Source organism: Suncus etruscus, chromosome 13 (assembly GCF_024139225.1).
Source record: "Suncus etruscus isolate mSunEtr1 chromosome 13, mSunEtr1.pri.cur, whole genome shotgun sequence".
Lineage (NCBI taxonomy): Eukaryota > Metazoa > Chordata > Mammalia > Eulipotyphla > Soricidae > Suncus > Suncus etruscus.
In genome coordinates this window covers 4,455,669-4,599,847 of record NC_064860.1, presented here as the reverse complement: position 1 = coordinate 4,599,847, position 144,179 = coordinate 4,455,669, and the positions used below count along the sequence as shown (strand labels likewise).

Sequence of the window (144,179 nt, the reverse complement as noted above, 5' to 3'; positions counted from 1 at the left end):
TCCTTCTGCATGCAAGGCTAATGCTCTACCTCCATGCTATATCTCCAGCCTCAAGGGCAGCTTATTAACTACATGATTTTCTGACCAAAGTAAAAATTTCTTTATTGATTCAATTTATATATACATAATATTTATTAGCATTGATATGGTGATGAGTCAGTTAATTCTCTGGTGCATTTACTCCTAAATTGTCTAGTGAATTTGTTTCAGACAGTATTTAGGCTTAAAGAGAAAATTGAAAAGGATAGGTGATGATTTTCTTCCCCATGAAACTTACCATCTAGTAAGCTTTAAGCATATATATATATATATATATATATATATATATATATATATATATATATATATATATATATATATAAAGTAATGACAATCGAGATAACAAATATGACTAGTACAACAATATATAATAAGTGGATGGGGACTATATAGATATATATTAAAAGATCTATTATCAAGGGAAAATTTCATTGCTGTTTTGCTGTTTTGGGATCACATCTGGTGTTGCTCAGAGGTTACTCTAGCTCTGCACTCAGAAATTACTCCTGGTGGGCTAGAGAGACCATATGAGGTGCTGGGTATCAAACTCAGGTTGGTTGGATGCAAGACAAGCACCCTACCCACTATTCTAACATTCCAGATGCAAGGGAAGACTTTTAGATGAAGTCACATTTTTATAGACATCTGAATGAGAAGGTACTAACCATATAACTATCTGAAATGACCCTGAAGTGACAGAGACCTTAATGTGTTTAAGAAATTTATGAAGTTGTAGAATATCAGAAAGAGGGACTTCTATAAAATGAAATCAAAGAGATATACATGGCTGAATCACTTTTAAATTTACAGATCTTGTACACAATTATAAATGTATTGAAAAGTTATTAAAGATTCTTTAAGGAAGGGAGCAATATACCTGATTTATGTTTTTCAAAGACTACTCTGGCTGTTGGGTGGATAAGTGAAATAATAAATTAAATATTATTATGACACTCCATTATGAACATCAATATATTACTTAGGTGAGGAAAAGAGAGTGTTCTAACACATGGAACAGAAAAACACCCCATTCAGCATTGTCTCTGATATACACTCACCATTTACAAAGGACTCAATTAATCTTTTTTGAAGGGAAAGAATTCCTTTGAGAGAAGCAATTTCTGTTGGACAAAGTCCCATGTTGTCGGATAGAGTTTAGAAAATACCATTTCTGCAAGTTATCTCAGACATGCTAATCCAAAATGCTGCTGCGACTGCATCTTAATTGCTGTCATCATAAACAGTTGCATCTAGTTGTGGGAGAGCCAGACCCATGAGTCGGTTTTCCATACCTATGATAATGGAACATCATTTTCTATTATATTCCATTTTGTTCTGACAGACAAATGATTAATTAGCACAATCAACATCTCTCCTTGAAAATGGCCATGGATCAGTGTGCTCCCCTTCATCATGTAATTGAATCAAGGCCCACACACCTGTTTCCACTTCCTTTAAACAAACACCTGCCCAATAACTAACACATAGCAGTATGAAATCTTAACCTGCCTAGTGCATAAGTACATCTTCCAACTTGACCTAATCAATGCTGAAAGCTAGAAAAACAGAGGTCTCAAAGAATACTTGCTGAGCCTCACCTGTAATCACAGAATCTATAGTGTTGGTCTCACTTTCGAGTGTTTGACACATCTGGTATGGCTGAATAGAAGAATGATGCAGAATTTGGTTCTTAAGATATACAAAACTTTGTGCCTTTTTCCTAATTTTTGGAATGTGGAGAATGTTAGCACAATGTCTTTTTTAAAACAAGGGTTGATCTTTTTGTTTTTCTATAATAAGAAAACATTAAAAACAAATAAGTTGGTGTTAAATCTCATTTTCTTGATAAACTAAACCAGTGTCTTATAATTGCACTCATTTGTGAGACATAAAAAGATGAAGTATGGTGATAATATTCAAGATAATAGAGATGAGGGCCAGACGACCAGTTCTTGGTAGGAAGCTTGCCACAATTAGTAGAGCAGTGCAGTTAGGGTAGAGAAGAATCTACTATGACCATGACAGTTGAAAATGATCACTCTGGACAAAAAGAAGCTGCTGACAGGAGATAAAATAATATGCATTATACCCCTTTACTAACAATATTGCAAACCATAATGTCTTTTAAAACAGGAGAGAGAATGAGAGAATAAAAATGTCTGCAATAGAGACAGACAGTTGGGAAGATAAGAAAAAGCATGGGAGGGTAACTTGGGACAGTTGTGGTAGGAAATGCATACTGGTGTACATGGTCTGACTGAAACTTAGTCATGAACAATTTTGTAACTGTGAAAAAGAACAGCTCTATTACAAACAACCTAGTAACCGTAGTAATAAAGTAATTCTAATAAAAATAGAAAAACTAGGTGGACAAGTTTATTTATAATATATTTTTAAGCATCTTGATTACAAATATAATTGTGATTTGGTTTCAGTCATGTAAAGAACACCCCCCTTCACCAGTGCAACATTCCCACCACCAATGTACCATATCTCCCTCCATCCCACCCCACCCCCACCTGTACACTACACAGGCTTTCCAGTTTCTTCATTCATTCATATGCTTATGGTAGTTCTCAGTGTAGTTATTTCTATAACTGCACTCACCACTCTTTGTAGTGAGCTTCATGAAGTGAGCTGGAAATTTCAGCCCTCCTTTCATTGTCTCAGGATTGTTGCAAAAATGACTTTTATTTTTCTTAAAACCCATAGATGAGTGAGACTATTCTGCGTCTCTCTCTCCCTCTGACTTATTTCACTCAGCATGATAGATTCCATATACATTCATGTATAGAAAAATTTTATGACTTCATCTCTCCTGACGGCTGCATAATATTCCACTGTGCATATGTACCAAATTTTCTTTAGCCATTCATCTGTTGAAGGGCATCTTGGCTGTTTACAGAGCCAGGCTATTGTGAATAGTGCTGCAATAAATATATGTGTGAGGAAGGGGTTTTTGTATTGTATTCTTGTGCTCCTAGGGTATATCCCTAAGAGTGGAATAGGTGGGTTGAATGGGAGCTCAATTTCCAGTTTTTGGAGGAATCTCCATATTGCTTTCCATAGAGGTTGGACTAGATGGCATTCCCACCAGCAGTGGATAAGAGTTCCTTTCTCTCCACATCCCCTCCAGCACTGATTGTTCTCGTTCTTTGTGATGTGTGCCAATCTCTGTGGTGTGAGGTGGTATCTCATCATTGTTTTGATTTGCATCTCCCTAATGATTAGTGATGAGGAGCATTTTTTCATGTGCCTTTTGGCCATTTGTATTTCTTCTTTGTCAAAGTGTTCATTTCTTCTCCCCATTTTTTGATGGGATTAGATTATTTTTTCATGTAAAGTTCTGTCAGTGCCCTTTATATTTTGGATATTCGACCCTTATCTGATGGGTATTGGGTGAATAGTTTCTCCCACTCAGTGGGTGCTTCTTGTATCCTAGGCATTATTTCCTTTGAGGTGCAGACGCTTCTCAGCTTAATGTATTCCCATCTGTTTATCTCTGCTTCCACTTGTTTGGAAAGTGCATTTTCCTCCTTGAAGATGGCTTTAGTCTCAATGTCATGGAGTGTTTTACCTACATATTGTTTTATATACCTTATGGTATCAGGTCTGATATCAAGGTCTTTAATCCATTTGGATTTTACCTTTGTACATGGTGTTAATTGGGGTCTATGTTCGCTTTTTTGCAAGTGGCTAACCAGTTCTGCCAGCACCACTTTTGGAAGAGGTTTTCCATGCTCCACTTAGGATTTCTTGCTCCTTTGTCAAAAATTAGGTGTTTGTATGTCTGAAGAACGTTCTCTGAGAACTGAAGCCAATTTCACTCATTTGAGGGTCTGTCTTTATTCCAATATCATGCTGTTTTGATAACTATTGCTTTGTAGTACAGTTTAAAACTGGGAAAAGTAATACCTCCCATACTCCTTTTACCTAGGAGTGCTTTAGCTATTAGAGGGTTTTATTGTTCCAGATGAACTTCTAAGTATTTGATCCACTTCTTTGAAGAATGTCATTGGTGTCTTTAGAGGGATCGCATTAAATCTGTATAATGCTTTGGGGAGTATTGCCATTTTAATGATGTTAACCCTGCCAATCCATGAGCAGGGTATGTGTTTCCATTTCCGCGTGTCCTCTCTTATTTCTTGGAGCAGGGCTTTATAGTTTTCTTTGTATAGGTCCTTCATGTCTTTGGTCAAGTTGACTCCAAGATATTTGAGTTTGAGTGGCACTAATGTGAATGGGATTGCCTTCTTAACATCCATCTCTTCCCTTTTGTTATTATTATTGGTGTATAAAAAGGCCATTGATTTCTGTGTGTTAATTTTGTAGTCTGACACCTTGCTATATGCACCTATTATTTCTAGAAGCTTTTTAGTAGAATCTTTTGGGTTTTCTAAGAAGAGTATCATGCCATCTGCAAACAGTGATAGCTTAATTTCTTCCTTTCCTATCTGCATGCCCTTGATATCTTTTTCTTGCCTGATTGCTATAGCAAGTACTTCCAGTACTATGTTGAAGAGGAGTGGTGAGAGCAGACAGCCTTGTCTTGTTCCGGAATTTAGAGGATAGGCTTTTAGTTTTTCTCCATTGAGGATAATATTTGACATTGGCTGTGGTAGATGGCTTCAACTAGATGGAGAAAGGTTCCTTTCATTCCCATCTTGCTGAGAGTTTTGATGAAGAATGGGTGTTGGACCTTATCAAATGCTTTCTCTGTGTCTATTTATATGATCATGTGATATTTATTTTTCTTGCTGTTGATGTTGTGTATTATGTTGATAGATTTACGGATGTTAAACCATACTTAAATTCCTGGGATGAGACCTACTTGGTCATAGTGTAAGAACTTCTTGATGATGAATTGGATCCTATTTGCCAGGATTTCGATGAAGATATTTGCATCTGCATTCATCAGGGATATTGGTCTGTAATTTTCTTTTTTGGCCGCCTCTCTGTCTTTAGATATCAAGGTGCTGTTAGTTTCATAAAAGCTGTTTGGGAGTGTTCCTGTTTTTTCAATTTCATGGAAGAACCTGGCTAGGATTGGTAGTAGCTCCTCTTGAAAGATTTGAAAGAATTCATTAGTAAATCCATCTGGGTCTGGGCTTTTCTTTTTAGGCAGCTGTTTGATTACAGTTTCAATTTCCTCTATAGTGATGGGGGTTGTTTAAATATGCTATATCTTCCTTAGTTAACCATGGAAGGTTATAAGTGTCCAGTAATTTATCCATTTCTTCTAGGTTCTCATGTTTAATAGCATAAAATTTGTCAACCTAGTCTCTGATTACCCTTTGGGTCTCTGCAATATCTGTCATGATCTCCCACTTTTTATTTCTAATATGAGTTATCAGGTTTCTCTCTCTTTCTTTGTGAATTTTGCCAATGGACTATCTATCTTGTTTTTTTTTTTCAAAGAACCAACTTCTGCTTTCGTTGATCTTTCGGATCGTTTTTTGGGTTTCCACTTCATTGATTTCTACTTTCAGCTTTGTTATTTCCTTCTGTATCCCTATTTTTGGTTCCTTTTGTTGGTCATTTTCTTTTTTTTTTAATTTTTTTAAATTTATTTAAACACCTTAATTACATACATGATTGTGTTTGGGTTTCAGTCATGTAAAGAACACCCCCCTTCACCAGTGCAACATTTCCATCACCAATGTCCCAAGTCTCCCTCCTCCCCACCCGACCCCCGCCTGTACTCTAGACAGGCTCTCCATTTTCCTCATACATTCTCGTTATTAGGACAGTACAAAATGTAGTTATTTCCCTAACTAAACTCATCACTATTTGTGGTGAGCTTCCTGAGGTGAGTTGGAACTTCCAGCTCTTTTCTCTTTTGTGTCTGAAAATTATTATTACAAGGGTGTCTTTCATTTTTCTTAAAACCCATAGATGAGTGAGACCATTCTGTGTTTTTCTCACTCTCTCTGACTTATTTCACTCAGCATAATAGATTCCATGTACATCCATTTTTAGGAAAATTTCATGATTTCATCTCTCCTGACAGCTGCATAATATTCCATTGTGTATATGTACCACAGTTTCTTTAGCCATTCGTCTGTTGAAGGGCATCTTGGTTGTTTCCAGAGTCTTGCTATGGTAAATAGTACTGCAATGAATATAGGTGTAAGGAAGAGGTTTTTGTATTGTATTTTTGTGTTCCTAGGGTATATTCCTAGGAGTGGTATAGCTGGATCGTATGGGAGCTCGATTTCCAGTTTTTGGAGGAATCTCCATATTGCTTTCCATAAAGGTTGAACTAGACACCATTCCCACCAGCAGTGGATAAGAGTTCCTTTCTTTCCACATCCCCGCCAACACTGTTTATTCTCATTCTTTGTGATGTGTGCCATTCTCTGGGGTGTGAGGTGGTATCTCATGGTTGCTTTGATTTGCATCTCCCTGATGATTAGTGATGTGGAACATTTTTTCATGTGTCTTTTGGCCATGCGTATTTCTTCTTTGTCAAAGTGTCTGTTCATTTCTTCTCCCCATTTTTTGATGGGGTTAGATGTTTTTTTTCTTGTAAAGTTCTGTCAGTGCCTTGTATATTTTGGAGATTAGCCCCTTATCTGTTGGGTATTGGGTGAATAGTTTCTCCCAATCAGTGGGGGGCTCTTGTACCCTGGGCACTATTTCCTTTGAGGTGCAGAAGCTTCTCAGCTTAATATATTCCCATCTGTTAATCTCTGCTTTCACTTGCTTGTAGAGGGGAGTTTCCTCCTTGAAGATGCCTGTAATGTCCTGGAGTGTTTTGCCTATGTGCTGTTCTATATATCTTATGGTTTTGGGGCTGATATCGAGGTCTTTAATCCATTTGGATTTTACCTTCATATATGATGTTAGCTGGGGGTCTAAGTTCAATTTTTTGCAAGTGGCTATCCAATTGTGCCAACACCACTTGTTGAAGAGGCTTTCCCTGCTCCATTTAGTATTTCCTGCTCCTTTATCAAAAATTAGGTGATTGTATGTCTGGGGAACATTTTCTGAGTATTCAAGCCTATTCCACTGATCTGAGGACCTGTCCTTATTCCAATACCATGCTGTTTTGATAAATATTGCTTTGTAGTACAGTTTAAAGTTGGGGAAAGTAATTCCTCTCATATTCTTTTTCCCAATGATTGCTTTAGCTATTCGAGGGTGTTTATTGTTCCAAATGAATTTCAAAAGTCTCTGATCCACTTCTTTGAAGAATGTCATGGGTATCTTTAGAGGGATGGCATTAAATCTGTATAATGCCTTGGGGAGTATTGCCATTTTGATGATGTTAATCCTGCCGATCCATGAGCAGGGTATGTGTTTCCATTTCCGTGTGTCCTCTCTTATTTCTTGGAGCAGAGTTTTATAGTTTTCCTTGTATAGGTCCTTCACATATTTAGTCAAGTTGATTCCAAGATATTTGAGTTTGTGTGGCACTATTGTGAATGGGGTTGTTTTCTTAATGTCCATTTCATCCTTATTACTATTGGTGTATAGAAAGGCCATTGATTTTTGTGTGTTAATTTTGTAGCCTGCCACCTTGCTATATTAGTCTATTGTTTCTAGAAGCTTTTTGATAGAGTCTTTAGGGTTTTCTAAGTAGAGTATCATGTCATCTGCAAACAGTGAGAGCTTGACTTCTTCCTTTCCTATCTGGATTCCCTTGATATCCTTTTCTTGCCTAATCGCTATAGCAAGTACTTCCAGTGCTATGTTGAATAGGAGTCGTGAGAGAGGACAGCCTTGTCTTGTGCCAGAATTTAGAGGGAAGGCTTTTAGTTTTTCTTCATTGAGGATAATGTTTGCCACTGCCTTGTGGTAGATGGCCTTCACTATATTGAGAAAGGTTCCCTCCATTCCCATCTTGCTGAGAGTTTTGATCAAGAATGGGTGTTGGACCTTATCAAATGCTTTCTCTGCATCTATTGATATGATCATGTGGTTTTTATTTTTCTTGTTATTGATGTTGTGTATTATGTTGATAGATTTACGGATGTTAAACCAGCCTTGCATTCCTGGGATGAAACCTACTTGATCATAGTGGATGATCTTCTTAACGAGGCATTGAATCCTATTTGCCAGGATTTTGTTGCGGATCTTTGCATCTGCATTCATCAGCGATATTGGTCTGTAATTTTCTTTTTTTGTAGCATCTCTGTCTGGTTTAGGTATCAAGGTGATGTTGGCTTCATAAAAGCTATTTGGACGTGTTTCTGCTTGTTCAATTTCATGAAAGAGTCTTGCCAACATTGGCAGTAGTTCCTCTTGGAAAGTTTGATAGAATTCATTAGTGAATCCATCTGGACCTGGGCTTTTGTTTTTCGGCAGACCTTTGATTACTGTTTTAATTTCATCAATGGTGATGGGGGTGTTTACATATGCTACATCCTCTTCCTTCAACCGTGGAAGATTATAAGAGTCCAAGAATTTATCCATTTCTTCCAGGTTCTCATTTTTAGTGGCGTAGAGTTTTTCAAAGTAGTTTCTGATTACCCTTTGAATCTCTGTCATATCAGTAGTGATCTCTCCTTTTTCATTCCTGATACGAGTTATCAAGTTTCTCTCTCTCTCTTTCTTTGTTAGGTTTGCCAGTGGTCTATCAATCTTGTTTATTTTTTCAAAGAACCAACTTCTGCTTTTGTAGATCTTTCGGATTGTTTTTTGAGTTTCCACTTTGTTGATTTCTGCTCTCAGCTTTGTTATTTCCTTCTGTCTTCCTATTCTTGAGTCCTTTTGTTGAGCATTTTCTAGTTCTATTAGCTGTGTCATTAAGCTACTCAGGTAAGCTCCTTCTTCCTTCCTGATGTGTGCTTGCAAAGCTATAAATTTTCCTCTGATTACTGCTTTTGCTGTGTCCCATAAGTTCTGATAGTTTGTGTCTTTATTGTCATTTGTTTCCAGGAACCTTTTTATTTCCTCCTTGATTTCATCTCGGACCCACTGGTTATTGAGCATGAGGCTGTTTAACTTCCAGGTGTTAAAGTGTTTCTTCTGAGTCCCTTTGGAATTCACAAATAATTTCAGAGCCTTGTGGTCAGCGAAGGTAGTCTGCAAAATTTCTATCCTCTTGATCTTATGGAGGTATGTTTTATGTGCCAGCATGTAGTCTATCCTGGAGAATGTCCCATGTACATTGGAGAAGAATGTGTATCCAGGTTTCTGGGGATGGAGTGTCCTATATATATCCACTAGGCCTCTTTCTTCCATTTCTCTCCTCAGGTCTAGTATATTCTTGTTGTGTTTCAGTCTGGTTGACCTATCCAGTGTTGACAAAGCTGTGTTAAGGTCCCCCACAATTATTGTGTTGTTGTTGATATTATTTTTCAGATTTGTCAACAGTTGTATTAAATATTTTGCTGGCCCCTCATTTGGTGTATATATGTTTAGGAGAGTGAATTCTTCCTGCTCTACGTACCCCTTGATTAATATAAAATGTCCATCTTGTCCCTTACAACCTTCCTGAGTATAAAGTTTGCATTATCTGATATTAGTATGGCCACTCCAGCTTTTTTATGGGTGTTGTTTGCTTGGATAATTTTCTCCAGCCTTTTATTTTGAGTCTATGTTGTTCTGACTATTCAGGTGCGTTTCTTGTAGGCAGCAGAAGGTTGGATTGAGTTTTTTGATCCATTTAGCCACTCTGTGTCTCTTAACTGGTGCACTTATTCCATTGACGTTGAGAGAAAGAATTGTCCTGGGATTTAACGCCATCTTTATTTCAAAATTTGGTGTGTCTTTTGGGTAGTCTTGTCTTAGATTAGGTCTTTCAGTTTTTCTCTTAAGACTGGTTTTGTGTCTGTGAAGTTTCTGAGCTGTTTTTTGTCTGTGAAACCATGTATTCTTCCGTCAAACCGGAAAGTGAGTTTTGCTGGGTATAGTATTCTGGGTGAAGCATTCATTTCATTCAGTCTTGTCACAATATCCCACCACTGCTTTCTGGCATTGAGTGTTTCTGGTGACAGGTCTGCTGTAAATCTCAGGGAAGCTTGCTTGAACGTGATTTCCCCTTTTGATCTTGCTGTTTTCATAATTCTGTCTCTATCTCTGGGATTTGTCATTGTGACTAGAATGTGTCTTGGGGTGGTTTTTCTGGGGTCTCTTTTGGTTGGTACTCTTCGGGCATGCAGGATTTGATCACATATATTCTTTAGCTCTGGAAGTTTCTCTTTAATGATGTTCTTGACCGTTGATTCTTCCTGGAAGTTTTCTTCCTGGGTCTCTGGTACTCCAATGATTCTTAAGTTGTTTCTGTTGATCTTATCATAGACTTCTATTTTCATCTGTCCCCATTCTTTGACTAATTTTTCCATTGTCTGCTCATTTGCTTTAAGTTTTTTGTCTAATCTCTCCTGCTGTATGGAATTGTTATGTATCTCATCTTCCACAGCACCAAGTCTATTCTCAGCTTCTGATACCCTGTCCCAGAGTTTATCCATTTTGTCATTCACTTCGTTTACTGACTTTTTCAGTCCTGTTAGTTGACATGTTATTTCAGTTTGGAGTTTTGTGATTTCTGTCTTCATATTTTCTTGGTTCTTATTAGTGTTCTGTTCAACTCGATCCATGGTTTCTTGTAGTCCGTTGAGCATCTTCCATATTGCTAGTCTAAAGTCCTTATCTGAGAGGTTGATTAGTTGGTTGGTCATTATCTCATCCTCAGAATTGTCATCTTCATTCTCTATGTCTGATGCTGGCCTGCGTTGTTTCCCCATTGTCACACTTGTATTGTGGGTTTTTCTATGTGTTGTGGTGGTATTCATTGTCTATATGATGCAGGCAGCACACTCCTCTGGCTCCTCCCTTTCTGGATGGGCTGACTTGCCTCTAAGGGAGGGGAGTCCTCCGTGGATGAAGCCTCACACTGGGTTAAATCTTAAGCCCAAGCATGCAACAGAGAAGACAGTCCGGAGAGAAATGTTTGCTTCTCTGATATAGCACCGTTCTTAATGTAATTTTTCCTTCTTGTTGCAATGGTGTTCTTTCCTTAGAAAGAGTGCAGGGCCGCTCTGCTTCGCTATGCGGCCGTGCTCCGCTGGAGCCTCTTTTTGCCCTACTCGCAATAGTTTCACGCAAGAGGACAGTAGACAGACATATACAGGTCAAACTCACAGTTTTTCACAGTTGGGCCCCACTGGGCCGGTGTACTTTCGTGGATTTTTCCCGCCTGTTGTCACACACATGGAGCTGGCTTTTGCAAAGTTATGCCGGTTTTCATGCTCTGTAGTCCCTCCCTGAAAATGGCGTCTGGGCGAGCGAGTTTTCTGGAGCCTCTTTTTGCCCCACTCGCAAGAGTTTCACGCAAGAGGACAGTAGAAAGACATATACAGGTCAAACTCACAGTTTTTCACAGTTGGGCCCCACTGAGCCGGTGTACTTTTGTGGATTTTCCCCGCCTGTTGTCACACACAGGGAGCCGGCTTTTTTCTTGTTGGTCATTTTCTAATTTTTGAGTTGCGTCATTAAGTTTTTCAGGTATGCCCCTTCTTTCTTCCTGATACGTGCTTGCAAAGCTATAAATTTTCCTCTCAGGACCACTTTTGTTGTGTCCCATAGATTCAGGCAGTTTGTGTCTTTTTGATCATTTGTTTCCAGGAATGATTTGATTTCCTCTTTGATTTCATCTCGGACCCACTGGTTGTTAAGTGGCAGGCTGTTTAATTTCCAATTGTTAAAGTTTTTCTTCTGTGTCCCTTTGTAGTTCTCATATTATTTCAGAGCCTTTTGGTCAGCAAAGATAGCCTGCAAGATTTCTATTCTCTTGATTTATGAAGGTACGTTTTATGTGTCAACATGTGGTCTATTCTGGAGAATGATCCATGTACATTGGAGAAGAATGTGTTTCCAGGTTTTTTGGGGTGGAATGTCCTATATAAGTCTACTAGTCCTTTTTCTTCCATTTCTCTGTTCAGGGCTAGTAGGTTTTTGTTGGGTTTCAGTCTGGTTGACCAATGAAGTGTTGACAGGGCCATGTTGAGGTCTCCCACAATTATTGTTTTATTATTGATGTCTTCTTTGAGATTTGTCAATAATTGTATAGATAATTTGATTTTTTTTATTTGGTGAATATATACTTAACAGTCTGATTTCTTCCTGTTGCACATATCCTTTGATTAGTACAAAGTGTCCATCTCTGTCCCTTACCACTTTTCTGAGTATAAAGTTGGTGTCATCAGATATTAATATGGCCACCCCAGCTTTTTAAAGGGTGTTGTTTTCTTGGATAATTTTCCTCCAGCCTTTGATTTTGAGTCTATGTTTGTTCTGATTATTCAGTGTGTTTCTTGTAGGCAGCAGAATGTTGGATTCATCTTTTTGACCCATTTTCCACTCTGTGTCTTTTAATTGGTGAATTTAGCCATTGACATTGAGGGAGTTAATTGTCATAGGGTTTAATGCCATCTTTGTAGATAGTTTGCTGTGTATGATGGTCTCTCTTTTCTTAAAGTTAGACCTTTCAGTTTTTCCTTTAAGGCTGTTTTTTCATCTGTGAAGTTTCTGAGCTGTTATTTATCCATGAAGCTATGTATCCTTCCTTCAAACCTGAACGTGAGTTGGGCTGGGTGCAGTATTTTCAGTGAGGCATTCATTTTATTCAGTCTTGTCACAATATCCCACCACTTTTTTCTGGCTTTGAGAGTTTCTTGTGACATGTCTGCTGTAAGTCTTAAGGATATACCTTTGAATGTAACTTCCCTTTTTAATCTTGCTGCTTTTAGTATTCTATCTCTATCTGTGGAATTTGTCATTGTAATGAGGATGTGTCTTGCTTGTTTTTCTTCGGGTCTCTTTTAGCTGGTACCCTTCGGGCATGCAGGATTTGATTGCATGTAGTCTTTAACTCTGGGAGTATCTCTTTGATGATGTCTTTGACAGTTGATTCTTCCTGGGGATCTCCTACCTGGGCCTCTGGAACTCCAATGATTTTTATGTTGTTTCTGTTGAGTTTATCAAAGATTTCTATTTTCATCTGTTCGCATTCCTTGAGTACTTGAGTACTTTTTCCATTGCCTGATCATTTGTCTTAAGGTTCTTTTCCAATTTCTTCTGTTGTGTTGAGTTTTTTAGATCTCATCTTCCAGCACATTGATTCTGTCCTCAGCTGCTGTTACCCTGCTGGCGAGGCCATCCACTGAGTTTTTCAGTTCAGCTACTGTGTTTTCCAGATCTGTTATTTCAGTTTGGAGTTTTCTGATTTCTGTCTTTGTGTTCTGTTCAGATCGATCTATGCTTTTTTATGAGTTCTACGAACATCTTCCATATTTCTATTCTAAACTTCTTTTCTGAGAGGTTAATCAGATGGTTGGAATCTTTTGGGTCACCCGAGCTATTGTCTTCATTCTCTGTGCATGGTGTTTGCCTGCGAGGTTTCCCCATTGTCACACTTGTAGTGTGATTATTTCTGTGTGTTGTGGTGGGGTTCATTGGTTAGAAAGAGTGCGTGGCCCGAAGATGAGCGGCGGTGCTCTTCTGTGGCCTCTAGATGACAGTTTTTTTGAGGGGTGCACTTCCTAGGCCTCTGAAGAGAGCTTAAAGTATTCAGGAAAGGCAGACAAGCAAAGCAAGGAGTTCCTTTCAAGTCCTCAGGGTCATCCAGGGCACAGCAGGAGGGCGGAGCCAGCCAAGAACTCTCTGTAGCAGGGAGGATTGCAGGCAGGAACCCTGATGAAATCCAGTCACAGGCAGCTGGAAACACCATGACCCAAGATGGCTTCTGCGCCCTTCTGACACCCAGCAGAAACCAGCAGGAATCAGTGCATGCACGTCCCGACCCACCTCTTAAGCAGGCAGGATTACCAGCAGGAATGTTGAGGAAATCCAGTCTCAGGTAGCTGGAAACCGCATGGCCCAAGATGGCTTCTGCACCCTTCTGACTCCCGGCAGAAACCAGCAGTGGTGGACAAGTTTTAGTTGTGGTTAACCTGGAGTAAATGTATGCACTTTTCCACTGGCTCTAAGTATCCTGAACAGAATGTAGGAAACAGCTATCCAAGGATCCTGGAAATTATAACAATTGGAAAGGAAAACTAAAAACTCAAAGTACTCTTTGTAGATGAGTTCTTGTTTCTCCAATGTATTCTGAGTATTGAAACTGGACAAAAATCCATCATCACTACCACCACAACAAAACCTAGAGGTCAGAGGTCTGGGGGAAAAATGCCCTGTGGAAAGAGAGATCTTTTAATTTTCTAAGCCCAACCAGGGGCAAACCCAAATTGTAGAATAGAAAGCATTTTACTGTTTGGGCATGCCTTCACTTCACAGTGTTGGAACTATTACCACTGAAATAGAAAGTTCATTTCATTTTACAGTCATAATGGGATCAAAGAAAGCAGTTATAACAGCAGGGCATTGCATGCTTTTTCCTTGTTTTTTTAAAATTAGGTACATCAAAGTTTCTATGATTCACTATAGTGTATAGTTAGCCAAAACCATGTTTTTCTAGGTGGATCATGCAAAAGAGTCAGAAAATACAGAGAAAGGGAAGATTATATTTCTTAAATCTTATAAAGGACATACTTGTTAACCTCACCCCCACCTCAAATTCTCTGCTGATAAGAATGTCATTGTTCAACCATTTTGGAAAATAATGTGGCTATTGCTCAAAAAACTAGAAATTTAGCTCCCATGTGACCCAGCAGTAACAGTCTTGGGATATACCCTAGGAGATCAAAAACACAGTGAAGAAAAGGCATCTACACTTTTATGTTTACTGCAGCGCTGCTCACAATAGCAGAATCAGAAAACAACCCGAGTACCTGAGAACAGAAAAGTGAGTAAAGAGACTATGGTACATCGACACAATGGTATATTATATTGCTGTTAGGAAAAATGAAGTCATGAAATTTGCTTATATATGGATGGATGTGGAGATTATTATGCTGAACAAAATTAGTAAGAGCAAGAGGGATAACTATAGAATGATCACACTCATTTGCAGAATATAGAAAAGATAGCATGTAAAATCACTAAAGACACTGGAAGTGAGTGGCAGTAAGTAAGACTAAGCTATGGTAGCAAGCTAGTCACAAAGAGTAAGGGAGTGCAATTTGAGTAGAGAAGAAACTACATTGACAATGAGAGTTGAAAATGATCAACTCTGGACAAGAACTGGGTGCTGAAAGAGAGAAAAGTAATATGCATGATATTCCTTCAGCCACAGTGCCTAAAAGGAAAAAAAGAGAGGAAGGGAAGAAAGTGATAGAAAGAGAAAGAGTGAGAGAGAGAGAAAGAGAGAAGAAAAGTACCTGTCATAGTGTGAGGTAAAGAGTAAGGTAGGAGGGAAACTGGAGACATTGATGGTAGTTAATGTGCAATGGTGAAGGAATGGGTGTTGAAACATTGTGTGACTGAAACTCAATCATGAACATCTTTGCAATGGGTGTCTCATGATGATAAAATTTAAAAAATGTCCCCTAAACACTTTAGTTTTAAAAAAGAAAATTGTAACTCTGGCACAATTTAATTAATAAAAATTTATTGACTGATAATGGAAACAAACATTGTGGTGCATTTAAGAGATATTTTTATTTTTTCCAATTCAATGAGAATATTATCTGTGTCATAATGGATTGAATGTTTGAACTACCCAAAGCAAGAACATCTGATTCTAATGAAAAGAAGCCATTCTTTAAGGTTCTTTGCTGAATTGGGGGACAGAGTCAAAGTAAGAATATCTCATACTAACTATCCTCAAAGCCTGTTAATGTTTGAAATAAAATTGTAGACTATATGGCTTTGCTCAGGAAATGTTCCATTTATATTTGGGCTACTGCTCTATGTCTCTCAAGTTTTAAGAATAGCAAAATAAAGTCATCTTATGTTATATATCCTCCAAACCATGGTTGTTCCTTGTTGTTTAAACTATAATTTGAAATTAGTTTTGAAATCCATTATCACATCATAAGGGACTCTGAATTTTTTCTGTCCAAAGTAATAACTCTTATTCTTTGAATTATTTACAAATAACCTTATTTACATGACTTATATGTACATGACTTGTACCTCATATACGTTGATTAATTTTGACAAAGAAAACATAATGACTGACCACATTCTCATTTCATTATGATATATTTTTTTCTCTTTGGAAGAACTAATTTCTTTGAAAGACTAATTAATTATGGTACTGCAGACCATCCCCCTCCAAATACACCTATTAAAAAATCTTGCCTTGCAGATACCCTACCAGCATCCCATATGGTCCCCTGCACCTGTCAATAGTGATCCCTGAGGACAAGTCAATAGTATGCCTTTATCACCACTGTCTGTGGCTTCAAAACAAAACAAAAAAAGAAAATCTATTAAACAAAATAAAAATCGAGGCCTTCGGACTTCCTAGCTGCCATCACAAAAGCCCCAAACCCACTTGGGATAGAAAGCTACTGCCATTACAAAAGTCCCAAGCCCACTCAGGACAGAAAGGCTGATATACCTCCAAATACCTCTTACACAATTAAACAGACCACTTTTTAAAAACATCCTGAAACTCTGGCACTCCAGCTCACGAAATTCAAAGAACAATGGGGGAAAACTAAAGAAGACACGAGCAGCTGGAAATATAGAGAGAAATCCTAGCAAATTTCCAAGTCCTCTAAAGCACACAAACCCTATAGATGCAGACCTAAAACCATCATTTACTGTTTTAGCAATGGAATTCAAGGAATCACTAACCAAAGAAATTAATAAATCCATAGATGAACAATTAAACCAATTCAAACAACTCTATCATAATATCAGAAGATGAGAGAATTTATACAAATAGAAATAAGCATGTTAGCAAGCCATAACAACAGAATTACACACATAGAGACTTGCATGGGTAAACTTGAAGGCAAAATATAAGCCAACAACAACATTGGAAGAAAATGTGAGGTACTTCATGGATGAAACAAAAGAAATCATATGTGACTAATAGGAATACCAGAAGCGGAGGAAAGAGGGAAAGGGGAAGAACAAATAGTGAGAAAAATAATAGCAGAGAATTTTCCCACTGCCTGGAAAGAGAGAGCTATACAAACCCAAAAGGCTAAAGAGTACCAAACAAAATAGACCCTAACAGATCAACACCAAGACATATAGTAATCCAAATTTCAAAGAGAGAGAGAGAGAGAGAGAGAGAGAGAGAGAGAGAGAGAGAGAAATGAAATCTTCAAAGCAATAAGGGAGAAAAATATCTCAAGTACAAAGGAAGGAATATAAAAAATCAAATCAGATGTTTTTTTTGAAACAATTCAGGCAAGAAGACATTTTGAATGACATATTTAAACTACTAAATAAAAGAAACTTCCAACCCAGAGTTCACTACCCAGCACAACTCTCATTTACATGGGAGAAAAGGTTTAAAACATTTTCAGACAAAAAAGAACTCTCAATATTTGTCAAACTGACTCTAAATCAGGGGTCTCAAACTCATGGCCCGCGGGCCATTTGCGGCCCTCCATACAACATTTTGTGGCCCTGCCCTAGAGGAATATTTTTTTGTTTTGTTTTGTTTTAGTTGTTTGGGTCACACCCCCCAATGTTCAAGGCTTACTACTGACTTTGCACTCAAGGATCACCCCGACTTTGCCTCTTACGGCCCCCAGGTAAATTGAATTTGAGACCCCCTGCTCTAAATGAACTACTCAAAAGATCAATTACACAAATCAAATTTCCAATTGTAACAACAACAACTCTACACAATTTAATTGCACAACAACTCTTCCTGTCAATAATTTCCTTAAATGTCAATGGACTAAACTCGCCCATTAAAAGGTTGAATCAGAAAACAAAACCTAGATATTTGCTGCAGGAAACACACTTAAAAGCTCAAGATAAACACAGACTGAGAGTAAAAGGATGGGAATCAATTATGCATGCCATTGGGGAAAAAAAAAGCTAGGACACCATATCAGACCAAATTGCATTCAACCTCAAGAAAGTACTCAGAGACAAAGATGGACACTACTTATTGATCAGGGGAACCAAGAAGTACTCTGATAAACATTTATGCACCAAATGTATAGCCAGCAAAATATGTAAGGCTTTTGCTTGCAAACCTGGAGAAATATATGGCTGGGAATGTGACAGTAGTGGGAGATTTCAAAACACCATTATTGCCACTAGACAGATTCACTAGGCAGAATACTAACAAAGACATAAAAGCCCTAAATGAGAACCTAGAAGAACCTGGACTAATGACTTATACAGGGCCCTCCATCCTCAGAAAGAGGAATACACATTCTTCTCAAGTGCCCATGGAACCTTTTCTAGAATAGACCATGCCTTAGGACTCAAATCTAAATTACATAAAATCATAAATATAAGAATTATACCAATCACCCTATTAGACCACAAAGCAACAAAGATCAAAATTGACTGTAAAAGAGATATGGGGAAAAAATCTAACACCTGAAGATGAAACAACATGCTGTTCAACAACAGCTGTATCAGAGAGGAAATCAAGTAATAAATAAAAGAGTCCTTAGATGAATGACAATGAAGAAACAAATTGCCAACATCTATGTGAAACAGCAAAAGCAGTAATTAGGGAAAAACTTACAGCAATACAGGCCTACATGAAAAAAGAGAAAAATGGCAAAATCAACAGCTTAGAGGGATACCTTAGGTATCTAGAAAACCAGCAGCAAAGAAACCCAAACACAGGGAGAAAACAAGAAATAATAAAAATCAGAGCAGAAATAAACAACATAGAAACGAACAAACCAACAAAAAATACAAAAAATCAATGAGACCAGGAGCTGGATTTTTTAAAGAATAAATAAGATAGACAAACCACTGTCAAGACTCAGAATGAAAAAAAGAGAAAATGCCCAATTTAATTAGATCACAAATGAAAGAGGAGAGATTACACGATGTCATGAGGGCTTATTACGAACAGCTGTATTCAGTTAAGTTAAAGAACCCAGAAGAAATGGAGCGATTCCTGGAAAAATATCATCTCCTGAGACTTAATAAAGAGGACATAGAAAGCCTAAACAGGCCAATCACATCTGAGGATTCTGAAACAGTAATTAAAAAACTCTCCAAGAATAAAAGTCCAGGACCAGATGGTTTTACAGGTGATTTCTAACAAACATTTAGAAAAGAATTACTACCATTGATCCTCAGGCTCTTCCACAACATCAAAAACAAAGGAATTCTACCTAATTCTTTTTATGAAGCTAATGTCTTGTTCATTCCCAAAGCTGACAAAGAAAAAAACAAGAAAGAAAATTATAGACCAACCTCTGTAATGAACATGTATGCAAAAATTCTGAACAAAATCTTAGCAAACCTAATCCACAAGACGTCAAAAATATTATGCACCATGGCCAATTGGGTTTCATCCCAGGGATGTACGGATGATTCAACATAAGCAAATCAATAAAAATCATAGACCACATCAACAAAAAGAAAGATAAAAACCACATGATCATAACAATCGATGCAAAGAAAGTATCTGACAAAATCTAACACCCATTCATGATGAAAACACTCAGCAAAATAGGATTGGGAGGATCCTTCCTCAAGATAGTTACAATATTATAAAGTCCACAGTCAACATTATTCTTAACAGCAAAAGACTGAAAGCATTTCCACTAGGTCAGGTACTAGGCAAGGCTGTCCACTGTCTTCACTCTTATTCAACATAGAATTAAAAGAACTAGCAATAACAATCAGTTAAGAGAAGGGAATCAAAGGAATTCAAATGGGAAATAGGAAGTCGAGCTATATCTACTTGCAGATGATATAATGTTATACATCATTAACCATAAAATGTTCACAGAAGAGTTTCCAGAAACAATAAACCAATACAGCAAAATGACTGGCTACAATGTCAATACACAAAAGACTGTAGCATTCCTTTACACAAATAATGAAGCAGAGGAGAAAGAAATAAAGGAGTCCATCTCATTTAAAATAGTATGTAAAGTATCAAGTACTTTGGAATCAACCTAACAAGAGAGGTAGGTGAAAGACCTATACCATGAAAACCTCAAAATGCTTCAGAAAAAAAAAAATTGAAGAGGACCTAAGAAATTGGAAGAACATCCCAAGCTCATGGGTAGGAAGAACCAACATCATTAAAATGACCATCTTACCTAAACTACTATTTAGATTTAATGCAACCCCTATCCAAATTCAGACACCATTTTTAAGGACTTCGAATAGTCAATTATAAAGGTTGTGTTGAACCACAAAAACCTAGTTTAGCCAAACCTATTGAAAATCAAGAAACTGCATGGCATTCCTTTACCTAGCCTGAAGCTTTGCTATAAAGCCATAGTGGTCAAAACAGCATAATACTGGAACAAAGACAGAGTCTCAGACCAATGGGTCACAATAGAATAAAAATCCAGTAACATGCCCCCAAAATATATGGTCAACTTATATTTGACAAAGGAGCCAAGAACCTGAAATGGAACATAGTCTCTTCAACTAATGGTGTTGGAACAACTGGATAACCATGTGTAAGAAATTAAAGATTGATCCATACCTCACATATACAAAAGTCAACTCAAAATGCATTAAAAACCTTGAAATCAGATTCAAAGCTCTAAAGTTCATTGAGGAAAACATAGACTTATAACTCTAAGACTTATATCTCAAAAATGTCTTTGATGATAATATGCCAATGGCAAGAGCTGTATCATCAAACCTAAATAAATGCAACTACATCAGACTAAAATTTTTCTGTATGGCAAAGGAAACATGCTAAAACTAGAATACAGCTAATGGAATGAGAAAAATGCCTGCACTCAACACAACAAATTAAGGTTTGATATCTAGGATATACAAAGTATTCACAAAGGTTACCCCCACAAAGTCTAAAAGAAAATCATCGAAAGATGGGGAGAAGAAATGAACAGACACTTCTCTGAGAAAGACCAACATTTGGGCAACAAACACATGAAAACATGTTCATCATCACTTAACATTAGGAAAATCCAAATCAAGACAACAATGAAGTACCACCATATACCAGTGAGGATGGCACATATTAAAAACAATGGGACTTATCTCTGCTGGTGGGATGTTTTAAGAAAGGAACTCTCATCCACTGCTTGTGGAAAAACTGCCTGGTCTAACCCTTAAGCAAAACAGTATGAAGGGTTATCAGTAAACTCAAATTGAGCTCCCATATGATCCAACAATCCCTCTCTTTTGTACCTATTCCCTGGACAGAAAAACATTCATCCAAAAATATGCATGCACACCACTATTTATTGCAGCACTCAGTACAATAGCAAAGATTTGAAATTAACGTAGATGTCCAAAAACAGATGAGTGAATCATAAAGATGTACATACACACAAAGGAATACTACATGGCAGTAAGAAATGATACAATCATGCAAATAGCAGCAACATGTATGGAACTAGAAAATATTATGTTAAATAACAAAAGTCAGAAGAAGAAGGATTAATACAGAATGATATCACTATGATGTGGTATTTAGAATAACCCCACGAAGAAACACAATGGTCTAAATCAGTGGTCCTCAAACTATGGCCCGCGGGCCACATATTATATTTGTATCTGTTTTGTTTCTTCATTGCAAAATAAGATATATGCAGTGTGCATAAGAATTCGTTCATAAGTTTTGTTTTTACTATAGTCAGACCCTCCAATGGTCTGAGGGACAGTGAACTGGCCTCCTGTTTAAAAAGTTTGAGGACCCCTGGTCTAAATAGTGACACTTCAAACACTGTAGGGGCCAGTTTATATCGAGGAGAAGGGAACAAATCAAGCTGAAGAGGAGAAACGCAAAGCTTTTATGCTATTTTATACTACAAAAAAATACCTGCAACTATGGAAATAGCTATTTAGATTGAACAGGTGTTCAATCAACTTATGTTCAATCACTATAAATGCCTATGATAATGTTCTAATGTTTTGATCCACAGAATCAGGTGAAGAATATGATTGAATGCCAGGGACTTTCACTGCAGTGCTCATTATCAGTATGGTTTAGTGCCTTAATTTTATTAAGTATAAAATAAGTCTTTGTCAGCAGAGGTTCTTGTAGATATAGTTTGGACACCTAAATTTCACAAGGCAGTGCTCTATCATATTAGACTCCATATTGACAATGTTATAATGCTCATTATGACAATGTCTTGAGAAAACACTCCAAATTTACCCATTTTCTTTTGCTTATGTCTGCTACTGTAACCTAAAGCTTATGACCAAGGAGACCACTGAAATAGGCAACTGCATGCCATAAACTTTTGTTACAGACCCCACTCATTGAGTATGTTTTTGCAAATTACTATTATCCTTTTCTCTTTTTTTCCTTTGCTTCTTTTTTCTTTCTTTTTTATTCCAATTCAATCAATGTTACTATTATATCATAATCCCCACGCTGTCAGTTTCCTTTTAGGAAACAAACCTCAATGCACAATTCAAGGTGGATGATACTACATAGGGTAGACTCCTCTTATAGTGCTCACTACCATATTACTTAGGACTTTAGACATGAAAATCATGTTTATTTTAAAATGCTCCATGCACAATTTATTTTTTTTTTTTTTTAATTTTTTTTTTTATTTAAACACCTTGATTACATACATGATTGTGTTTGGGTTTCAGTCATAAAAGGAACACCACCCATCACCAGTGCAACATTCCCATCACCCAAGTCCCAAATCACCCTCCTCCCCACCCAACCCCCGCCTGTACCCTAAACAGGCTCTACATTTCCCTCATACATTCTCAATATTAGGACAGTTCAAAATGTAGTTATTTCTCTAACTAAACTCATCACTCTTTGTGGTGAGCTTCCTGAGGTGAGCTGGAACTTCCAGCTCTTTTCTCTTTTGTGTCTGAAAATTATTATTACAAGGGTGTCTTTCATTTTTCTTAAAACCCATAGATGAGTGAGACCATTCTGCGTTTTTCTCTCTCTCTCTGACTTATTTCACTCAGCATAATAGATTCCATGTACATCCATGTATAGGAAAATTTCATGACTTCATCTCTCCTGACAGCTGCATAATATTCCATTGTGTATATGTACCACAGTTTCTTTAGCCATTCATCTGTTGAAGGGCATCTTGGTTGTTTCCAGAGTCTTGCTATGGTAAATAGAGCTGCAATGAATATAGGTGTAAGGAAGGGGTTTTTGTATTGTATTTTTGTGTTCCTAGGGTATATTCCTAGGAGTGGTATAGCTGGATCGTATGGGAGCTCGATTTCCAGTTTTTGGAGGAATCTCCATATCGCTTTCCATAAAGGTTGAACTAGACAGCATTCCCACCAGCAGTGGATAAGAGTTCCTTTCTCTCCACATCCCCGCCAACACTGTTTATTCTCATTCTTTGTGATGTGTGCCATTCTCTGGGGTGTGAGGTGGTATCTCATCGTTGTTTTGATTTGCATCTCCCTGATGATTAGTGATGTGGAACATTTTTTCATGTGTCTTTTGGCCATGCGTATTTCTTCTTTGTCAAAGTGTCTGTTCATTTCTTCTCCCCATTTTTTGATGGGGTTAGATGTTTTTTTCTTGTAAAGTTCTGTCAGTGCCTTGTATATTTTGGAGATTAGCACCTTATCTGATGGGTATTGGGTGAATAGTTTCTCCCACTCAGTGGGTGGCTCTTGTATCCTGGGCACTATTTCCTTTGAGGTGCAGAAGCTTCTCAGCTTAATATATTCCCATCTGTTAATCTCTGCTTTCACTTGCTTGGAGAGTGCAGTTTCCTCCTTGAAGATGCCTGTAATGTCCTGTAGTGTTTTGCCTATGTGCTGTTCTATATATCTTATGGTTTTGGGGCTGATATCGAGGTCTTTAATCCATTTGGATTTTACCTTTGTACATGATGTTAGCTGGGGGTCTAAGTTTAATTTTTTGCAAGTGGCTATCCAATTGTGCCAACACCACTTGTTGAAGAGGCTTTCCCTGCTCCATTTAGGATTTCCTGCTCCTTTATCAAAAACTAGATGGTTGTATCTCTGGGGAACATTTTCTGAGTATTCAAGCCTATTCCACTGATCTGAGGACCTATCCTTATTCCAATACCATGCTGTTTTGATAACTGTTGCTTTGTAGTACAGTTTAAAGTTGGGAAAAGTAATTCCTCCCATATTCTTTTTCCCAATGATTGCTTTAGCTATTCGAGGGTGTTTATTGTTCCAAATGAATTTCAAAAGTGTCTGATCCACTTCTTTGAAGAATGTCATGGGTATCTTTAGAGGGATGGCATTAAATCTGTATAATGCCTTGGGGAGTATTGACATTTTGATGATGTTAATCCTGCCAAACCATGAGCAGGGTATGTGTTTCCATTTCCGTGTGTCCTCTCTTATTTCTTGGAGCAGAGTTTTATAGTTTTCTTTGTATAGGTCCTTCACATATTTAGTCAAGTTGATTCCAAGATATTTGAGTTTGTGTGGTACTATTGTGAATGGGGTTGTTTTCTTAATGTCCATTTCTTCTTTATTACTGTTGGTGTATAGAAAGGCCATTGATTTTTGTGTGTTAATTTTGTAGCCTGCCACCTTGCTATATGAGTCTATTGTTTCTAGAAGCTTTTTGATAGAGTCTTTAGGGTTTTCTAAGTAGAGTATCATGTCATCTGCAAACAGTGAGAGCTTGACTTCTTCCTTTCCTATCTGGATTCCCTTGATATCCTTTTCTTGCCTAATCGCTATAGCAAGTACTTCCAGTGCTATGTTGAATAGGAGTGGTGAGAGAGGACAGCCTTGTCTTGTGCCAGAATTTAGAGGGAAGGCTTTCAGTTTTTCTCCATTGAGGATAATATTTGCCACTGGCTTGTGGTAGATGGCCTTCACTATATTGAGAAAGGTTCCCTCCATTCCCATCTTGCTGAGAGTTTTGATCAAGAATGGGTGTTGGACCTTATCAAATGCTTTCTCTGCATCTATTGATATGATCATGTGGTTTTTATTTTTCTTGTTATTGATGTTGTGTATTATGTTGATAGATTTACGGATGTTAAACCAGCCTTGCATTCCTGGGATGAAACCTACTTGATCGTAGTGGATGATCTTCTTAATGAGGCATTGAATCCTATTTGCCAGGATTTTGTTGAGGATCTTTGCATCTGCATTCATCAGTGATATTGGTCTGTAATTTTCTTTTTTGGTAGCGTCTCTGTCTGGTTTAGGTATCAAGGTGATGTTGGCTTCATAAAAGCTATTTGGAAGTGTTTCTGTTTGTTCAATTTCATGAAAGAGTCTTGCCAAGATTGGCAGTAGTTCCTCTTGGAAAGTTTGATAGAATTCATTAGTGAATCCATCTGGACCTGGGCTTTTGTTTTTCGGCAGACATTTGATTACTGTTTTAATTTCATCAATGGTGATGGGGGTGTTTAGATATGCTACATCCTCTTCCTTCAACCGTGGAAGATTATAAGAGTCCAAGAATTTATCCATTTCTTCCAGGTTCTCATTTTTAGTGGCGTAGAGTTTTTCAAAGTAGTTTCTGATTACCCTTTGAATCTCTGTCATATCAGTAGTGATCTCTCCTTTTTCATTCCTGATACGAGTTATCAAGTTTCTCTCTCTCTCTTTCTTTGTTAGGTTTGCCAGTGGTCTATCAATCTTGTTTATTTTTTCAAAGAACCAACTTCTGCTTTCGTTGATCTTTCGGATTGTTTTTTGAGTTTCCACTTCGTTGATTTCTGCTCTCAGCTTTGTTATTTCCTTCTGTCTTCCTGTTCTTGGGTCCTTTTGTTGAGCATTTTCTAGTTCTATTAGCTGTGTCATTAAGCTACTCAGGTAAGCTCCTTCTTCCTTCCTGATGTGTGCTTGCAAAGCTATAAATTTTCCTCTCAGTACTGCTTTTGCTGTGTCCCATAAGTTCTGAGAGTTTGTGTCTTTATTGTCATTTGTTTCCAGGAACCTTTTTATTTCCTCCTTGATTTCATCTCGGACCCACTGGTTATTGAGCATGAGGCTGTTTAACTTCCAGGTGTTAAAGTGTTTCTTCTGAGTCCCTTTGGAGTTCACAAATAATTTCAGAGCCTTGTGGTCAGCGAAGGTAGTCTGCAAAATTTCTATCCTCTTGATCTTATGGAGGTATGTTTTATGTGCCAGCATGTAGTCTATCCTGGAGAATGTCCCATGTACATTGGAGAAGAATGTGTATCCAGGTTTCTGGGGATGGAGTGTCCTATATATATCCACTAGGCCTCTTTCTTCCATTTCTCTCCTCAGGTCTAGTATATTCTTGTTGGGTTTCAGTCTGGTTGACCTGTCCAGTGTTGACAAAGCCGTGTTTAGGTCCCCCACAATTATTGTGTTGTTGTTGATATTATTTTTCAGATTTGTCAGCAGTTGTATTAAATATTTTGCTGGCCCCTCATTCGGTGCATATATGTTTAGGAGAGTGAATTCTTCCTGCTCTACGTACCCCTTGATTAATATAAAATGTCCGTCTTTGTCCCTTACAACCTTCCTGAGTATAAAGTTTGCATTATCTGATATTAGTATGGCCACTCCAGCTTTTTTATGGGTGTTGTTTGCTTGGATAACTTTTCTCCAGCCTTTTATTTTGAGTCTATGTTTGTTCTGACTATTCAGGTGCGTTTCTTGTAGGCAGCAGAAGGTTGGATTGAGTTTTTTGATCCATTTAGCCACTCTGTGTCTCTTAACTGGTGCATTTAGTCCATTGACGTTGAGAGAAAGAATTGTCCTGGGATTTAACGCCATCTTTATTTCAAAATTTGGTGTGTCTTTTGGGTAGTCTTGTCTTAGATTAGGTCTTTCAGTTTTTCTCTTAAGACTGGTTTTGTGTCTGTGAAGTTTCTGAGCTGTTTTTTGTCTGTGAAACCATGTATTCTTCCATCAAACCGGAAAGTGAGTTTTGCTGGGTATAGTATTCTGGGTGAAGCATTCATTTCATTCAGTCTTGTCACAATATCCCACCACTGCTTTCTGGCATTGAGCGTTTCTGGTGACAGGTCTGCTGTAAATCTCAGGGAAGCTTGCTTGAACATGATTTCCCCTTTTGATCTTGCTGTTTTCAGAATTCTGTCTCTATCTGTGGGATTTGTCATTGTGACTAGGATGTGTCTTGGGGTGGTTTTTCTGGGGTCTCTTTTGGTTGGTACTCTTCGGGCATGCAGGATTTGATCACATATATTCTTTAGCTCTGGAAGTTTCTCTTTAATGATGTTCTTGACCATTGATTCTTCCTGGAAATTTTCTTCCTGGGTCTCTGGGACTCCAATGATTCTTAAGTTGTTTCTGTTGATCTTATCATAGACTTCTATTTTCGTCTGTTCCCATTCTTTGACTAATTTTTCCATTGTCTGCTCATTTGCTTTAAGTTTTTTGTCCAATCTCTCCTGCTGTATGGAATTGTTATGTATCTCATCTTCCACAGCACCAAGTCTATTCTCAGCTTCTGATACCCTGTCCCAGAGCTTATCCATTTTGTCATTCACTTCGTTTACTGAGTTTTTCAGGCCTGTTAGTTGACATGTTATTTCAGTTTGGAGTTTTGTCATTTCTGCCTTCATATTTTCTTGGTTCTTATTAGTGTTCTGTTCAACTCGATCCATGGTTTCTTGGAGTCTGTTGAGCACCTTCCATATTGCTAGTCTAAAGTCCTTATCTGAGAGGTTGATTAGTTGTTCAGTCATTATCTGGTCCTCAGAATTGTCATCTTCATTCTCTATGTCTGATGCTGGCCTGCGCTGTTTCCCCATTGTCACATTTGTATTGTGGGTTTTTCTACGTGTTGTAGTGGTATTCATTGTCTATATGATGTAGGCAGCACACTCCTCTGGCTCCTCCCTTTCTGGATGGGCTGACTTGCCTCTAAGGGAGGGGAGTCCTCCGTGGATGAAGCCTCACACTGGGTCAAATCTTAGGCCCGAGCATGTAACAGAGAAGACAGTCCAGAGAGAAATGTTTGCTTCTGTGATATAGCGCCGTTCTTAGTGTGATTTTTCCTTCTTGTTGCAATGGAGTTCTTTCCTTAGAAAGAGTGCACGGCCGCGTAGCGAAGCGGAGCGGCCGTGCTCCTCTGAGCCTCTTTTTGCCCCACTCGCAAGAGTTTCACGCAAGAGGACAGTAGACAGACATAGACAGGTCACACTCACAGTCTTTCACAGCTGAGCCCCACTGGGCCGGTGTACTTTCGCGGATTTTCCCCGCCTGGTGTCACACACAGGGAGCCAGCTTTTGCAAAGGATAGCCGGTTTTTATGCTCTGAAGTCCCTCCCTGAAAATGGCGTCTGGGCGAGCGAGGTTTCTGGAGGCTCTTTTTGCCCCACTCGCAAGAGTTTCACGCAAGAGGACAGTAGACAGACATAGACAGGTCACACTCACAGTCTTTCACAGCTGAGCCCCACTGGGCCGGTGTACTTTCGCGGATTTTCCCCGCCTGGTGTCACACACAGGGAGCCAGCTTTTGCAAAGGATAGCCGGTTTTTATGCTCTGAAGTCCCTCCCTGAAAATGGCGTCTGGGCGAGCGAGGTTTCTGGAGGCTCTTTTTGCCCCACTCGCAAGAGTTTCACGCAAGAGGACAGTAGACAGACATAGACAGGTCACACTCACAGTCTTTCACAGCTGAGCCCCACTGGGCCGGTGTACTTTCGCGGATTTTCCCCGCCTGGTGTCACACACAGGGAGCCAGCTTTTGCAAAGGATAGCCGGTTTTTATGCTCTGAAGTCCCTCCCTGAAAATGGCGTCTGGGCGAGCGAGGTTTCTGGAGGCTCTTTTTGCCCCACTCGCAAGAGTTTCACGCAAGAGGACAGTAGACAGACATAGACAGGTCACACTCACAGTCTTTCACAGCTGAGCCCCACTGGGCCGGTGTACTTTCGCGGATTTTCCCCGCCTGGTGTCACACACAGGGAGCCAGCTTTTGCAAAGGATAGCCGGTTTTTATGCTCTGAAGTCCCTCCCTGAAAATGGCGTCTGGGCGAGCGAGGTTTCTGGAGGCTCTTTTTGCCCCACTCGCAAGAGTTTCACGCAAGAGGACAGTAGACAGACATAGACAGGTCACACTCACAGTCTTTCACAGCTGAGCCCCACTGGGCCGGTGTACTTTCGCGGATTTTCCCCGCCTGGTGTCACACACAGGGAGCCAGCTTTTGCAAAGGATAGCCGGTTTTTATGCTCTGAAGTCCCTCCCTGAAAATGGCGTCTGGGCGAGCGAGGTTTCTGGAGGCTCTTTTTGCCCCACTCGCAAGAGTTTCACGCAAGAGGACAGTAGACAGACATAGACAGGTCACACTCACAGTCTTTCACAGCTGAGCCCCACTGGGCCGGTGTACTTTCGCGGATTTTCCCCGCCTGGTGTCACACACAGGGAGCCAGCTTTTGCAAAGGATAGCCGGTTTTTATGCTCTGAAGTCCCTCCCTGAAAATGGCGTCTGGGCGAGCGAGGTTTCTGGAGGCTCTTTTTGCCCCACTCGCAAGAGTTTCACGCAAGAGGACAGTAGACAGACATAGACAGGTCACACTCACAGTCTTTCACAGCTGAGCCCCACTGGGCCGGTGTACTTTCGCGGATTTTCCCCGCCTGGTGTCACACACAGGGAGCCAGCTTTTGCAAAGGATAGCCGGTTTTTATGCTCTGAAGTCCCTCCCTGAAAATGGCGTCTGGGCGAGCGAGGTTTCTGGAGGCTCTTTTTGCCCCACTCGCAAGAGTTTCACGCAAGAGGACAGTAGACAGACATAGACAGGTCACACTCACAGTCTTTCACAGCTGAGCCCCACTGGGCCGGTGTACTTTCGCGGATTTTCCCCGCCTGGTGTCACACACAGGGAGCCAGCTTTTGCAAAGGATAGCCGGTTTTTATGCTCTGAAGTCCCTCCCTGAAAATGGCGTCTGGGCGAGCGAGGTTTCTGGAGGCTCTTTTTGCCCCACTCGCAAGAGTTTCACGCAAGAGGACAGTAGACAGACATAGACAGGTCACACTCACAGTCTTTCACAGCTGAGCCCCACTGGGCCGGTGTACTTTCGCGGATTTTCCCCGCCTGGTGTCACACACAGGGAGCCAGCTTTTGCAAAGGATAGCCGGTTTTTATGCTCTGAAGTCCCTCCCTGAAAATGGCGTCTGGGCGAGCGAGGTTTCTGGAGGCTCTTTTTGCCCCACTCGCAAGAGTTTCACGCAAGAGGACAGTAGACAGACATAGACAGGTCACACTCACAGTCTTTCACAGCTGAGCCCCACTGGGCCGGTGTACTTTCGCGGATTTTCCCCGCCTGGTGTCACACACAGGGAGCCAGCTTTTGCAAAGGATAGCCGGCTTTTATGCTCTGAAGTCCCTCCCTGAAAATGGCCTCCATGCACAATTTAACCCCAAAAGCTTCAATTAGCAGAGTTCACCCCCGCTATTGATGAAGTGCCTAGGCATTGGAAAAACTTTCACCTCCAATGTGCTGGCCAATGTTTTAAAATTTTTAATGTATTTTATTATTTATTTATTTTTATAAAATTTATTTATTATTCAAGTGCTCTAACCCATACCATAAGGGCCAGGTCTCCACCTACAACCTATGAATATATCTCTAATGTCTGTCTAGAAGTGGGCGCGAATGTGTATGCAGTGGACTCCTAAATGTCTGCCTAATCTGAATCTTAAACAATCCATGCCTATATTGTATATAGCCCCTGTTATATATTTTCCCTCCCCTCAATTTAAAACTCTTTTTGTTCCCTCACCCCCTTATTCCTGATTATCTGTATGTCCCTATTAAACCTTCTTTACCCTCAGTTATTAAATCCTTAGGAACCTAGACCAGCCCCTGCTCCAGTAAGGTGCCACCCAGCTCCCAAAGCAAAAGGATACCTTCTGAGCCCCACTTCTCTCACACAGCAAGAAGCTGCAATCTCCACCTCTGCTGACTCATTCTATGTGGTTCTTTTTCTCCCACCCCCAATCATTGTGGACTGTTGCATGCTACTGGATTTAGCTTCAGAAGGATCCCCAGCTTGAGGACATTACCTGATCCCTTACTGCTGCAAACTATTTCCAGACTCAAGAAGACCACACTGTGTGACCAAAATGTTCCCTGGATCTTATCATCCCACAAGACTATCTCAGAAGACTCTTAGCGTGCTTATTTATAAATGTAGATGTAGCCTCCTCATCCATTTATTTATTTATTTATTTTGGCTTGTTTTGGTTTTGCCTAGTAAGAAATTCTAGTAGAAAAGTCTTGCTTGGGATAAAAGTTCAGGTCAAAACCAGGGCACAGTGATTGTAAAGCTTGTCATTTTTAGCCTCAAATGCACCAACAGTAGAATATGGCATCATTCCTTTTTGTATAGGCACACTAAAATGGGGAAATCTTACACATAGAAATACCTTCTTATCTATTAGGGATAAGAACCCATAAATTATATAGTACAGGGGTGCCTTCCACCCTGAAAATTTGTCATAAGGACTCAACTTTGACATCATGTGATTGGACATTGTTCGTCCAACCCTGAACCCCAGATTCCAATCCTAATATCGCTTCAGTACCAACATGTGCCAGGGTAGGTTCATATGACACCCTGGTGATGAGGAAACAGCAACAACTAGATCTAAGTACAGGTTGTCCTACCTCATCACCTAATAGTGAGATAAAAATCAGAAGACACTCAGTCCTCGATCTGTGCAACAACAAGATCACTAATAATACAAGACTGACTATAAAAATCGCTACTGAGCAGAACTTTTTCTGGAAAGACTCTATCCTAGACTTAGTTCTAGGATTTGTGCAAAAAATAAGATTTCTAATTACAGAGGACTGACTTTGACAATCATGACTGAGCAGAACTTTTCCTGGTACATAAAGAGACCTTGGGGCTTGACAATGAACATGTTCAGAACCTGTAGTCAGTCTCATTACATTATGCTTCAAGGGTAGAGACACCCTGTGCCAAGTGAATTTCTAATCTCCCCATTACTTACTATACCTATGCAAAAACAAAAGAAGCCACATCATTCCCCTTAATTTTTCTTTTTCTTTCTTATTTTCTTTTTCTTTAACAATTTATATTTATAGATTTTAGACAGGGCTACCACTAGCCCTCCTTGTTTTATTTTTTTTAACAGAACCATAGAACATGAATCATCTTGTTCTGCTTTATATTTCTATGACTTCCTACAAATTGAGGGGGAAAAAAGATGGTGCCAGGGGAAGAGCAGTCTCATGAATGATAATAAAAAATAATGAGACCTAAATATCCAACCCAAAGTCAATGACAATAGAATCAAGAGACCCAAAATACAACAAGCTATACACAAAAGGACCTGTTATTCTAGCAGTTCAGGGGCCTAAGGGTGGAGGTATGAGAAGCATGCTGGGAACAAGGGTGGAGGGAGGTCAACACTGGTGGTGGGAATTGCCTAATTCACTGTCACTATGTACCTTTAACATAACTGTGAAACACTTGTAATTCACGTTGGTCTCAATAAAAATTATTTTTAAAAAATCAAAATCATTATTAGTCCCAAGGTAGGATCTGTTCAGTCACAGCTATCAAAGTCAGTTTTCTGTTGCTGGTGCTCTTATTTTTCACAGTTCTAAGGATGATAGCTCTTCTGATTTCCATTTAGTGTTAGGGGATATGATAGGACAGCCTGGTCTTAGGTCAAGTTTTCCTTTCCTCGTTGTCATAGAGCCTACCTTGGGACTAATAATAAAAACCCTACCCTAGGTTGTAGTCCAGGACACATAAAAAACAACAACAAGATGTCTTATTGCAGAGGTCCAACATGGACAATAGAGACTGAACAGAACCTTTGGATCCATAATACCCTAGTATATACTAGTTCGGCTTAGGGACTGAATGAAAACAGGGAGCAAGTGTTACAGAAGACTGAACACCACAACAATGATGGATAGGAACCTCTAGAGACTCTATCCTAGACCCTGACCTATAACCTGCGCAACTACCAAGATCACTAGCTACAGTGGCTTGATTTCCTCACACACAACCAAAAGGAACCTTTCCTGGCATCACTAAAAAGCCTTTGGGATGGGGTAATGAGTATATATGGAGCCAGGGGTTGATCCCATGATGGTGTGCTTCAAGGATGGAGAAACCCTGAATCTCTTAGGCCACAGGAATTCCCTTTCTTCCCCAATGCTTACTGTGCCTATGCAAAAAAAAAAAAAAAAAAAGAATTGGAGGGGGGAACACTAAACCCTACCACTCCAGCACCCATACTTTTTCTTATTTTATTTTGATTTGGTAGTTTTTGACTTTATTTTTCTTCTCTTTTTTCTTCCACTTTTCTCTTTCTTTTTCACACTTGTGGTTATTATTTAGAGATTTATTTTTATTTTGATTTGCCGGGTCCATTTTTTTTCTTCCAATTTTCTTTCTTTTTTTTTCTCTCTCTTCTTCCTTTTTTTGGAAGTTGTCACCAATTTTTTCTCCCCTTTTTCTTATCCTTTTTATCTCCAATGACGGTGGAATGGATGCTCAATCTACAACAAGCTGTAAAGTGGAGACCAGTTGCACTAGCATACTGGGGGGTAGAGGAGGGAGATATGGGATGCATACTGGGAACAGGGGGGGAGGGAGGACAGCACTGGTGGTGGGAATGCCCCTCATTCATTGCCACTATGTACCATAAATGATGCAGTGAAAGATTTGTAATGAACTTTGGTCACAATAAAAATAAAAAAAAATCAAAATCAAATAGGACATCTTTTCTGGGGAATTTTTAATATGTTTTAAAAAGTAGGTTCTATTCACACAAAGCAACAGAGTCTATGTAGATACACTTTGCTTAAAGCATCATTCAAGGTTTTATCTTTGTGTCTCCCTCTTTATGAATCCCTCTTTGTGAATTATCTTCGTGAATATCTTTGGTTCTTCATTCAAGTATAAATAAACCAAGTATATAATGAGGTGTGAGTTGCCAAGTTTTATTATTCAATCCAGTCTTCTTTAGTTAAACTCTTTGCTGAAATGGAATCTTCAGAAATGAAATTAATAAAGGAAGGGACTCTTGCCTTAATGGAAAAATGTTAAATTTTCCTTTGCTAGCTCCCAAATTCGAAAATAATTCAAATGTGTTGTTTTCCTTTTTCATTAAGATAAAATGACTTCATCTCAAGTTGGGTTTTACAGTGAAAAATTTGTCTATGAATTCTTTACAAATATTTCTTGCAATGAACTTGATCTGTTTTTAAATATATCTTTGAATTTTCATAGATACAACCTGCCAGAGGTCACCTACCAGAGGCCAAGCAGTCATGACTCTGGCAAGAAAGCGTTTTTCTGGAGACAGTGTTTAATGGGAAAATGGGCAGAGAAGGAAAGCCAATCACCTTATAGCCAACCATTGGGACATGAGAGGGAGAGAGAGACAATTGAGGTTGGGACCAGGGTAAGTATTCAATCAGAGAGAAGACCAGAGAAGAGGGAAAGGCAGAAGCTACAAGGTAATAAAAACTGAGATCAGCCAACAGTTTTTTTCCAGCCAAGACATCCGGGAAATGAAGCCAGCATCTGGGAAAAACAACCACCTCCCCACTTTTAGCTCTGAGCAACTGCTTCTAAAAGACAGCATATATATATATATATGTATGTATATATATGTATGTATGTATACATATATATACATACATATATGTATATATATGTATATATATTAAAAAAATAAAAAAAGTAGAAGAAAAGATAAGGCCTCCCAATTCTTACCACAGGCTGTGTTCTTTACACTGACTGTATAGAAAGAGGAGGTACAGTAAATACACCCCATATACACCTCAACACGGGCCCTTTGCCTGGTCTGTATTGTGAATTGGGGGACAAAAAAAAAGACAGACCTGATACAGTGGGTAATGTATAGAGCAGTGGTCCTCAAACTATGGCTGCAGGCCACATATTGTATTTGTTCCCATTTTGTTTTTTCACTTCAAAATAAGGTATATGCAGTGTGCATAGGAATTTGTTCATGTTTTTGTTTTTGGTCTGAAGAATAGTGAACGGGCCTCCTGTTTAAAGTTTGGGGACCCCTGGAACAGAGGGTGCAGTGCTTGCATGCACTGACCAGGATTTGATCCCCAGCATCCCATATGATTCCTCAAGAATAGCAGGAGTAATTCTTGAGTGTAGAGCCAGGAATAACCCCTAAGCATTACCACATGTAGTTCCGAAACAAAACAGAAAAGACAGACCTCAAGGTTTGAGATAGAAGATGTTTTCTTTGCTGAGTGACTACAAAAATTGCCTTGGCATTCTGCCCATATCTATAATGTTTTATCAGGCTTTAAGTTGATTAATGATATAGGGGTAAATGACTGGTATTATACTATAATAGATACATGTTTTTTTGAAATTTATTTCTGGAAAAAATGAAAATAAAAAAAGAGTATTTTAATGATTTGAGTGTGTTGTAGATTCCATCCTTGAGAGACCTGCTTTATGTACTCTGTGCTATAAATGGTATTTATTTTTGGAAAAAATAAAAAAATAGAGTATTTTAATGATTTGAGTATGTTGTAGATTCCATCCTTGAGAGATTTGCTTTATGTACTCTGTGCTATAAATGGTATTTTTTTTGGAAAAAATTAAAAATTAAAATTAAGAGTATTTTAATGATTTGAGTGTGTTGTAGATTCCACCCTTGAGAGACCTGCTTTATGTACTCTGTGCTATAAATGGTATTCAAAACAGTTTCTGACATTTCAGTATTTATATTATGAAAGAAATTGTTAAATTACTCACTCTTCATAATTCCTAGTTTTTAAATTAATATCTTTATTTAAGCATTGTGATTACAAACATATTTGTAACTGGGTTTCAGTCATAAAAATATACACACATCTTTACCAGTGCAACAGTCACCAGCAATCCCTCCTATCTCCCTCCTCCATACCCCTGCCTGTATTTGAGACAGGCATTCTATTTCTCTCACTACCATTATCATGATAGTGGTTGATGTAGTTATTTCTCTAACTTTGCTTACCAATATTTCTGTTGACTTTTATAACATGGGCTGGTTTTTACAGCTCTCATCTCTATTGTTCCTGGATATTATTACCATATTATTTTTTATTTATTTTTTAATCACACAGATGGGTGAGACTATTCTGTGTCTATTTCTCTCCCTCTGACAAGCATAACTGTTTCCATGTTCATTCATGTATAGGAAAATTTCATTACTTCTTTTTCCTAAAATATGCATAATATTACATTGAGTATATATACCACAGTTTCTTTAGTCACTCATCTGTTGCTGAGCATCTGGGTTGTTCCAGATTCTGGCTTTTGTAAATAGAGTTGCAATGTGCAAAAGGCACTTTTGTATTGTGTTTTTGTATTCCTAGTGTCTAACCCTCGGGGTGCTATAGCTGGATCATATGGGAGCTCAATTTTTAGACTTTTGAGGAATCTCCACACCAACAGTGAATGAGAGTTTCTTTTCCCCATACCCCACCAGCAATGGTTGTTCTTGTTCCTTGTGATGTGTACCAGTCTCTGTGGCATGAAGTGAAACCTCATTGTTATTTTGATTTGCATCTCCTCGATGATTAGTGATGTGGAGCATTTTTCATGTGCCTTTTGGCCATGTGTATTTCTTCTTTGAGGAAGTGTTTGTTCATCTCTTCTCCCCATTTTTTGATGGATTTAGATGTTTTTCTTGTTAAGTTATGTCATATTGTAAATCTTAGATTTTATCCCTTATCTGATGGGTATTAGATGAATGGATAAAACACTCCTGAAAGTTATTTGGAACAATAAACACCTATGAATAACTACTTAGGAAGAGGAATATGGGTGGCATCACTTTTCCCAACTTTGAATTGTATTACAAAACAATAATCATTAAAACAGAATGGTATTGAAATAAATGACCCTCAAACTAATGAAATAGACTTGAATATTCAGAGAATGTTATCTAGAAATACAATCAACTATTTTTTGATAAAGAGGCAAGAAATGCAAACTAGAACAAGGAAAGCCTCTTCAACAAGTGTTGTTATGACATCTGATAACTGGTCAGTCACATGCCAAAAACTCAGACCTTCATCTAACACTGTGCACAAAGGTCAAATTCAAATGGATTAAAGACCTTGATATAAAACCTGAAACCATAAGATATATACATATATATATACAACAGCATGTAGATAAAACACTTTGTGACATTGAGACTAAAAGCATCTTCAAGGAGGAAACACCCTTGTTCAAACAAGTGGAAGTATTTCACAATTTAATACTATGCAGCCATTAGAAAAAATGAAGTTGTAAAATTTTCCTATACATGGATGGACCTGGAGACTATTATGCTGAGTGAAATGAGCCAGAAGGAGAGGGATAGACATAGAATACTCTTTCTCATCTGCAGGATATAACAAAAATAAAAGAGAGTAGGGCAATACTATTCAGAGACTATAGGAGCTAAACTGTGGGAGAACTAGCTCATGACATGAAACTTGTTACAAAGAGTGGTGAGTGCAGCTAGAGCATTCACCACAATGACAACTACCATGACAATGAGAGAGAGAGAGAGAGAGAGAGAGAGAGAGAGAGAGAGAGAAAGGCAGAATCACCTGTCTGAGAGAGGTTGGGGTTAGGGAGGGAAATGAGGGGACATTTGTGATGGGAATTCACACTGGTGAAAAGTAGTGTACATTTTGTGACAGAAATCTAATATGAAAAATTTTTTGTAAACACTGATTAAATAAAAATTCTAAAAACAACAAAGAAAAATGAAATACTTTCCATAAATGGAAAGTAACATGTATATATTGAAATATTATCGGCATGTCCACTATAGAAATATCAATTTACACTGAGCACTGTATGTATATGGTGTGTATTGGTGGGTTAAATAGTGCACGTGATTTACCACATTTATTTGGCTCAGTGAGTATGTTATTTTTCTGATCTTCACTTGACAGAGGAAGAAGGTAGAAGAGTGAGCCCAAGGTCAGAGGTCATGAAGAAAGAGTACAAATGCATGTTGGTCTAGAAAGTCTGTCTTAAATTCAATGGAAGCTTTGAGTCATGCACTACTTGGAGAATGTCTGTGCTTTCATCCTTTGTCTTGTTTCATTCTTTCTCCACCATCCTCTTGCTTTCCCAGCTATCTAGAAGTAACTGCAAATCTTTGTTTCTTATTCAATGGAAAAGAGCAATAGCATCTTAGTCTCTTAGAAACTGACCAGGGGCCGGTGAGGTGGCGCTAGAGGTAAGGTGTCTGCCTTGCAAGCGCTAGCCAAGGAAGGACCTCAGTTTGATCCCCCGGAGTCCCATATGGTCCCCCCCCCCAAGCCAGGGGTGATTTCTGTGGGCTTAGCCAGGAGTAACCCCTGAGCATCAAAAGGGTGTGGCCCCCCAAAAAAAACCAAAACCAAACAAACAAACAAAAACAAGAAACTGATCAGGGCTAGGTTCCCAAAAAAGTATTGGTGAATCACATTATATGACAAATAAACTTAAAATCTTTAGTGGTTTTCAATTATATCTGGAGAAAGAACAAGGGTCAATAGAGTCCTGGGTACAGTTGACTGAGTAATCCATCTTTTCTCCCTTCCTCCATTGCTTTATATTTAACAATGCTGTTCTTGTCTCTTGGTCCTTAAATTTGTTTTCATTCTTCTTTAAATGTGCTTTCTCAAGAATTTTACTTCTTTGTTATTTAGATCTTACACAAATAGCTTCCCTTTGACAAGGCTTTCCCTTGCCATCTTGAGCAAATCTTTATATTTTCAATATGTCCTTCATCCCAATCATGCCACACACCATTTTCAAATACTTCTCTCATAGTATTAATCAATAGTAAAGTTATTTATTTTATTTATTAGTGTTTAGTGTTTTTGCTCTTACTCTTCATCCAACTTTTATGATTATGATTCAGTCTGTCTTATTTACAACCAGGTCTGTGAAGCACTGGAAAAGTCTATGTATGGAAAAGTTTATACTTCCTTAAAATTTCTGAGATTCAACCAACTAAACATTATCAGAGTTTCTTAACTCTGAAGCCTGGATTTTCTTTTTCTTTTCTCCCAGCTTCTTGATTATGTTATCCTAACATTATAATTTGCACTCCTTTACATCTCTTTCAAAGTTATTTTTCAATTTCAAATTCATACATGTTTAGGAATCTTATCAGTAGACTCTAAGCTTCAACATAGCAAAGACTGTATACCATGTATGCTTGAATACATCATCTGGCTACCATACTTATGCCAGATTCATAGTAGGTACTCACTTATTTAAATTGAATGAATATTAAACTCTATTTATAAACCCAGTTCCTCCTGGTTCTACACACAGACTAAAATATTTTTTAAAAATGATAAATGGTTGATATATTTATCTTTGGAAAATTCTTATTTCTTTTTATTCTAGTTAAATCTGTTCCTAGGTCTAGTTCACTCTGTTCCAAGGAAGACATTTATGTGCTCTCTTTCCACAAGACAATTTGCTGTGATAAATATGACTCTACAGTGCAGGAAGCGATGTCCTGGAGGCTACTACTCTCTTCAGAAAAGTGGAACAAATGCTGTTGTAGGGGTCCCACCTGGAGCAAAGACAGCTGTATGAGTCCCATCTGGCGAGACAACCTGCTAGCCTTCATTTGAAGACAAGTCAGTAATGGACTCATGAGTTTTGGCACAGGAAGTCAGGCTATTTTTTTTTCTTTGGTCCAGTTATATTGATGAAGCCTAGTATTTTATTCAGATTCTCCTGTGAGAAGCTCAAACTGCTAAAAGAAAAAAAAATAGGAACAAGAGTGAGCAAATTTCCCTATTTGCAACAAAGAGCTACAGTATTTTCCGGTGTATAAGACGACTGGGTGTATAAGATGACCCCCTAATTTTGCAGTTAAAACATGGGTTTAGGCCTATTTTTGCTGTATCAGACAGAACGTTCCTGTGCTGCAACTGTATGTACCACAGTGAGCCAATCACAACAAGCAAAGGTTCATAGGTTAGACTGTCATAGACTTCCTCTCTGACTCTGGCCGATCTGAGCAGGCTTTGGACAGTGTAGATTCGGTCCAGAACATTGTCTAATTTGCATGCATCAAAAGCCTGCTTGGATTGGCTGAGTCAGAGAGGCAGTCCGAGCAGCCTTGCAGTGATTGGTGCAGAATCGAGTTGGAAAATTCGTTTTGTGGCAATATTCAGACAATTTTCATTTAGCGGCATATTGAAACATTTTTTTGGGATGTACTCGGCGTATAAGATGACCCCCGATTTTCGGTTGACTTTTTTTTGTTTCAAAAGTCATCTTATACACCGGAAAATACGGTAAGTCAAAATTATGGGTATGATGTTGGTGGCAGTGAATTTCCTAGAGTGGACTCGGTGAGATAGTAACAGTGTGTGTTTCTTATTCTAATTTATAAAACAGGCTATTCACATAAATACTCTTATTCATGTGAAGGCAAGATGGTCACTGAAGTTAGGTGGCCTGAGTTATGTTAAATCATCAGGAGCTCTTCATAAACCTTGAGTAAAGCATACTTGTCTGGGCTTTCATTTTTTCCTCTTAAAAGAAAAGTGTTGGCATGTAATTCTGGAGTTTGAAACAAGAATAGAACCAAAACTTTTTAGTGCATTCATGTGGTCTTCGGTGTACAGGAAATAGGCCAAATCTACACCCCATGCTTCATACCCATAGAATCCCATCTCTGATTTGCTGTGCCCGATCTCCTAATTGAAACTCTAGCTCTTCCACTTGCTGCCTCAGGGCCTCCCGTAGAGTTTTCAGTTCTTCAGATTCCTCCCTGAGGGTAAATGATAGAAAACAACAAATTTCACAGTCACTTTCCTGTGCCATCTTCCCTCGTCGTCCCTCTCAAAATATAGGTCACTCCTTCAATGTTTCTTACAAGAAAATGAGTTCTTGAGTTAAATCAGTTGCTGGCTTAGAAGTCTATTTTCAGCCTTGTTTTCTGTATTAAAATGTATTATAATTTCTTTTTCCATTTTATTTTATTTCTTGCCCGTAGATAAATCCCTACTCCTTAGCCCAAGTAAATAGCTTATATGTTTTTGATTAGTCTAATTTCTGGGAACATATATCTAGATGCATTTTCTTTGTGAAATAATGGAAATTTCCCAAACTCAAATAACCCTAGACATGGACATTTTCATGAGCCTCATTCACATTGATTAAGATATATTGCAGGCTTCACCCCTTCTTCCAATCTACTGCCCATTCTCTGAGCTCCAATAGCTCTGGCCTTCAAGGAGATGTCTTGTTGTCAAGCCAAAGGCTCTCACAGACACTCACTGAGAAATCAAGAATAAAAGCAAGTTCCAGAGAAAACCTCACCCAACTGGCCATTAGCTTGCTTTCTGGTGTGCATCTGTTCTGCCCTTATATCCTTTCTTTGCTCTAGGTGTGTGCATAAGTACTTGCTTTTCTGGCTCCTTAGATAATTACCTTTCCTCTTCTGTCATGTCTTTGAAAAGGAGGGCCTGCTCTCTCGTAAGATGCTGTGTAATGTCTTCTAGGTGCTCCCGGAAACTCTGGCATACCTTCTTCATCACCTCCATCTCACAAGCCACGCACTGAGAAGAGAAAGATCTGAGAAGGAAGAGCTCTCTGACTCACTCAGAAGTTTACTGCAGTGTTGTCTCTTGGCAGTGAAATCCTATTGGTATGAGGAAGTGAATAGGGAGAATACAGCCTTTGTCTTTGTGGCCATACGAGGCTGTACTCGGCTGAGGCAGAAGGGAAGCATTGGCCCCTGAAGACCTCCTATTCTAGAACTGAGCAGTCAGGAGAACATGGTGATGAGGGTTCATAGGGGGGGAAGGGAAATAAAGCAGTTGAGTTGTAAAAATTGACTCTTGTTTCTACTTGTCTACCTCTGATTCTGAGACCTACTTCATTCTAAACCTCAATAGCAAGAAATGTGACCAGCACAATAGTATGTTTTTGATGAAAGAATTGTATATTTATTCCTTTTACTTCTGCCAAACTATAATGCTTGGTGGTTGGAAATGAAAACCCAACTCTACCCTGTTAACAATACTGTGTGAAGTTAGGCAAGCCTAGATTAGGTATTCCATCTTCCCCACAAACTATAATTTAAAATTAAACGTTGTCTACCCTGCCAATCCTGCTGTTGATATGATTCATTCCTTACATCTTATTTTTTGTGACTGTGCTTTTGATTTCTCTGATTTAAACATCTTTTTTTGAGCAATTAAACCCAATTTATTTGTTAGAAAAGCAGAAGATTTGGGAAGTTTCTACCAGCTTATTTTCTCCTTTGGTTTTCATTCTATTCTGGCCCATATTTTTATTGAACTTGTGAACTGAACCTTCTCTATGCATTGGACTGTGAGTGATATTAAAGATTGTTGAAAATTGACTCTTTTCTACTCGGCACACTTTGGGAACCTTCCCTGCCTAGATTAGTGTAGCAAAAGTTTCTACTTTTCTATTTATTGTAATTTCCCCCTTATTCTTACTATTCAAATTTTAATGCCTTAGTGGCAGAAATGTAGCTAGCTGAAAATGACATTTCCCAGAACCCTTTGCAGATAAAATAGGCATTTATTTTCTTAGGGTCTATTTTCCAAAAATGTGTTGTCCGCTGAATTTGAAGTCTGAATACGAGTCACTTACTAGTTAGAGAAATTGGGAAAAATTATAGTTCCTCAAGTCTCATTTCTTCATCTGAAAACAGGTGGACTTGGCAAATATTAGGAACACAATAAACATTTAATTCATAGGTGAAAATGAGGGTCAATTGACATACTATAATGAAAACGGTTATCATAGGCACTGTAAGATAATATGTGGAGTTAAAAAGAATAGGAAAGCAAGATAGCAGATGCCAAACCATAGGTATCCTGTTATTTTCACTCTCCTCAAAAGCAATAGTATCTTCCATTATTATTTGTACTCTCTTTTTATTACTCTCTGTGTACTTTATATATTATAATACTGAATTTTTAATCAATGATTAACCTTAATAGCCTAGATAATTTCTTACCTTTGGTAATTGCTGAAGAAAAGTACCAGAAAGCCTTATAAAATGCCTGTTGATTTATCAGGAGCTGAACAAAATGGGGGACAGTCATTTGGTTCTCTTTCAGAACACAAATGTTTGCTTTTAAACTTACTTAACAAAGTCATGCTTTACTCTCACCCCCTTTTCATGTGAGAAGTTTTAAATGCAAGACTTCAGTAGTAAAAAATATTTGTTGGCCCGGAGAGATAGCACAGTGGTGTTTGCCTTGCAAGCAGCCGATCCAGGACGAAAGGTGGTTGGTTCAAATCCTGGTGTCCCATATGGTCCCCCGTGCCTGCCAGGAGTAACCCATGAGCACCACCAGGTGTGACCCCCCCCCCAAAAAATAAAATAAAATATTTGTAAGGAACTTTGTCAAAATTAATAAACACCTAACTATTCCACATCAGTCGTACATTATTTTGTCTTCATTCTTACATTTTTTTTTGCATGCAGGTACTATGCAAAGTATTTTTGGTATACAGGATTGTTTCACATGCTTTCTTTCGTTGAATCCTGGAATAAGCCTTAATTTAATAGCATTTAGAGTCTTTTATTCAAAACAAAAACTAGGTGTGGAGACATGAAATAACTGCAATATTATATAGTTAAGTGAACTTGAAAATAAAAATAGTAGTATAGATGCACTCATATTTTTAATTTTACATATGAATTCATTATTGTATAACATTCCTGGAAAAATGGGGATTAATCAAATTTGGTACTTACTTAACCAGGTTTCTGAAGTACCAAATAAGGAGTGTTAAGAAGAATTTGGTAAGACTATATGTTGAACAGTCATATACGCTGCTAATCTTACTCATGATTTGAAAGTGCAACATAAAGTTTGAGACTATGACTGAGATGGTCAGTGGTACATCTCCCTTACTATCATGGCTGAGCTACTTACAGAGCACAGCTCTCTAACTGTAGTTTCTTGCAGGACTTTCAGTGTCTTTAAGAATTGCACTTCAGGATGATGATGGTGTGAACAAGGGCAATGCTTGCAGGCCAGAGGAACTGGGATGGGACTTTGCCTCTCTTGGTGGCAGTAGGGACTGTGATGATTATAGGTGTAGGGGCAGTGAGCAGGTACAGCATAGCTAACATCCACTGGGCAGATAGTAGGCAAGCCTGTGTCTACAGAGAGAGATCTGATGAGGGGCTGAGCAGCATGAGTCAAGGCCTTGTTCCTTGGTGCTGAACAACAATGCCCGAGTCTGGCTTCACATGTGTCAGTCTGAACAGAAACATCATTGAATTGCCTTGCTGCTGTCCCCAACTCTGGTCTTGTGTTGATGAGCTGATTACATAAAGTACATTTGGAAGATATTCCTTGAGAGTCAGTACCGAAGGCCACAGCCCTTTGAATAGCTGTGGCCTTATTGGAAGATACCTGAATTGTTACAGACTTGGAGGTGCTAGTGTTGGAATCAGACTTTAAAAGCAAAGTTTCCCTCACACTTTCTGGCTCAAGTGGCATTTGACCCCAAACTTGATACCATGACTTCCTTTGGGGAGTATCTGCACCCAATTTATCAGCATAGGGAAAGGACATTTCAGCTAATGAATGAGATGTGACTTCTTTGGGCTTGGGTACATGCTGTAGTGGGCTTTTACTTGGAAGTAAGTCATTGTGGATGTCAGGACAAATTTGACTGTGTTCTGCTTTTCCTGGCATTCCAGGATCAGTATGCAAGCACTTGTCTTGAGAAAATCTTGGAAACTCTGTATGGTTGCTTTGCATACATATTTCCTTGGCTCCTTTGGGTCTCCGAAACCCATCATTCACCTCCAGAGAGCAATCCTCCTTGGAAGTAACAGTGCTCATGGAGACATCCTTTTCTTTCAGGGCCATTTGTAGGGGTTGCTGCAGGTACTGGTTTCTCCTTGGGTATTCTTCAGTGTAGGTCTCTTCAAGGGTCATTCCTGGGGGCCAAGGCTCTGGTATCCCCTCCATGGCTTCCAACTGAGTCTCTTTTTCCACCACAGGTACAGAGACCTTTTCTTCCAAAACACTCCAGTCTTGACTAGAAAAAGATGTGCTTGCCATAGTCTTAGAATCAGACTCTTCAGACTCTTGATGGTAGTCATAGATAAGTTGTAAGTTGGGACTCTTGTCCTTCGGTATCATGCATCCATTCTCAACAGAGTTCTGTCTGCTTGGTAAGCCTGGCATCTGTAAGAGAAACTAGGAGGGAGACACATGTCAGGAAGGGTATGTGGTCCTTAAGAGGGTTTTGTGAGAAAAACATTTTTTTAATTTTTAGACTTAGGAAGTGGGTTGCAAATTAAGGTTTCCATTACTTATTACTGTACCTGAATATTACTGAGGATATAATAACAAAAAATAATGGGATGCTGATCTTCCTTGCACCTTATCAGGGACATAGTCTTCATCCCCAGTTCTTTGGATATCTGTGGCATGTGGATCCTAAACTAGGGTTAGTCTTTCCAATAATGCCAATTTTTGGACTAATGTGCCTTTGCTTTCATTCCTATTGCAACTCATGTAGGCTTCTACCTGCTGGCCTGGTGGGTCCAGTGGTTCCTCCAGAAATCCACTGCTGTCAGACTGGCAACTGTTTGTTCTATTTACCATGAGATCTGCAAAGACAGAGATAGAGAGAGATCAGTATTGTAAACAGGTTGTATTGGGCATGGGATAAAATTCTTTATTTGCTTAATATGCCATAGGTCTTTAAAAAGTGTCCCATCTAGGGTAGAATAAATGAAAGAGAAAGTCATAAGAACACCTTTCCCTCAATTGTAAGAAGGTTCTGATTGTGTCATTTGATTCCTAGCACACATAGTAAACCACACCAAAAATAAATAAATAAAATAAATCTAAAAGATTGTAAAAGGAAATAACAATGACGCAGGCTGAAGCTGTGCTCTGGACTTTATTCATTCCACCCCAGACTTTTGAAAAATACTTAAAGAATATATATATATGCTTTGCATATTTCTTTAGATGAATTTCCTTAAATGGTATAATTTTATTGTCTATTTCCTTATGTAGAGGTAGTTTCCCCCATTTCTTTACTTTTTTTGACATGTTTAGTAAGACATTCTAATAAAGTTATCTTGGGTTCTGCACTGATGTTAGAACCAGGTTATAGGAATTGTTTGGCTTGTTATATTTACCCCCACATGCACCAGTAGAATCATGTGACATTGTTCCTTAATGTACATAGGCACATTAAAATGGGGAAATGTTATGAATGGAAACAAATTCTTATCTAATATGAATAGGAACTCATACATTTTATATTGCAGTGGGACCTTTCACCCTGATCATTTGTCATAGTGTCTTGCTTAGGCTTCAGATAATTGGAGAATGGCCATTTACCCCTGAACCTTGGATCTTATCTATGGAAACAGCACAGTTTTTTGTACAAGCACCAGGAATCAGTCTTCTTTAGAGATGGCCCTAATGCTGCCCTGACACCAACTTGCTTCAAAGTGGGTTCATGTGACATCCTGAAAATTTGGAAACAGCAAAAACTTGCTGTTAAGGCAGGGTTCCCTGCACCATGACATAATGGTGAGATGAAACCAGAAGACGCTCTGTGATACCCTAACTTCGACACAGGATCTGTGCAATAAACCAGAATTTCTAATTACAAAAATACAAAAATCTGACTGTGACACCATGATTGAGAAGAACTTTTACTGGGACCACAAAGAAAGATTTTTGGGATAGACAATTTAATATGCCTGGAGACAGTAGTTGGTCTTATGGTAGGATGCTTTATGGGTAGGCTCTCCCAGGTTTTTAGACCAAAGGTTTTTCCTTTGTATATTCCCCATCTTTTGCTCTGCCTATGCAAAAAAAATGTCATATACACCCTTTTTCCTTTATTTTCTCTAATTTTATATTTCTTATCTTAAAAATATGAACTGTCACCTTTTTCATGGGAACTTTGGACAGGGTTTACTTTGTTTCACCACATATTTCTGCCTATAAAATTAAGAAGAAAGGAATAAAGAAAGTCTGAGGAACAGGGTCAAGTGGTCTTAGATGCACTCATGGGGAAAAAATAAGGACAGGACTAAATATTCAAGCCAAAGTCAATGACAATAGAATCAATGTTAACCATCTATTTTTTAATAATATCTTTATTTAAGCACCATGAGTATGAACAGGTTTGTAGTTAGGTTTTAGTTATAAAAAAAAAACACCCTCCTTCACCAGCAAAAATTTCCCACTGTGAATGTTCCCATTTGCCTCTTCCCTCAACGCCTGCCTGTATTCAAGACAGGCATTCTCCTTCTCCCACTCACTACCATTATCATAATAGTTGTTAGTGTAGTTATTTCTCTAACTAAAATCATTATTCAACCATACTACTCCTAGGGATATACTCTAGGAACACAAAAATACAATACAAAAATCCCTTCCTCACACCTATATTCATTGCAGCGCTATTTACAATAGCCATATTCTGGAAACAGCCAAGATGCCCTTCAACAGATGAATGGCTAAAGAAATGTGGTACATATATGTAATGGAATATTATGCAGCTGTCAGGAGAGATGAAGTCATGAAATTTTTTTATACATGGATTCACACGGAGTCTATTATGCTGAGTGAAATAAGACAGAGGGAGAGAAATAGATGTAAAGTTGTCTCACTCATCTATGGGTTTTAAGAAAAATAAAAGTCATTTTTACAATAATTCCCAGACAAAAGAGAGGAGGGCTGGAAGGTCCAGCTCATGACATTGAAGCTCACCACAAAGAGTGATGAGTGCAGTTAGAGAAATAACTACATTGAGAACTATCATAACAATGTGAATGAATGAGGGAAGTAGAAAGTCTGTCTGGAGTACAGGCGAGGGTGGAGTAAGGAGAAGGGAGATTTGGGATATTGGTGATGAGAATGTTGCACTGGAGAAGGGGGGGTGTTCTTTACATGACCGAAAACCAACTACAATCATATTTGTAATCAAAGTGTTTAAATAAAGACATTAATTTGGGGTCTGGCAAGATAGCATGGAGGTAAAGTGTTTGCCTTGCCTGCAGAAGGTTGGTAGTTCGAATTCCAGCACCCCATATGGTCCCCTGAGCCTGCCAGGAGCGATTCCTGAGCATAGAGCCAGGAGTAACCCCTGACTGCCGGGTGTGATCCCCCCCAAAAAAAAGACATTAATTTAAAGATACTTGGGATATTGGTGATGGGAATGTTGCACTGGTAAAGGGTTGTTTTTTAATATATAAAAAAAAATCAAAAGAAAAAAAGAAAAGATAAGGCCTCCCAATGCTTACTACAGGCTATGTTCGCACCCCATATACACCTCAGCCCAGGTTCTTTGCCTGGTCTGTATTGTGAATGGAGCGACATAAATAAAATAAAATAAAATAAAATAAAATAAAATAAAATAAAATAAAATGAGAAAATAAAACAAAAGAAAAGAAAGAAAAAAAATGCTCTACATCACTAATCATCAGGGAGATGCAAATCAAAACAACTATGAGGTACCATCTCATGCCATAGAAATTGGCGCACATCACAAAGAATGAGAACAAGCATTGCTGGCGAGAATGTGGATAGAAAGGAACTCTTATTCACTGCTGGTGGGAATGCCATCTACTCCAACCTTTGTGGAAAGCTATATGAAGATTCCTCAAAAAGCTGGAAATTGAGCTACCAAGTGTTGCCCTTCAACAGAGGAATGGCTAAAGAAACTGTGGTATATATATATATATATATATATATATATATATATATATATATATATATATATATATATATATATATATATAATGGAATATTTTGCAGCCATCAGGAGAAAGAAAGTCGTAAAATTTTCATATACATGGATGTACATGGAATCTATTATGCTGAGTGAAGTCAGAAGGAGAAAGACACGGAATAGTATCATTTATCTATGGATTTAAAAAAGTGTAAAGACATTATTGTAATAAACCCAGAGACAATAGAGTTAAGGGTCCAATGGACTGACTCACGATATGCAGCTCACCAAAAAGAATGGTAAATGCTGGTAGGGAAAAAACTACACTAACAACTATTATGACAATGTTAATGAATGAGAGAAGTAGAATGCCTGTATCGAGTACAGGCAGGGGAGGGGGAGGAGGGAGATCAGGGGCATTGGTGATGGGAATGTTGCACTGGTAAAGGGGGTGTTTTGTTTATGACTGAAACCCAACTACAATCAAGCTTGAAATTATAGTGTTTAAATAAAGATTTTACTTTAAAAAATGGGCCTGTTATACTGGAAGTCCTTAGGGGTAGAGGGTGGACATATAGGATGTACTGTGGGATCATTAGTAGAGGGAGTTCAACACTGGTGGTGTGAATGGCCCTGATTCACTCCATCTCTGAAATTCAACTATGAAGGATTTTGTAGAATACAATGGTGTCAATAAAATAAAATTAAATAAAAAGAAAAATGACAGTGATTGTGAATCTTCTTTACTAATATCCAGAGACAACACATGTCTGAAATACTAACAAAAGGTAATAACACAATTCATGTATATGTAAGCCTGAATATCTGCATCCATACCTATTTCTATTTCCTTCAAGTTCCATCTTCTAAGACATACCTCTTTATTTATCCATCTCAAAAGACTGAAATTAGCTAAATAGCTCTAGAACCATAAAATAATGACACCAATTTGTCTATACACTATGGCGCAGCATAAACAGCAGCAAAAATGGTAACAGAAGTAATGACACCAAAGCCTAAATAACCCCCAGTGCTGTAGGGATAGCACAGGGATTAAAGCATTTGCCTTGCAAGCAACTGACCTTGTTTTCATCTTTAGTCTCACCTATGTTCACCTTACAACTGCCAGGATTACATTTGAGCATAGCGTCAGGTGTAGACTCTAAGCATCATTAGTATGACCCCAAACTTCTCCTATCAAAAAATTAGCAAAAAAGTGGGGGCTATAATGATAGCACAGTGGGTAGGGTGCTTGCCTTACATGGGACCAACTCAAGTTCAATCTCTGGAATCTCATATTATCCCATAATATCCCTGAACATTACCAGAAATCACTACTGAGCACAGAGCTTAATACTATCTATAACCATCCAGTCATTCTGAATATCAATATTCATCGTTAGTGAATATACATATTAATACTCAGATTTAGTAGATATAATCTTTTTCAGTCCTTACGAAGTTGGATTTTTTTTCACTTCCCACTTCCAAATACCCTCAGATGTGAAGGAGATCCAGTTGTGACATTTGTCATCCGATTAATTGCAGGGTATGAGCCCCAATCACATCTGGCCAGCTAGGTAGGGGACCATTTCTTTCCTTCCTGTTTCATGAGAGTCCTTTCTGGAAGACGTTTTGCACAAGCAGAACGGAGCAATTTGTTGGGGGGTGGGCGACACTGATACTCAGGGGTTATTTCTGATTCTGCACCCAGGAATTTTTTCTGGCTGTGCTTAGGAGACCTAGATGGGGTGCTGGGGATGGAATCCAGGTACTATGTACAAATACGAGCACCCTACTAGCTGTGCTATCCATCCGGCTTCAATTAGACCATTCTGCATTGAAAGTCTATGAGTAGCTGAACCTGTCCTAGAACTTCCAAATTAGCCCTCAAGGGACAAGTCCTTAGCAGGACTTTCCTAGGATCTGAAAACCTTTCTGCCTGGGAGGAGAGACCTCGGGCACTACGTCCAAACAGACAGCAGGTGGCAGCATGACACCAACCACAGAAGAGAGGCCTCCAGCCAGATTGAGATTAGTTTCTTAAATCAGCTTCTAGGGCTACTTCCCTTGAGCAGAATTGGTAACAAAAGCTTTTGAAACGGAGGCGCAACATTTGACAAGTAATGTTGGCTGAGTTCCCAGCAGTTCAAGAAACGTACAAAGAACACAAAGACTGTGGAAGTGAATATAAAGGAAGAGAGGGAGAAAAACTGGAGTTCTTCAGGGTGGGGTAGGTACTGGTATTGTGTTGGCCTATATATATATATTTAGGTTCAACATCTGGAACAAGCCTCCTTTTCACAAGTATGTGCTTTATTCTTCATTACTTTATCAATTTCCGCTTTATTCTGTGTAAAAAAAAAATTCTAGGGTAAATTCTGTGATCAAAGCAGAGAAAAATTTTCTCAAACTGTTATGAACATTCCTAATCAGGTTCTTGGGGAACCTGAACAGGTAGGAGAAGTACAAAAACAGTTCAGATTCAAAACGTGAGGGGGACAGTGTGGCCTTGTGTGGACTTGAGTATATGTATTCTTACAGAGGCATGAAAAATTAATCTGAAATATTTTCTAGAAAAAGAATAAACCCTTTATGAGTCAGTGAATCTATGGATTCCTAGGTTGGAAACCAGGATGGCATCACTTCTCATTTAATACAGAAACTCTTTCCAGAACATTCTTTACAAAAGTCTAGTTAGAACTGGCACATGGTGTCAGAGACTTACTCCTATATCATTGTCATCCAGAGAATTTTGTGTCTTTTTAGGAAAGAGTTTTTTTCTTAAACCAAGTCTGTGTTAGCATTTTCTATTTGTAAGAGGTCAGTTCCATGGATTAACATAAATAAAATGTTTAGTTGCCTCTAGACAATTTTCATTTTTCTGCTTGTCTTAAATCTCCCCAAATGACTTAATCCAGCACTCACATGTGAGGTGTCCAGGGTATTAGTGATATATATATACACATATACATATACACACACACACACACACACACACACACATATATACACACACACACAGACACACACATATGGTTTTTGGGCTCATCCAGTGAATTGCGATATAGATAATTGGGGAAGATAATTATATAATATCATGGAAAATTTTTATATTCATTGATGAAAAATTCTTACTATAATCTTGTCATATGTTTTATTACTTTTTAAATGTTTTAAATAGATTGAGGTTCTCTAATTTACATGACTGTTAATAATGGTTTCTAATGTACATAATTCTGAACCACACCTTCACCACTATACTCCTCTCCCTCACCCAAGAATCTCAATGCTTTGTTTTTTTTCCAACTCTGATCCCCAACTCTATTGTATGAATCAGTTGTGCCATTGTGTTGTCTTTGACACTTTATTGCTACCTTTAAGTTTCACAGAAGAGAAAATAGGGAGGGAGGGAGGGAGGGAGGGAGGGAAGGAAGGAAGGAAGGAAGGAAGGAAGGAAGGAAGGAAGGAAGGAAGGAAGGAAGGAAGGAAGGAAGGAAGGAAGGAAGGAAGGGAGGGAGGGAGGGAGGGAGCAAAGGAAAGGAAAGGAAAGGAAAGGAAAGGAAAGGAAAGGAAAGGAAAGGAAAGGAAAGGAAAGGAAAGGAAAGGAAAGGAAAGGAAAGGAAAGGAAAGGAAAGGAAAGGAAAGGAAGAAGGGAGGAAGGAATGGAGGAGGAAGGAAGGAAGAATAGGAAGAAGGGAGGAAGGAAGAAAGGGAGGGAGAAAGGGAGGGAAAAAGGGAGGGAGGGAGATATTGTGCACTTTATATAAACATGGATGGGTAAATTTGTCTGGTTTTGTGGCTATCGTTGCGGGGATGCTTGGGACTTAGCATTGAGGGTTAAACACAAAAATTTATTTCTTGAGTCACATTTATAGAGTACATAGGTTTTTACGTATTATTAAACACCATGGAAAATTTAGTATCACTTCTTTAAACTTAACAAAACAAAACAGAAAAAGAAACCAGTTGTTAAACTGATAAGTGATCCATAATGTATCTTAAAGAAGAAATGCTTCAACAACAACTTTTAATTTATTCTATAGCTATTGATCTCTCAAAAAGTTCTGCTTTTGGAACCAGAGTGATAGCACAACAATAAGCCCATTGCCTTGCACGTGGCTGTTGCAGGGCAAGCCTGGGTTCGATCTCTGGTGTCCCATATTGTCCCCTGAGCTTGGAGAGATTTCTGAGGGCATATTCAGGAATAACTACTGAGTGTCACTCGGTGTGGCCCCCCCAAACAAAAACCAAAAAACAATTCTACTTATTGATTAATAAAATAGTCAAATAATTCACTTATTTTTAGCCTATATTCTTCCCTGCCTCATCATAGCTTTGGGTTATTGACTATTTTTGTGTATTTTCTTTTTGCTCTGAAGTTCTAAACTAATTCTTCTTCACTTTTTGCTCACATTCACACATTTTTAGCACATGCACATGAAAATGCACACACACATAAACATATATATTTGCCTACTCATTTTTCAACTTTGAACTATTTTTACCTTTTCTGAGGTACCAGAACTTTCAATCCTGCTCATTATACTTTTTATGCACACCTCATTCTAATACCATCCCCTCCACTCGTACCACAAGGCCCTCCCTATCCACCTCTCATATAAACGTTGTTCTAGACACAAAATCTCCAGTTCTGATAACTTTGACCATTTGGTAACTACTTATTATGTGTTTTTATATTACACATATATTTTTTTTAAATAAAGGTAGTGGCACTTACACATATAAATAAATAAATAAATAAACAAATAAATAGGGGCCAGAGTGACAGCACAGTGGTAGGGTATTTGCTTTGCACACAGCTGACCCAGAGTGTGGCCCAAAAACAACAACAACAACATAAGGTTGATAAAAACTATATTTCAAAAATTATGTCTTTCTTTTTTATAATTATATAAGTTAAAACATTAATCAAGTGAGTATTGTTTTTTTTTTCAAAACATTTTAAAACTTACAGATCACAAATAAATCCTTCAAATACACATGCTAGCAGGAGTGAGAAGAATCAAGCAAAATTTAAGACAAAAAACCTGAATAGACCTTTAAAAATCTATTTGCTCCTAAAAATGGCACTGTAGGCTTCATGTTAGAAATATTGTATTAAGAAAACAACCCCATTCGCAATAGTGCCACACAAACTCAAATATCTTGGAATCAACTTGACTAAAAATGTGAAGGACCTATACAAAGAAAACTATAAAACTCTGCTCCAAGAAATAAGAGAGGACACGCAGAAATGGAAACGCATACCCTGCTCATGGATTGGCAGGATTAACATCATCAAAATGGCAATACTCCCCAAGGAATTATACAGATTTAATGCTATCCCTCTAAAGATACCCATGACATTCTTCAAAGAAGTGGATCAGGCACTTTTGAAATTCATTTGGAACAATAAACACCCTCGAATAGCTAAAGCAATCATTGGGAAAAAGAATATGGGAGGAATAACTTTCCCCAACTTTAAACTGTACTACAAAGCAATAGTTATCAAAACAGCATGGTATTGGAATAAGGACAGGTCCTCAGATCAGTGGAATAGGCTTGAATATTCAGAAAATGTTCCCCAGACATACAATCACCTAATTTTCGATAAAGGAGCAGGAAATACTAAATGGAGCAGGGAAAGCCTCTTCAACAAGTGGTGTTGGCACAACTGGATAGCCACTTGCAAAAAATTGAATTTAGACCCCCTGCTAACATCATGTATGAAGGTAAAATCCAAATGGATTAAAGACCTCGATATCAGACCCAAAACCATAAGATATATTGAACAACACATAGGCAAAACACTCCAGGACATTGAGACTACAGGCATCTTCAAGGAGGAAACTGCACTCTCCAAGCAAGTGAAAGCAGAGATTAACAGATGGGAATATATTAAACTGAGCAGCTTCTGCACCTCAAAGGAAATAGTGCCCAGGATACAAGAGCCACCCACTGAGTGGGAGAAACTATTCACCCAATACCCATCAGATAAGGGGCTAATCTCCAAAATATACAAGGCACTGACAGAACTTTACAAGAAAAAAACATCTAATCCCATCAAAAAATGGGGAGAAGAAATGAACAAACACTTTGACAAAAAAGAAATACAAATGGCCAAAAGATGCATGAAAAAATGCTCCACATCACTAATCATCAGGGAGATGCAAATCAAAACAACAATGAAATACCACCTCACACCCCAGAGAATGGCACACATCACAAAGAACGAGAATAAACAGTGTTGGCGGGGATGTGGAGAGAAAGGAACTCTTATCCACTGCTGGTGGGAATGCCGTCTAGTTCAACCTTTATGGAAAGCAATATGGAGATTCCTCCAAAAACTGGAAATCGAGCTCCCATACAATTCAGCTATACCACTCCTTGGAATATACCCTAGGAACATAAAAATACAATACAAAAAAGCCTTCATTACACCTATATTCATTGCAGCACTATTTACCATAGCAAGACTATGGAAACAACCCAGATGCCCTTCAACAGACGAATGGCTAAAGAAACTGTGGTACATATACACAATGGAATATTATGCAGCTGTCAGGAGAGATGAAATTATGAAATTTTCCTATACATGGATGTACACGGAATCTATTATGCTGAGTGAAATAAGTCAGAGAGAGAGAAAAAATCACAGAATGGTCTCACTCATCTATGGGTTTTAAGAAAAATGAAAGACATTCTTGCAATAATAATTTTCAGACACAAAAGAGAAAAGAGCTGGAAGTTCCAGCTCACCTCAGGAAGCTCACCACAAATAGTGATGAGTTTAGTTAGAGAAATAACTACATTTCGAACTGTCCTAATAATGAGAATGTATGAGGGAAATGGAGAGCCTGTTTAGAGTACAGGCGGGGGTCGGGTGGGGAGGAGGGAAACTTGGGACATTGGTGATGGGAATGTTGCACTGGTGATGGGTGGTGTTTTTTACATGACTGAAACCCAAACACAATCATGTATGTAATCAAGGTGTTTAAATAAATAAATTAAAAACAAAAAAAAATCCCGATAACATACAACTCACAAAACAATATTCAAAGTGGCAAAAGAGGCTCTAGTTTTACTATGTACATCTGGTAGTACATAGTAAATGTGTAGTAGGAAAAAAAGAAATATTGTATTATTAAATACTGCTTACATATTTGCATTAATAAGTAAAAATATAACAAAATCTATGAATATAAATCTATCCTTTGAATAGATATAGAATGCCAGAAGGTTAGCACAGTGCAAGGGCATTTGCCTTGTAAGTGACTGACCCAGGACCAAAGGTGGTTCAAATCCCAGCATTCCAAATGCTCCCCTGTGCCTGCCAGGGGTGATTTCTGAGTAGAAAGCCAGGAAGTTACTCCTGAGTGACACTGGGTGTGGCTCAAAAACGAATATATATGTTAATATAAATATTATATATAAAATGTTAGTATAAATGTTAATTTTCTATTGGAAAAGTGTTAAATATCTTAGCAAACTAATAGGGAAAAGACCACTATTAATCTGAGGTCAAGCATAAGTGCTAGTGACAGTAGATGCAAATAAAAAAATTTCTTAATATCAGAGGGTCAAAAGCCAAGAATAGATATAGAATAGTGAAAGCAGAAAGATACAAAAGGAACTTTTGTAGAAAGAAAATCCCATCAGGTTAACAGAAAATGTATCAAAAGAGAAAATGTATCGAAATGACTCAATGAGTCTGAAAAGAATGGTGGGAAATAGGCAAAAGAAAATCAGTGAAATGAATACCTCATCAAGAAGATATAGAGAGGCCAGACAGATAGCATGGAGGTAAGGCATTTGCCTTTCATGCTGAAGGTCGGTGGTTCAAATCCTGGCATCCCATATGGTCCCCTGAGCCTGCCAGGAGCAATTTCTGAGCATAGAGCCAGGAGTAACCCCTGAACACTGTCGGGTGTGACCCCCTCCCCAAAAAGAAGAAGATATAGAGAGAAATGAGTCACAGAGAATAGGACAGTCATAGAATCATGGCATTCATTTGTGGAATAAATATATATTTATATATATAAAGATAAAAGACAATGTGGTGGTAATATCCAGAAATAGTAGAGATGAGGGACAGGAGGATGAGTCAGTCCATGGTAGGAAGCTTACCACAAAGAGGGGGAATACAGCTAGGGCAGAAAAGGGACCACTATGACAATCATAGTTAGAAATGTTCACTCTGACTGAGTTGTTGCCGTTTCCTCGTTGTCAGGATGTCATACCAAAACCAGTGCATATTGGTGTCAGAGCAGTATTAAGATTGTCCCAGAGGGAGTTTCGTTCCTGGAACTGTTGAGAAGAATTGTGTAGGTTCTATATTTGAGATCTAGAGCAGGTTGTCTCAAAAGATGAAATCAGAAGACACATCATTCTTTGATCAGTGCAAAAGCCAAGATTGCTAACTACTGAAGATTGACTGTGACCACCATGAATCGGCAGAATGTATCCTGGGTCCCCCCCCCCCAAAAAAAAAGCCCTAGTCTAGACTATGGCCTACAATCTGTACAACAACCAAGATCTCTAATTCCAGAGTTCTGACTGAGATGACTGCAACTGAGCAGAACTTTTGGAAACATAATGAAAGACTCTATCCTAGGCTTCATCCTAGGATCAGTGCAAAAACCAAACCAAGACCACCAACTACAGAAGACTGATTAAAACAACAGTGATGGAACAGAACTTCTGGAACTGTAAAGAAGGACAGACTCTCATGCCTACTGAATGAAACCCCGAAAAGAGATCTCCACCACCCAATTGGGGTGAGAGGAAGACGAGTACCTCTCAGAGAAGCCCACCTCCTGTGCTTTCCCCTGGTCACTTAGGTCACGTCCAACCTAGTCACATAGGGCACATCTGCAGATATTACACTGCATGTAACCTAGCCAGTAAGGACCCTCTGTTTAATCCTTCTGCACAGGTAAATCCTGTCAACTGTAGAACTGTTTAAAGACTCCTTATCCCTTGATAATAAAGGGTTGTCTCACTGCAATTGCTACTGGAGGTTTGATTCCTTACCCTCCCAGTTCTTCACTTCCCTCCCCACCTAAGCAGACCTAGGTGTTGTCACGAAGTCCCCTGGGATCAGGTATCACTGGCATTTTCTATAACGGATATCTACCATGATAGCATTTTTGTGATTTCTTTTACTGCCTCCATGGCTTTTAATTCTTGGGAAAGTTGCAAAACTTAACCTACTTTTGAAAAGCTAGTGGATTATTTACATATTAGGTCAGGGGTCTCAAACTCGCAGCCCATGAGCCTTTTGCGGCCCTCTGTACATTTTGTGGCCCATGGTAGGCTTTCAATTATCGCAATATTCACGATTATTCGCTTACTGAATAATTGCAATAAAAATCGCATTAGTAAGAAAAAATCGCATTAAACATTCGCATACCCCAAGCAGTTTCGTTCAAGGTATGCAAATGTTTAATACGATTTTTTGCGATTGTTTTTCTTACTAATGCGATTTTTTATTATGAATATTCAGTAAGTGGATAATCGCAAATACTTTGCACCTAGTGCAGACATCATTTCCACTGCTCCTGGCCGCTGTCCCTTGCATTATTGGAGAAGGAAGATAAGGCTATTACAGAATTAGATTTTGTCATACCTTCATCATGGCTTGATCAAAGCCTGCAGTGAAGAGAAAGATTGATGATGAGCACAGACAATTTCAGGAAAAGTGGAAGATACAGTATTTCTTTGTTGAGCACAGGGGCATCCCCACATGTCTTATTTGCTCAGAGAAAGTTGCAGTGCACAACGAATACAACTTGAAACACTATTATTCAATTAAATGGGCTGAGGAATGTGCAAAATGTCAAGGAAATGAGAGAGCCAAATGGGTTGCCAGTCTTAAAGTATGTCTAATGAGGCAACAAGATTTCTTCAAGAAAGCAACCAAAGAGAATCTTGCATCAGTCGAAGCTAGTTACATGGTTAGTGAGATGATTGCTAAGGCAGGGAAACCATTCACAGGAGAGTTTGTAAAAAAAAAAATACATGTTACAGGCTACAAGTATTATCTGTCCAGAAAAGAAAGGTCAGTTTAGCAAAATCAGCCTTTCTGCCAACACTGTGGCAAAGCGCATTTCTGACATGTCAAGTGACATTTGTCATCAACTGTGTGAGAAAGCCAAATGTTTTGATGCATACTCAGTTGCTCTTGATGAGGGCACAGATATAACAGCAACTGTGCAGCTCACAATTTATGTCCATGGTGTTGATTGCAATTTTGAATTGACAGAGGAGCTGCTCACAATAATTCAATGCATGGCCAGACCACCGCTAATGAGATATTTCATCATCTGTGTGATGCCATTGAGAATGCAGGTTGGCTATGGAAGAGGTTTGTTGGAATAATAACCGATGGAGCGCCATCGATGACAGGAAGGAATAATGGACTGGTGGCACTTGTTCAAAAAAAACTTAAAGAGGAGGGTGTAGAGAAGGCCATTGCTCTTCACTGCATTATCCATCAGCAGGCCCTTTGCAGTAAATGCCTGCCGTATGACAATGTGATGTCTACTGTTGTGAAATGCATCAACCAAATCAGATCCAGGGGCTTAAAGCACAGGGGGTTCCATGCTTTTTTAGAGGAAATGGAATCAGAATATGGAAATGTGCTCTATTTCACCAAGGTACATTGGCTCAGCAGGAGAAATGTCCTGAAAAATATTTTTTGAGTTGAGAGAAGAAGTGAAAGCCTTCATGGAGAAGGATGGGAATGCTGTTTCTCAGTTGAGTGATCACAAATAGCTCATGAACTTAGCTTTTCTTGTTGACATTACACATAAGCTGAATGTACTAAACAAGATGTTACAAGGCCCAGGGCAGCTTATCAGTGCTGCTATTACAATGTGAGAGCATTCTCCGCAAAACTTGTGTTATGGAAATCCCAGCTCTCTCAGACAAACCTTTGCCATTTCCCAGCATGCAAGGAACTTGTGGATGCAGGCATACCATTCAGTGGTGAGAAATATGTTGATGCTATTTTTAAGCTAGAGAAGGAATTTGATCACAGATTTGCAGACTTCAAAAAGCACAGAGCCACTTTCCAAATTTTTGTGAACCCCTTTTCTTTTGATGTGCAAGATGCCCCTTATGTGCTTCAAATGGAGCTCTTGGACCTGCAATGCAACTCTGATCTCAAAGCCAAGTCTAGGGAGATTAGTGGAGAAGCAGTCAAGCATGGGCAATTTTTGAGAGAATTGCCCCCCAGCTTCCCTGAGCTTTGCCAAATGTTCAAGCACACCATGTGCCTTTTTGGGAGCACATATTTGTGTGAAAAGTTATTCTCCACATTGAACTTCAATAAGTCAAAGTACAGGTCTAGATTTAATGATGATCATCTTCAAGCCATACTGGGTCTCAACTGCTTCCTCTCTAAAGCCAAATGTGGTTCAGATTTGTGAGAAGAAGCACTGTCAAGTCTCTGGCAGCAAGGAATAGGCAAAAGATGCCATGTTCAGAAGAACTGTTCATGATCTTCACTCAATGATCTATTCATGTTCAGAAGAAATAATTAAAACTGTTAATAATGTCATTTGAGGACTTTTTTTTGTGAAATCCCTTATGCGGCCCTGCCTCACCCTGACTTTGCTTTCTGCAGCCCCCAGGTAAATTGAGTTTGAGACCTCTGTATTAGGTAAAATGATTATTAAAGCAAATGAGTAGGGGTGCCTTTTGATTTAATTTGACAAATATAAAAATTACCCTAATATATGTGTGTAAATATGTATATATTTATGCATACATGTATCAGAATATTCACCAATGCAGAAACAACTCACAAGCAATTTCTCTTCCTAAGCAATGAATTAAAATATTCTTTCAACCATCTTAACCACTTGGCAGAGTTCAGGCTTACTTCTGGTTCTGCTCTGAGGGATCACTACTGGTAGGGCTTGAAAAACCATATGAAATATTAGGGATTGAGCCTAACATAGCTGCATGTAAGTAAGTATCATACTCAATCAGGTCCCCTAAAATAAAATATTTTTAAAGGTGTTAATAAGTCCATTTTTTGAAGGATTACTTGTATATTTGTTCTCACTGCATATATTTATCAATGAGAAAATCACTAAATTTAGAGGGAAATATGGTGAATGGAATTATGTCTTTTAGCTCCAAAATTTGACACTCAAAATGCTTTAGGACTTAATTCTGAGGATCTTAGTAGCCCTTAAAATGAATAAATTGTCGCATAGCAAGAGACTTGATATATATTTAAAATTCTATACCTATATCTATACTTCAGTAGCACTGCTACCCTGATATACCACGGATTCACTGCTATGAAACTGTTTTGATTCAATACTGAACTATATTCAGCAAAAAATATCTGAACTATCTCTTGCAGGAGAAAAAATTCAAGTCAAGTTATGGTATCCATTTTTTGTGATATTCATCATAGCAAAGGGAAACAAAAGCAAAGCAAAAAGACAGTCATGAATGGCTCTATCGAGTAATAATGCTATGCAAACAAAAGATATCATAAATAGATATTTTCTCTCTAATCCTAAACCTGATTAGGATAACAATTTAAAATGTAATTAATAGCAGTGCTCAGAGCATAAGTTCCTGCCCACACTTTACTTTCAGGAGAGTTACCTCAAAGTTGTGCTTAGAGGCCACAGGGACCATGTCTAGTGATAGTAAGATTCTGTACTAAGGCCCAGAGGTGCTGGGATTCAACTCAGTACCTATACTCCCCTATTTATAGAATGATTGTGCTTAAAAAGTGCTTATTTCATATGTACTTTTCCCAAGTGCTAATTCCCAACAAGAATTTCTTTTTTTAAATAAATTTATTAAAAGAAAATGTATCGTAGTTGACATACTGATCACAATCATTGGTTTCAGAATGACAGGAAGCAAAGTTATCAAAAAATATAAAGAAAGTAGGAGTTCTAAAATAAAGAAAAATAAAGAAAATTGGAAAAAAAAAGGAGAATTTATTAGCAGTTATATTTGTGACAATTATTGTATCACCAGTGAAGTCGCTAACACAATAGCAGAAGCTTTAGTATGCTCTTTTTTTTTAAGATAGTAGATGGAGTAGAAGAAAAAAAATGTGTGTGTGTGTGTGTGTGTGTGTGTGTGTGTGTGTGTCACAGTTGTTTTCATGGGCAAAGCAAAATATGGGAGAAATTGGAAGGAGAAACCTTTGGCCTAAAAACAGGGAAATCTCACCCCTGAAGTATTTTGGCAAAGAACCAACTCCAGGTTCCAGTTCTACTAGGTTGTCTGACCACTTAGACATTCCCTGTGATCCCAGAAACAGTTCTTCACCACCACAATTATTGCTCTTATCTTGTTATACACTATATATTCTTTTCCCTGTTATGACTACTTTTTCTGGACTTTGCACTTACAAAAGCAAAAGCAAAAGCAAAATATGCATCACAACAGACTTTGAGTTTGGATCCTTCTCTCTTCTCCCTGGTAAAACATGTTTTTGCCAAGTTTACAACCCACTTGAATTTCTATCTGTTCTTTGATTTGGGAACCAACGTGGACTTCTTTTAACATTGGGGGAGGGGAGAAATCCAGAGATTAAAGATCTTATAAAGCTAGAGATAAAAAAGTTTTTAAAAGTTTACTTAATATTTTTTATCACAAGATATATATATATATGTATTTTAAAAGTTTTATTTATGTTTAGTATAGTATGTAGTCTTTGAAATATCTGATTTAATTTGAGGTGATGACATAAAGAAACTTATTTTAAGTATTTGTAAAATAAACTATTTTTGAAAGATATTTGTAGAAAAGCTCATTCTCATTTTTTAAAAGATACAAAAGATCCCCACTTTTTTTTTTTACAAACCTCCCCTATTCCTTGATTCTTTAACATACATATGTTTTAGTGTTTGCTACATGCTGGCACTAAGGTAAATCCTGGGGATCGAAGACAAAACAATATTTCTGCCATCAAAATGCTGTGAATTATCTTATTATGCTTAACTTTATACATATGTTTTACACAAGAAATACGTTTTTAAATGTTACATTGAGGAACGATTAGTCATAAAATAATAAGAATTGGAGATCCAGAGGGAGAGGACTAGACTTTAACTTGTCACAAATCCTGGTGGATCCCAGACTCAAATCACTGACCTATAAGGCCTTTCTTTTCCTTTTTATGTTTTTGTTTTGAGGTCACACCTGGCAATACTCAAGGGTTACTCCTGGCTCTGTACTCAAAAATAATCCCTAGCAGGCTCAGGGAATCATATGGGATGCCAGGAATTGAACCACCTTCAGTCCTGGGTCGGCCACGTGCAAGGCAAACTCCCTACCACTGTGCTATCTCTCTGGCCCCCCAAGGCTATTCTTTTCTTAGATATAAGATATGAGAGTAAATTGATATATCTAACCATTAAAACTTCTATCTCATAATGAAAGAAAAATAGTTGACTGAAATAAAAGTCCATCCCCATATACCTTGGCATGATTATGCATATTGGTTCAATCCACTAGCACAGGGAGACATAGAAAGGCTACCTTGTGTGTATTTTCAGAAAACCAAGAGCAATACACTAGATCAACTCTTACAAAACTAATAAATGTGAGGAACATTTATAGATTAAATGTAATGTGTGCATATTTTCAAATGTAGCAGAAATCAAGGTCAACATGGAGAACAAAGAGGGGTTTCCTTTCACAGATAATTGGCTCTCAATAGAATAAATTTGGAAATATTTTTGTATTGCCCCATTCTTCAAGACCCAAGTCATCAATATCTCATGCATTCTGGCTTCAAATACAATACAGCATGCATCAAGCAGCACATTGAAAATAAGTGACAACCTGTCTCCTCTTTGTAGAATTGAGTGGGGTCTGGGCAGGCTATTTGGGGTCCTGCTATTTCTTCTAGTGCTTTGTAGTTGGGTGATTTGAGTGTGCTGCTTGATGTTATGTAAACCTTGATTTCCTCTCACAAGTTAGAAGTTTGAATACACAGCTGTAATTTGAGGGGGTGCTACAGAGTCACCGATTTAAGAAAGGGCATGTGACTCATTGTTCTTGGCCTTCCTTGGCTCACTTTGCTTCCCAGGTTCCAAATCTTTTACTTTTGTGGCAGTGACAGGGGTTAGGAAAGAGGAGGGTTGGGCTGTACTTGCTGATTTCAGAGTTTACTATTGATTCTCTCTCTGCTAAGGGATCACTCCAGGCAGTCTTTCAGAGGATCACATATAGATCAGCCAAATGCAAAACACATGAATTAATTCCTGCATTATCTTTCCAGCACTATGTTTCAAGTCTTTTCTCTGAGAAGAATATCTGTGGATGGAGATGAGAGAGTGAGAGCTTGTTTTGCTTGTGTAAAGCTAAAATTACCATCACTGAGTACCAACCTCAATATTGCCAGGGTAAGTCTCAGCACACAATAGCCCAATGTTAGATTAACCAAGCATGTGATGCCTGCCATCTTGACTATAACTACACAACAAAGAGCAGGAAAAAACTAAAATGACATAGAGAAAGGCCCCCAGTAGACCTTTAAGTTTGAAATTACAGTATGAATCAATAATAATAATAACAAAACCAACACTGAACATTGATTTGCTTGACCAAAACTTTCATGAAATTTTGTACCAACAGCAAACCTCAAGGATCTTTAACTCAGGAATTTAGAACATTAAAAGGTTAACTACAACATGTTTGTAGGAAGAAAAAGACTTGAGAAGACATCCCCAAAGATTTGTCCTCTGTAGATATTCTTTTTTTTTTCTTTTTTTCTTTTTTTTTTTTTTTGGTTTTTGGGCCACACCCAGCGTTGCTCAGGGGTTACTCCTGGCTGTCTGCTCAGAAATAGCTCCTGGCAGGCACGGGGGACCATATGGGACACCGGGGATTTGAACCAACCACCTTTGGTCCTGGATCGGCTGCTTGCAAGGCAAACACCGCTGTGCTATCTCTCCAGGCCCCCTCTGTAGATATTCTTATGAACAGACAGAACCCCCTGTTAACATAAAGGGAAAGGAAGTTCAGATAGAATGGTGAATAAAGAGTTATACATTTCGTGTAAATCTGGAGAAATAGTTACATCTCTGAGATCATAGTTTTTGCCTCTACAATATAGTGAGTACTGAGCAAACTTAATCTCTGAGAGCTTGTTTTTCAAAGATGACTTCTTTCTTGGAAAGGTTTCCTTCCTTGCCTGTGATGCTTCAACTACAGAAAATATAGTAGACATATAAAATTCCTTGAACAACATAAAGGTAAGAGTGCCTGTGCATTTCTTTTCCCATCATTTTCCTGGCTATAAGTAGAAAAGAACTTTATTTGCCTCCTCTGATGTGTAGAGTGTACTAGAAGTAAACTTAACTACCATTCTTCTAAAGTAAGGCATGACCTTCCAATGTTAAAATACTCTTCAAATATTTCATTTTGGCACCACACATAGCTGAGCTCAGGGCTTACTCCTGGCTCTGTGCTCAGATAAGCCAGTGCTCAGTAAACTATATGTGACAATGGGGATTGAACTCTGATAGGCCACATGCAAGCAAGAAAAGTGCCTTGCTCCTAATTCTTTCTTTCTAGATCTGTTCTTCATATATTTTATCACTATTGTTTCAAACCAACTTTTATACCAATTTTAGGTGATGTTTCTAAATTCCAAGGGGATACAAAAATAACAAACCAGATAGGATAGATATATTTGCTTTAAAAAAAGATTAAAGCAATGATAAGGGATGGCAAGAGATCTGTCTAAGACTTGTGAGTCTAGGATATCTCACCATCATGACTTCTGGCACACACGAAGTCTTGATAACCATGCCCAGTTGCCACTGTACATGTATATATGTGATGCCAATAGCCCTGCTCTTTAGGGTCCCTGATATCACAAAAAATGTATAATCTCTAATATACCACAGTCAAGTGTGTATGGATACCCTAACTAAGACTGTTCAAGCCCTAACTACCAAGTATGTGGACCCTTGGGAATACTGCAATCAAAATATGTAAGACCACATTTTGCACCTCAAGTGTGATCGTAGATTATAACAACATTGAAATTGAAGGGAACAGGAAAGGGAAGGAAATAGAAAAATCTAAACGATTTTTGAAAAAGGTCATGGTAGAGAGGACTATCCCAACCCATCTGAAATATTTTGTCTGAATTCTGCAATTTCTACTTACAATTGGACTCTCTTCACAAAAAAAAAAATCAAGATTTTTTTTAATTCATGCACATATATTTTCTTTAAACTATTGGGTATTTGTTAATAATGGTTGCTATTTTAACATCCTCTTTGCTTAAATTAAAAGTCAATATCCTTGGTGAAAGAAAACTTAAAAACTAATTTGATTATGATAGCCATGCAATACTTGATACTGAGAAATTAATTTACTCTAATCACCTTCTCTGGAAAGGTCTATCACTTTTTAATAGTTAGGGTCAGCTCCATTCTAATTAGAGCAGTACTTCAAATCTACTGAGGATACAGGCATAATAATAAGATATTCCTTTCATCAGATTTCCTATAAGATGTCAAATGATTTCAAAATTGAATAAGGTGATGGGTGACAAGTTGTACTGGAAAGAGCTCATGTGGCATTGGCATGTTACATCTCCCGAGTAAGTCCATCCAGCTGTTAAGCTCCCACATGGAGGTCTCTGGGGGCAGTTGGTTTAAAGGAAGAAGACTGTCACTTAGAAAACAACAGGGGTTTAAGGAACGGATATAATGATCTAGATGGGCACCTGACCAGGGCAACCTCACTATAAAGTCCAGCTACTGAGATTAACTGTAGGCAACAGAGACTTGGGAGTCTGACAGAACTTCCAAAAATAATCTAATTTGCTTATGTTGCCAACATATGAATTGTAGAAACCTTTCAGGCTTGTGGTTTTGATTTTGTTCCATTTACTTATGTAACATTCTCATGCTGTTTCTTGCTTTGGGCACAAGAGAAATCAGGTGGAAAAGCCATTGACATATGCTCCTCCAAATATCTGGGGGAATCTACTGTGTGATTTAAGGTACACTATCTTCAAAGTTAAAATAGCACCTAGTGCCCATAGAATCAATGAGCTGATGAAAGAATTGGGTTCTTTTGTTAGTGTGTAAAAGACTATGTCAAAAACTGTATTACCTTCTCACTTTATGATGTCTTCCCAGTCTTCCAATTTTTTTGGAAACATATGCTAATAAATTATATATATATATATGTATATATATATATACATGGTTAAATGGAAGAAGACTGTCACTTAGAAGGAAAGCAACAGGGAGTTTAAGGAACATATATAGTTATGTAGATGGACACATGACCAGGGCAACCTCACTATGAAGCCCAGTTATATATATATATATATATATATATATATATATATATATATATACATATATATATATATATACATATATAACCTCCAACTATTCCTCTCCAGGAAACCTAAATATAAGGTTCGTATAACCTAACCCTGGTATTTAATATTTAGAAGGTCCTGAAGAAATAGCCAAAAGATAATAAATAGAAATGTATGGGATATAAAGATATACAGTAAGGGAATAACAAATGGCCAGAGGCAACACAACAGGAGTGTTAATGTACAGAACAGAGTTTCTCTGGGGAGGTGGGTATTCAGGAGAGATAATTCTGGTGGTGGGTGTGATGTTGGAATAATGTTTGAATAAAACTACCACTAACAGCACTGGAATTAACAGTGCCACCATAAAGATGGGGATATGGAACTATTAAATTACATTTTTAGACGTGTTTAAAAATGTTCACTTCAAAATTATCTATATATATATATTTAAAATGAGAATCAGATATAATTGCTATTGAGTTTTCATTATGGCTGAGGAACATAGTTTAGACTAGAGTGACTATTTGTGCTTTAGGTATACAATGTCACTGCACCATACTCATCACCAAAATGCCATTATTCCTCCAGCACTGTCTCTAGATTCCTTCTCATCGCTCACTCCTCTTCCATTCCCCCACCTTGGTAACCTTAGCTCTGGTATCAAAGTCTAAGGGTTTTCAAAACATAAATTTTGTGGATGGTAGATACAGGCCAATAGATTCCCTTTTGTCAGCAAATGAATTATTGATAAATAGTAAATGAATAATTATGTAGCACTTTAAAGATCATTAGAAAGTTCTCCAAGATTGTGGCCCCAGTAAGATTTTATTTCAAGCCACTGTCTCCTGATGGTCCTGTCTTTGAATTTCATGTTCTAAGTAATGTTAGTACATAATTAATAGATTGGTAACAAGTCAAAATTCTTAAAATTTACAGGAGTACCAGTAATTTACATTTCTTTCTAAGGCAAAAATTTTATACTGCTTCTTAGAAAAAAAACTGGATTAGAATTCTAAAAAAACACTACTATTTAATAACACTATTTAATTTAAGTTACAATGTTATTTGTATTAAATAATAATCTTGATGTACAAAATAAAGGTCTATCTAATTATCTTTTGCTCATGAATCAAAGATTTCTATTTTTATAAATTATTAATTTTTACTTTCTACAGAAATAAGGATAAAATAAGCCTTAGAAAAAATTTTCATTTAATACTAAAGTTAAATTGGTATTAAAACTAGCAGAAGCATTTTAATTTGAGATATTATAATTATAATAGAAAGTAACTTAAAAATACTATATACTTAAATGAAAAGATAAAAATATAACAAAACAAAGAATTAAAATAGTATACCCGAATTTACTATATAAATGTAAATTATGGAGGTATAGAGCAGTAGAAAAGGTATACATTATATTACATCACATTAATACCTATATTATCCATAAGAACATTTTTAACACTTAAAATTGGAAAAATTGTGAGCTGACTATAAATGTATAATTGTTAATCTTAGGTAAAAAATATATAATGATATTAAAATGATAGAAAGGAATTTGACAGGCAAAGTGAACTAGATCCCTTTATATTATATTATGCTATGTTATATTAATGTTAAGATCACAGGAAGCCTTGGCAGCATGGGGAATAGTACGGCTCCAGGCCAAAGGCCCTTTGGTCAAGCTTAGGGGAGATTATGGAGCTCAGCTTCCCCACCAACAGCCTTCCCTCTCCTTCCTCCCGGAACTCCAGGGCTTCCCTGGGCCCTGATCCAGGGAGCCAATCAGGGGACCCCAGGCTTTCCCAAAGCCCCACCCTGCACAAGTAAGGCTGTCTTGGGAAAGTCTCTGGCAACTTTCCTCCCACCACTGTCCATTCCCAAACTGTGTGCATAAAGTATAGATAGGTTACTAGGATCCCATAGGGTTTAACTATGTTTACAATATACATAATGTCTACATTATATACTTTCCTTCCCCCATTGGCTCATCACCTTACAGGCTCATTTATAGTCCTTTACTCTCACCCCACTGCCTATTACCCCACATTTAACCATTTTTACCCTCAGTTCTTTACTCCTTATGAAGCAGATCATTATCCTCACCCAAGCCAGTTTCAGCCAGCTCCCTAAGTGAAAAAATAGACTTTCACCTGAGAAGAAATCAATACTCTGTTTCTATTAATCTTAATCTACTCTCAGTGGCCTCTTATCCTCCACCTTCCTTCACTGTGTACCTGTGCTTGCTACCATACTTAGTTTCTGAGAAGCCTCCACTCAAAGACAATTCCTGATATGGGACTGCTGGGAGTCCTTTGCAGTCTCCAGTTGATCAAATCACAGACCAACACCTGGACGCAATACCCTCCCCCCAGACTATTTCTAAAACATAAAAGGGATATGTGTATCTCCTTTGTATACCTTAGATGTATTTTCTTGACATCTATAGCTCTTTTTGAATATCCTGTTATATAGTGATATTTTTGCCCACTGTCCCCTCCCCCTTTTGAAATCTGTTCAATAAGGAATTCTGGTAGAAGAGTCTCTCTGTATAGAATTCATGTTAGAACCAAGTTACAGGGAATGTTGGACCTCGACCCCCCAGATTTACCAATAATACCTTGTGGCATTGTTCCTCTTTTGCATAGGCACATTAAAATGGGAAAATATTACTGTATGCAAAAAAGTACTTATCTAATAGTCATGGGAACACAAATTTTGTAATGCAGTTAATCCTTATACCTAGAACATTGGCATAATAACTTGGGTCAGGCCTCAGAAAAATGGGCATTGCCTATACACCCCTGAACCATGGATACATCTGTGGAAACAACCACATTTTTATAACATTACCAGGAAGTAAACTTCTACCAGGGAAGACCCTACCACTGCTCTGATATTGACTTACTTCAAAGAGTGCTCTCTTAACACCCAGACGACTTAGCAACAGCAACAACCTGCTTGCAGTGCAGGTCTCTCCTCATCTAATGGTGAAGTGAAACTAGAGGATGCTTCACATCATCCTTGACTTGAAGGAAATGCGCAGAAACCAGAATCTTTAACTACAGGAAACTGACACCAATAACAGCTAATGTGCGAAAAAGTTTCACTGGGACCACTAAGAATGACTCAGAGGTTGGGCAGCTTGGTATGCCTGGAGCCCAGAGTCGGTCTTATGCCAGAAAGCTTCAGGGGTGAGGCCTCCTTGGAATTAGGCCAAGGCTTTTTTTTTTTCCCATTTTCTCCAGATTTTGCTGGGCCTTTACAAACAATGACGATTGCCATTCTCACACTGTTACTACTGTTTTTTTTTTAAACACTTATTCTTTAAGAAAGAAAGAAACAAAAACAGCTTACTAAACTTAGAAAAAAATAACTGTTGTAAAATGCCTGTCTCGAATACAGGCAGAGGATGGGAAGGAGGAGTGGGAATTGATGAGGGGAATGTTGCACTGATGAAGGGGGTTCTGTTTATGACTGAAACCCAACTACAATCATATTTGTAATCATGGTGCTTAAACAATTAATAAAAAGAAATATTAAGATCAAACACTTTCTGAAGACAATACTCTACCAGGCAGACCCTACCATGGCTCTGGCATCAACCTACTCAAAGGAGACTTCCCTTAACACCCAGAAGACTTAACAACAACGATCTGTTTTCAGGACAGGTCTCTGTGCATTGCCCTCTAATTATTAGGTGAAACTAGAGGACGCTCCACATAATCTTGACTTCGATGTAGGATATGCACAGATTCCAGCATCTTTAACTACAGAAACCTGACACCAATAACAGCAACTGTGTAAAAAAAAAAGTGTATTGGCACTACAGACAATGACTCGGGTGGAAAACCTAGTCCTAGTATGTCTGGAGCCTAGAGTTGGTGCTATTTCAGAAAACTTCAGTGGTAAGGTTTAGGCCAAGGCTTTCCCCAATATTTTGCTGGTCCTATGCAAACAACAATTGCTACTCTAACATCGTTTTTACTGTATTTCTTTAACTCTTATTCTTAAAAATATATAGAGAGAAGAAGAAAAGCTTATTAAACCTTCTGCTGGGCCCTCAATGAGTTAATTGGTCATTCAATGATTTTCAAAAATATACTTGCTACAGAACCTTTTCTTTCTCTTTCATCTTCTTAGTCTTTCTATCTTTTTAAAATAGCTTTACCTTTGTTCTTCCTGAAACAAATGTATTATGATCAATTGTCTCATCTGTGTGATATATTTTCTTCAAATAAAAAAAAAATTTACACTGGTGGCACCTATTGTCTGATAAATTTTTACACAAATTTACATAAAATAGGTATAAAAATCAAACATTCACTAACAATAAATCCTGTTTGCAAACAAAATTTTCATGACCTCTACTATTTTGTCTGACCCCCATGTAGGAGTCAACCCACAGTTTGAGAAGCTAAGCTATAGAACACCTCTACACTGTACAAAATAAAACATATTTTTAAAGTGTACATAAAAAAATTTCAAGAATAAATACCATTAAATAAACCTAAGTATATTAGAAAAAAATATATATATAGCCATTGGCTATAGTAGAATAAAATTAGGAGTCAATAATCAAAGCAAATTTGGAGTGCTCACAAATATGTGTAAATTAAATAACATACTATTAAATAAGCACAATATAAAGTAAGATATCACTGTGGAATTAAAATAAGCTGTGTAAGATGAAATAAAACCTAAGCAAAATGTATAAAAGTTCAACTACAAAACTTTTATAAGATAAATTTATGAATATATATATTTATATTCTGCATTTTAAGTAAATCAAAGTAAATACCCAATTTTACAATGTGAAAAGCTATAATCAGAAGGAGAATATTCAAGGTAATCCGAATAAATAAGTAAATATAAATAAATAAAATATTAGAGAATATTATAGAGAAAAAAGACTACAGAAATCAATGGCTATAATTAAAAGGCAAAGTTGGTTATTTGAAAAAATACTAAATTTGCAAACTTTAAGCTGGATAATCATGGGAAAAGTAAAGAACACTCAATAAATTAGAAATTATAAAGAAGACATTATTAACCTCCCCCAAATAAGAGGGATCATATGAAAATGCTATCAGTAACAAATTAGATGAAAAACAAGTGAATCAATGACTATAATTGATTCTAATATATAGAATGGATAGAAAGATCACATATAAATTATAAAATGTTGAGCACAAAAGAAAATGAGAAAACTTTGTGCTCCTAAAGAAAGAGAAAAAATATTATGACGTTAGACTTTCCAATAATCTAACATTGTCTTCTAAAGAAATGTCTTCAGAGATGGAAGAAAATAAAGCATAAATTAATTTGGGTCAATATATCAAGTGTGCATACAGGGTAAAGACATTTTATATAGAGAAGTTCTCAAAATATAATAATTTAAAATTGTTTATTATGGAACAATAAACCTAGTTATTTGCATATGTATATGTATATCACAAATATGTTTATTTGAAAATGTATATTTGCATGTTTAATATTATACATAAATTAGTCATTTGCACATTTGTATATGTATATTAAATATGCTCAGAAAAAATATTCTGAGAGTATACAAATTAAGAATAAATGCTATTATTTTTAGACAAAGTCTAGCCCTGTAACATGCTTGCCAGTTTACATTGGATTCAGTCTTCTCCTCTTATTTCTTTTCCAATTTTTCTTAAGAAGAAATTTTCATGGCCTGACTGCCATGTGCTTTGGCACATGGGAGCCCTTTAGAACTTTTGCCTCTACTCTAGAGTGTGAAGCTGCCATCAAGCAAATCAAAGTAGCTCAACCAAAGTAGCTAGGGAAGGCACAGTGCAGAAAGCATCTCCTGAGGGCATGTCATCAGAGGTAGGCTGTCTCCTCCCATGAAGGGCAGAGCCAGAACAGCATGGCTATGAAGCAGAGAAACCAAACAAATCTTCTAGCCAATAAACCCCCAGGACAACACATAGAAAACACCAAAGCACAAAAGTGATCATGGGAAAACAAAGCAGACCAATACCAGGCATAGAGAAGGAAGTTGGCAGCCCTAATGACTGAAAAGGTGCCAACAACCTTAGTCTTTCAGATAAGGAGTCTAAAGAAGAAATATGGAGGATGTTCATAAAACTCAATGATACCATGGATCGAGCTGAACAAACCACAAATAAAAATCAAGAGGATATGAAGATAGAAATAAAAAAAAACTCGAAATTGAAATAACAGGACTGAAAAACTCAGTAGATGAAATGAAAACCTCACTGGAAAGCCCCTCCAACAGAGTAAGAACAGCTGAGGACAGAATCAGTGAGCTGTAATATGAGATGGATAACAACTCCATACAACAAAAGATATTGGAAAAGAGCCTTAAAGCAAACAATCAGAAAAATGGAAAAAAATCCTCTAAGAATGAGAACAGACAAAAATTGAAGTCTGATAAACTCAACAGAAACAACATAAAATAATTGGAGTCCTAGAGACCAAGGAAAAATCAACAGTCAAGGACATCATTGCAGAGAAACTCCAAGAGCTAAAGACTACATGCAACCAAATTCTGCATGCCCAAAGAGAACCAGCTAAAAGAGACTCTAAGCAAAACACCCCAAGACACATCCTAGTTCACAATGATGGTTCCCACAAAGAGGGATAGAATACTGAAAGCAGCAAGATCAAAAGGGAAATTGTATACAAAGGAGCATCCTTAAGATTTACAGCAGACCTGTCACAAGAAACCCTCAAGACCAGAAGGCAATGGTGAGATATAGAGACAAAACTCAATAAACTGAATACTTTGCCTAGAATAACACATCTAGCCAGACTCATGTTCAGGTTTGAAGGAAATAGGCATAGCTTCATGGATAAACAAGAGCTCAGAAAAGTCCCACAGAATGACACTAAATGCCATCAGAATTATCTCTCTCAATGTTAATTGACTAAATGCACCAGTTAAAAGACTGTACAAGGGGGAAATGGACAAAAAAATGAAATCAACATTCTGCTGCCTATAAGAAACACATATGAATTGTCAGAACATAGACTCAATATCAAGGACAGAGGAAAAATATCCAAGCACAATTCTATTTATAAAAGCTGGAGTGGCCATATTAATAGCAGATGATACAAACTTTAGTCTCAGAAAAATTATGAGGGGCAAAGATAGACATTTCATAATAATCAAGGGATAAGTAAAACAGAAAAAAACCTCACATTCCTAAACATAGATGCACCCAAAGCAGGACCTGTAAATTATTTAAAACAATTGTTGACAAATCTGAAAGAAGACATCTATAGCAACACATAATAATGGGAGGCCTCAACACTGCCCTGTCACCCCTTGATAGGTAAACAAGGCTGAAACTCAACAAGAATATACTAGCTCAAAAGGAAAAATGGAAGAAAGTGGCCTAACAGATATATATTGGGAACTCCTTCCTCAAAAAACTGGATATATATTCTTCTCCAGTGCACATGGGTCATTCTCCAGGATAGACCACTTGCTGGTTCATAAAACATACCTCCATAAAATCAAGAGGACAGAAATTGTACAGACTACATCCTGAGCTTATAATGCATTGAAATTAAAAGTGAACTACAAATGGACACAGAAGAAAAACTTTTAACACCTGGAAATTAAACAGCTCACAACTGAACAACCAGTGGGTTAGAGATAAAATTATAGAGGAAATCAAAAGATTCTTGAAAAAATGCAAATGAAGACACAAGTTTTCAGAATTTGTGGGGCACAGTGAAAGTGGTAGTAAGAGGAAAATATATAACTTTGAAAGCACACATCAGGAAGAACGGGCCTACATAAATATCTTAATGACACAGCTTATAAAATTAGAAAATGATTAACAAAAGGAACCAAAACTAGGTAGGCAGAAGGAAATAACAAAGCTTAAGCAGAAATCAATGAAGTACATATCCAAAAAAACAATTCATAAGATCAATGAAAGCCAAAGTTGGTTCTTTTAAAAGATAAACAAGATTGATAAACCACTAGCAAAACTCACAAAGAAAGGAAGTGAGAGAAACGTAATAAACCAGACTAGAAATGAAAAGGAAGAGAGTACTACAGATACTCCAGAGAGTCAAAGTGTAATCAGAGACTACGTTGAAAAACTTTATGCCACAAAATGTGAGAACCTGTAAAAAATGGGTAAATTATTGGACTCCTACAATCTTCCACGGTTAAACCAGGATATCTAGCTATCTAAATAGACCCATGACTGTTGAGGTAATTAAAAGAGTAAACAAAAATCTTCCCAAAAACAAAAGCCCAGGCCCGATGAATTCACTAACGAATTCTTTCAAAGCTTTCAAACGTAAATACCTCCAAACCTGTTCAGGCTCTTTCTGGAAATTAAAGAAACTGAAACATTTCCAAATAGTTTTTATGAAGCTAACATCACCCTCATACCAAAACCAATAGAAAAACTGCAAAGAAAACTACAGACCAATTTCCCTCATGAACACAGATGCAAAGATCCTCAAAAAACATTAGCAAATAATATCTGACGCCACATCAAGAGTTCATACACAGGCCGGAGAGATAGCATGGAGGTAGAGTGTTTGCCTTGCATGCACAAGGACGGTGGTTCGAATCCTGGCATTCCATGTGGTCCCCTGTGCCTGCCAGATGCGATTTATGAACAGAGAGCCAGGAGTAACCCCTGAGCATTGCCAGGTGTGACCCCCCCCAAAAAAAAGAGTTTATACACCATGACCAAGTAGTTTTCATTCCAGAAATGCAAGGGTGGTTTAACATGTAAATCAATAAACATAATACACTGTATTAATAAAAGAAAAAATAAAAACCATATGATCATATTAGTAGATGCAGAAAAAACATTGGACAAGTTCCAACACCCATTCATTATAAAAACTCTAAGCAAGATGGGAATGGAAGAAACTTCTCAATATAGTCAAGGCAATCTCAATATAGTCAAGCCAATGGCAAATATTATTCATATTATTCTCAATGGAGATAAACTAAAAGCCTTTTCTCTAAAAATCTGGTAGAAGACAAGGCTGCTTCCTCCCACCACCCCTAATTCAAATTAGTACTGGAAGTTCTTGCAATAGCAATTAGGCAAGAAAAAGATATCAAGGATATCCAGGTAGGAAAGGAAGAAGTGAATGGAATACAAAGGCCACCCTATACCCATCAGATAAGGGGCTAAGATCTAAGATATACAAGCTACTGACAGAACTTAACAAGAAAATAAATCTAATTTCATCAACTATGGGGAGAAGAGATAAACAGACTTTCTCAAAGAAGAAATACAAATGTCCAAAAGACACATGAAAATATGTTCCACATATTTATCAGGGAGATGCAAATCAAAACAAAAATGAGGTATCATATCATGCCACAGAGACTGGAACACTTCACAAAGAACAAGAACAATCAGTGCTGGTGGGGATGTGGGGAGAAAGGAACTCTCATTCACTAATAGTGGGAATGCTATCTAGTCCAGACTTTCTGGAAAACAATATGGAGATGCCTCAAAAAACTAGAAATTGAGCTCCCATATGATCCAGCTATACCACTCCTAGGGATATATCCTAAGAACAAAAAATTCACAATACAAAATTGTTTTCTGCACACCTAATCTATTGCAGTGCCATTTACCATAACCAGAATCTGGAAACCATCCAAATTCTCTTCAACAGATAAATGACAAAAGAAACTGTGGTACATATACACAATGGAATACTATGAAGCTTTCACTAGAGATTAAATCATGAAATATTCCTATACATGGATGAACATGGAAACTATTATGCTGAGTGAAATAAGTTAGAGACAGAGATAGATACAGAATAGTCTCACTCATCTATGGGATTTAAGAAAAATAAAAGATATTATTGTAATAATGCTCAGAGACAATAGAGATGAGGGCTGGAAGGACCTGCTCATGGTATGAAGTTTACCACAAAGAGTGTTGAGTTCAGTTAGAGAAATAATTACAACAACCACTATTATGACAATGGTATTGAGTGAGAGAAATCAAATGCTTGTCTCCAATACAGGCATGATGGGATGGGGGAGAGGGATATAGGAGACATTGGTTGTGGGAAGGTTGCAATGGTCACCAGGGGTGTTCGTTTTTATAACTGAAACCTAACTACAAGTATATTTGTAATCATGTTGCTTAAAGATATTATTAAAGAAAAGGCAAAAAGTCTTAGTATTGCAAATAAAAGAAAAGAAGAAAAAAGTTTCCTATTTTTTCTAAGAAAAAATTTTACTACTCAGTAAAAAAAAAAAAAAAACTTCAGGGCCTAACCATCATTGCACTTTCCAGTCCTTGTATTGATCCAATGGCACAGTTGCCAGAGAATCAAACTAGTTATAGTGCCCAGCCCTCCTGAGTAATACTTTGGAATCATTCCCTCTCAAAAAATATTAAAACAGAATATAACATGATTTGTTTAGTACCTGGCCTCCAGAACAATCAATACTATTTTATTCTCATTCCTTAAACCCATTCCTATTTAGGTATTTTCTCAATCCTGAGTGAGACACGGCTGTAAGGATATATAAAAATTCATAAATATCAATCTAAAGAAGTAGCTGATTAGGATCAGATGTTTTGCTTAGCTACTCATAGTTCCCACTGTCAGGGGCTAAATGTATATTGACATTTTAAGGACTTAGTAAAAAAGTGTGTCTTTTTAGGATTCAGGGTTCTTAGAAAAGATAATAGGGAAGTCACTGAATTCTTTGAAGATCCATGACGTTGAGACATGTGGTAGAAGATATAAGAAGCAAATTGCCTGAAGAGATTCAATGCTATGGGAAAAGTGGAGATTTCTAGAAGACATAGGCATAGTTTGGACTACAGAAGATAAAGTGAGATGACAGGATGGAAAAGATCTTGGATTCCATCCTAAAGAGATTGACATTCAGATTGAGATAATTACCAGGAGAGAGAGAAGAAAGGAAAACAATTCATGAATGCTAGCTATATCATTCTCCTGAAAATAAAGGCACACAAACAAGTTGTGGATAAGAGTTCGTGAACTCTTACTACATGATTACATCAAGCAACTGCCCCCCTTGTATTTGAATGAGAAAAATATTAGACTTCATACAGTTTGGAACATCCTCAGTCAATTAAGAAAAATACTGATTGCCGGCTGCAAAATATCTCCATGATGCCAAAATGTCTGTGGAGTGGATGGGGTGGGGGAGGGAAGGTGTGGTAATTAAAAGAATTGTTACTTGTGGTGTCACTGGAGCCAATGTGTTAACCCCGCATGCTGGGAAGCTAGTGTTCCCAGCTGCTATGGGGGGGGGGGGGGGATGGGTTCTGATCCCTGGCACCACTCATTGGGACAAGATGAATCACAAATGTGTTAATAGTGAGGTTCCGTGTCATAATGTGCCAGATGGAGGTGGTTACATCTCTGATTGATTGCCTCCTGGCCAACACAGGGATTTCCCAGAAGGCAAACATCTCCAAATTGGCATGTGGAGCTCCAGGGATCATCAGGCCTTTATTTCGGTCAACATAACCTGACATTCTCCACTCTATCCACTCTAGGAAATGTGGCTACCCGGCAACATACAGGCAGCCAAAACCAGTCTGTGGAGAAGACAAGAGTTGTAAGATCTGGGAAGGTTTTTGCACAGGACAGAGGCTGCTAACCCAATCCATCAATTTAGTAGAAATAAGGGGAAGGATGTTTATTAGGAACAAATTAAATAAGCAGAGAGAAAAAAAAAAAGAACAGAAGAGAAGGAACAGGAAGGGATTGCTGTCAAGTCTCAGCCACCAAATCCCAACAGCAGATGAGTCCAGACGCCAGGCTGAGCCCACAAGGCAGAACTATAGAGTAGCATTGTGGGTGACCTTCCTGCCAGCCCCCCTGCTCCCTTCCGCTCACCCAGCTCTGTAACCACCAGCCCTTTGTTGTTGTTTTTTCCCCCAATGCCAGCTTCCAACTATAAACAGCCAAGGACAAGGGCAATAACTGCGACGTCCTACTGGGAGCTAACACAGCCCCTGGTGCAGCACTGGGTCCTAATAGAGGACAGTGAATAAAGCTTCATTACAGAACAATGGAGTTAGCTGCCAGAGCCTACAGATTTGAATAAACAACAAATAAGCAACATCTGCTCCAGCATATGTGTATGGTAAAAAAAAAAAGTCACAAAATAAAAGAATTTGTAAATGCCAAAAGCAACACTAAACTGCCAGTGCTACTGTAGAGCGAATTTTTAATTGCACATGCAAAGAGGCAGGCTGTGGGTATTAGTCTCACATATGTCTTGTTGCTGCCAACCTGGGAGTATAGATGAATTTAATTAAATAAGGATTATCCCTTCTCCCCAGTACAATTACTTATTTATAACAATGATAAAATTGCCTAATAAAAAATTGTAATATTTCAAAACAAGTCCAGAAAACACCCTGGTTTCTGTGTAAGTCATTCAGGGCTGTTTGGGTTTGAATGTGTCTTTTAAAATTAAGTCTTTGCCTACTGCCAAGAGAAGGGGGGGAAAAACAAATAACAACCCTTATCATAAAACCTGCTGCAGTTAAACAGCCAGAGACTGCATTATGGAGAACTATAAAGAAGACACAGAGCAGCATGGGAATTGGCTTTTTGCAGGGTGTGGAGAGAATGAAGCAATTGGACTCAGAGGCCAGGTAGCAGAGCCCAGGGACAGACACGCTCAGATCTGTGCTTCACTGTGGTCCTAATTTGTCCTGTGAACAGAAAGTCACCACCATCAGCTTCCTTCCTTTTTTCCTCTCCCTCTTCTCTTGGTGAGGTTTCTCAAACAAATACCACACAACAGTCTACTCAAACAACAAAAGTGAGGGAGGGACACACTGGACTCCTCTGTGCCAACAGAATTGGGGTCTATTTTTCTGTCCCAGTTAGTAACTAACAATATCAAGGAGGTGAGGGAAATGAATAATTATTCATTTATGCTGCCATGGTTGGCCAAAGAGACTAATGAAAAGAAAATTGTTACCAAAATAAGTTATCTTCTGAGACTCCTGATTTTATTTTATTTGATCTTTGAGTCATCCTATTGTTTTAACACTGTTCCTGCACTAGAATGTATGAGGCAGGAGCACAAAGTTTCAGTCTTGGACATTCTCTCAAGGTCACTTTAGTGGTTAAAAAAAAAAAAAAAGCCATCTAGTGGGCTCTGAAGTCTGTGACCATTCCTAGATTCCTCGCCTATCTGGTAGGGCTGGAAATGCCAGAATTCAATTCCAAGGAAAAAAAGGAATTTGACTAATAGGTCTAAAATGGCTGGAATTGTACCTGGCAAAGATTTACTATGCTCAGTAATTATTGCCAAGAATTATTAAGGGAAGATTTAACAAGGCATCAGCTTAACTCTTTCCTGTGTGTATTTTTATATGCATGTGTTCCTTTTACCTCAAGATACCTAGAGCAATTGTTGATTTTTTAAAATCAACATATTATTGTCCTTTATTTTTTACTTTCTTTTTTTTTATAAAATATTTAAGCACCATGATTACATGCATGATTGTAGTTGGGTTTTAGTAATAAACAGAACACCCCCTTCACCAGTGCAACATTCCAGGGCCCATACCTGGTGATGCTCAGGGCTTATTTCTCACTCTGTCCTTGGGGTCACTCTATACTTGAGGGAATCATATGGGATTGAACCTAGGTCAACAGCATGCAAGACAAGCAGCCTGCCCACTGTACTATCTCTCAGACTCCAAGACTTAGAGCAAGTATAATCACAATAATTGTTAATTTTCCAAGCTATACATAGAGGGGAACAGTTACACTCAAACTGAGGGGTGCAAAGGAGGGAGATATGGAAAACATGCTGGGAAAAGGGGTGAAGGGAGGACAATCTTGGTGGTGGGAATGGCCCTGATTCCCTGTCACTATGTACCTTAAATATTAATGTGAAAGATGTTATTCACCCTTTGGTCACAATAAAAATGATTATAAACAAAATAATTGTTCATTTTCTCCAGATATCTATATGCACTACATTTCTACTCTAATATCAACACCCAGAACAGGTTTTGTGATGTGTTTTGTTCATTAACTACTTGTTAAATGAATGGATTCAATAGGAAAAGAACTTTAGATCTGAATTCATAAAGGCCCTGGCTTGTATTTTGGATTCTTTCCTTCGATAGCTGAATAAATTTAGGCAAGTTACATAATTTTCTGAAGTCTGGATTCCAAAATAGAAATAATATAGTGATGGCTACATTAATAATGTGATTGAAACTATTCTGGACTCTTCAAAATCTGTTTTCTCAATGGAGAAAAACTAAAAGCCTTCCCTCTAAATTCTGGCACAAGACAAGGCTGTCCTCTCTCACCACTCCTATTCAACATAGCACTGGAAGTACTTGCTATAGCGATTAGGCAAAAAAAGGATATCAAGGGAATCCAGATAGGAAAGGAAGAAGTCAAGCTCTCACTGTTTGCAGATGACATGATACTCTATATAGAAAACCCTAAAGACTCTATCAAAAAGCTTCTAGAAACAATAGACTCATATAGCAAGGTGGCAGGCTACAAAATTAACACACAAAAATCAATGGCCTTTCTATATACCAATAGTAATAAGGATGAAATGGACATTAAGAAAACAACCCCATTCACAATAGTGCCACACAAACTCAAGTATCTTGGAATCAACTTGACTAAATATGTGAAGGACCTATACAAAGAAAACTATAAAACTCTGCTCCAAGAAATAAGAGAGGACACACGGAAATGGAAACGCATACCCTGCTCATGGATTGGCAGGATTAACATCATCAAAATGTCAATACTCCCCAAGGCATTATACAGATTTAATGCCATCCCTCTAAAGATACCCATGACATTCTTCAAAGAAGTGGATCAGACACTTTTGAAATTCATTTGGAACAATAAACACCCTCGAACAGCTAAAGCAATCATTGGGAAAAAGAATATGGGAGGAATTACTTTCCCCAACTTTAAACTGTACTACAAAGCAACAGTTATAAAAACAGCATGGTATTGGAATAAGGATAGGTCCTCAGATCAGTGGAATAGGCTTGAATACTCAGAAAATGTTCCCCAGAGATACAACCACCTAATTTTTTATAAAGGAGCAGGAAATCCTAAATGGAGCAGGGAAAGCCTCTTCAACAAGTGGTGTTGGCACAATTGGATAGCCACTTGCAAAAAATTAAACTTAGACCCCCAGCTAACATCATGTACAAAGGTAAAATCCAAATGGATTAAAGACCTCGATATCAGACCCAAAACCATAAGATATATAGAACAGCACATAGGCAAAACACTCCAGGACATTACAGGCATCTTCAAGGAGGAAACTGCACTCTCCAAGCAAGTGAAAGCAGAGATTAACAGATGGGAATATATTAAGCTGAGAAGCTTCTGCACCTCAAAGGAAATAGTGCCCAGGATACAAGAGCCACCCACTGAGTGGGAGAAAATATTCATCCAATACCCATCAGATAAGGGGCTAATCTCCAAAATATACAAGGCACTGACAGAACTTTACAAGAAAAAAACATCTAACCCCATCAAAAAATGGGGAGAAGAAATGAACAGACACTTTGACAAAGAAGAAATACACATGGCCAAAAGACACATGAAAAAATGTTCCACATCACTAATCATCAGGGAGATGCAAATCAAAACAACGATGAGATACCACCTCACACCCCAGAGAATGGCACACATCACAAAGAATGAGAATAAACAGTGTTGGCGGGGATGTGGAGAGAAAGGAACTCTTATCCACTGCTGGTGGGAATGCTGTCTAGTTCAACCTTTATGGAAAGCGATATGGAGATTCCTCCAAAAACTGTAAATCGAGCTCCCATACGATCCAGCTATACCACTCCTAGGAATATACCCTAGGAACACAAAAATACAATACAAAAACCCCTTCCTTACACCTATATTCATTGCAGCTCTATTTACCATAGCAAGACTCTGGAAACAACCAAGATGCCCTTCAACAGACGAATGGCTAAAGAAACTGTGGTACATATACACAATGGAATATTATGCAGCTGTCAGGAGAGATGAAATCATGAAATTTTCCTATACATGGATGTACATGGAATCTATTATGCTGAGTGAAATAAGTCAGAGAGAGAGAGAAAAACGCAGAATGGTCTCACTCATTTATGGGTTTTAAGAAAAATGAAAGACACCCTTGTAATAATAATTTTCAGACACAAAAGAGAAAAGAGCTGGAAGTTCCAGCTCACCTCAGGAAGCTCACCACAAAGAGTGATGAGTTTAGTTAGGGAAATAACTACATTTTGAACTGTCCTAATAATGAGAATGTATGAGGAAAATGGAGAGCCTGTCTAGAGTACAGGCGGGGGTCGGGTGGGGCGAAGGGAGACTTGGGACATTGGTGATGGGAATGTTGCACTGGTGATGTGTGGTGTTCTTTACATGACTGAAACCCAAACACAATCATGTATGTAATTAAGGTGTTTAAATAAATTAAAAAAAATATATCCCAAAAATGGGTCAGATGAAAAAAAAAAATAAAAAAATAATTTTAACTGACTGAAATATAAAGTTAAGCAAAGGATTCCAACAAATTTTCGAGTAAGTCTGTTGAGAGATGTTACTGGCATATATGCAAAACAAGTTAGACTATTACATTACTTAGGAATAAAAGTAGCATGTAGGGGGGCCGGGCAGTGGCGCTGGAGGTAAGGTGCCTGCCTTACCTGCGCTAGCCTAGGAGACGGACCGCGGTTCGATCCCCCGGCGTCCCATATGGTCCCCCAAGCCAGGAGCGACTTCTGAGCGCATAGCCAGGAGTAACCCCTGAGCGTTACCGGGTGTGGCCCAAAAAAACCAAAAAAAAAAAAAAAAAAGAGAGATGATAACACAGCAGTAGGGCATTTGCCTTGCATGAGGCTGAACCAGGATGGACCTGGGTTCAATTCCCAGCATCCCATATCATTTCCTGAGCCTGTCAGGAGCAATTTCTAAGTGCAGAGCCAGGAATAAACCCTGAGTGCCATTGGATGTGGCCCCCCAAAAAAAAAAAAAAAGCAGCCTGCAACCTCCCTAATTATTTAGATTTTTATAGAAAGATACTAGCTTGATATTGTTTTTAATTTAGAAATATTATAATATATGCCAGTAACATCATAAAATACCATATAGTATGTTTTAATAACAAAGATTATACTCTATTTTAAAGTTAAATAACCAAATGTAAATTAAAATAAAATCTATTCTCACTAAACCAAAAACATGTGCTATGACCAATAGTGGAAAAATAAGGTACTGGGCTAGGGGTAGGAAAACATGGTAAACAACAAAATATTTTTACCCTCAGTGGAACACCATTTAAAATAATACAATGAAATATAATCAAATTGTAGTTTCTCTAAGCAATTCCTACAAACTTTTCTTTATATCAGAGGTCACAATAGCATAAGGAGAGAGATTATAGGTTAAAAAAAAGGATAAGAAAAAGGGGTATCACAGACACTTTGACAAAGAAATACAAATGGCCAAAAGACACATGAAAAAATGCTTCACATCACTAATCCTCAGGGAGATGCAAATCAAAACAACTATGAGGTACCACCTCACACCACAGAGATAGGCACACATCACAAAGAATAAGAACAAACAGTGTTGGTGGGGATGTGGAGAGAAAGGAACTCTTATCCACTGCTGGTGGGAATGCCGTCTAGTTCAACCTTTATGGAAAGCTATATAGAGATTCCTCCAAAAACTGGAAATCAAGCTCCTATACAATCCAGCTATACCACTCCTAGGAATATACCCTAGGAACACAAAAATACAATACAAAAATCCCTTCCTTACACCTATATTCATTGCAGCACTATTTACCATAGCAAGACTCTGGAAACAACCAAGATGCCCTTCAACAGACGAATGGCTAAAGAAACTGTGGTACATATACACAATGGAATATTATGCAGCTGTCAGGAGAGATGAAGTCATAAAATTTTCCTATACATGGATGTACATGGAATCTATTATGCTCAGTCAGAGAGAGAGAGAAAAACGCAGAATAGTCTCACTCATCTATGGGTTTTAAGAAAAATGAAAGACATTCTTGCAATAATAATTTTCAGACACAAAAGAGAGAAGGGCTGGAAGTTACAGCTCACCTCATGAAGCTCACCACAAACAGGGATGAGTTTAGTTAGAGAAATAACTACATTTTGAACTATCCTAATAATGAGAACATATGAGGGTTATAGAAAGCCTGTCTAGAGTACAGGCGGGGGTTGGGTGGGAAGGAGGGAGATTTGGGACATTGGTGATGGGAATGTTGCACTGGTGATGGGTGGTGTTCTTTACATGACTGAAACCCAAACACAATCACATATATAATCAAGGTGTTTAAATAAAATATAAAAAAAGAAAGAAAAGGGGTATCACAAATTCTAGAATTTGCCATTTGCTTAGAAAAGGAGTATTCTATTTGGTATAACTAGTAATAAGCTCCTTTGTAATAACATAGCTAAAGGAATGTGTGTGTGTGTGTGTGTGTGTGTGTGTGTGAGAGAGAGAGAGAGAGAGAGAGAGAGAGAGGAACAATGAGAACATGAAGATAAACTAGTTTAGTGGTAACTGATGAACTGATGAGAATGATGATCAACAAGAAGGCATAATATAAAAAAAATACTTCAAAGTCAACTTTCCAAATCTGTTTTGAGGCAAAACTATAATATTTTAGCTTTTACTCAATAACTCAATTTAGAAAGATTAACATTTAGGATGATCATGACTGAATGAATGTTTATTCTGATGATGACAATTTTTAAAATAGAGCTAAGTAAGAGAAGAAAATCCAGATGTAATTCTGTATCACAGACATTGCCAGTCTGTCTCTTTTTCTTAGTTCATCCATCCCATTGATCTAAATTGTGAGAAAAGATGAGAGTCATAAAATCCTAAAAATTAAAATGGCACAATATAACATTTTAAAATAGGAGACAGGAGTGTAGCAGAGCAGAAGAGTTCTTAATATGTATGAGGATATTGGTTCTACCCACACATCATACAAGAAAAGAAAAGAAAAAAAGAAGATAAGAAAGGGAAGAAAAGCTCACAAGCTGAACAATTTCACCATTGGGGATCAACAAAATATTAACTGTTTACCTGTGTAGTGTGTAAGTTTTTGTATCCTAATAAAGAAAGTGTTCCTTTAATCTATATTTCTTCTGCAAATTCCAATGCTTTTATTTTTATGTTTAGACCTTGACTATTCTTGTAATTTGTTTTGTTTTTGGACCACACCAGGTTGTACTCAAAGCTTATTCCTGGCTCTAGCTTAGGTATCCCACCTGGCAGGTACTAGATGATGTGTTACAGATCCAACATTGGTTGCTCAAGTGTAGGGCAACTCTTTATCCAATGTACAATGACTTTGGGCTCAATATTTTTTATTTTACTTAATCTAAGTGACTCTATCATGTTTATCCATTATTCAAAACTGATTTTGAAATGTTCTCTCTAACTCATTTCCAGAAATTGGGAGTCAGCTATTGAATGTTATTTCATCGATCCATTATCTTAAAAAAAAAAGGTACAACAAAACAAACAAAAAGAACAAACAAAAATCAAAGCCAGCAACCATGAAAAGACAAGAACAAACAAACAAAAACAACAATGACAAAAAAATGTCAAAAAAACCTCAACCAGCAACTACATAAAAAGGTTTGTGCTTTTTTTTTTTTTTTTTTTTTCCAAAGGCAAAGTAAGTATAAGCGAAGTTAGAAGGGTATTTTCTTGGCCTAAGAGATATCGGGTTTCTCCGCCCTTGAAGCATGCTGTCATGAGAACCACTACAGGCTCCCTACACACTCTATTTCTCTCCTCAAGGTCTTTTTATGGTTTAGGCATCCTTCCACTTGTAGATGATATAATTGTAGATTCCAGTTGTAGATGATATAATCATGTCTCTCTACCTCGATATATTGGTATTTCCTAGGACGAAGCCTAGGAATAAAGTTCTGTTCCATCACTGTTGTTGTAATCCGACTTTTATAATTGGTGATCTTTGCACAGATCCTAGGGCAAAGCCTGGAATAGAGTTTTTAAATCATGATTCCAGGAGTTCTATTCCATCACAGTTGTTACAGTCAGACCTCTGGGATTGGAAAGCTTGGTTTTTGTACAGATCCTAGGCTGAAGCCTAGGCTACAGTCTTTTTTGTTGGTCCCAGGGTAAGTACTGCCCTGTCTTGCCTGTCAATGTTAGTCTTCAGTAGTTGGTAATATTGGTAATCTTTGCAGAGGTCAAAGGACGATGTGCCTTCTGATTTTATATGATCGTTAGGACTTTCTGTTCATAACTAAGTTATTGTCGTTTCTGCTTTGTCGGATGTCATACCAAAACTGGCGTAAGTTGGTACTAGAAAGGTATTAGGAATTTCCCAAGGGGAGTTTGGTTCCTGGTGCAGAATTATTTCTGCTCTATGTGGGATGTAAAGAAATATAGTAAGTCAAAAGGCAGAAAAGCCTGGGAATTGGCCTACAGAACTGAATTTCCCAAAGGGCCTAGCGGGTTAGAGGGGACCTTAGGACATTGGTGGAGAGATGCTGACATTCTCGTGGAGAGTTTGGTGGTATGTATGGAACTCTATCTTCAACAGTATCATAAATCTCAGTATCTTGATAAAAATTGGGAAAATAAAATTAAAATTTATTATTTTGGTTCTGTGTGATACTTGAGTTCAACTATGTAGCTGTTTTTTCATGACTTTTTCATGCAGCAACAGTCATATGGCATCTGGAATCTCAGCTTCTTTATGCAAGAGAACAGTCATGACTTCCTACTATAATACAGGATTCCTGTGGTTTGCACTTTTCTCAATATGAGAACTTGGTTCCTAGTAGGAATGTTTCTGAGTGGATATATCATAAGTCACATAGAAAATATAATGGTTAACAGTTGTGTTCTGGAAGTAGCAAAGCAACCCTTCTGCCAAAGCAGTTCATGGGATTTTTAAAAAATCTTTTGAATAAGTTAACAATTTCAGTTTGAATATCTATATACCAATATACATCTATATATCTATATCTCTATATATATAAATCCAATTTATCATCATTTGAGGATTTTGGAAGGCAAGTTACATTTGTTTTTCTATAACTTGGGTTACCACAATTAGGTTAACGTTAATTAACTAGGTAATCTTTAGTTTGCTTATTCAATTTGTGATGAAAGGCTTTCATCTTACTTTTTAAAATAATCTTTTGGAATCATGGGAGTGCCTTTTATAATATCAAGAGACCACTTCACTGAATGTCAGGAAAAGCAATACCTGTTGGCAAGTGGGCCTCTAGCTTCAGTGAGAAATATTCAATCAGATGTAAATAAAACACATGCTTATTTTTGTCCTATAAATATCAATGTTGGTTATGTGATAATTACTTCAAAGAACAGGATAACAATTTATGCTATCATCAGAACCCTGTAATTACTAAAGCATAATTTTTAAACAGCATTTAGCAAAATGAGCTCCTACATAGAATTTGTAATGAAAAAGATATGTTTAACACCATACTAAATTAAATGTAAAATATGCATACTTTTAAGCAGGAGATACATTAGATTTACCTGGATTGCTTTGTTTTGCTTGGGGGAGGAGGGAACCACACCCAGCTTAATCAGGATTTACTCCTGACTCTGCACTCTAGAGGTGCTTAGAGGACATAATGTGGTATCAGGGATTGAACCCAGGTGGGCCATGTGCAAGACAGACACCCTACCTGCTGTATCATCACTCTGAACCCCAGATTTATCTCTTTAGTCTTAATTCACTAATCTTAATTTACTCTCTGCTTCTAGCTCAGGTATAGGGTCAGGGATAAAACATGCAAAGCCCCAATTAAGCTGAACACAGCATAAAAATCATAAGCACATAGCTAGAGAAGAGCTCAGTGAACTGAATGCATCTTTGCTGGTCATTGGTGATTTCTGACATGCAATACCAGATTAGAAACTCTGACATCATCTGGTACAGCATCTCAAAACAAAACAAATAGAAACGAAAGATGGATCCGTATTTTTCCATGTAAGTGGGAAGTGGGCAAATTCGATGAAAGGGTACAAACTCAAATGAGTATTTCTCAATATATGATAAAATTAACGTTATGAATATAAAGTAAATAAGATTCCTAACATTATCACTGTTACACTGTTGTATAAAGTATTTGAAATTTGAAAAGAGTATTTTCCGGCGTATAAGACAACTTTTGAAACAAACAAAAAAAAAGTCAACCGAAAATCGGGGGGGTCGTCTTATACGCCGAGTATATCCCGAAAAATGTTTCAATATGCCGCTAAACGAAAATTGTCTGAATATTGCCACAAAATGAATTTTCCAACTCAATCCTGCACCAATCACTGCAAGGCTGCTCGACCGCCTCTCTAACTCTGCCAATACAAGCAGGCTTTTGATGCATGCAAATTAGACAATTTCTGTACCAAATCTACACTGTCAAAATGCTGCTCAGATTGGCCAGAGTCAAGAAGAAGTCTATGACAGTATAACCTTTGAACCTTTGCTTGTTGTGATTGGATCACTGTGGTACATACAGTTGCAGCACAGGAACGTTCTGTCTGATACAGTGAATATAGGCCTAAACCTATGTTTTGACTGCAAAATAAGGAGGTCGTCTTATATGCCCAGTCATCTTATACGCCGGCAGATATGGTAGATACTAAAAGTTTTAGTTATAAAACAAAAACATTTTGAGACAATGAATATAAATATAAATATTTATATGTACACATAAATGGCTGAACATTTACTGTACATTATACCGCATACTTTAAATTTACATAGATCTTTTTATTACTTAAAGTTATTTTTTTTCCTTAAAAAGTCACCTCTCACGGGGCCAGAGAGGTGGCACTAGAGGTAAGGTGTCTGCCTTGCAAGTGCTAGCCAAGGAAAGACCACAGTTTGATCCCCCCGGCATTCCATATGGTCCCACTTAGCCAGGGGCAATTTCTGAGCGCTTAGCCAGGAGTAACCCCTGAGCATCTAAAGGGTGTGGCAAAAAAAAAAAAAAAGTCACCTTTCTTTTCTATTTAGCCACTGTGACTTACAAAACTGTCAAAAACCATTTTAGGCATACAATGTTTCAATGCTAACACCACTAGCATCTCTTCACCAATATCACCATGTGTAAATTATACTTCAATAAGACTGGAGTAAAATAAGGTTGGAAAGCAAATTTAAAAAGTTTACAGGGGCTGGAGTGGTAGAGCATCAGTAGAGTGTTTGCCTGGCATGCTGCTGACCTAGGACAGACCATGGTTCCATACTTTGGCATCCCATATGGATGGTCCCTGAGACAGGAGCGATTTTTTAGGGGGCAGGTCACATCCAGGATCGCTCAGGGGTTACTTCTGGTGCTAAGCCCAGAAATCGCTCCTCGCAGGCTCGGGGGACCATATGGGATGCTGGGATTCAAACCACCTTCCTTCTGCATGCAAGGCAAATGCCTTACCTCCATGCTAAAACTCCTGAGAGTCACCGGGTGTGGCCCCAAACCCCCCCAAAAAAGTTTACACTATCTTTTTTACAAAGATGAAAATGTGAGGTGCAGTCAAACATGACTTCATAATTTCAAGCATTTGAAAGTACAAGAGTATATTCATGCAGTTAATCTTTGTCCTATGTGAAATACATTCCATTATCCAGGTACAAGCATTTAGCAGTTAATGTTAAATGACTCATAGGCTACATTAGACTGGGAGGATGAGCATTTCTCTAGTTATGTGTATATTGATTATAGAGTAGTAGTAGCAATAATTATAGTCATCATCATTAATGTCGTAGTAATAGTAATGGTAGAAATAGTAGTAAAATATAGAAGAATATGATATGTTTTTTTTATTTAAACTGATATGTTTTTGTTTTGTTTTGCCTTGTTTGCTGTGCTATTGCTCTGACCCCTGATATGATCTTTTGGAGGTCATTTTTGTACATCACATTAAATTGAGTACCAGGACTTGCATTTTCTTTTTTGCAAATCCTCTTATGAAATTGTTTTGGTTTGGTTTTGGTTTTGGTTTACACCCAGCATTTGCTCAGGGGTTACTCCTGGCTCTATAGAAATCGCTCCTGGCAGGCCCGGGGGACCATATGGGAGACTGGGATTCAAACCGACGACCTTCTGCATGAAAGGCAAACAAACGCCTTACCTCCATGCTATCTCTCCGGCCCATAAATCCTCTTATGAAAATGTATATCTGAATAAATTAAGAATAAATTCTTACCTGAAGTCTTATCAAGAGGATTACTGGTATCTTCCTCAAAGCTCAGGACCTGAGACACAAAAAAGCAAAACATCTTTAGAAATGTTATAATAGTAAAAACTTTTATTTTATTTAGTCAATGAATAGTTAGCACATACTGGCTACTATTAAGTAAATCTGATTTCTGAGCTCAAATATTATAATCTTATCATGATATGGAGAGGTTGAGGTGGGTTGTATGGGCAAAATACATTCTGATGGAATTCTGGCATTCTGCTGGAAAGATGTGATGTTAAAGATTATATGCATGAAACCCTAGCATCAACAGTATTATAAATCATTGTGCCTAATTTCAAAAACAAACTTATAGTCTTCTGCAAATAGGTTACATGTTAAAGATACTTATATTAAAGATTCCAATAACTGGTTCCAGAAAGACAGCAGGGAGAACACTTGCCTTGCATACAGCTCATTGGGATCTAGAAGATCCCATATGGTTCACCAGGAGTGATCCTCAAACACAGAACTAGGAGAAAGTCCTGAGCACTGCCAGATGTGTGTCATTCCTTCTCCCCTCAAACAAACAAACAAACTAAACAAAACTAAGGGATTTCAGGAGCAAGAAAGAACAAATCATTTCCGAATGAGTGGTATATGGATCCTGCTGGGAAGATGCAGCATTTAAAGTAAGCTAAAATTAAAGTACTAGACTAGGATATTTTTGCCCCTCAGAGGTTTGAAATATATTTAGAGACTACAGTTAATATGCATTTTCACATTTAATTTTTAATCTTTCAGGAATTTATAATGTGGTAAGTTTATAGAGTATTATTTAGAAAATTCCTAGCTATCCTAATATAGAATGTTTGCTAAGGCTTGAACAACTCAAAATTATTTTATTTCAAAATTAATTGAGTTGAATTTTTATATTAATTAATTTCTAGAAATTAATAACTAATACTCTGGGTGGTTAAAAAGGTCTCTGTGATAATATAATATTTCCTCTAAAGTAGATTACATAGTTAAAAAAATATAAATTATATAGATTATAAAAAAATAAAGGATATTAAAGAAAGGAAACTATTAATTATTATTGGAGTGTTTTCTTCCAGGTTTTTCTTTTAGTACATTTATTCTGAGTATAAGTTATATAGTTATACAAAAATTTAGAGAGGAATTTTGTTCCCAATATTGGCTCGGAGAGATAGCACAGCAGCATTTGCCTTGCAAGCAGCCGATCCTGAACCAAAGGTGGTTGGTTCGAATCCCGGTGTCCCATATGGTCCCCCGTGCCTGCCAGGAGGAATTTTGTTCCCAATATCAAATCAAAAATTTTTTGAGAACATTGTCTTTAAGCCATTGTACAATAGGCCACATTTTAGAGCTACATTTCTTTATTCATGAGTCTTCCAGTGTGGGACTGTTTTCTAAATTTTGCAAATAGGAATAATGTGAAGATGAGGACCCTTGTACAGAATCATTTTATTTGAGATTCATAAATAAATTCTGAAAGCTAACTCATAGAGTTTAAGTGTTTATTTAAATGTTTAAACATGATAGAATATATGATTTCAAATGATATTTAACTCAGGGAGAAGAAAACCATTAAGATAGCAATACAAAAACTAGTAATATTTTTTAAACCCTTCATTTCTTGTTATCAAAACAGCTACTTTGTAATTAATTAGACATACTCCTTACTCATTTTGTTTGTTTTTTAGTTGTTGTATCACACCCAGAGGGGATCTGGGCTTACTCCTGGTTCTGTGTTTGGGGTGGGGGGAGTGAAAGGATTAAAATAGAGAGGGGCTGGCTGGAGCTAAAGTACAGTGGGCGGGGCCCTTGTCTTGTATGCAGTTGACCTGGGTTTGAACCCTGGCATTCCTTATACTCCCCCAAGCACCACCAGGAGCAATTCCTGAGTGCTGAACCATAAACAAGTCCTGAGCACGGCCAAGTGGCCCCAAACCCATAATTAAACAAACAAACAAACAAACAAACAAATAATAGAAAGGATCACAGTGGACTGTGTTGGTACTTTGGTGGTGGTTGTGGTGTTATAAGGAGAAATTTTGAAGAAGTGCAAAATTGTATACTTAAAACATAAACATTTGGGGCCGGGGAGGTGGTGCTAGAGGTAAGGTATCTGCCTTGCAAGCACTAGCCAAGGAAGGACCACGGTTCAATCCCCCGGCATCCCATATGGTCCCCCCAAGCCAAGGCAATTTCTGAGCGCTTAGCCAGGAGTAACCCCTGAGCATCAAAAGGGTGTGGCTCAAAAAACCAAAAAACCAAAAACACATAAACATTTGAGTACAATAATGTTATCGCATAACATTAATAGTAATTAATAGGAATTACATTGCTTGGCTAAAATGTAGGCAATCCGAGTTTGGCCCCACTGAGATCCCCAAGCATCAAAAAGAATGACTGGAGCACAGAACCAGAAATAGCCCTCAAACATTGTTGAGTATAGCCAAAGATCCTGCCCAAACCTCTTTTTTTTTTTTGCCCCTTCCTAATAAGTCAACTATCTACCTAGAAACACAGAACCGCATGAGCAAGAATTGCTATCTTTTTCACAAATCTGGTTTCCCTGCTTTCTCTGACCATGGTTTCCTCAGAGCACATCCAAATGCCTGGAGTATGGGGACTCAAAAGACAGCCCCTCTAACTTTGGGATTTACGATAAATATCATGCCTTACTATTTGATAATTTATATGTAAAGCAAGATTTCCTTCTAGTTTCATTCTTGTGTCTCTCTTTTTCTCTCTCTTCACATACATGCACGTGCGCGCGCACACACACACACACACACACACACACACACACACACACACACACACACACACATCTTGACACCAAACCAACCTCTTCCATTTCAAAGGAGTCGGGTGCATTGCCTGCATGACAAAACAGTTTCTTGAGCCTGTTGGTGTGAACTGAACTTTCCTTTTGGTTTCTGTCCTTCGCTCTTTTCTCAATCACACAGGAAGGAGAGGCCTGCTTGACTGGCAAGACCATGGGCTTTGAGCCCTTGGGAACCTGGAGCAGCAGAGACTCTGCTGGAGGAGATGAATGACTTTGGTCACAGTGCTTTGTTGATGCTGTGAGATTCACTCCATATTTGGCTGGCTTTGTCAAGGTGAGGGAAAATCTCCCCCTTCTGTTTGATGGTTTTGATGCCTGATCATTGCACTCCCGCCTGCTACTCTGCTCGGAATATCTCCTGAAAAATTCACCCCTTCTTCTTCGGTGCTTTTTGGTGCTATTCACTGAAGTAGTTTGCAGTCTCTTTTGCTCATATTTCAATTCCATTTCATTTTGCCGGACATTAACCTCATTCAAGAAAGTTGAGAAAGCATTCACATGGTCCAGTATTTGCAGCTGTTGGAAACGATCTAAAAAAAAAAAAATCAAAAAGAGCACACAGTTTTCATATTGCTTAGGGTCTTTTGTTAAAATGAGTTAATAGAGTCAATTGGAGAGAATAATTAACATGTGAGATTTCCAAATGGGAGAACTGTCCTGTTGAAACTCAGGTTTTCTCAGCTCAGCACATATAAATCATGAAAATGATTTCCCTACAATGAAGTTATCAGAAAGCAAATACGAGTTTCCTCTTTCTGTAGAACTCCAAAACATTTCTATAAAACATTTTATTAGCCAAAATGATGTGATTAAAACATCAAAGTAAATTAATTTTATGGAAAAATTGAATATTCCCAGACCCCCCCCCCCAAATCCTACTAAATTCTATGCCACTATCATAACTTGTGATATAGTAAAAGCAAGAATATTAAGTGTACAGGTTGTAGATGTGGTAACAGAATGGAGTTTAGTAGTACTAACTTTGCTGCCTTGGATGTAAGCCTCTAAATTGTTGCTGCAGAGCAACAATTAATATTACCTATGATTATATTTTTTTGCCTTTCATTGTAAATGCAGAAATCCTCCAGATTTATTTTGGTTTATAAAAACATAGTAATCTTTCAATGTCAATGAGAGTATTTTGTAAACTGTAATTTTAAGTGAAAGATATATACTAAACTTAGATCCTTAACTAACCTTTTTCTTTATGTATTGGCCAGTATTCTCCCCCTCTTCCCATACACTCAGTGATATAAAAAGTCACACTGAGATAAACTGTGTAGTTTAAGGATCTTTTATACTAACACGGGTCTTTAGAAAATCTCAGAAAGGCATAGTACCAACTTTCACAAAGTTGGGGAGGCCCATACATTTATACTTAGTTTAAACATTATAACTATAAAATTATACATATGTCTATAACTTTATATATGAATATATCAGAATAGGTAAATCTAAAGTATGAGCTTGCATATTGAGTGAAATGTAAAAGAAAGAACTTATTTTTTCCAAATATGAAGTGACCGTGAATATTTCTTCAGTTTTGGAAAGAGAGAGAGGCACATCATTCTCTTTCTTTATTTCCTTCTACATTGTCCCTTGAAGAGTGAAAAGATCCTGACCAATAGAAATAGAAAGCCTGATACAATGACAAGAAGTGTGGCCACAAAGTTTTTGATGAATTAATAGATATAGGATGTTTTATGCTGTTCTCATCACAGAAATGTCTTCTTGCTCTCCAGTGTTAAAGTAATATCATCTGTCTTATTTTTCTCTTATATCTGTTGTGAAAGTAACATTTATATAAATATATCAGTTCTTAAAATGGTATGACTCAGTAAAGAAATGCATTACCCTCAGTTTTCTTTTCCTTTTTTTTTAAATAGTATTATTTAATCACCATGATTACGAACTTGTCGGTAGTTGGGTTACAGTCATAAAAAGAACACCCCCCCTTCACCAATGCAACCTTCCCACCACCAATGACTCCTATATCCCTCTCACAACTCCCATGCCTGAATTAGAGACAGGCATTTGATTTCACTCACTCACTATCATTGTCATGATAGTTGTTAGTGTAGTTATTTTTCTAACTGAATTTACCACTCTTTGTAGTGAGCTTTATATCATGAGTGAGTCTTTCTAGCCCTCATCTCTATTGTCTCTGTGTACTATTACAATAATGTCTTTTATTTTTCTTAAATCCCATAGATGAGTTAGACTATTCTGTGTCTATCTCTCTCCCTCTGATTTATTTCACTTCATGTGTAGGAAAATTTCAGGACTTAATCTCAAGTAATGGCTGTATAGTATTCCATTGTGTATATGTTCCACAATTTCTTTAGTCATTCATCTGTTGAAGGACATAGGATTGGTTCCAGATACTGGCCATTGTAAATAGTGCTACAATGACTATAGGTGTGCAGAAGGTATTTTTAAAATAATATAGTTATTTAAGCATCATGATTACAAACATGATTGTAATTGGGTTTTAGTCATAAAAAACCCTTCATCAGTAAACATTCCTACCACTAATGTCCCCCATCTACCTCACCCCTTCACCTGTATTCGAGACATTCTACATATCTCACTCATTGTTATTGTCATGATAATTGTCAGTGTAGTTATTTCTCTAACTGAACTCATCACTCTTGTGGTGACCCACATATCGTGAGCTGATCCTTTCAGTCCTCATCTCTATTGTCTCTGGGCATTATTATAATATTGTCTTTCATTTTTCTTAAAACTCAGAAAAGTGAGACTATGCTGTGTCTATCTCTCTCCCTCTGACTTATTTCACTCAGAATTATAGTTTCCATGTGCTTCCAGGTATAGGAAAATTTCATGCTTCATCTCTCCCTATGGCTGCATAATATTCCATTGTGTATATTTAATACAGTTTATTTAATCATTAATCTTTTAAGGGTATCTTGGTTGTTTCCAGAGTCTGGCTATTGTAAATTACGCCTCAATAAATATAGGTGTGAGGAAGGCATTTTGTATTGTAATTTTTTTTTTGTTCCTAGGGTATATCCCTAGGAGTGGTATAACAGGATTATGTGGGAGATCAATTTCCAATTTTTTGAGGAATCTCCATATTGTTTTCCATAAAGTCTGGACTAAACAGTATTCCCACCAGCAGTGAATGAGAGTTGCTTTCTATGCACATCCCCGCCAGCACTGATTGTTCTTGTTCTTTGTGATGTGAGCATGAGATGTTATGTAATTGTTGCTTTGTTTTGCATCTCCCTGATGATTAGTGTTTTGGAGCATTTTTTCATATGTCTTTAGCCATTTGTATTTCTTCTTTGATAAGGGTCTGTTCATTTATTCTCCCGATGTTTTGATGGGTTTAGGTGTTTTTTTTTTCTTGTTAAGTTCTGTCAGTACCTTGTATATTATAGAGATTAGCCCCTTATCTGATGGGTATTGTATAAATAGTTTCTCCCATTCTGTGTGTGGCTTTTTTATCCTAGTCTCTATTGCCTTTGAGGTGCAGAAGCTTCTCAGCTTAATATAATCCCATCTGTTTATCTCTTCTTCCACTTCCTTGAAAATGACTTTAGTCTCAATGTCATGGAGTGTTTAACTTACATGTTGTTCTATATATCATATGGTTTCTGGTCTGGTATCAAGGTCTTTAATCAAACACTTGGATTGACCTTTCGTGCATTGAGTTAGATGGAGGTCTGAATTTGCTTTTTGGCATGTGGCTGACCAGTTGTCTCAAAACTACTTGTTAAAAAGGCTTTCCTTGCTCCATTTTTCATTTTTGCTCCTTTATCAAAGATTAGTTGATTGTTAGTCTGGAGAACATTCTCTGAATACTCAACTCTATTTCACTGATCTGAAGGTCTGTCTTTATTTCTATACCATGCTGTTTTATGAAATGCTTCTCTGCATCTATTGATATGATCATATGGTTTTTATTTTTGTTTTCATATGGTGTATTATATTGATTGATTTACATATGTTACCATACTTGCATTCCTGTAATAAAACCTACTTGGTCATGGTGTATGAACTTCTTTGTGAGGAGTTGGGTTCAATTTGCTAGGGTTTTGTTGAGGATCTCTGCATCTGTGTTAATCAGGGATATTGGTCTGTAGTTTTCTTTCTTTGAAACAGTTCTGTCAGGTTTTAATCAGGATAATTATAGTTTCATAAAAAAACTATTTGGGAGTATTTCTGTTTCTTTGGTTTCATGAAAAAACCTGGACAGGATTGGTAGTAGTTTCCCTTGAAAGGTTTGAAAGAAATTAGATGGAAAGGTTTTCCATTTTCTAGGCAAATCATAATTGGTGAGGGTAAATTTTACTAAATAAAGTCTTCGGGGTTCTATTGTGTATAGAGCATTCTTAAAAAATCATAAATTTCAAGTCTAGAAAACTAAGTAGTGTAATGAGCATTGTAAAAGTAGTCTATACCATAAAATATTGTCTAGAATGTCGTGAACATCCAGTTTCCTTTCCTAAAGCAAGCTAAAATTATGAGCATTATGGAATAATGGTAAACAATCTAAAATCAAAAACAGATTACAATAACAAATTCAATGAATGAGCTCTGTAACAGGAGTTCATGACATGCAGTTACATATTTTATTGCTATCTGTGGACACAAATATTAGATATATTATCAGACATAGTCAAGTAGAAAATAAATAGAATAGAATTTTGTTTTGACATTATCATAATGAGCCCTGTCTTCTGAGTCTAGTATAGTATAGCATTGTGATATGGAACCGGGGTGACAACCTATATCTCCAACAACCACAGTGGACAAAAAAAATCAAGAAGTTATTACAGGTCTCCCCCTGCTGTGACATTCGCAACTGGAAGAGTGTGAGGTGACCTGCCAGCTTTGCGTCTTTCTCTTCTCTTTCGTCTCCTGAAGCTCTCCCGGAGAGGGCAGGAAGGGCCACCCAAAAAAACTGTCTCCTAGAGGCTCCAGAAGAGCATGTCCACTCTGCTTCACTTCACAGCCGTGCTCTCTTTCTAACTAATGAACCCCACCATAATGCAGAAAAAAATCTCAATATAAGCATGACAATGGGGAAACCTCGCAGGCAAACACCATGCACAGAGAATGAAGATGATAGCTTTGATGACCCCAAAATACCAACCATCTGATTAATCTCTCAGATAAGGAGTTTAGAATAGAAATATGGAGGATTCTCATGGAAATCAAAGAAAACATAGCTCTAGCTAAACAGAACACAAATACAGAAATCAGGAAACTCCAAACTGAAATAACAGATCTGAAAAACATGGTAGCTTAACTGAAAATCTCAATGAAAAGCTTCTCCAACAGGGTAACAGCAGCGAAGTACAGAATCAGTAAACTGGAAGATGAAAAGCAGAACAACTCCATACAGCAGAAAAGATTGGAAAATAACCTTAAGGCAAATGATCAGGCAATGAAAAAATACTCAAGGAATATTAACAGATAAAAATAAAAGTCTTTGATAAACTCAACAGAAACAACATTAGAATCATTGGAGTCCCAGAGGCCCAGGAAGAAAATCCCCAGGAAGAATCAACAATCAAAGACATCATCACAGAGAAAATTCCAGAGCTAAAGACTGCCTGCAACCAAATCCTGCATGCCCAAAGAGTACCAGCCAAAAGTAACCCAAAGAAAAACATCCCAAGACACATCCCAGTAAAAATGACGAATCCCACAGATAGAGATAAAATACTAAAGCAGCAAGATCAAAAAGAAAAATTACATTCAAAGGAACATCCTTAAGATTTACAGCAAACATCTTACAAGAAACTCTCAAGGCCAGAAGACAGTGGTGGGATATTGTGACAAGACTGAATGAAATGGATGCTTCACCTAGAATACTGCACCCAGCCCGACTCATGTTCAAGTTTGAAGGAAGAATACATAGTTTCATGGATAAGCAACAGTTCAGAAACTTTACATATGCAAAACCAGCCTTAAAGGAAAAACTGAAAGGTCTACTTTAAAACAAGACAGACCAAAAGACACACCAAACTTATACACAAAGATAACAATTAAATCCCATAACAAACATCTCCCCCAACATCAATAGACTATATGCAGCATTTAAGAGACACAGTGTCAAAATGGATCAAAAAGATGAATCCAACCTTCTGCTGCATACAAGAAACACACCTGAATAATCAGAACAAACATAGACTCAAAATCAAGGCTGAAGGAAAATCATCCAAACAAACAAAATTCTTAAAAAGGCTGGGGGGGGGCATATTTATATCAGACGACACAAACTTAGACTCAGAAAAGTTGTAAGGAACAAAGATGGACACTCTGTACTAATCAAGGAATATGTGCAACAGGAAAAATTGCACTAATAAATATATACTACCCAATGAGAGATCAGCAAAATATCTAATACAACTATTGACAAATTTGAAAAGGCACATCAATAACAACACAATAATTGTGGGAGACCTCAACACAGCCCTGTCAACATTTGATAGATCAACTAGACTGAAATCCAAAAAAACTATACTAGACCTGAAAAGAGAAATGAAAGAAGAGGCCTGGTAGATATAGATAGGACACTATATCCCCAGAAACCTGGAATGCAGTCTAATCCAATCTTTATGGAAAGCAATATGGAGATTCCTCCAAAAACTGGAAACTGAGCTCCCATATGATCCAGCTATACCACTCCTAGGGATACACCCTAGGAACACAAAAATACAATACAAAAATCCCTTCCTCACACCTATATTCATTACAACACTATTTACAATAGCCAGATTCTGGAAAAAACCAAGATGCCCTTCAACAGATGAATGACTAAAGAAACTGTGGTACATATACACAATGGAATATTATCAGCAGTCAGGAAAGATGAAGTCATGAAATTTTCCTATACATGGATGTACAAGGAATCTATTATGCTGAATGAAATAAGCCAAAGGTAGAGAAATAGATGCAGAATAGTCTCACTCATCTATGGGTTTTAAGAGAAATGAAAGACATTCTTGCAATAATTCCCAGAGACAAAAGAAAGGAGGCCTGGAGTGATGAGTACAGTTAGAGAAATAACTACATTGAGAACTATCATAACAATGTGACTAAATGAAGGAAGTAGAAAGTCTGTTTAGTGTACAGGTAGGGGTGGGGTGAGGAGGAGGGAGATTTGGGACATCGGTGATGGGAATGTTGCACTGGTGAAGGGAAGTGTTCTTTATATGACTGAAACCCTACTACAATCATATTTGTAATCAAGGTGTTTAATTAAAGATATTTAAAAAGAAGTTATTATAGACATAGTAAAATTTAGACATTAAAACTATTTATAGTGAGAAATGTAGTGGGAGTTCAAATGCTTCTAGTGCATTCTGCACCACTTTCTGTGGATAAAAGCATTAGATTATTGTAGATATCTATAAAGATAAGTTGATTGGACACCTGCTCAAACCAAAGAGCTGTATCCATTCTGAAAGAGCTTAATACATTGACGTTTAAGGAAATTATCGACAGAAAGGGCTGTTGTGACATTATATTGTGTAGGATAATTCTTGTTAAAATTGAGGATTTGTTTTGTGTAATTGCTCTTTGCGTAGCTGATTTAGGGTTGGTTTGATTAGCACAAATATTGCGAGTTTTTTTTTTTTGTATGAGAATGTTGTTTAGCCTTCCCTCCCTTTTAAATGGGAGTTTTGCTGGGTAGTGGACTCTAGCTTGAAAGTTTCCTTCGTTCAGTAGCTTGAATATGTCATTCCATTCTTTTCTTGCCTGAAATGTTTCAAATGGAAGATCTGTCTTGATCTTAATGTTATTTCCCTTATACTTGAGGGTTTTTTCCTTCCTTACTGCTTTAAATAGTCTATCTCTCTGTTTTTTGCCATTTGGATTACCAAATGTCTTCGTGTTTTTCTGCTGGTCTATTTTAATTAGCACTCGTTTTACCTCTTGGATTTGTAGAGAAACCTCTTTTCCAAGGGTGGGGAAAGTCTCAGCTTTTATCTCCCTCACTACTTTTTCTTCTCTTTTCCCATTTTTCCCTTTCTGGAATTCCTATAATTCAAAGATTATTTCTCTGTTTTTTTAATTAAGTACCTTACATTTTCCCCAGGGTTTTGTATCTCCTTTATATTTTACTTCTTTATCCCAGCTGGCTTGTAATTTGTCTTTAAGTAAGTCTATATGATTCTCAAACTGTGTAATTTTACTATTATGGTTTACTAGCATACCTTTTAGTTCATTCAGTTCCATTTGTATGGATTCTCTCATCTTCTGAAAGAATTCTTTTTTGAGTTGTTGAATTGTTCATCAATAAATTTCTCAATTTCTCAGGCTAGTGACTTCTTGATTTCCATTGCTAAACCATTAAGTGTTGATTTTAGGTCCTTATCTATAAGGACGTATAAATTTTGATTTTATTTCCTTACCTCTGAGGACATGTATTCAGTCATTTGGGTGAACTTGGAGATTTGCCAAGATTTGTCTCCATAGCCCCTCGAAGAAATGTTTTCTTTAGCTTCCTCACTGAACTTTGCATTTAGTAGTTAGAAGTGTTGGATTTCTCAGGCTGTTAAAAGAAGTGTTAAATCCAACCTGCCAGGAAATCTATCATATAAATTGAAGTGACTTCCGTGTGGTTTGGGAAAATGAGAACTGATGGGAAAGAAGGAATGATTCTGGAAAAGACCAAGAAAAACAGCCTCATTTGCATTTGGTGAAAGGGATGAAGGAAGTAGGTTCCCTATTCCCTCCCTGGCACCAATCTGGCTGGCCCTAAAGGGCAGAAAAACAGTGATGGCCTGCAGTTTTCCCTTTTATAGCATCTGTGTCTGATTTTTGTATCAGGTTCATGTTAGCTTCATAAAACCTATTTGGGAGTTTTTCTGTTTCTTCAATTTCCTGAGAGATCCTGAAAAATATTGGTAGTATATTCTCTTGAGGGGTTTGAACAAATTTGTTAGTGAATTCATCTGGGCCTGGGGTTTTGTTTTGGGAGAGACTTTTGATTACCATTTTAATTTCCTCAATAGTGATGGGTCTGTATAGTTATGCTAAATTAACCTGGTTAAACCATGGAAGATTACAAGAGTCCAAAAATTTATCCATTTCTTTCAGGTTCTCATGTTTTGTGGCACAGATTTTCTCAAAATAGTCTCCGATTATCCTTTGAATCTCTGTAGTATCTGCATTGATAGCCCCCTTTTCATTTCTAATGTGGTTTATTAAGTTTCTATCTCTCCCTTTCTTTCTGTGTTTTATCAATCTTTTTTACTCTTTTAAAGAATCGATGAATCTTTGTGTGGTTTATTGATCTTGTTTATTTTTTCAAAAAACCAACTTTTGCTATTGTTGATCTTTCAGATTTTCTTTTTTTTTTTTTTTTGCATTTCCATTTCATTGATTTCTGCTCTAAGCTTTGATATTTCCCTCTGCCTAGCTCTTTTTGGTTCAATTTGCTGATCATTTTCTAATTTTATAAACTGTGCCATTAAGATATTTATTTAGGCCTCTTCTTCCTGATGTGTGCTTGAAAAATCTAGAAATTTTCCTCTTAGTACCAGTTTTGTTGTGTTCCATAAATTTTGATAATTTGTGTCTTTGTTCAATTTGTTTCCAGGAATCTTTTTATTTTATCTCTGACTCACTGGTTGTTCAATAGTGAGTTGTTTAATTTCCAGGTTTTAAAGTTTTTCTTCTGTGTCCCTTTGTAATTTACTACTAATTTCAGTGAACTGTGATCTGAAAAGGTAATCAATATAATTTCTATCCTCTGAATTTTATGGAGGTACATTTTATGGTCTAGCATGTGGTCTATCCTGGAGAATGATTCATGTGCATTGGAAAAGAATGTTTACAGTTTGCTTGGGATGAAGTGCTATATAAATATACCAGGCCACTTTTTTACCTTTATCCTTTCAAAGCTAGTATATTCTTGTTGAATGTCAGCATGGTTGACCTATCAAGGGATGACAGGTTGGTGTTGACATCTTGTACAATGTCTTGTCTTATTGTGTTGCTATTGATGTCTTCTTTCAGCTTGTCAACAATAATATTAAGTATTTTTCTGGTCACTCATTGGGTTTATATATGTTTAGGAGTGAGACTTCTTCCTGTTGTATATACCCCTTGATTTTTATGAAATGCCCCTTTTTGTCCCTTATAATTTTTCAGTCTAAAGTTTGTGTCATCTGATATTAATTGGCCACTCCAGCTTTATTAAGGGAGTTGTTTTCTTGGATGCTTGTTCTCCAATCTTTGTGAGTATATGTTTGTTCTGACTATTCAGATGTGTTTCTTGTAGGCAGCAGAATATTAGATTCAGTTTTTGATCCATTTTGCCACTTTGTGTCTCTTAACTGGTGAAATTATTCCATTGACAAATCAAGGGAGATGATAGTCATGGGGTTCCGTGTCATCCTTGCGTATAAGCTTGGTGTGTCTCTTGGTCTGTCTTGTCTTAAGTAGACCTTTCAGTTTTTACTTTAAGGCTGATTTTCATTTTGTAAAGTTTCTAAGCTGTTGTTTATCTGTGCAGCTACGTATACTTCCTTCAATTCTGAAAGTGAGTCTGGCTGCATGTGGTATTTTAGGTAAAACATTCATTTCATTGAGTTTTGTCACTAAATCCCACCCCTACCTTCTTGCTTTGAGGGTATCTTGTGACATTTTTTCTGTAAATCTTTTTTTTTTAATGAATCTTTAACAGTAATATTTAGGGTACATAGTGACAATGAATCAGGGGCATTTCCACCATCATTGTTGTCCTCTCTCCACTCCTGTTTCCAGCATGCATCCCTTATCTCCCTCCTTTGACCCCCCGGAATGCTAATTTAACTAGTGCCCTCTGTGAATAGCTTGTTGTAGACTGGGTATTGATTCCGTTGTAGTTGACTTTGGTTTGGTGTCTATGTCTGTTCATTTTTTATTTTTATTCAATATTCATAAGATTATTTGGTCCTGGTACCATCCATTCCCCCCTTAACTTATGAGGCAGAAAAAGATGATTCAATTTATATGATTTTTTTGAAATAAAAAAAGAAAAAATCCTTGGAGGAGTTCGTCTAGAGAGGTTATAAATATCAATTTAAAAGAAGAAAGGGAAAAGAAGGAGAAAAACATAACAAAACAACAACCAAAAACTCAGCAACTACAAAAAAATAAACACAAAATAGCAACAAAATAAAACAACAACCAAACAATAACCATAAGAATGAAAAAGAATTAAAAAAGGGAGGGATGACATGGCAAAGTTTTATGCTGCTTTTTTAAATTTTGCATTGGCACAGTAAATATAGGGGAAATTAGAAAGGAATTTCCTTGGCCTAAGAGATATAAGATTTGTTCGCCCTTAATGCATACTGTCATGGGAACAACTACAGGCTCCACCCATGCTCATTTTCATACTCCAAGGTCTTTTTATGGTGCCAGGAAACTTTCTGCTCAGTTGTGGATGATAAAATCAGGCTTCTGTAACTAGAAATCTTGGTATTTACACATGTCATAGAACTAAGCCTAGTATAGAGTCTTTCATTGTGGTGGCAGAAATTCTGCTCAATCGCAGTTGTCAAAGTCAGACCTCTGGAATTAAAGATCTTGGTTATTGTAAAAATCCTAGGCAAAAGCCTAAGCTAGAGTCTCTCTTATTGGTCCCAGGATAAGTTCTGCCTAGTCAGGGTTGTCAAAGTCAGTCTTCTGTAGTTAGTGATCTTGGTTGTTTAAACAGATCAAAGAATGCTGTGTCTTCTGATTTCATTATACCATTAGTGATGAGATAGAACAAATTGCTCTTAGATCAAGTTCTTGCCATTTCCTTATTGTCAGGATGTCATATCAAAACTGTGCAAGTTGGTGCCAGAACAGTATTAATAATTTCCCAGGGGGAGTTTGGTTCCTGGTGCTATTGCAGAAAAGTGTGTCAGTTCTATGTCTGGGATTTAGGGTTCAGGATTTGATGGTCACTGTCTGATCACATGGAGTCTAAGTTGGGTAGTTTTGCTATAAATCTTAAGGATGTTCCTTTGAATGTAATTTTCCTTTTTGATCTTGCTGCTTTCTGATTTTTACCTCTATCACCCACAAAATAACACATCTTTAACTAATACTGAAAATTTTATACTTAGACTAAGACAGAGCCTATCAATTTAATTGGTTCAGTCAATTCAGAGAACACAGTAGTCCAAAGTAGATCTTTTGTTGCCTTTGAGTAGAGTGAATAATGAACAAAATGATTTTCAGATACCCAATTTGAACCTCTTATATTGCAGTTAAATGAAATGTACTTTCATTTTATCTTTAGTAAAATCAACTAATTTTATTATTTCTTGTTTTATACTTGACATTATTGGTTTTTGTAAATCAGTTGTGTCTTGAGTGAAAATAAGCAAATTGTTCAGTGGATGAGATAAGAGTGAGCTAACAAGAGTAGGACTAAGGGCCAACTCCTGGATTTTCTACAATCCATGTGTCAACTTCATCTGGAAAATGTTTGCTTCACAGATCAGTGAGGTAAACACTTCTCAAATATTGGTAATTGTGATTATTCTCCCCCAATAAATGATTGACTAAAGAACTTGAGTCTCTACATGGCTTTGAGGAAGAATGACCTAGGAATATTAATTTCTTCCAAAAGGTAAAGAAATGATACACATTAAACTGAGAAGCTTCTAAACTTCAAAGGAAATAGTTACCAGTATAAAAGTCTACCAATGAATGGGAGAAATACCCATCAGATAAGGGATTAATATCTAACATATGCAAGACACTTTGCAAGAATAAAACAGTTAACATCATAAATAGTCAAGAAATGAATAGACATTTCCTCAAAAAAGAAATACAGATGGCCAAAAGACACATTAAAAATGGGTCCATATCACTAACCATTGGGGAGATGCAAATCAAAACAATAATGAATTTTCATTTCACAATACAGAGACTGATACACATCACAAAGAACAAGAACAACCCATGCTGGTATGGATGTTGGGAGAAAGTAACTCTTATTCACTGCTGGTAGGATCAAAATTGGTCTAATCTTTGTAGAAAACAGTATGGACATTCCTCACGAAGCTATAAATTGAGCTCTCTTATAACCCAGCAATAACACTCCATGAACACAAAAACACACAGAAATACAGATACTCCTCGCTTAACGATCTACCTGTTTAGTGACCGCTCACACTTACGACCATCTCTTCACCATTATTCTATTTTATTTTAAATATTCTTTTTCCATCTTGTCCACTCTACAGTACAGTACTGTGGTTTTTGGTGCTTCAATGGACCTACTTTACTGACTTTATGTTCTGTAATACATTGCAGTACTGTGTGTGGATGACACAACCTATGCAAATTAAAACAAGTGGAAGTTTCCGTTTGTCATTTCTCATTCTTCTACTTATTCAAATTACTGTATTTCAAGTACTATGCATATACTGTACTACTTATTCAGTACATGCAGTTCCTCACTTAAAGACCAATTCGCTAAACGACCAAACGTAACTTGGTCATTAAGCGAGGAATATCTGTATAAAAATGTCCTTTGTACTCCTGTATTCATTGCAGCACTATTTACAATAGCAAGAATCTAGAAACAGATGCTGGAGCAATGTCGCAAGCAGTAGGGTGTCTGCCTTGCACTTGCTAACCTAAGAGGTACTGCCCTTTGATTCCCCAGTGTCTCATATGGTCATCCAAGCAAGGAGCAATTTCTGCATGCATAGCCAAGAGTAACCCCTGAGCATCTCCCCGTGTGGCCCAAAACCCAAACCCCTTCAAAAAAATAGAATTTAGAAACAGCCCAGGTGCCCAAATACAGATGAGTGGCTAAAGAAACTGTGTTATATCTACACAGTGGAATACTATGCAGCCATTAGAAAATATTAAGTCATGAAATTTTCTTTATTTTTTTTATAATATCTTTATTTAAGCATCTTGATTACAAATATGATTGTGATTAGGTTTCAGTCATGAAAAGAACAGCCCCCTTCACCAGTGCAAGATTCCCACCATCAATGTCCCAAATCTCCCTCCATCCCACCCCACCCCCACCTGTACTCTAGACAGGCTTTCCAGTTCCTTCATTCATTCACATGGTTATGGTAGTTCTCAGTGTAGTTATTTCTATAACTGCACTCACCACTCTTTGTGGTGCGCTCCATAAAGTGAGCTGGAAGTTCCAGCTCTCCTCTCATTGTCTCTAAGGATTGTTGCAAAAATGACTTTTATTTTTCTTAAAACCCATAGATGAGTGAGACTATTCTGCATCTCTCTCTGTCCCTCTGACTTATTTCTCTCAGCATGATAGATTCCATGTACATCCATGTATAGGAAAATTTCATGGCTATGAAATTTTCCTATACATGGATCAATATGGAGATTATTATGCTGAGAGAAATGAGTCAGAGGGAAAGGGAAAGAAATAGAATAATCTCACTTTTTTATAGGGTATAACAAAAACAAGAGAGTATAATAATAATGTCCTGAGACAATAGAGGTCCAGCCTAGGGTAGAAAGCTTGGTACAGAGTGTTAAATGCAGTTAGATTAGAGAAGTGCAATGATAGTTGGAACTGATTACTCTGTACAAAAGCTCGTTATTGAAAGGGGAAAAAAATGACATGTAAGGCACCCCGTCTTAACAATAGTGCAAATCACAGTGTCAACAAAGAAAGAGACAGAGAGGAAGAAAAACAAGTTGACTTCCCCAGAGACAGTCGGGAGGGTGGGGGGAGGGTAACAGGAAACATCAGTAACCAGGAAGCGTGTACTGGTGAAGAATGGCGTACATTTTACAACTGAAACTCTACAATGAACAATTTTGTAATCACAGTGCTTAAATAAAGCAATTTAAAAAGTTATATTTTCACATTTTTTTGAAATGATCTAATTGCTAAACTATTTTAGATTCCTTTAACCCACATGAAAAGAGGAACAAAGTAAAATGAAAAATCTAAGTGAAGTCTCTATTACAGATTATTTGTTTGGGAGGAAAAAACATTACCTTTCATTTGATATTTCTGTCAAAGTTTTTTTTTTTAACTTAAAAGAACACATCATCAAAATAATGGGATTTTTGCATTTCCCCATGTCATGATATTTACAACCTTTAACACAAAAATATTTTCCTCAAAGCTCCTCTAAGATGCTTCTGCATTTAGGTGATTTTTGAAAACATCCCTCCTAGAGACAGAACATCTCTACATGTTTAGCATAACTTAAAGTAACAAAATCTGGTTATCTGAAAAATCATCTTTACTCTAAATCCTAAACCCTAAATGCTCAATTTGTGCTCGATAAACATACTCCCCAAAACAACCTTAGTAAAATACTAGAGAAAAAAAATGTATGTTGACAACCAGTATGGTAAGAAATAGCAGCATGCGAGAAAATGAAAAGTTTTAAGCAGAATTAAGTGACCAATATGGAGACATACCCAATTAATAACTACCACTTATATATGTTTGCATACATATATATCTTGAGTGAAGAAGTTCTAAGTCTCATAATTGAGGAGATAAACGTTCCGCCTTTTATGATAAGCCTTGCCAGATTCTACATTCTTCGTATCCTGGCATTGGCCTATTAATGTAAACCAGAATTACCAACTCTCTTTCTACTGTTTAGAATGTGGTAGGAAGCACATTCTGATTTCTTTTAAGTTAAATGGCATGACATGGCATTTTGGTGAGAGAAATATGAGCAGAACTGATAGGTATAAATTCTGAGCAGAGGGATTTGAAAACCAACTTAGTTTGTTGCTTGTATTTTCACAGGATATTTCAGATAATGTTGTCCTGAGTAAGGATAACATGAAGTGGATACCTTTTGCCTTAAACATACACAATCATTGACAGTGGCCAAAAGAATGACCCAGGGAAACTTTTCTAGTATGATCCATGGAAAATTTTCTGTTAGTTGTACTGAAGGTTTGATTTCTATCCCCCAGCAAATCCCTCCAAATGTTGAGCATTCCCCACCCCCAGCTCGCTGGCAGACAGAAATTTGAATGAGCATTGTACAGATTTACTGCAATCTCTAAAGATACTCATGAAATTATTTAAAAGTGGATCAAACACTCCTGAAATTCATATGGAACAATAAACACCCAAAAATAGCTAAAGCAATCCTTGGGAAGAGAAATATGGGAGGCATTACTTTCCCCAATTTTGAATTGAATTACAAAGCAATAGATTTAAAATTTAAATTTTAAATTTAAAATCAGATCCTCAGATCAGTGGAATAGACGAGTATTCAAAGAATGTTCCCTAGACATACAATCAACTAATCTTTGATAAAGGAACAAGAAATTCAAAATGGAGCAAGGAAATCCTCTTCAACAAGTGGTGTTTGCACAACTGGTTAGCCATTTGCAAAAAAAAAAAAGTGAATTCAGATCCCCCCCATCTAACACCATGCACAAAAATCAAATCCAAATGGAAAGACCTTGATATTAGGCCTGAAACCATAAGTATATAGAACAACACGTAGATAAAGCACTCCATGACATTGAGACTAAAGGCATCTTCAAGGAGGAAACAGCACTCTCCAAACAATTGGAAGCAGAGTTAAATATATGGTAATATATTTTGCTAAGAAGTTTCTGCACCTCAAAGGAAATAGAGTCTAGGATACAAAAGCCACCCACAGAATGGGAGAAACTATTCATCCAATGCCTATCAGAAAAGGGGCTAATACTGAAATCATACAAAGTACTGACATAACTTAACAAGAAAGACATCTAACCACATCAAAAAATGGGGAGAAGAAATGAACAGACACTTTCTCAAAGAAAAATACAAATGGCCAAAAATCACATGAAAAAAATGTTCCACATCACTCATCATCAGGGAAATCAAATCAAAACAACAACGAGGTACCATCTCACACTATAGAGACTGGCAAACTTTATAAGAAAAAGATCAATGTTGGCGAGGATGTGGAGAGAAAGGAACTCTTATCACTGCTGAAGGGAATACTGTCTAGTCAATCCTTCATGGAAAACAATATGGAGATTCCTCAAAAAGCTAGAAATTGAGCTCCCATATAAGCCAGCTATACCACTCCTAGGGATATACCTTAGGGACACAAAAATACAATACAAAAATCCCTTCCTCACACCTGTATTCATTGCAGCACTATTTACAATAGTCAGACTCTGGAAACAACCAAGATGCCCTTCAACAGATGAATAGCTAAAGAAACTGTGGCATATATACACAATAAAATATTATGCAGCAGTCAGGAGAGATGAAGTCATGAAATTTTCCTATACGTGGATGTACATGGAATCTATTATGCTGTGTGAAATAAGTCAGAGGAAGAGAGAGACACAGAATAGTTTTGCTCATCTATGGATTTTAAGAAAAATTAAGGACATTATTGTTATAATGCCCAGAATCAATAGAGATGAGGGCTGGAAGAATTGGTTCACGATGAAGCTCACCACAAAGAGTGTTGAGTGCAATTATGGAAATAACTACACTAACAATTATCATGACAATTTTAATGTGTGAGAGAAGTATAATGCATGTCTTGAATACAGGCTGGGGTTGAAAAGGGGGACATTGGTGATGGGAATGTTGTACTATTGAAGGGGGGTGTTCTGTTTATGACTGAAACCTGATTACAATTATGCTTGTAATCATGGTGCCTTTTTAAATAAAAATAAAGAAACATACTTCCTACTTATATGAGCAAAGATTTTTTTTACTTTTATGGTTCTGCTATCAAAATGAATGACATAGTAATGTTTGCTCCATTGCTGATAGAGTATTTTCTTTATTTACTTATTAGATGGCCATAAAGTTGTAATTTTAGCAATGTAATTTTGGCACAAAAATTTAAAAATGAAACAAAAAATAGCCCCAAATCCTAAGATTCTTCCATGGGATCTGTAACAATTTTAGCTAAGTACTTTGAATAAAGTTTCAGAATACCATCACCAAAAAAAATTTTTTTTGAATAAATAAGGTCCTCACTTACCATATATGTTAGGATTCTCAACATCCTTTCGCTGCTTTTGAGCTTCTAGAAAAACATTGACGTTGATTCCTCTGGCTGCTGAATTATAATCCAGGAATCTGGCTGGGACTTGGGTGCAGATATCTGGCTCATTGGAACCAAATCCCAGATCTAAAAGAAGCTCCACTGGATCTTTTTCCCAAAATTCCAGAAGTTCAGGAATGCTGTGATAAAAATGATTTTTTTTTCAGTTTAGGTTTACTTAAAAAATATTCATTTATTTTTCCAGTCCTCCACTCAAATGTCCACTTTTCTTCATAACTTGAGTAGAAGAAGACTCGGACTAAGCAAGCAAATGGCATTGTTATTAAACTCATAGATACTTAAAGACCAGTCAATCATTTCTACTCAGAGATTGCTTGCTTATAGTTTACCTGAAATTCTAATGGATTTACTTACTGGACTTTCCAAGTAAATGTTTAATTATATGGGCCAGGAGATTGTGGAACAGAGGTCAGTGGTAATGTACTCACAGCCACAAAGAAATAGATATTGATATCAAGGAATGAAACAGGCAAAAAAAAATAACATATTTAAAGCATATTTTGAGGATGTCAAACTGTGGCATCTGAGGTCTGCATATTTGTTGCGTACAATACAAAATTCAGACAAAATTATGACATGTACGAATAGTGATGCAAAGTCCATTAGAAAAATTAAAATTTGTTTTCTATTTTTCTTTTTTTTTTTTGGGGGGGGGGCCACACCCATTTGATGCTCAGGAGTTACTCCTGGCTAAATGCTCAGAAATTGCCCCTGGCTTGGGGGAGGGGACCATATGGGACACTGGGATATCCAACTGTGGTCCTTCCTTGGCTAGCGCTTACAACGCAGACACCTTACCTCTAGCACCACTGCACCGGCCCCTGTTTTTCTATTTTTCAATGCTGGGGTGAGATTTGGCAGAAATACAAGAAGTGCTTTCATCAAATGGGCTTATTTTGCTTTGGTGTTGTTACATATCAGCTATCTGGAAACTGTATTTACATAGAGCAATGCATTTCACTCATTAATTGACTCTTTGGTAACTGATATGGATCTTTTGGAACTCTTAAGGCTATCAGAATAACTTTGGAGATTTTCTTATGTTTATTTGACTCAGTTGCTGAGATTTTTGTTTTCCTTTACATATAATCCTAAACACCTTTACTAATTTGATCTCATTACTCCATCATTTAATTTGGTTTTATTACAATTCTTTCATCTGTTCATTTACATTACATTTACAGTATCGTGTCCATATCTAGCCACACTGGGAAGACTGCAAACCATCACATTTATGTTCTTTAGTGTGAACTAGGGATTTGGCATTTTGTCTCCTGATCTATCAGTAAATAAGCTAAGAAACCTTCTTATTTGTTTTCAATGATTTCATTTGATATCTTAAATCAATAGACTGCAGTTGCGGAGTTGTCAATGACTTGATACTTTAATAACTGAGGTTTTTAGGAGAAAATAATTCTTGTAAAATATGCAAGCTATGCTTGACATTTTAATGTTATCTTACATATTCATTAAAAAAGTATTCTCTGCCTGTCTGGAATACAGGCAGGGGATGGGAAGGGGAGGGGGTAATGTTACACTGGTGAAGGGGGTTGTTCTGTGACTGTAACCCAACTATGATCATGTTACTTAAAAAACATATCTTAAAAAAAGCATTCTCATTTATGCAAATATTTATTAAACATATTGTCATATTCTTTTGTTTGTTTTTTGTATTTTTTTGAGGAGGGCACATTTGCTAGTGCTTAGGGCTGATTTCATCTCTTAATCCAGGAATCACTCAAGACTAGCTTTGAGGACCATCAGGGATGCAAGGTACCATGTTGGCCACATGCAATACAAACACTCTCATGCTATAGTGCTGCTCTGGTCCCTATTTTGACACATTCTGCTAGAGAAGATTGGTTCACCCAAAGATTGCTTCACTCAAGATATCCAAAGCATATCTCATAAAGATGTACCATTTTAGCATGTGGGTTTTTCTACTTGAGTTCACTTGCAGTTCCAAAGGCTCACGAGAAACTCCTATGCCTCCTTAACTGACAACTAGGAGAAAGTAAATTCACACACTATTATTCATTGCAGCACTTAACACAATAGGTAGGCCATGGAATCATCCTAGGCATCCAAAGATTGGAAATGTACACACACACACACACACACACACACACACACACACACACACACACACACACATGCACACTGGAATACTATATAGCTGTAAGAAGGATGAAATTCACTGCAACTTGGATGGAAATGGGGATATCATCTTGAACATAGGAGATCAATAGAAAGACAAATATCAGATGACCTCACATATCTGTGGTATATACAATAACAAAACAAACAAAAAATTCCCCCCAAAGGGGGATTTCCTGAATTACTCTAGTCCTTAGATTATAAAAATGAGAAGGATTGGGAAGGAAAGAAACCAAAAAGGAGAAATAAGATAAGGTGAACAGAAAAAAAAACCAGGAGCAGTGGGCAGGGACCTTGGGCACATTAGTATATAAAACTATGAGATATCTAAATACCACAGAGCTAGAAAAAGTGAAAACATAAAATCCAAACTATAACTAATCTTAAAAATGTGCCTGTCAAGGATACAAGCTAGGGGATAGGAGAGAAACTTGGGACATTGATGTGGGGAGTTGACATTGAAGATGAGATTGGTAATCTGAACATTGCATTACTTAAGTTCAGCTATGAATAACTTTGTAAGTCACAGTGCCTTGATAAAAAATAAATAATTGTTTTCAAGAATTTAGATTCAAGAGTATTGCTAAGAGTTAGGACTTTTTGTTTTGTTCTGTTTTTGAGTCACACCCGGCAGCGTTCAGGGATTACTCCGGGCTCTGTGCTCAGAAATCGTTCCTGGCAGGCTCGGGAGACCATATGGGATGCCGGCATTTGAACTTTCATCCTCCTGCGTGCAAGGCCTTACCTCCATGCTATCTCTCCGGCCCCAAGATATAGGACTTTTATAAAAACAATATACTAAAGGAACCTGTCTACACAGCAGGAAAAGCTTATAGAATTCTAAATTATAGAACATCTGCTTATGACTCATACCCTTTTCTTATCATGAGTTCTCCATTCCTCAGACCTGGAAACCGCAAGTTCCTTTACATATCTCTATTTTATTCCATTTGCTAGAATCTACATGTATATTCTCCCTACATATGTAATTATATTTGTTCTTTACTCTACTCATCTATTATATTTTCATGTAATGACTCTACCAGCTGGAGAAGAACCCAGAGGGAAAGAGGAAAATTTCATCTCTATCCTACAATGTGGTGACATAAACAAAACAAAGATATCACCTATCTTCTAAAGGTTCACAGTCTCAGATCCAAATATATTTGATCTGACATGAAATATTTCAGTATCAATTTTAATTTTTATTTAATTATGCAAGAAAACATAAAAATCTGTGCTCTTCTCTTTCTTCCTCAGAATCTTTATAATTCTCTTCCCATGCCAGCTAAACTGACATGTATGCTCAAGGATATTTTCTGTATAGTTACATATATACTGAAATTAGTATCTGTTATGTTATAAATAGCATCACACTGCATGTATTTTTCTTGCCCCTTTTCTTTAAACATATGACTTGAATATTACTAAGAGCTAGTATGTATATATAACACTTTACCTATTCCTTTTATTGCTATAAACAATTCTGTACAATGGAAATGGCCATAGGTATTATTTGGTTATTTGTTTCAACCTTACTGGTTCTTTCACATTATTCTTGTGAGCTGGAGTCTAGAAATCATTTATTCATTTTTTCATTCATTTATTCTACAAGTATTTCTCAAGTGTCTATTTGTAATTTCATGGAATCCACTGTTGCACAAAATGATTTCTCTAGATAACAAGACTGGAGTGCACATACCTTTGTGGTATACTTGCGGTAGAGTGGCAAGAGTTGAAACTGGTCCCTCTGGATAGGGTGGGGGTTTCTGAAAACTGATGCAGAGACCTAGGATTAGGAGAAAAATACCAGTGATGAGATGTATTGATTTCTGTATTAGTCCTGTGACTCATTCCTTTTCAAAGCAAACATTTGCATCTTCTTTTCATTTCTCCTAAACCACAACCTTTGAAAAAGAGACTACCAGAGGAACTACTTCTCTTTTCCTTCTGTCGAATGTTACGGAAAGTGTGAGAATTTAAGTGTTAGGTACCCCACTAGTGCGCATTATGTAGGTAACAGAATGTCTCACTTTTGACAGATGGAAAATCATTGGGGAACCTTTCAGGAATACAGTTTAGCTGGGCACCAACTTTCAGGGTAAAATAAAATGATGTGGCAAAAGGAGGGACAGTGAGCAGTCACTGAAACAACTCCACATAAATTCTCCTAATGGTGGAAGATTTCATATCGCATGTTTAGCAATCTCTAAATGCTATCTCCGGGGCTCCTGGAGCATCCATATTGAATAGGAGCACACTATTTTCTACTGCAAAGGAGATGAATGTCACTTTGTTCAAATAAACCTCTGTTGCATGTGATTTGAAAGTGCTTTTAAACAGAAAGAAACTCTTATAATATGATCCACTTTATATAGTTCAGGACTGCCATAGATACATCCCATATGAACCAAGACCAGAGACCAATATTTTTAAGTAGGTCTGAGAAATTTTTCCTATTTTCCAAAGTATTTAATAAAGATAACTGGATACTGTCTCCTCTTTGGCTTTTTGTTTCTCTCTTTTGGGGCCCTATCCTGCAGTGTTCAGAGCTTACTCTTGGTTCTGTGCTCAGTAGTCATTCCAAATGGGGCACCAGGTGAAAATGCAATGTGCCTGAGATGGAACTTGGTGGCCACATGCAAGGTAAGTGTCCTACTGGAACTATCAATACAGGCCCAGGCCTAGACTTTGTTTAACTTTGTTTAACAACTTTTTCATCTTCTTTAGGGCAGAGGGTGCAGATATCTGCATAAAAAGACTCTTTATTTGACAGAACATTGATCTTGACTTCAAAATAGAAAAGATACACTCTTTCTTGTTGCTTTACCTCAGCTCCTGTTCAGTCTGCTTGTATTTCTGTCACTTTGAACTTGAATGTTATAATTTATTTTGTAATATTCAACAGAAAAACTGTAGTATGTACCCAGAAACAGTTATGGCCTTATTAGATTCAGGAGACTTCACAAGCATGCCTGGTTTGTACTAAAATACATAAATCTTAATCTTAGCTCTCATTCATTTTATTCTTTGACATAAGAAAAGCAGCCGTAGTGATTTCCCTCATGGCTTTATGATTCTATAATTAGCACAAACAACTAATCATTTAAGAGATAAAATCTATCAATATTTTTGTATATAAGTTGACAAGACTCTGGGGCATACTGTATTAATATATAATTTTTAAGAGTTGGAATTCTAAAAATTCAAGGATGGCTGAATCACAGAGAGGAGTTTTTATTTTTGGAGACACTTCTAGTGAAGCTCAGGTTTTACTCCTGATTCTGCTCTGCAGAATTACCCCTGTGGTGCTCAGGGAACACTATGGGGTGGTGAGAATTGAACCTCAGTCTATTGGGTACATGGAAAGGTCCTACCTATTATAATATGGCTTTAGCCCCAGGAAGCAGATTATTTCTGCCCTCAAAGAGTTCATATGTCATGTATTAGTTTTTAAACTAGAGTGTGTTTCAGATATGAATGGATTGAAAAATATGCCCACAGATTTTGGAGCCCTACCTTAAATGCTCTGATTCATCCTGCAATACTATTAAGTTATCAAATGATAGTTATAATGCTCTTGGGAAATATTGAAAATACAGTCTATCCTCATATGAATGGGCTCTTACCACTTTTTATCCAACATAGAAATTGTATATGTTATTGCTCATTGAATAACATTCTGTTAAATGATATCAGCCACTTAAAACATTAATAAAACTAATTTATGAATAGGTGCTTATTAGCCATTGAACTATATTATAAAAGTTATATTAAAAGTAAAATTACATGCATATTCTATATGCATTTCCTTTATAAATATGTTTTAATAAATCCCCCTCTTCAAATCATCATTTGTTAGTTTATTTGCTCACTCCTTTATTTTTGGAGAGCATCAAATTTTTTCAAGATTAGTAAAACATTCCAAGCACTGTGGATAAGCCAGGAATAAGATTTCAAGATACGGGACTAGAGAGATAGTATGGCAGTTAGGGAATGACTCTTCCATTTAGCCGACCCAAATTTTATCCCTGGTATTCCATATGGTCCTGTGAGCTCTGTCACGAGTGATTCTTGACTGAAGAGTCAGGAGTAAGCCTTACGCAACTTAGGTGTGGAACCCAAACAAAACAAAACAAAAATTTCAAGATAGTATGATTACTTTCATTTTATTTATGAAATATATATATGTGTAGGATGTTTTATTACATTTTATTTATGAAATATATGACATATAGCATTGCTTCTACTACCTACCTCACATAGTCTTTCACAGTCATATGAACCATTCCTTGTTCATGCAAAGGAGCTACAACAAGAAAAGGAGGGAGGTAGTTAGAGACCACGAGAAAAGGGAAGAGGTGGTTAGAGGTGGTAAATTCAATTCCCTTTCTCATAGAAGAATTTCTTATCCATCAATGAGCTCACATGGAATCTATTTACATTCTGAAATTTTATAGGCATGAGGTACAAGGCAGAATGTAATCATTAGCTAAATTGTATGACAATCACTTGAAGAAATACAGTACTTGCTCAGTGAGGAGGAAAATCAATGGAAAGTGAAGTAGGCAGAAAGGACTTAATAAAGAGAGTAGTATTTGTCTCAGGTTTTATAAGAAAGGAGAGTACTGGTTGAATAAAAAAGAGATGCTATCACAAAAGAAGTGTCCTTCGTGGGAAGGGTGTTTGCCTTGCATGCAGATGACCCAGGACTGACCCAGGTTTGACCCCCGACATTTCATATGGTCCCCCAAACCTGCCAGGAGCGATTTCTGAGCACAGTTCCAGTAGTAAACCCTGAGCTTTTCCAGGTGTGGCTCAAAAACCAAAAGGAAAAATTAAAAAAAAAATAAAAAGGGAAGCTGGAGCAGTGGCACAATCAATGGGGTGTCTGCCTTGCATGTGATAACCTAGGATGGACAGCGGTTTGATCCCCTGGCGTTCCATATGGTCCCCCAAACCAGGAGCGATTTCTGAGCACATAGTCAGAAGTAGCCGCTAAACATCAACAGGTGTGCCCCCCAAAAAAGAAAGAAAATAAATAAAACAAAAAGGAAGTGTCCATTGTGTGGATGAAACACAGTGTTAGTCTGATTAGATCAAAGGATATTTTGTAATATTTTCTCATGAAAAGCAAAGCCCATGCTTACTTGAGATTGTGCAAAAACCATTTTGAATGGTCAAGAGCTAAGACCATATTACTGACATTAGATTGTTTCCAGTATGATGGCAATATAGATTGGGGAACCCCAAAAGGCAAGGATTTCTTGACTTTAATCTTATAGTCTTTGGAAGGTCAGACCATTACTGACAGGTAGAAAAGAGGCGGTCTTTGTCCCCATCTTCACTATTATACAGATACTGCTCTTGAACCCTATGTTAGGCTCCTTATACTCTCTCTTCTGGGGTAAATGGAGCCAAAGAGGCACCAACAGATGCAAAGGTGAGTCAAGAGCATCACTAGCTATAGTTACTAAAACAAAACAAAACCGTCAAATGAAACGGCATAAATGTTTTTGTTCTACGCATTACAATTCAACTCAAAGACTTCACCACTACCAAGTCTAAATTTTGGAGAATAGTGTCAGAATAAATAAAGCAATTTTGGGAAGGTTTGGGGGGATCAGTTAGGGCTTACTTCTGGTCCTGCACTCAGGGAGCACTCCTGAAAGTTCTGAGGGAACCATATGGGGTGCCAGAGATCAGGCCCATGTAGACCACATGTAAGGAAAGTGTCCTAATTTGCCATTAAACAAATACTTTTTAACTTATAGGTCAAATTTTATTTTAAAAATTGTAGCAATTGAATATTATTTTGACCCACACCCCCACTTCCCCAGTTCAGGGCCTCTAGGAATTACTTCCTGTATACTTGACCAACTGGATTAGATGGCTGAATGCAACAGATGTGTTGCTTTGGAGATCTCTGGACCCATTGCTATGTAGAGGGCCATGAGGTGCCAGAGAGGGAACCAGGCTTGGATGCTGTTTTTATGTCCCTAACCATTGTGATATCTTTCTGTCCATGTGGTACAAGTTATAAAATATTTCCTGGATTTTTGTTGCTTTCCACTTTTCCTCTTAGGATCCATCACTCTGGGTGCAACAAATAATGTTCACTATGATCTTTGTTCACTCCTGTCCTCTGAAATAGAGGACAGGAAATAGATAGACTTTTCAGCTTACATCTAGGCATTTCATAGTCTTGCTCAGTACAATGTGGAGCTATTTTTTCTTGCCCATTGGAGATTTTCTTTGGTTTTATATGTATTTCTGAATTGTAAAGTTAATTTCTTAGAATTTAAAATCTTATTGAAGTAGTATTTGCTGTGTTCTTCTATTTTCAATAGTTATCTGGAACCAAAAGGCTCACTGATATTCCAGTGGTTAACAACAATTGGATTAAGAAACTTCCTTTGAAACTAAGAAGAGGCATTATCAGTAGCAGGCTTGGTCTCTTGAAGGTGATGTGCAAACACTGCTTTGGCCAACAAGCCTGGTTGAATCCGAATGTTTATTTTCAAGCTCCTACAGGCATGTTAGTCTGTTGTCTTTGATGAGAGTAAAAACTATACACAGAGAATATTATAATGGGGCATTCACGCCTACCTGGATGCCCTGGATTTCATCTAATTTCTGGTAACACAGAGTTTGAGGGATCCCATTCAAAGGTAAGGCCCTTGAAGATATTTCTGTATACACCACAGAAAGCCCTACCTGCTAGACTATCCTCAATTCCTCACTTCCTTAATAATTGTGCATAATTTATTTTCTTTATTTTTCTCTTCTTTTTAAAAATATCTATTTATTTTTATATAATATATTTAAACACAGTGATTTATAAACATGATTGTAGTCTGGTTTTACTCATACAAAGAACATCCCCTTTCACCAGTGCAACATTCCCACTATCAATGCCCCCGTCCCCATCTTCCCCACCCCCTGCCTGTATTTGAGAGAGGCATTCTGCTTCTCTGACTCATTAACCTTATCATGGTAGTTGCTAGTGAAGTTATTTCTCTAACTGCATTCACCACATACAAGGCACATGCCATTATGCTTGCTGCCACTCTAGCCCTCCGTCTCATATTTCTATGTCTTCTTACAAATCGAGGGAAAGAAAAGTAGATGGTACCAGAACAAAGCAGCCTTGTGAGCATTGAGTGAAAATAAAAATTGATCAGTCCTAAATACCCAATCCAAAAGTCAGCAGCAATAAAATCAAGAGACCCAAACTATAACAAGCTATCTGCAAAAGGGACCCGTTATACTAGCAGTCCAGGGAATTGAAGGTGGAGGTATGGCTTGCATGCTGGGTATAGTAGTGGAGGGAGACCACAGTCGTGGTGGGAATTGCCCTAATTCACTGTCTATATGTACCTATATACTCGAGTATAAGCCAAGGTTTTTGGCTTATACTCGGGTCATGCAGGTTTTCTGATTCTATGTGTGCGCACCAAATCAAATGCACATAGTCTTCAGTTGTCTTCTGCTATCTGTTGGAGGGGGCAGTCCTTCAGCTCAGTTGCTGAGCAGAAGAGGTAGGTGGCTGAACTGAACTGGAGGCCACTGAACTATTTAACCCACAATATTCAATGGCACACTTAATTTAGAGAAAAACCCATTTAAGGCAATCAAGTTGTGTAAATAAATGTTTATATATCCTGAATCCTTATAACCAGGGGTTTTGGAGTATAAGGATCCAGGATTTTTAATCATTTATTTACAATGCTTTATTGTCTTAAATGGCTTATTCACTTTATTAAAGTTGCCATTGAATACTATGGGTTAATGTGTTATGTTAATGGCATACAATATATCAAACAAGCATGCATTGTAAATGTAATTATTCATTTATTTATTTATTTACTGATTCCTTGGTTATTGTAATTGTCTTGGGTGTATATATTTATTTTATTTAAACACCTCGATTACATACATGATTGTGTTTGGGTTTCAGTCATGTAAAGAACACCACCCATCACCAGTGCAACATTCCCATCACCAATGTCCTAAGTCTTCCTCCTCCCAACCCGACCCCCGCCTGTACTCTAAACAGGCTCTCCATTTCCCTCATACATTCTCATTATTAGGACAGTTCAAAATGTAGTTATTTCTCTAACTAAACTCATCACTCTTTGTGGTGAGCTTCCTGAGGTGAGCTGGAACTTCCAGCTCTTTTCTCTTTTGTGTCTGAAAATTATTATTGCAAGAATGTCTTTCATTTTTCTTAAAATTGGGTGTATATTTTTATTTTTGAAATTTACCAGTGGCTGCTGCATTTTCCGCCTTGGCTTAGACTCAAGTCACTAAGTTTCCCCAGCTTTTTAGAGAAAATTGGGGGTCAGCTTCTATTTGGGTCAGCATGTACTTGAGTATATAGGTACCTTAAATATAACTGTGAAAGACTTGTAATTCACATTGGTCTCAATAAAAATTATTTAAAAATAATTATGCCTGGAGCTGGAGAGATAGCATGGAGGTAAAGCGTTTGCCTTGCATGCAGAAGGACAGTAATTCGAACCCCAGCATTCCATATGGTCCCCGAGCCTGCAGGAGCGATTTCTGAGTGTAGAGCCAGGAGTAACCCCTGGGCGCTGCTGGGTGTAACCCTCCAAAAAATTAATTATGCCTGATTCTTTCTCATTTCACTTCTAAGAGACAATGATGTAGTTTTTGTGTTTGTTTGTTTTTATCTGAAATTAAAGTTTACTTTCTAGATATGTGAAAGGACAAAGAAAAAAAGTTTTGATTAGCCGAGTTTCCTAAGACTGAGTTAGAAGAAAATCTAAGGGGGAAAAGTGCCCTGCTTCACTCAATGCAACCCACAGCATGGGCTTAAGTGTCAGTTTTGATTCCCTTTTAGATACGTGTGTCTCCAACCACCCTCCCTCCTGTTGAATGGACTTCTGCCATCTGAAGCAGCAGACAGCACACTTAACCCTGCAAAATGGATTACTGGAGAAGATGTAGGGAGAGCTGCAGAAGGCACTAATTAGCACCTTTATTGGCTTAGAAAGAATTTTTTATTTTGGTTTTCCTAAGCATTTCTGACTGATTCATGGAAGACATTTGGTTCTTTGGAATATCGTCCAATAAACTAATCAAATTACATTTTCACAGGGCTCTAAAAAATAGCATTTTGCAGCTTTCTGTCTGTTTAACTCCTGCATGACCAAGACACTTAGTGGAGACAGTCTGCAGAACTTACCTTTAATAATTGGAAAAATAAATGTTTTGTTTGTTTGGGGGGGCCATGTTCAGTTGTACTCAGTAGTTATGCCTGGATATAAACTCAGGAATAACCCCTGTCTGGTTCTGAGGACCACATAGGATGCTGGAGATGGAACCAAGATCAGTTACTTACAAGGCACGTTTCTTATTGCCATATTAGCTCTCCATCCCCAAGAGTCGGCAAATTATTAACCTACATTCTCACCAAAAAGTAAAGGATTCTTACATTGTTTTTGACATTGTTGAAAAACTAAGGTCAATTGCCATGCTGGTTTTCTTCACCTTCATATGTTCCTACTTTTAGAGGTTGACTCTCTCACTCCACTGCTGACTTCAGCCTAATTTCTAATCACGTCAATCCCGAGTTCATAATAGCTTCTTCCCAAGGTGTCCGTTTCTTCCCCACATCAAGAGAGACACTGAACTATGTCATATCTCTTCACAGAAACCATTCCTAACTTGCGACAATTGGTACGGTCAGTGAGTAATAAGCTTGAACGAACCCTCGAAAGCCACTATCAATGCAAGTTATCACCAATTATTTATGACCGTCTATTCCACTAAGCAAGATAAGTTTTAGAAATTCCACAAATTTTGTGAAATTGTACTGTAGAACCCACTACAACTACCTGTCTCTGAGCCAGAATCTAAGATGATACCTTTTGACATCTGTGTCCTGAAACATCAAGTGTTATTTCATCTCTTTATATTGAATACACGTCTTTAACTGCACTATACCCAATTTACTGAGGAAATTGTTGCAAACAAGAAACTATGACTTTAGTTCCTGATTATCTTTGGGGGGGGGTAGTTTAATAAATCCTACACAGATTAATCTCTTTATTGTGGGTGGCATGTTGGGCCACACCCAATGACTCTCAGGGGTTACTCCTGGCTATGCACTCAGAAATTGCTCCTGGCTTGGGGGACCATATGAGCATATGGGATGCCAGGGATTAAAATGAGGTCTGTCCTGGGTCAGCCACATGCAAGGCAAATGCTCTACCACTGCACTTTTGCTCTGGCCCCACATTAATCTCTTATTGGTGTGCCATTATTCACACTTATACTGCTTTCACCAAATGACATTACATTGTTTTAATATGCTTTACCATAATTGGATCTCTTATAAATACTAGTCTGACTTCTTTACATATTTCTCAACTTTATTTTTGTTTGCTTGGTTTTTATTTTGAGTTCATATTAAACAGTACTGAGGGGATTCTCCTATTAGTGCTTAGGGAACCATGAATAGCTGCAGTTTGAACCTAGGCTCCTGTATCCACAGTATGAATTTTAGATTGTTAAGTCATTTCTTTGATGCAGATATTTCCTAATGCTTTGGGGAGTTATTGCCATTTTAATGATATTAACCCTGCCAATTCGTGAGCAGAATATGTGTCTCCATTTCCTTGTGTCCTCTCTTATTTCTTGAAGCAGGTTTTTTTTTTTTGTAGTTTTCTTTGTATAGGTCTTTCACCTCTTTAATTATGTTGACTCCAAGATATTTGAGTTTGTGGGGCACTAATGTGAATGGGATTGTTTTTTTAATGTCCATTTCTTCTCTCTCATTATTGGTGTATAAGAAGGCCATTGAATTTTGTGTGTAAATTTTGTAGCCTGCCACTTTGTTATCTGAATCTATTTTACAAACATTTTTTAAATCCAATGCCTCTCTGAAACAGCTGTTACTGTCCTGGTTTAAGCTTTCTTATTCTATTTTAATTATTTTATTAACTTTTTACCAGGATCCTACTCCACCCTCTTCCAGTTGTCCTCAGTTTATTTTCAAAAAGAGTCAGAATTGTCTGTTAGAAAGATGCAAGAATATTGTGCTCTTTAGCATACTTTTAATACACTCCCTTATCACAGTAAAAGCCAAAGTACTTACAGAATTATACCTGTTCCCAAATTATCTGATTTTGGTTAATTCTTTAATCATGAGCCCTCTACTCTTTGCCCTGCTCAATAAGCTGAAAGAATTCGGGTCTATTTTTTCTGGGAATGCATAGAGCGTGCTTAATTTTCCAGGAATTCTGTTTAAGCTATATGATTTTTCTAGAGTAGTTTATCCCACAACAAGCAAGATACTTTGCTCTTTCACTTCTTCCAGGTTGTTACTCAAAAAGAGTTCTACCTGTGATGCTTTCCTTGACCATCTATCCTTCTGACATATTATTTATCTATTTGTTTATTACATTAATAATCATATGTCCAATGTAATTATTTTCTTTAGTATACCCAGTTTGAAATGAATGCATTGGTTGTAGGAGATAATCAATGTATATTTGTTAAATAAATTTGGATCTGTCTGAAGTTTGTGTGTGTGCGTGTCTGTGCATATATACATATATAGACAAGAAAATGGCTCACCTGTAAGATAAACAGGTACTTGGATATTTGCGTTGCTGTTAAATGTAAAAATTTCAGATAGATCAAGGAGAAAAATCAGAACTACAATGATTTCTACAGGTAATGTGTTTAGCATTATCCTCCAACATTTTTTTATTTATCTAACATTTGGTTCACAATGTTTTTTTCTTTTAAAAAAGTTTCTTTTCCTATTTACTTGACTAATATGAGGTCACTGGGGATTAAGGTATGTCCTAACACCTAACTGTACTTATCAAAATATAAGAAATGGAAGTGAAGTATGTAAAAAAATTAAAATTCACTGAAAGGTTTCTAACTAAATGAATAAAATAAATAAACTGACAAAATAAAAAATACTAACTGCTAGATTTTGTGAGAACTAGGGTGGTTACCAGCGAAGAAATGGAATGGATGGGAAAGGGATCTATGTTTTTTGGGGGGAGGTTTAGTGTCAACACTGGCATTCTAGGGTGGGTGTAAGGAGACTTATACATATATTGAGATTTTGAACTCTATACCCGAAATCCTATAGTGTTGCAAACTACTGCTATATTATTTTTTCTTTTTTAATTTTCTTATTTAAACCATTGTAATTTAAAAAGTTATTTAGACATACACTACTTCAGGACAAAATCCATCACAAGTGTCAAGCTCCCTTTCACCAATATTACTGGAGAGTATCCCATGCCGCCATCACTCGTCCAGCTTGCAAGCATAACAGGCACCTTTTTAAGTTTGTTTGTTAAAGTTTGCGTCTCATGATTTCATTGTCATTGGATATTCAGTTTTATTGGCTTGGATATTTTGTTTTGTTCTTTTTTAAAACCACTGATGCACCTGAGAACACTTCGCCCCTAAATTAGCCCCCTGTCATGTCATGAGTGTCTTTCTCCTCCACTTAAATGGGGATTGTTGAGAATACTCTAGGCCTCAGAAAACAGGAAGTAGAAGGAAGAAATTGAGTGCTATATCAATTTTTAAAAGCTATGATAGGAAGAAGAGGAAAAGATCCACTGGTAAAAGACAGTAGTCATATGAAAACAGTAGCAGAGATTGTCAATGCAACTACAAGTCCAAAAGCTGTAAGAATTGACAGCCAACAGAAAATTCAGCAAGAGGCAAGGAAGAGTTCTTCCCTTGCTGACTCAAAGTGGAAATCAAATTTAATTTCAGAATTTCATCCTCCAAAATGAAGAGAGGCTAGATTTCTATTTTTAAGGTCTAAGTTGAAAGTAATATTTCAGGTTTCCCTAGGAACTAAGGAGCCACTTTATATCAGACCTTTATAGTTCCCATTTTACAAGATTTTTACTCAATACTTTTATTATTTTCCTCTTCAGTTCCTTCTCATTTCACTCCAGTTGTTCTTCTATTCTGCTCATCATCAACTTTAAGTCACCAGTTCCTGGGATATTCCAGATTACACATTTTTAGTGAAATTCTTAGCTTTATTACATACACTGTGCATGAATCTTATCACTGCCAAAACCCATACACAAGACATGTAAGATTTCATATGTACCCTCCTCTACTAGATGTGATCAAAAGTCACAACTCTGGTCCCTTCCTGGCCCCAAATTCTTCATCTTAAAAACACAAATGAGGACATAGTGAGGACAAAGTGAGGACATAGGTTCCTGAGAAATACCTTGTAAAACTGAAGGCTAAATTAAACTTGTGAGAAGCTATTTCATTATTATTAAAGGTTTCTTTGCAGATTAAGAATCTGGTAAATCAAAATTAGTGTAGTTCTGATTTCAGGGCCATTACTAATAAACCTTTTCTCCTCTAGCTCTTCACCTCATGTCTGTGTCTTTCCAGTTCAATGACCTAATTTAGCTTTAATTTCTGGGAAGTGAATTTTTTAATAAAGCTACTGACAACACAAAATGGGTATCAGGCCTCTTACCATGATCCAGACAAGATGTAACTTTAGGGATATATGACATACTATCTTTAATTCTTAACTTCTTTTCTATTCTTGAGCCTGAAATGTTATTAATAGGGAAGTTTAAGTTCAATTGGTTGGCAATCATCTTCAGAGAGTTTGTGTTACAGAGCTTTTATATTTCAAAAAGTGGGGAGAGATGTAGCACAGCGGTAAGGCATTTGCCTTGCATGCAGCTGATCCAGGACGAATGGTGGTTTGAATCTGGGCATTCCATATGGTCTCCTGAGACTGCTAGGAGCGATTAGTGAGCACAAAGCCAGAAGTAACCCCTGAACGCCACTACGTGGGACCCAAAAAACAAAAAGAAGAAGAAGAAGAAGAAGAAGAAGAAGAAGAAGAAGAAGAAGAAGAAGAAGAAGAAGAAGAAGAAGAAGAAGAAGAAGAAGAAGAAGAAGAAGAAGAAGAAGAAGAAACATGTGAAGGAGAAATGTCCTTGATATGCCTACTCATTTTTAAAGTCAAAGAATTTAATTTTTAATTAGTTTGTAACAAATGGTCAGACTTCATTTAAGATGACAGTGAAGAAGTGAATGGCCCTGATTTATTGTCACTATGTACCTTAAAATTACTGTGAATAATTCACTTTGGTCACAAAAAATTATTTTAAAAAAGAAATAAAATAAAATAGGAGGAAACTGCACTCTCCAAGCAAGTGAAAGCAGAGATTAACAGATGGGAATATATTAAGCTGAGAAGCTTCTGCTCCTCAAAGGAAATAGCACCCAGAATACAAGAGCCAACCACTGAGTGGGAGAAACTATTCACCCAATACCTATCAGATAAGGGGCTAATCTCCAAAATATACAAGGTACTGACAGAACTTTACAAGAAAAAAATATCTAATCCCATCAAAAAATTTGGAGAAGAAATGGACAGACACTTTGACAAAGAAGAAATACAAATGGCCAAATGACACATGAAAAAATGCTCCACATCACTAATCATCAGGGAGATGCAAATCAAAACAAATATGAGGTACCACCTCACACCACAGAGATTGGCACACATCAGAAAGAATGAGAACAAACAGTTCTGGTGGGGACGTGGAGAGAAAGGAACTTTTTTGTGTTTATTTGCATCTCTTTTTTTTCTTTTTTAAACATCTTGATTACATATATGATTGTGATTAGGTTTCGGTCATGTAAAGAGCACCCCCATCACCAGTACAACATTCCCACCACCAATGTCCTAAATCTCCCTCCATCTCAAAACCCACCCCCACCTGTACTCGAGACAGGCTTTCCAGTTCCCTCATTCATTCACATGATTATGGTAGTTCTCTGTGTAGTTATTTCTATAGCTGCACTCACCACTCTTTGTGGTGAGCTTCATGAAGTGAGCTGGAAGTTCCAGCCCTCCTCTCATTGTCTCTGAGGATTGTTGCAAAAATGACTTTTATTTTTCTTAAAACCCATAGGTGAGTGAGATTATTCTGCGCCTCTCTCTCTCCCTCTGACTTATTTCGCTCAGCATGATGGATTCCATATACATCCATGTATAGAAAACTTTCATGACTTCATCTCTCCTGATGGCTGCATAATATTCCATTGTGTATATGTACCACAGTTTCTTTAGCCATTCATATGTTGAAGGTCATCTTGGTTGTTTCCAGAGCCTGGCTATTGTGCTGCAATAAATATAGGCATGAATTTTTATCCACTGCTGGTGAGAATGCCATCTAGTTTAACCTTTATAGAAAGCGATATGGAGAGTCCTCCAAAAACTGGATATCGAGCTCCCATATGATCCAGCTATACCACTCCTAGGAATATACCCTAGGAACACAAAAATACAATACAAAAACCCCTTTCCTTACACCTATATTCATTGCAGCACTATTTACCATAGCAAGACTCTGGAAACAACCAAATCCATCAGCAATAAAATATGTCACCATATCCCTTTGCATAGGCACACTAAATAAAGAGAAATTTAATGCACAAAACAAGTTCTTATCTATTAGGGATAAGAACCCATATATTTTTTAAAAATGCAGGGTCAGTCAGATAGTCATAAGAACATATAGTGGAAATAAAAAAATGATCAGACTTGAACACCAATGAAAACAGAATCAATATCCAATCTACAACAAGCTGTAAAATGGGGACCATCTACATTAGTATTCGTGGGGGGAGGGTAAAGGAGGGAGACATGAGATGCATGCCGGGAACAAGGGTGTAGGGAGGATAACACTGGTGGTGGGAATGCCCCTCATTTATTGTCACTATGTACCTTAAATATTACTGTGAAAGATTTGTAACTCACTTTGGTCACAATAAAAATAAAAAAAAAACCTTGAAATTAGACGCCCCCCAAAAATTCAGGGTCACCTCCCACCATATGCATGTGTCATGTAGACCCAACTTAGACTCCACGTGATTGGACACAACTGTCCAACCCAGAACCCCACATTCCAGACATGGAACCGTCACAGATTCCAGCAACAACACCAGGAACCAAACTCCTCTGGTGGAAACTCTGAATGTTGTCTCTGCATCAACTTGCACCAGTTTTTTTGTATATCTTTATTTAAACAGCTTAATTACAAATATAATTGTAGTTGAGTTTCAGTCACGCAAAGAACACCCACCTTCATCAGTGCAACATTCCCATCACCAATGTTCCAGATCTCCCTCTTCCCCATCCCAGCCCCGCCTATACTCTAGACAGGTTTCTACTTACCTCGTTCATTCACATTGTTATGATAGTTCTCAATGTAGTTATTTCTCTAACAACACTCATCACTCTTTGTGGTGAGCTTCATGTAGTGAGTTGGACCTTCCAGCCCTCCTCTCTTTTGTCTCTGAGAATTACTGCAAAACTGTCTCTTATTTTTCTTAAAACCCATATATGAGTGAGACTATTCTGCATTTTTCTTTCTCCCTCTGACTTATTTCACTCAACTGCACCAGTTTTAACATGACATCCTGACATGAGGAAATGGAAACAAGTTGAGCTAAGAGAGGGATGTCTCATCTCAGCATCTAACGGTATGATGCAACCAGGAGACATGTCATCCTTTGCCCTAAGCAAAAACCAAAATCGCTATCTACAGAAGACTGACTGACCAACATGGGCTGGACAGACCTATCAAGGGACCAATGAGTAATTTCCTAGCCTAGGCCTCAGCCTAGGATTTGTACAAAAACCAAGATCTCTAATCCCAGAGGTCTAACAACTGCGACTGAGCAGAACTTCTGAAACTATGCTGAGAGACTATAACCTAGGCTCTGTTCTAGGTTCTGAACAAAAACTAAGACCACTAATTACAGAAGACTGATTACAACAACAATGATGGAACAAAACTCATAAAATCATAAAGAAAAGCTCTCTCCTAGCCTTCACCCTATAACCTATGCAAATAACAAGATCTCAGCTACAGAGGTGGGATATCATCACCTACATCTGAGTGGAAAGTTTCCTGGCACCATAAAAAGACCTTGGGGTGTGCAAATGAGTGAGCATGGAGCCTGTATTTGTTCCCATGGAAGTATGCTTCAAGGGCAGAGAAACCCTGTATCTCTTGGGCCAAGGGAATTCCCACTGTAATTTCCCCAATATTTACTATGCCTATGCAAAACAAACAAACAAAAAAGAAGAAATACAACCTTTTTTCCTTATTCCAAGGGAATTCCCTTTCCAATCTCCCCAATATTTACTGTGTCTATGCAGGAAAAAAAAAGAAGCAGCACAAAAAAATTTTTTTGGTTTTGTTATTGTTGTTGTTTATTTTTTCTCATTTGTTGTGCTTTGTTTTTTTTATTTCAGGACTGTGGTTATTATGTGGTGGTTATCTTTATTGCTGTGGTGCTTTTTGGATATTTTGTTTGATTTTTCTTTTTGTATTGTTGTTACGTTTTTCTTTCTTTTCCCTTTCTTCTCTCAAATTGATATTTTTAGCCAATGACAACAGAATTAATACCCGATCTACAACAAGTTAAACACAGAGGGGACCACTTATACTAGCAGCCCAGGGGTAAAGGAGGGGGATATGGGATGCATGTTGGGAACAGGGATGGAGGAAGGACAACATTGGTGTTGGAAATGCTCCTGATTCAATGTCAATATGTACCTAAAATATTACTGTGAAAGATATGTAATCTACTTTGGTCAAAATAAAAAGTATTATATATTAGAAAAAAAGAAAGTTGCTGGTTTGGCTATTTTTTTTCCGTAGCTGATGGTTTTGGTTTTTGGTTTATTCTATGTTTATTCTTTTTTGTAAACTTGTTGATACTCCCTTACTTTTTTTTTTGTTTCTGTTTTGTTTTGTTTTACTATTTTTTCTTCTTTTTTCCCTTCCTTTTTTTTAAATAGATATTTATAACACCTAAAAGTACTCCTAGTTTTTCTCTTTTTTGTTTGCCTTTTTTCTTTTCTTCTTCCCAAAGGGTACCAAGGCCAGACAGTCAAATGTTCATTTTGTGGAAATAAAAACTGATCAGACATGAATACCAAATCCAAAGTCAAAGACAAGAGAATCATTACCCAATCTACAACAAGCCGTACAAGGGGGGAACAGTTGCATTAGCATTACAGGAGTAAACGAGAGAGATGTGGAATGCATGCTGAGAACAGTGGTAGAGGGAGGGCAACACTAGTGTTGGGAATGCCCCTCACTCATTGTCACTATGTGCCTCAAATATTATTGTGAGAGAATTGTAATTCACTTCGACCACAATAAAAATTAAAAAAAAAGAAATACTTGCATTGTTGTCTTAAAAATCATTTCTATTTTTGAACAAAAATGAATCAATTAATAGAGAAGGCCTAATTTTGATACCAAAGTCTAGAAAGATCAAGATTTTAAAGCATGATACAACACTGTGTAAATTAAATAAATTATTTATATTCTAAAATGTCTCCATAAGTTTTTACTACAGACTGAGTCCTGGAGTATAACCTATCCTTTCAAGTCCTCATCATCATTTATCAAACAGATCTTTTCTACTTTTGAAAACCTCCAATAATTCTCATTTATTCACACGAGCATCTAAATTTACCCCATATTCAGGTTTACAAAACATCTTTAAACTCTTTTGCCTTACCAGTATGGTCAAAGACTTGATGATAGTTTTCATTGGTAGACACACTGTAAATAAATAAATGCATTACAAATTAAACTAGTTGCATAAATAAATTATAAAGTAAACTAAAATTTTTTTCTAATTAAACATATGAGAATCAATGAAGTGATTAGGGCTTATTATGAGAATACTTCTGGAAACTGAAGAGCAATCAGGAACTCAAATTGTATTACATTGGCACTTTTAAATCAATACATAATTTTATCGATAATATATTAATCTTTCCACTCCAACTAAAATGAAAATCTCTACATGATATCATTCTCTCGGCAAAGACATCCACATTCTTCTCATAAATATTTGCAAGAGAAAAAATGTTAAGGTACAAAAGATACTTACAATAATCCAGAGTCCAGCCACTGCTGAATATTTTCTTGTTTGAAATCCTCTACAAATAATAAAAAAACAAACAGAACTCCATCAAAGCAGCTGAAAACTATTTAATGACTATTTAGTAGCTTCATTCCCTACATTTTAACCATGTTTCTATTAGCACATTCATTTTACCCAGAGGCAAATTTTTTCTATGACCAGCATTTCCTGGGAAAGTCTTGAATTTCTTCAAGTCTTGAAGAAATTGACAAAAACAAAACAAAACAAAACAAAAAAAACCCTAAAATTTAAAAAGCAAAAGAATATAAAAGCAAAGAAAAATAAATCATCCAAAAAAAAGATGTTCAAATAATTTTTCAATGATCTGGAATGTACATATACCAAGAATAGAAAGCCTGGAACCTGTTTCTCTCTGGTTTTGATAGAAAACACTGTAGAGCCTCTCTTTATTGAATCACAGCATTTACCTAAGGCAGCTGGCCAGTGATGTTTGTTTGCAAGAAGTTTTCTGCCAGGTTCCAAACCAAATTTGCATTCATTCCAGGGAAAAATTGCACTAGATTCCCAGGACTGCCAAAGACATCCTTGTCAAGGACACTTTTCATTTTTTAAGGTGGCTTTTTATCACAATCTCAACATGTAGTCAACATGCAAAAGGATGTCTAAAGAAGGCATATTCTCTTATAGATTTGTTTACATTGTAGCTAACCTTGAGCTATTCTAAAGACATTTCTCTGATTTACCATATGATTTACCATATTTACCATATGATTTCTATGATTTACCATACAGTGATGTACCTGAGTTATACTTTCATAAGGTATCTCATAATCCAAACAAAAGAAGTGCATGTGAGGGGGCTTATTCCACTGCAAAGCAAAATGAATTGTGAAGTGAACAAAGAAATGTGATGCCCAAATGGTGAGATGCCATAGGGAAGGGAGATTAATCCCTTGTCTTTTTCTTACTGCTCTTTGAACTCCTAAAACTGTCAGTCTCCATATAAGACCAACAAATAAAAGAGTTTCGATAAAGATTTATAATTTACTAGAAACCTCATGTCTCCAATATAGATTTAACCTAGCCTATAGGTTATGTGGGAGAGAGGATGTGTGGACATGAGTGAAAGGAGGTAAATTTTATCCTGTGGTTGGTCTACTTTTATTAGGAAGGACCAATGTTTTGAGTTTTTGTAGAGAGGAGTTTTGAGGATTTGTGGAGGAAATCAAAAGAATCCACTTCATACAAAGTTTGACATCATGCCAGGGCCACTGGTATCTTCAAAGTTAAATTTCTTTCCAGGGTTATTTTCCCCAGTCAAGGTTCTCATATCTTTCATCACCCAGAGAGGTACATTTTTCAAATAACCCTCAGCACCCATTCTCACCCAGCCTCTGCCTTTCCTCTTCAGTGTCAGGAGGCAGATGCTCATCCAGGGGAGCCCAGACCCTTTTGGTGGACCTCAAAATATCTCTTCTGTTCTTTTCCTGTTTTCCTTGAAGATTGTCAGATCCGTGGGACTTCTTCATCATTTTAAGAGAGTAATTCAGCCAGCTATTTTAAAATACGCACACAAAAATAATGAGTTCAGTTTTGAGCCTGTCTCGGTGAGATTGGCTAGAATTTCTTCCCATACTGAATGGATCTAGCTACAAAATCTTGAAAATCCTGGATTATCCACCTAGACTGAGCTTTTTGCAGTTAAAGAGGTCACTGCCACAGCCAAAATCTAGAAACTAGAAACAACCCAAATTCCCAATACCAAATGACTGTCTAAAAAAGCTATGGTGCATATACACAATAGAATACTATGCAGCCTTTTAAAAAAGATAAAGTCATGAAATATACTGATACACAGATGCATCTGGAGGGTATCATGCTGAGTGAAATGAGTCAGAAGGAAGGGGACAGATACAGAATGATGAGGCTCATTTGTGTGCTATAAAAAAAACTTAGTTGGAGAAAGATATCTGAAGATAATAGAAATAAAGACAGGAGAATTGGTCTTTTTTATGTTGCTTCAGTGGGAGGCAGGGATTCAACAGGGAAGGGGCTACTACAAAAATGCTAGGGGGAAATGGCCACTCTTCGTAGGAACTGGGTGTTGAGAGAAAGTAAAATGATATTTCTGAAAGACTTTCAGCAACAGTATTACTGTTGCTATTTCAGATGGTGTTAGAAAGAGAAAAAAAGGAAGGGAAGAAGATATAACTTAGAGACTGGCCAGTGGGTGGGGATAGGAAGAAAACTGAGGACATTGGTAGAAGGAAGGGGTCAGTGATAAAACAATTGATTTTATTTTACCCCTGAAGCTCAATCATGAATAGCTTTGTAACTTTGTTAGTAATAGTAATTCAATAACTTAAAAATAAATAAAATAAAACAAAATAAATCTCTCCAAATTAATAATAAACATTCTTCAAATTTATTTTTTAATGTAGCTCAAAAAACATCTTTGAGAGAAAATTTTTTATGAAAAGTGAGAGTTTTGATAACAGGTCCAACTGGCTAATTTCTATGCAGCTTATTGTGGATTTTTTTGCCCCACCCCCCAAACCTTTATTGTGGATTCTTATATAAACTGTATAACAACTTTGAATTTCCTTACATCTACATTTGAAATAATTGCATGGAAAATTGTACAGATTTCTAATAAGTTTTAATTTAGTAGGGACACTATTTTGTACTGGTATTCTTATGGCCAAATTTGATGTTGATTTTTGTATAAACTTAATTGGAAATAAAAGAAGTTATCTAAAGTTTTAAAGTAACCTGAAGAGCAGAGGGATGAAATGATAAACTAAGTCTTCATAGAAAGCAAGATTTGAGTTCAAGACTCCAATCATGCACCTGTGATTAGGCCGCATGATCAATTCTATTAGATTGGGTATTTAAGACAATCCCAACATTAAGAAAACAGATTTATGTACATGATACAAATATCAGCTGCCTCTGTTATCTTCTTGATCTTTATTAACATCCTTATGAGGCACAAAGTTAAAAGAAGACAGAAGTTGAGAGTAGCTATGGAAATTGTTCAGAATCCCCAGACAATCTGTACATCAAGAACAAGGCCCTCCCACTTTCTCCTTAGTGTGTCTTGTATTTAACTGTATTCTCAACACATAGAAGGTGTTATATAAATATGTACAAAATTGCAGTAGCAAAATTAGTGTTCAAACTACACTTCTTGACTAATCTCCTTCTACAGCATTGATTTGTAGAGACACTAGTTCATTCTTCACATTCAAAGAAATGATCAAACTATCAAATATCAAATATATGAGTAGTACCACTTTGGCATCCATAAACATATGCAAACTTTATGTCAGATAACATGACATATAGCCCATCATTCCTAATCAGTATTTCTTCAAGACAAGCTACTTATAAATATTGCAATATATGAATAGCCTAAGTATATATAAGGATGTACTTATAAGTATACTATAATATAATCTTATATTATATTTAAATATAATATATAATATTATAGTATATATTTAGTATATATATGACTAGTCTAAGTACAGGTCAGCATTCTAGAAGCAATTGGTTATAAAAGTATCTTTGTTTTATATATTTGAATGTATTATGCAATAGTAGGTTGCTTGCCTTGCACACAGCAAACTTAGGTCTGATTCCTGATATCCCCCATGACCCCCTTAGCTTGCCTGAAGTGATCCCTAAACTCAGAGCCAAGAGAAAGCCATAGCACTACTGGAGATCACACACACACACACACACACACACACACACACACACACACACACACACACACACACACACACACACAAACAAATTACATTTGTATTCACAACAGTAAATTGTTACAAAATCAACCACAACTGTGATGATTGATCATTTTATATAAAAGTAATGATTAAGAATGCCAAGTAATTAAAATTAGGGCAAAGTTAAGTAATATTTACCTATAGGAACTCTGAACATTTTAGCTAATATGAACTACAGTATGTTATCTTCAAGAACATCCACTAGGGGCCCGTAGAGATAGCACAGCGGCATTTGCCTTGCAAGCAGCCGATCCAGGACCAAAAGTGGTTGGTTCGAATCCCGGTGTCCCATATGGTCCTCCGTGCCTGCCAGGAGCTATTTCTGAGCAGACAGCCAGGATTAACCCCTGAGCAATGCCGGGTGTGGCCCAAAAACCAAAAAGAAAAAAGAAAAAAAAAAGAAGATCCACTAGAAACAGATACTTATAAATAAAATAAATGTAAATTTCTCAACTGTAAACACTATCAAAGTAAAAATGTGATTTTGTTATATTAATTTTACATCACATTTTCTTCCACTTGACCAAATCTTAGCATGCAGACTAATTTTCACTATGACCACATTGAAGTCATTGAATTAAATACTTTGAGATATCACAGTGTCAATGAGCTCATTTTTGCTCCCAGGTGTCATATAGATTTTGACAATTTTACAAAAAGAGGTTTTTCACCCTTATAGATCACTGACTGTTTTTTATCTTCTTCACTGATACCAGGACAACATTTTCCCGGGATAAAACAAAAAACCAAATAACTGTTAGATGAGTGCTTGGTTATTCGATGAAGATGTATGGAGTTAGTTATGCAAATATTTTGGTTCTTATGGAATTAAAAGAGTATACACTTTTAGAAAACAACTCTAGAGCTTAATCTTAGATAAATGGATTTTCTGATATTAACAGAGGGAAGTTTTCAAAGATCTCTGATAATGTATTTCTTTATCTCTTAATAGCAGTATAGTCCTGATGAAGTTGTTAGAATATGTGTTTATAGACTGGGACCGCCCAGGCAGCCTTACCAAAGAGCTTTTCCCTCCTTATCATCAGTCCTTTTTTACCAAACTGGGCGGTCACTAGGCATGACAACTGTTGTTAGTCTCTCATTATACCATAATGCTCATAACTATAGGTTACTTCTAGGAAAGGAAATGGGATGCGCAAAACCTATACAGAGCTCATTACCATGTCACATATTTTCTTTTTATTTTTTTTATAAATTATCCTTATTTAAACACCGTGATTACAAATATAATTGTAGTTGTATGATTACAGTCATGTAAAGAACAGCCCCCTTCACTAGTGCAGGATTCCCACCACCAATTTCCCGGATCTACCTACTCCCCACTCCACCCACACCTGTACTCGAGACGGGCTTTCTTTTTCCCTCATTCATTCACATTTTTATGAGAGTTTTCAGTGTAGTTATTTCTCTAACTGCACTTATCACTCTTGTGGTGAGCTTCATGTCATGAGCCGCACCTACATGGAAAGATGGGGGGAAATAAGGGTTGGGACTGAGGCAGTAAAATACTAGAAATCAAATTTGTAGGGCAGTATCAAGGCCACAATACAAGATGGATGTTATAGATATATAAAATATATGCATACAATACTATCAATAGGAAAACAAGGAGAAAAAAATTCCAGTGACTGTCCCAACATAAACCAGTGCTAGAACGGCCCGCCCTCCTCCTAAAGCGCATTCCCATTAGTGTAGGTAGAGGTAGGGGGAAGCCTGAGGACCACTAAGAGTCCACCTGAACCCACTTCTGACCATCTGAGCTGGCACCCAGGGAAGGCCTGGAGTCAGGGGGAAAAGACAAGGACGGCAGGGGTCCTGCCAAGCCTCCCAGCACTCCCCAGGCCAGGGGAAAGGGCTCCATTATGGGGCCTCCCAAAACCCCATACCTGGCAAGAGCTCTCTCCAGAATCAAAGAGGAAACTGGAGGCCAGAGGTCTGCCCACCCTCCTCCCCATGCACCTACCCCCTAGAGTATGGAGAGAGTGGGGAAGCCTGAGGACCACTAAGAGTCCCCCTGAACCCACTTCTGGCCATCTGAGCTGGCACCCAGGGAAGGCCTGGAGTCAGGGGAAAAAGACAAGGATGGCTGGGGGCCTGCCAAGCCTCCCAGCACTCCCCAGGCCAGGGAGAAGGGCTCCGGTATGAGGCCTCTCCAAACCCCAAACCTGGCAAGAGCTGGTCTCTAGAATCAAGGAGGGAACCGGAAGCCAGATGTCTGCCCTCCCTCCTCCCCATGCACTCCCCCTGGAGTACGGAGGGAGCGGGGGAAGCCTGAGGACCACTAAGAGTCCACCTGAACCCACTTCTGGCCATCTGAGCTGGCACCCAGGGAAGACCTGGAGTCAAGGGAAAAAGACAAAGACAGCTGGGTCCTGCTAAGCCTCCCAGCACTCCCCAGGCTAGGGAGAAAGGCTTCGGTATGGGCCTCCCCAAACCCCATACCTGACAAGTGCTCATCTCCAGAATCAAAGAGGAAATCGGAAGCCAGATGTCTTCCCACCCTCCTCCCCATGCACCTCTCCCCTGGAATATGGAGGGAGGGAAGCCTGACTACCCTTAAGAATCTACCTGAACCCACTTCTGGCCACCTGAGCCGGCACCCAGGGAGGTCTGGAGTCCAGGGGAAACAGAGGGGTTAGTCTATGGGGCCTGCCAAGCCTCCCAGCACTCCCCAGCTTAGGGAGAAAGCCTCGGCATGGGGTCTCCCCATACCCATGCCTGGCAACAGTTGCATATGCTCAGTTTTTCTGATCTGTTAGTTCAGTGTTAAATTTTTTAATTTTAGTTGACAAATCCTCTTGATGCTTAATTATGCTCCAGTCAAGTCTATCGATGCTTTTTTTGAGCTCCCTGAACATTTTCTATAATTCTACTCTAAACTTTTTATTTGAAAGGATACCTAGTTGTTTCCTACTTTTTAGATTATTAGAGGAGCCATCTTGATTTCTGTAAATATGGGGGTGTATTGCAAAATTCTCCATTGGTAAGGCTGTAGATTGCTTCTTACAATGTGCTGAAATGGAATTCAGGGGTTACAAGATAAGCACGGCCATGGAACGAAGCAAAGTGGCCATGCTTTTTGGGTGTGGATCCTGGAGAGATAATGGTCCTTGGTGTGTCTAGCCTGGCTCAGCAGGAAAAAGGCAGAGAGCATGGCTGCCATCCCTTTTAAGTCTCTGGGTGCCCAATCACACGGCAGGAATCGGCCCCACATTCGTTGGGTGGGGACATCTTACCAGGTGTGGGTCCTGGAGAGATTATAGTCCTTGGTGTGTCTATGCTGGCTCAGCAGAAAAGAGGTAGAGAGCATGGCCACCATTCTTTATAAGTTTCTGGGTGCCCAATTACCTAGCAGGAATTGGCCCCACATTCATTGGGTGGGGACATCTTACCGGATGTGGGTCCTAGAGAGATTATGGTCCATGGTGTGTCTAGGCTGGCTCAGCAGGGAAAAAAAGCCACATATTTTCTAGAATGCTCTAGACACAAAGTATTCCAGGTAGCCTTCCCCAGTAAAGTAAAGATCATCCTAATCAAGCAGGATTGGACCAGAAAATGAAGAACATTTGCTGGCTTTCGTTATTTCTACTTTCTCTCCTTCCCCATTTTTTAATTTTATGTCCCATCTCACCTGGGTCTGCTTTTTAACTGTAACACATGGATCAAACACATGAGTATATATGTTCACCATACCAATCAATGGTCAGCTAATATTCGTCTGTAATAGATATAATATCAATTTCATGGTATAGTCTCCCATAAGTGCCCATTACCATGTCACTTGGCTATTTGGACTTGAAAACTATGATTGTTCTTAAGTATGCTCCACACACAAATGATAAAGTCTTACTTCAGTCTGGTTCACCCTTACCAAACATGATCGGCCTAAACGGAAAAAAGAGGGGGAGAGAAGACCTTTGACAGTAGACTTGCCAGCTTTATTTTCTTTTGCTTCTTTCTTTTTTTTCTCTTCTTCTCTTTAAGTGTTCTGTCCCCGTATCACCTGGGAAAGCGTTTCAAATGTAAACCACTAAATTATCCTCTGAATGCTAATGTAGGCGATTGAGTGTATGTGTATGCCATACCAATGTCAGTCTAATATCCATCTGCAATAGATATGTCTACGTAGTATAGGTAACCTTTCCTTCCCCTCCCCCTTTTTTTTTTTGCTTACCACCTTACAAAACCTTTTCGAGCCCTACATGTTATTTCTCCACATTTAACCTTTTTTTTTTTACTCTCAGAGATAAGGATCTCTTCAGGAAGCAGAACATTCTTTTTTTTTTTTTTTTTTTTTTTTTTTTGGTTTTTGGGCCACACCCGGCAATGCTCAGGGGTTACTCCTGGCTGTCTGCTCCTGGCAGGCACGGGGAACCATATAGAACACCGGGATTCGATCCAACCACCTTTGGTCCTGGAGGGGAAGCAGAACATTTACCCCAGCCTAGCCAGATGCCAACCATCTCCCAAAGTGAAAAGATAAATTCTCAACATGAGAAGAAACTGACAGTCTGCTGCTATTGATTTTCCCTTGGTGAGCCCTCTTCCTTCACCTCCTTTCACCGTGGACTTTTGCTTTCTACCAGATTTGGTTCCTGAGAAGCTCCCCGCTTGAGAACATTTCCTGATATGGTACTGTTGGGAGCCATTTTTACTAGACTCCACAAAACCAAATCACAGGTTGAAGCTGCGCCCCGGATCTTCCCCCCTACCCCGCCTATTTAAAAAGAGTTAAAGAGGACATATAAATTTCCTTTGAAGATTTCTTTTCGATACACTTCTTTAATAAGCATAACCATTATTAAATATCTTCTTATGTAGTGTCAACTACCCTTATCTTTGGGATCCGTTTACTACGGAATACTAGTAGACAAGTCTTTGTTCAGAGTTCATGTAAGCAAAAGTTTCTGGGGACTTTTGGTCTTGATACCTTAGCCCCCACATACACTTGTAATACCTTGTGGCATTGTCCCTTTTTGCATTGGCACATTATAATGGGAAAAGTTAACAGATGCAAACAAGTTCTTATCTAATAGAGATAGGAACACAAATTTTTTATACTGCAGTGGGACCTTATACCCTAAACATTTGACATGTGACTTGGCTTAGACTCCAGTTGATTGGCCATTGACCATTCACCCCTGACCCATGGATACTGCCTATGGAAACAAACATGCCTTCCTACATCAGCACCAGGAACATAAATTCTACCAAAAACATCTCCACTACCACCATAACACCTACTTACTCCAAGGACAGTTCTTATATCACCCTGACAACTGGGCAAACGCAACAGTCTGCTTTTAGGGCAGGATTCTCTGAATGCTATCTGATGGTGAGATGGAACCAGAAGACACTACACAGCACCCAGGCTTTGACATAGGACCTATGTCTATAATTACAGTAACCTAACAGTAACAACTGTGATGGTAAAGAGCTGACCACTAAGAATGACTATGGAGTTGGGCAACTGAGTATGCCTGGAGTCTTGAGTTAGTCTGATGCCAAAATACTCTGAGGGTAAGATCTCCCTGTTTTTGAAGCTGAAGGTCTTTCTTTCCAATTCCTTCCATATTTTGCTGTGACTATGCAAACGACATTTGCCACTCACACACATCATTTTAAGTGTATTTCCCATCTCTAAAGAAAATAAAAAGGGAGCGTACTAAACCTTTGCTATAATATTAATGACTGTATTAGTGATACAATAATTTTCACAAATATAACTGCCAATAATCTCTCTTCCCTTCTTTTCTCATCTTTTTTTTCAATTTTTTATTTTCTTTCTATTTTTTAATAACTTCACTTCTGACAAAGAAAAGTAGAATACATCTTTTATAACTTTTCTCATTTGTTTTTGTTTTGTTTCAAACAGAAAAGATGGAAATGTGAGATGAGACTACTCTAAACAAAGGTGTTTCCCCAACTTCCTATTTCCCTAAACATCTTCCTTTGTAAAGTAAAAGCCCACTTGGATTATAAGACCTTCCCCATCCTGGTGGATTTGGTTCTGGATAATAAAGAGAGAGCAGTGCTGACTTTTGGAGGGTTATGGTTAGGACAGAGAGAGCACATGGCAGAGAGGCTATGAGGCAAAAAGGAGACTGATTCCACTAAATATCTTTCGCTGACTGTCTTGGATTCATGTCTTTGCAGCTAACCTGCTTCATCAGACTGGTCGCCTAAAGGATTAAAAATATGGTGCCTGGGGTGGTCTCACCACTCATGGATATCTTTATTTTATGAAAGAAGAATTATTCATTAGTTTTCCTCATAGAAGAAAAAGGTGAAAAGTTTTGCTTGTGGATAATTTGTATCATTGAAAAATTTCTTCATTTAGGTAATTGTAGAGTTAGTATCAATATAGGTCATTATCCATATATTTTTGTGACTGAAAATTTATAAGTCCTCAAGGTGAGTGAAAGTTCATATCAGAGTCTGAAATTTTCTCCAACATAGAAACTTACTTTCAAGATGATAATGCTATGATCTGTATCTTGGACTTTGGCCACTTCTTCTAAAGAAACCCTGTGGTATAGAAGAGAATATTCCAACAGAAGAACGACCCTAAAGTATTTAAAGGTATACAAGGGATATCACTGTCTTTAAATCTCTACATTGGGTCTTCATTATTACAGCCCCAATAAAAGCTTCATAAGATCTGTTTAGAGGGCAGGATTTTCTTTTTCTTCTCTACCCTTCATCTATGTACGTTAATTTGTCCATTGGCAAGATTGAAGAGACATATACTTAGGGACTTATGCTGTTAGTTTTAAGCCCTTTGCCCAATTGGGAATACAGATGTATAATAGTCAGACTTGGGGCCAGAGAGATAGCTCAGGGGTAGGGCATTTGCCTTGCATGTGGCTGACCTGGGAAAAAGACAGGTTCAATTTCTGGCATCCTATGTGGTCCCCGAGCCTGCCAGGAGTGATTTCTGAGTGTAGAGCCAGGAGTAACCCCTGAGCGTAGCCATGTGTGGCCCCAAAACAACAACAACAACAACAACAACAACAACAAATCAGACTTGTTACCTACATTGCTGTCAACCTAATGTGAACCAGACCATAAAGTATTGATTACAATTATCCAATTACAGAAT

At 37.5% G+C, this 144,179-nt stretch overlaps 1 protein-coding gene, 1 non-coding gene and 1 pseudogene across 2 annotated transcripts; 2 read left to right on the top strand and 1 right to left on the bottom strand.

The window, feature by feature from the left end:
- The first annotated feature begins 34,619 nt into the window (after positions 1–34,619).
- On the top strand, positions 34,620–34,752 carry LOC126026983 (small nucleolar RNA SNORA51). Its single transcript, XR_007502163.1, has one exon. It is a non-coding gene; the product is annotated as a small nucleolar RNA SNORA51 (small nucleolar RNA).
- A 4,764-nt stretch (positions 34,753–39,516) lies between these two features.
- On the bottom strand, positions 39,517–140,501 carry ITPRID1 (ITPR interacting domain containing 1). Its single transcript, XM_049785975.1, is given in 15 exon segments — positions 39,517–39,585; positions 39,588–39,656; positions 40,571–40,682; positions 41,345–41,472; positions 43,837–45,105; positions 45,451–45,533; positions 91,248–91,296; positions 94,099–94,628; positions 112,044–112,246; positions 115,987–116,073; positions 118,542–118,593; positions 132,891–132,934; positions 133,269–133,344; positions 134,650–134,816; positions 140,470–140,501. Coding segments are annotated over 15 exon segments (2,970 nt in total).
- On the top strand, positions 48,181–48,275 carry LOC126026431 (uncharacterized; annotated as a pseudogene).
- Positions 140,502–144,179: the final 3,678 nt, after the last annotated feature.